Below are 144179 nucleotides of genomic sequence, written 5' to 3'. Positions count from 1 at the left end.
CTTTCATAAAATCGTGTTCTAAGAAATAATCAGTGTAAAGCTGCAGTTTCTGAATTTGGATTCAGTGCACATTTTTGTTGTGCTTTTACAGGTCTTTCTTTTGACGTTTTTATAGGTGAGAGTAAAGATGGTGCAGATAAATAATCTTCAAAAGGTCCCTGGTACATTCCCTGGTACATTTTGCAGCCCTCTTAGTGCAAGTTGGGATATCTGAGGACAGAAAGGCACTATTCATATTTGTTACACCATTAGTGGTCAAATGTTTAAGAAAGATTTGTGCTTATGGGGTCCCTTTTATTAGGCCACAGTGTGGTGCAACAAAACCAGTCCAGCGCAAATGAAATGCAGCTCTTCACTACTAATGACATCATACCACAAGTCAGAGGTGACTGCCATCGTCATCCATTTGTACAGTCTGCAGCTTGGCCAGCTCTTTACCCTCCATGTCCAGATCTACACAAACAACCCTGATCGGGCCCTCTCCTGCCCTGGCAGGGATATGCAGGCTGTTGGACAGGGGCAACTGGACATCTTGGGACCTGTAGTTTGAAGACAGGGCTCCATTGACCTCCTGGAGGCCACATCTAGCTTGATTCAGAGAGTGGTGGACCTCTGTGCTGGAGAGGGTAGAGGCAACCGAAGCTGTCACAGTAGGGGGAAGAGAGCTGCCACTGGAGGAAGATGAGCCAAGATTTGAAGAAAGGAAAAGGGAGGCTGTGTAGCCCAGGTTGCTGCCTTGGTCCAGGGACATTTCAGAAGGATAGGTGTAGCTTCCAGCCACATCCAAAGGCTCCTGCTTGACAGTCTGGGTGTAGAGCAGTGTTTGGCTCGAGTGCTGGGAAGAGTCACTGACCTCATTGCCCAAAGGAGCAGAGCCTGTATGGGGATAAAAGTGAGAATTAAACCCAAGTCAATGAACTTTGTTGGTTTCTTCTCCATTTCTGGTAAAGATTTAGATGTTAGGGAATCAAATTGTGCTGTAACCCCAAACACTTTGGCCAGGCAAATGGCAAGTGAATAAACCCCTCCCAGAATATTCTGGGTTCAATACAAGTGAAGCTCAATTAACAGCTGTAATAATTTAGTTTTTTCCCTTGTTTATAAAAAAAACTGTAAAAGTAAAGGATTAAGAATGGAAGTAAATGGGGCCAGTCCATGAATACTTAAATAGACACAGTTTCAAATGTACAAGATGTAAACATTATACATGTTAACATGATTTTATTGTGATAAAATCCCTTACTACTCTTATTTGTGTAAAGTTATATCCAGTGCCGGGATAACAGGGTTTCGTTGTCATGGCAACACAGTTGATATAATGGATATAACTTTACATAGATAAGGTTAGTTAAGCGATCTCATCAAACTAAAATTGTGTTATCACGTATAATGTTTGCATCATGTGGCTATAATTTTTAAACTGTTGCTGTGCCCGAATGTCCTTATGTCCCTAAAATAGTATGCCAAAGACAGTGAGCCAAAGGAGAGGTATTTTCTAACCATCAGTATATATGAAGCAGTAAGCAAAGTTCCAGTTTTGACTGGAAACATTAATATCCCATAAGGCCTTGGGACTCAAGACGTCACGTTCAAAACGCTGGATTTAAAAGAACGGAAGAGAACCACGAGTTGGACAGCTCTTCTGAATTGTACGTGTTATCTATATCAAGAAAGTTGTTCATTGTGCTTAAAAGTGCTTGTTTGTTATAACATCATATGTTTGAGTCACCGGTCCATTTCCACGTCCCTGGTTAAAGTATGTCCAAAATCTATTCATACTACTTGCATGCATACCTAAAAGAACGTACTGTTTTACCAAGTGAGAAGTGCGTCCTTCATTAAACACAGAAGGCCTACATACTGTGACAGTATGTGATTCAGACGCAGGGAATGTGTATTTTAACGTTTATGGACTGGCACCATTTATTTCCATTGTAAGTGCCTCATTGTAACCACAGTTTTTAAATTAAATAAAAAATAACTGGGACAAATCCAGTTTTTCTCCTTTTTTCCAAAAAATACGAGATTCACTTGTACCGAGCCTGACTGTTCTCTCTTTCTTTCTTTCTCTCTCTCTCTCTCTCTCTCTCTCTCTCTCTCTCTCCAAGCTTCTTATTTCTTTTTGTCTTTCTTTCAGTCAATATGTCTTTTTTATACCTACTTTTCTTCAGAACATTTCTAGTGAACTGTAAAATGAAACACCTTTTTCATTTTCTGTTTGCGGTTAGACTCGCTATGAAACATGAAGCTTAAGCTCCAGTGAAACTCTAGAATGTGGTTCTTGGCACGTCTTTGCAGTGACAGCCTCTGGCTTTTGGCCTGACACTTTTCTTCCATTAGACTTGCACAAATGTCTGATAAATAATCACAGCGCCCAGACCCCTCCCACCTTCCTCTTGCTTCATATACTCACTTTCTGAAACTAGAACCAAACTTTTCTACAGGTTTTCTTTAGCTTCCCCAGGGCATTGCTTTTTGAAAAAGATTGTTGTAAAAGGGGGTCTGGGAACCTGCAACCCTAAGATTTTCCTTTCACAGAACACAGAATCTGACTTGAACATGTTTGCTTGTGAGTTACCTGCTAGCTTTTAATTCTAAGACAGAAACAACAGGAAATTTCTATTGTTTCTTTGTATATCTGAGTCACTGAATGTCAAACTTGCCGGATTTTTCTGAAGACACACTGTATTTTTATGAAATTGCCTTTAAAATTATGGGCAGAAGGAAACAGGGTCTGGGTTAAACAATTTTAATATCTTCTTTTTCTTGCTGGATTGTTTGAGCTCAACTGTTTTCCTTCTAAATCAAAAGTTCAGCCAGGGGTGGGTTTGTATTTATGTTGCTCGTAAACTGCATATTAAAGGATAAAACAGACGAGTGAGAAAAGAGAGGAACACAGCTAGCCTTGCTGTTATTGATGTGGCCATAAAATATTCATGGAAAGAACCATTAGTGAGCGGTTAGGGCCATGGAGAGGAGGTGGGGACAGTGTTGAGAGGCCTGCATTTGGTATGATCCTCAAGCTAGTTTACCTGAACCCTCACATGCCTCTCACATTCCAGCTGCCCATGACCCACAATGCTCTCTTGCTAAACCTCTGCTCTTTTGCATTGAGCACTGCAGTTACTTTTGGCAAGCTTAACCGCATAAAATGTCACAGCATACTCCAAAGTGATGATGTAATTACTCTGGCTTTTATGGGCACAATACAAGTGCACCGACTACTTCAGACATTATCGCTGATGTACTGTATCTTACAAGAAATATGCGTGATATGTAAAAGATCAAGCCTGCCATTTTGAACTAAAGGTGCAAGAAAGTATTATCCCTATCAATACCCAATTTGCCATATAAACCATAAAGATATACTCCTACCGTGAGAAGATGATGTGGAGGATGGAGGCATCATTAGAGGAGGAAGACCCATGGTGGATTCAGTTCCAGGAAGATTGACCACACTGTAACTGCTGAGATGATGTGCTCCTGAGGTAGTGGCGGGCGTGGAAGGGGCAGAGGCAAAAGAGACCACTGAAGAGTTTACTCCATTTTCAGCATTGGAAACTAGAGTTTGCATGCTCTCCAGCTTTCCAGACCCAGTTTCTGAAACCCCCACTGAATAAGATGCATAGGACACTGAGGACCCACCCAACAGCCTCTCCTGGCTGTGATGGGAGACCCTCTGGGGGTCAAAGGTCAAGAAATGGCCACCTGTGGCACAGAGTCCATTCAGGAGAGCATTGTTCCCATGTGACTGAACATAGGCTCCACCGTTGATGTAGTTAGCATTCGAACTTGCAAGGTCACCATTAAAACTCATTATTCCAGCCGAGTGTGTGGGCATTTTAACATCTCCGATTTGCTGGATGACTGTTGTTCCTCCATCTGAGTAAACTGTAGAGGGGGCTGTTCCATGTACAGCTGAGCTTGAAGAGCCACTGGACAGAGGACATGGTGACAAGTCCTCTTGGCCTTTACTGGACTCATCTTCAGTGCTGTGATTGCCATCTGACTCACTGAAAGACAATAACTGGGATTAAAGAAACAGACCCTTTGTATACTAATCAGAGAGTTCCTGTAGCTCAGTTGGTAGAGCATGAAGATAGCAATGCCAAGATCATGGGTTAGATTCCCAGGGAACACACTGATACAATGTTGAATGAACTGTAAGTCAGAAATGTAAGCATCTGCCAAATGCATAAATGTAATCATAAGACTTTTACAATTAAGTTGAAGATATTTTTAGATGTATACTGTATTGAATAACATATGTCCAAACACAATGGCATGATGGGGGTATATCAAACACTGTAGCTTGTGAGAGAAAGACAATAGGCCAGAGTAGAATGTAATATAAATATATTTGCACACACACACAGTAAAACATAAGCTTTGGTGTTGAAAATCTGTGTATAAATAAGACATAAGACCCTTTTTAATCATCCAACTTTCACATTTATTTTGAAATCTGTTCATTTTGATTTATTTGATTTCAATTTTATTACAGATTTATTCAAAATTCTGAACGATTATTTTTTCAACCGATTCTTATCTCTCTTTTTCTTTCTAAAATGATATAGCATATTAATCAGCATTTTTAATCTTAATTAAAAAAATGGAAACGTGTTTCTCATGTAATAAAACGGTACTAGACGGTCCTAATTACTTTTAAGAATTGAAATCACAAACAGGCAAGTTGAAAAGAGGTCAACATTTAATAACGCACTGTTATTGTAAAAAGAGATTTCTGTAAATATATCTCCATCATTTCCAAAGAGATCCAAAGGGGTCAAAAATGAGATAAAATGATCTGGGCTCTTGGAGGATAGTGGATATCTTTACAGACTGTAACAGCTGTGGTACATCATCCGGAGCGAATACAGCAACCAAGCCTATACAAAGACCTACTGACACAAGCCGTTAGTCTTTTCTCATCCATAAATTTCACGTATGGAGATCATGCGTACCATCGTTCAAACAATAAATAGCCTATAATTATGTCAGGGTAATGATATCGCGGTGCAACTCACAGTCCTGACGTATACTGAGACTTAGGATTTATTATTTATGATAAAAGCAACGCATGACATTGACATTTGCGGGCGGGGTGGTTACGAGTTATTTCTACCGCAGCTGGAAACTCGGTTTCATAGGCTACTTTACGTGCAAGAAGTTGTTTATAATACGGAGCAGTCTCTTATCTGCTTCAAAAATGCCTCAAGCTGTGAAGAAGATTTCGGCCACATCAGGAGATTGAGTGGAGATCTCTCTGACTGATTATCAGGGTGTGCCAATGGGTTTCAAATCCATAAACAAACATAAACAATGGCTATGGTAATATAATGGCTGATTATATCCAAGGTAAATTGAGGATCTCTATGGGTTGTGTTTAAAAGCAACGAAATGCCTGTTAAAATGTTTGCCAGGTCTTTGTTTTTGCTCAACAGATCCAATTAATTCCATATCTCACATCTTCAAAACATTCTGCCCATTTATGGAATGCGTCAACCGTTTTTGGTTACCAGAACGGTCAAGGAACGTTAGATTTTGGATTAGCCTAAAAAATAAATAAATAAAAGCATTAGCCAAGTTTCTGTGAGTTTCTTAGGTTGTCGCACAGAAAAAAAGAAAAAGAAAAAAAAACCACTACGACATTCTGGGAACGTTCGTTTATGGTTCTAAAAAATAAACCATAAAAAGAAAGTTTCTTGAAGATTAGGAATTGGTTCCCACAAATATAACCAAACGGGAACCATACGTTAACGTCAGGGGAACGTTCTGTGTTTGTTGAGAGTGGCTCAATTGACTGTCTCCATTCTCCAAAACTACTCCTCATATGAGCGCTTAAGCTTCGTGTTTCAAAACATTGTGGAAACGTGTCCTCCACTCAGTCTTGCGCACACGGTCGGATCCGTTTGCACTCCAGTGTACTTTTTCAAGCCAATTCCCAAATGGGTGCAGATTATATACCCTACTGAAATAAAACTTGACATAGCAATGTATGCTGTGTATTCCCTACCTTTTTGACTGCGCCTCGGATGGATTTCGGTCTCTCTGTCGCCTGTTTTTGAACCAGTTGCTGACCTGAGTCAAGGAAAGTCCTGTGATTTTGGCGAGATTGCGTTTCTCGGCTGGAGATGGGTACCGGTTTTGTTTATACATATCCTTCAGCGCATTCCTAGACCTCTCTTTGAAACAATACACGGTCTCCTCCCCGTCCCATATAGTCCGAGGCAGGGGATATTTTCTGCGTAAGCGATACTTGTCCACGGCACCCAGCGGTCTGCCCCGCGCCTTCTCCGCTTCGGTGTAACGCGCCTTGTACCACATATCCTGCAGAGACGGGTGATTTGACGGACTGAAACTGTGGTTCTCCAAAATGCTGTAGAACTCATGGAAGCGGGCCTGGTGGAAAGCGACAATCGCTTGCGCTTTCAGGATGCTCTCGTTGCCCCGCAGCAGGTCACTCTGCGGCAGTGACCAGAGGAACCTAGACAGGCGCTCCACGTTCCCACCCTGCAGCAGCGCTTCACAGACGCACGCCACCTGCTCGGGAGAGAAGGCCAGCGAGGACGGTGTGCAGTCCAAAAGTTCGGAACGGACCGCATCGATGGCTGAAGTTGCATTCTCCATGGACAACTCCGCGAGGTCCAGCACTGACAGCTTGACACTCCCACGATTCTCCAGTGCCCTTGCGCTCTCCCTCTTGGTCACATCGGCACTAATGACCTCGCTCGAGGAAGAAGACATTTTTAACGCGTCCTGATAAGTCACTCCTCTGAGTTGCAGGCAGCACATCAGGCGATCGGGTTTCGCCACTCCATCCAAGCACGATCAGGTATCTGGTCGCTGTGTGGTGTGGATAAGATCCTGCATCTCCGTCCCACTACAAGTTTAACTCCACAGCCCACGATGGAAGGGAGTTCAAGTCCTGAACGCGTTTTGATTCGCCGCCCCGGCTTTGCGGGGAGGAGCGAGCGAGATGTGAAGACAAAGGTTTGCGCTGGGAATGTCAATCAAGCATGGAGATAGAACGTGTGTACTTGCGCAAGATAAGCGCAGCAGCATGCAGGCATCACTACGTTCACACGTGCACAATAATAAGCACAAACAGTATAAGGTAAGTCAAATGGCGCGTTTGTAAATTACAAAATAGTTGCTCATATTCAGTTTGCGTAATCACATCTCAATAGTGCTTGTCAGTAATTGATGCCAAATCAATTAAATCAAATTGAGTCCAAAACATTGCTTCTCCAGAAGACTTATAGGCAATTAAACCTCTAAGCCAATGCATATTGAAATAAGTCCTTTCGTGTGTGTGTGTGTGTGTGTGTGTGTGCGCGCGCGTGTGTGTGTGTGTGTGTGTGTGTGTGTGTGTGTGTGTGTGTGTGGGTGCATAGACAATTTCAGTCTCAGCTCAAAGAGTTTTCCTCTTCACTTGTATTAAAGCAAGATGAATAATGCAGTCTGTAAAAGCTAATTAGACATCTATTGTTGTTGTGCAAGAAGCAGAAGCTTTTTGAATCCTAAATGTTACACTGTATCTCTTCCAGCTGTTTATCTGTCTGTCCATTTGTCAGACTGGCACTGACACTTTGCCTCTTGATTGCATTCTTGTTTTTCCCAGTTTGTCTGGCTGTTTACTGGAAACTAAAGGGTCTGTATGGGAGCCAATAACCGCAACAGCTGACAGGAGGCTCTAGAAGCCCCTCACAAAAGCAGAGGGGAGTTTGACATGATTGCATCCCTAAAATTAAACCCAGAACAAACAGAATACCTGGCAGTCGTTCTGTGTATGACCGTGCATTCACATGATCTATGGTATGAGGGTGTATGGAGGTACCTGAATTTATACTGGCCTATCCATATAGGGGCACATGTCCTGTGGTACAATAGTAAACTATGTGTGGGATCAACTGCCCTATATCAGGTATGGACTATGCAGTGAAAAGTGCAACATGAACCTGTTATGGCACTTTACCTAAATCAGGAGAAGTGTAACTTTAAAGGGATAGTTCACCCACACCTATCATATCATTTCTGAAGATATTGATTTAACCACTGGTGTCTTCTGGATTACTTTTATGCTGACTTTTGTGATTTTCTGAGCTTCAAATTTTCGGCACCCATTCACTCTCATTGTTTGGACCAAAATAGCAGAGATATTCCTCTAAAAATCTTAATTTGTGTTCAGCAGATGAAAGAAAGTCATACACATCTGGGATGGCATGTGGGGGAGTAAATGATGAAAAAATGTTGGTGAACTAATCCTTCAAGGGATTCACATATAAGGCTGTACAATGGTCACAGTGCTGCCTTTCTTCAGCTAAGATTAGGTAAAGTGTCGCCCATTGATGTTGTGCATGTCTTTCAGTAACAGAAAATTGTTTGAAATTGTTTGCTTGACTTTTTTTGGGTGATTCGGTTTTTTGTTCAGCTGAATATTCCAAATACATTTGAATTTGCACTTTCTCACTCTAGAAGTATTAATTCTAGTACATCGGGTACTAGATGTTGTGGCACCATACTTGCACGTTGTAATTCTTGAGTATTTCTTTCCTCGTTTCACCTCACAGGAATTTTATCTCTTTTTATCTTATCAAGGTTATGTTGAAATGAATATTTCTTAGCAATCTGTCATTGACATGAGAGCATACTGCACAGCACATACACATTTCCATACTGAAAAAAAAACTGATTACCTAAAATTTTTTTCACATGATAACATAAATTATCTGTTTAATTCAAGTCAAAAGTATTAATTAATCATTCCTTTTAACTATTGGATAAGGTAGAAATATGTAGATCCTTAAAGGGATAGTTCACCTAAAAATGAAAATTCTCTCATTATTTAGTCTCCCTCATGCTATCCCAGATGGATGTGACATTCAGGTGTATATGAAAGATCAATGTTTAGGTCCTTTTTCACTATTAATGTCTACTTTCACTTCTACATTTTTCTTTTGTTTTTGTTGATTCGCATTCTTCTTGCTCCCACTGGTTGGGGAGGAGAATTTATAGTAAAAAAGGACTATTTTTCTGTTTCTCACCCACACCATCATATAGCTTCTGAAGATAGATTAAACCACTGCAGTCTTATTGATTCCTTTTATGCTGCCTTTATATGCTTTTTGGAGCTTCAAAGTTCTGGCCACCATTCACTTGAATAGAATGGATGAAAAGAGCTGAGATTCTTTCTAAGAATCTTCATTTGTGTTCTACAGGAAAAAGAAAGTCACACATCTGAGATGGTAAGAGGGTAAATAAATGATGAGAAAATGTAAATTTTTGGGTAAACTATACCTTTAAAGGAACAATTGCAGGTTGTCCGTTTTTAAAGTGTACATACACAGAATTAAATGCATTTTTATGATTCATGTTTTACTTCTTGTTTTACTTGCTTCTTCATAATTTAAAATGTTCAATTCCTGCTGTTACTCTGTACATTGGCTGCTTGGCTGGTTTATATAGATTTTCTTGCATGAAGTCCATGTTTAAGAACTGGATGAAAGTTTGTAATAGGGGGCAGGGAGATGGCTTAAAGAATTCCCTGCTAGTTCAAACCCTTAATATACCTGGAGCTTCAGCAGATGATCCAAAACACATGTGAGTAAATTCAACACACTGCTTCGGTCAATGGGACAAATAGACCAAACAGAGAGATACAGAGAAAATAAATGAAGGACATCGAAGTTATTTTCTCTGAAATTGTATATTTATACCAGCAAAACTCATCAGGGAGTATAGATAAATATGAATTACTCAATGTGACCAATTTTAATTTCGATAGATCCCAAATTTATCTCAATGATGGACACTGTCCGCTGTCTGTTCCATTGCTTTTGGCATCTCCACATGTCCCACACCATAGCCATGAATGAATCCTTTGTGGGATTGCAAATGCACAGAAGCAACCCAACCTAACCCCTTTGCAACCTCCACCCTTCCCTCCATATGTTCCTAATGCATCTGAACCTGTGGCCTGGGGGCTGCCACTAAGCACCTGCCCCTGCCCAGCTACAATGAAGGCTATTCTTTATGAAGGATGGGCAAGCCATGACAGAACAAGACAGGAGGGAATAGGGTATACGTCTTTTCACATCACAGGTCTCTAAAAGTGATGGTCTATGAGAGTGTCTGTGTGCATTTGTGTGAGTGAGTGAGTGAGTGAGTGGTGAGTGAGTGAGTGAGTGAGTGAGTGAGTGAGTGAGTGTGTGTGTGTTTATATGTGTGCTTTGTGCATCTGTTTGCATGGGTTTGTGTATGTCTTTCTTTGGCTTTTCCTCCATGTCTGGTTTTACCTGTCTTACAAAGGGGATTTTTTTTCAGTTTGTTCGCACAGTGTACATAGAGCTGTTATCTTTGAGATCAATGCTTGCTAAGCGTATAGGGTAAAATGTCCTTGATTTGACTGCAATGCTGAGTGTAGGATGGAATGTAAGCAAAATGAGCCAGTGCAATAATTTGTTATACATTCTGACAGGAGTTTGGCACCGTGTCCTTACCCATGCTTGTCTTTAAAAATGATCAGTTTTACTTGCTTTTCACAGTTTGAATAGAGTTCCGTTTCCTAACTTTACCAGTTGTGAGAAATGATCTCATCATAGCTGTAAGTTTAAGATTGAGTGTCCTGATTGTCTCTGAAGGTTTAATGACAATGCCAGGGTGAACAGACACATGTGGATGATGGATATTTTGCCTCCATGAATAAGTGGAAGAGAATGTGAATGTTTACATTAGTGTGTGTGTGTGTGTGTGTGTGTGTGTGTGTAGTCAATACCTATTCAATGGGCAACTCTGACAGACAGGGAAATAAACAGAAAGTTCAAACACCAACAAAGTATACACACTTATTTAAGGTGAGCCACCCCACTGAGGAAGTTCCCGTCAGCACTAAAAACATATACTCTGCTCATTATCTCTTAACCGAGATATAGCCACTTCCTTTATCAAACACTTTGTCTCTTTGTCAAGGTGATGATCTTTTTTTAAATTGTTGTCAATCCTAATAATATATTAAAATCTGCTCAGCTACCCTTGTGTAGGGGTTCAGTTCCTGCCCCTTTAATTGACTTCAAAAGAATTAGAAGACTTGTCAAAAGCTGCAGGCAAACTCTTCCAGAGCATACCCATCAGCTTAATGCCCTGACCTCAAGTACTGTGCTTGTACTGCAGGCATATGTGTTTAATCTAGTTGTCACTCTGCTGGAGGGAAATAACTGACTTCAACCCTCTAAGATTGATTGACAAGTGGAACAAACCATAGCCTTGAAGAATGTGCTTTTTGTTTTTTGTTTCAGTAATATTACCTTTTAAGTTGTTGCAACTAATAATCAACTAATCTTGCACTCTGAATTTCCAGGCTCACAGTTACGGCATCTGCCATCTGTCATCACTAATGTCCCCCTAAATACAATTAAATACGAAAGTTTCAACTGTTTTATCAGTGAGATAAAGGAAAGGTGTGAAGTTAGAGTCAATGAAAGGGAAAATCTAAGTAAATCATCCCTAATGTCTAGTGTCTGCCATATCAGTACCACCAACAGACACATGAAAGTCATTAAGATTGCGCCTCTGGGCAATGGAAACAAAGCTAAAAGCATGATAGAAATATATTTTGCTCAAACATATAACTTGATGACACATTTACTGTAAGTTTTGGCAGATGGATGTCTTAAAAGATATCAAAGGTTCACTGGTGTAGAATGGACACTTTTTTTTAATTTATCAAGAAAAAGTATTTCCCAAATTCACAATTTTTTATAATTTACGATTCAGAAGTTATTTATTAAGGGATGTAAAAAAAAAAAAAAAAAAAAAAAAGAGCAATTATTACATTGATTCACTATATTGTTGACATACCATAAAACTAACTCAAAAAGTTTAGGTTATTTTAATACTTGAAGGACACCCAGAGTAAAAAATATTTTCTCAATTTTTATCAGACCACCTTTTTCAGTTTTTGGAGAGACTATGCCTGGAAGATCCAAATTAGATACTTTGCAATTCAAATCAAATATAATAGTTTGGTAAAAGAGGATTTTTGGCAAATTTGTGGGGAAAATAAAGCTCATTATAGTCATAATCTATTTGATGGCACTAAATTAAAAATATATTGGTGTGAATTGATTTGAATACTAGAATACTAGAAGTTCACCCAAAAGCTTATTTTGGCTAAACTCCTCCACCTTTAAGAAGCAAAATAGAGCAATATACTGTACCTTCAGAGAAATTAGAAGAGCAGTAGAAATCAGAGCCCCGACAATTTTAAAGATTGAGAGAAAAGGTCTTGCAAACATATTAAATGGAGAAAGTAACCTTTAAAATTAGAAACCAAATTGTGGAATGTAAACAGAGATGGGTATTGCTCCAAAAATGCACACTATAACATGGTTAGATGACTGTTTTCTATTTGATCTTTGAAATTAATTGATAAAGACAAGATGAGGTGTGAAGATGTGATGCTTACTTCAATTGGCATTATATAATGATGTAATGCCTATCACTATTGAAATGTTATATATATCTTATAAATGAATAATTTTATGTCTATATATGGATTAGTTTAAAATATGAATATATAAAAAAATGACTTAATTAAATATTGAAATTAATTTGTTGCTGATAAAAAAATATATTGACATACATTTAATGTCATTAAATTCAGACAAATATTTCTTGCCAATTAATAAAGCTAAAATATAAAGATCAAAATTATTATACTTGTACTGGTGTGTCTGTGTCATCTGTGATGACTGTGCAGTATTTTGTATTGCCAACAAACCTTTAATTCCCAGGCCCATTTGTCCAGGGTGTGTCTTAACCTTGTGTACTGTCAACAACAGAGGACTGTTCATCAAACACATCACACATACACATGCACTCACTGATGCACACACACACACACACACACACACACACACACACACACACACACACACACACACACACACACACACACACACTCCTACTGCACAGCAATTTTATACGTTTATTACCAAATTAATCAATATATTCACTGGCGGCCAAAAGTTTGGAATAATTTATAGATTTTGCTCTTATGGAAAAAAATGGGTACTTTTATTTCACCAAAGTGACATTCAACTGATCACAATGTATAGTCAGGATATTTATAATGTAAATAATTATTATTACAATTTGAAAAACATTTTCAGAACTTCTTAAACTACTTCGAAGTGTTCTCATCAAAAAATCCTTTACGTGCAGCAATGACAGCTTTGCAGATCCTTGACATTCTAGCTGTCAGTTTGTCCAGATACTCAATTGTCGTTTCACTCTACGCTTCCTGTAGCACTTGCCATAGATGTGGCTGTCTTGTCGGGCACTTCTCACGTACCTTACAATCTAGCTGATCCCACAAAAGCTCAATGGGGTTAAGATCCATAACACTCTTTTCCAATTATCTGTTGTCCAATGTCTGTTTCTTTGCCCACTCTAACATTTTATTTTTGTTTTTCTGTTTCAAAAGTGCAATTCTTCCCATAAGGCCTGAACCCCTGAGTCTTCTCTTTACTGTTGTACATGAAACTGGTGTTGAGTGTGTAGAATTCAATGAAGCTGTCAGCTGAGGACACGTGAGGTGTCTATTTCTCACACTAGAGACTCTTATGTACTTATCCTCTTTTTTAGTTGTACATCTGCTCTTCCACATCTCTTTCTGACCTTGTAAGAGCCAGTTGTCCTTTGTCTTTGAAGACTGTAGTGTACACCTGTTTTTAAATGTAGTTTTTGGCAATTTCAAGCATTGTATAGCCTTCATTCCTCAAAACAACGATTGGCTGATGAGTTTCTAGAGAAAGCGGTTTCTTTTCTGCCATTTTTGACCTAATACTGCTCTTAAGACATGCCGGTCTATTGCATATTATGGCAACTCAAAAACAAAACACAAAGACAATTTTAAGCTTAATTTAACTAACCAAATCGTTTTAAGCAGGGTTTAATATAATGGCAAGTGATTTTCTAGTACCAAGTTAGCAATTTAGCATGATTTCTCAAGGATAAGGTGTTGGAGTGATGGCTGCTGGAAATGTCTAGATTTGATCAAAAATGACTATTCAAATAGTGATGGTGCAGTTTTTTACATCAGTAATGTCCTGACTATACTTTGTGATCAGTTGAATGCCACTTAAAGTACCAATTTTCTTCCAAAACAGCAAAATCTGTACATTATTCTGAACCTTTTGCCGCCAGTGTATGTAAATATAGACACTAATTCACTGCACCAACAATCCTGGTTTTTATTTTTCTCAACAATTTTAAACTGTAACCTCTACTTCCTATACTTCGCTACTCATCTTTTTGAAAAAAGCGATCGATTAAATGCAGCTGTCTGTTAATACGATGACCATTTGTCCTGGGTAGATAGACCTGTAAAGTTTATTAAATAATACCCCCACCGCCACACACACACACACACACAAACTCACACAGTCTCATAGAGTGAGATACACATACAAAGTCTGTGTCAATACACTCACAATGTGGATAAAGTCCTCTCTGAGGTTTTGTTGTTTTTTATAATTACTTTCCAAATAAGTCACAGTGTTGCTCAATGATGGAGCTTAACCATGTGGGGGGACATTGTCTCAGGCTGTGTTTGCAAATCTTATGCTTTGCTGACATCTAGGCTTTAAAAGACAGATGAATGACAGAAAGATAAAGTGTTGATGATGGAAAAGAACAAAGAAAATGTGAATAATCAATGCATACTACCCACTTCAGTATATGGAAATACTCTCTCACATTCCATACTGTATATTGATTAGGAATAGCCACAGAAAAGCCATCAAGCATCTGATAAGATCATACAGTAGTTTTCCTTTCAGCCCAATAAATGTGGGAAGTGTCTTGCCTTATCTTATCAGCGGTTGACTATATCTTTCTCCATGAGCTTGCAGTGTTTGCATAGGGGTTGCTGCGGAGAGCTTGCAGGTGTGAAGTCTGCTCTGTCAGGGTTTTAGCTCTTGGCAGAGTTGTCCCCCTCTGCCGTATTGTTTATATATACCTCCCTCTGGCATCGTTCCACCTTTCATAGGTATTTAATCCTTCATCTTCCAGTCAAACATGTCATTATCAAACATTATTGCTAATAGAAATGCTTGAGAAAATGTGTTTTTCTTGGCCTTCATCTCTCTTCTCTTCTGAAGACAGTCATGCTAACATAAAATAATCCATGACTTTCATTTTGCAACATTTTTAAGTCAACATTTGAACATGGAATTGTTTATTGAAAAGCAATTTAAGCCTTCTATTAAGACTTTTTGCATTATATGATGTAAGAAGATAGCAATATTTACTGGGACATTGTATGGAAAAAAGATGCAATGAAAGTGAATGGTGACTGAGGCTAACGATTTGCCTAACATCTTCTTTTGGGTTTCATGGACAAAAGAATGTCATACAGGTTTGGAGTAATATGAAGGTGAACTATCCCTTTAAACAGATGTAAGACATATCAATCCATAGAGCCTTAAACAAAATAATAATATGCATTTCAGGTTGATCTTTGTAGCTATGGATAACAAACTTATTTGGTTTGCCTCGGTCGGCTATTCAGTGATCAAACCCACATTAAAAGGTAATTATGGATGACTGTCTACTCCCCATGAAGATGAATACTCTTCACTAGTCTGCTTAAAGTTTACATAAGCAAAACAGGCATGCTGTTTGACAAGACCTCGTGTGGTGATTTTCAGTTTTTTGGCAATTTCAAGCATTGTATAGACTTCATTCCTCAAAAAATGATTGGCTGACAATTTTCTAGAGAACGCTGTTACTTTTTTTTTTTTTAATTTTACCTAATATTTACTGTTAGACATGCCAGTCTATTGCACAAAGACTCCTGCATTACCTTTGTAAATAACCACTGTACATAAATATTTTTTAGACCAACAAAGCAAAATTGGCTAAACCAATGGCCTAAGTTTGGGGCAGGGCTACCTGTTTGTCCAATTAGTCATTAGTGGTGCTTGCTATGGCAAGCATGGTATTAGCAAAATTCCTTAGACTTTCATAAATTAGCAACTTGAGCCAGATATAGGGACCGGAATATCATAGACACTTGTGGGTAGACTCTTCTGACATGGACCAGGAAGCAACCACACAGAAAACCCTTACAACCACCTAGCAATGATCTAGCAACCTCCCAGAACTATCTAGCAACTACATAACGACGTTCTAAAAACACTCAGAACACCTTAGCAACATCATATATTCCCCAACAAACATCCACAACTCTACAGTTTAGTTATGGTAACAAAGTCCCTTTCAAGGCAAGTTAGTCCAGTCTGCTGCCATCTTGGGAATGCTTACAGCAGCTACTGTATTTTCTATGGATATAAGTGGCATAAAATTATAGCTAAAATTAATTGTAATGCAGACAACACCAAACACACTCATGAGCAGACATGAAGCACACCTAACTGTACTGTTCATAACCTCACAGACATCAGTTGTATTCAGGTTTATTTGGAAAATTCCTCTTTTTATAGTGTTGTTTTCAGGGTTGTATGTAAGCCCTGCACTTTGCAATATTCTCATATCATGATCAATATTATTCTCCAGAAGAAAGAGAAATAGTCATTAGAGAACTGGAGAGTGAGTGCTCTCTTGCCATCAATATTGGCCATTATCTCTGCCTTGTCTCCTCTAGTCTCTCTCTCTCTCTCCCCCCTGACCCTCACACAAACACGTACACTTGCTCACTCTCTTTTCTTTAGTAAGGAATGAGGGACTATGTTTTTTTTATAAGCCTGCTGAGGAGGACCAACACTGGTTCATCATAAATCGCCCAGCATATTAAAGTATGAATATGGAGCTTGAACTAGATGTGGCCAGGACAGCCGTTATTATTCAGCTCTCTGTTTATTCTACATGGACAATGCTTGTCCTTAGAACAATCACAGAGTAAGAAGCTTGTGGTTAGGTTTTTGCTCAATCAGGTCAGTTATGAACACGCCTGTACCTCATCAATAAGCACCAGCACTAATGTCTATATAAGTGATGTTGTCAGAGAGATTTTCCTTAGAGGACTCCAATTTGATTTATTTTTAATGCCTAGTTTTATGTTTTAACTTTAATATACTGAAGCAGAGATATGTTGTGTTGTTGATTATAAATACAAATAAAGATGTGAGTAATATGTACACTTCTATCAAGAAGACTCGCAGACTTGAGTGAACAAGATAAGTCAAGATGACATTTATTTGATGAATATAAAACAGAAAAGTAATGTCTCTCTTTGGTGTAAGCCCCGTCTGGCGGTCCGAAGAAGTTGTACTCGGAACCGTCATATCCTGCCAGAGATAGGAGGTAGGGGCGAGGAGCCCACCCCCATGCAGGACGGGACTCAACTGGTGGTGGTGGGGTGGTGGAGGTTGCCGTGTTAGCACACTGAAACAGCAATGTGATAGATTGTGAGCAGACTTATAAAGCAATGGCTTACATGTGATTGGCTGGGAATTACCCAGATAATGGTGTGATGATGTACAGCTGCTAGTCTTCCCGCTAGAACTATGCTGCGCTTACATTGTTGGCCAAAAGTTTGGAATAATGTACAGATTTTGCGGTTTCGGAAGGAAATTAGTATTTTAATTCACCAAAGTGGCATTCAACAGATCACATAGTCAGGACATTACTAATGTAAAACACACAATCACTATTGAAAAGTAATTTCCCCATTTCCATCAACCATCACTCCAACACATTATCCTTGAGTAATGATGCTATATTGCTAATTTGGTACTAGAAAATCACTTGCCATTATATCAAACACAGTTGAATGCTATTTAGTTCATTAAATGAAGCTTAACATTATCTTTGTTTTTGTTTTTGAGATGCCACAGTATGCAATAGACTGGCATGTCTTAAGGTCAATATTAGGTAAAAAATTGCAAAAAAGAAACAGCTTTCTCTAGAAACTCATTAGCCAATCATTGTTTTGAGGAATGAAGGCTATACAATGCTTGAAATTGCCAAAAAAACCTGAAGATTTCATACAAGGGTGCACACTACAGTCTTCAAAGACAAAGGACAACTGGCTCTAACCAGGACAGAAAGAGATGTGCCAGATGTACAAATAAACAAGAGGATAAGTACATCAGATTCTCTAGTTTGAGAAATAGACATCTCACATGTCCTCAGCTGACAGCTTCATTGAATTCTACCCGCTCAACACCAGTTTCATGTACAACAGTAAAGAGAAGACACAGGGGTTCAGGCCTTATGTGAAGAATTGCAAAAAAAAATCAACTTTTGAAATAGAACAACAAAAAGAAAAGGTTAGAGTGGGCAAAGAAACAGACATTGAACAACAGATAATTGGAAAAGAGTGTTATGGATCTTAACCCCATTGAGCTTTTGTGGGATCAGCTAGACTGTAAGGTGCGTGAGAAGTGCCCTACAGGGGCGGCTCAGGTGGTAGTGCGGGTCTGCTGCCAATAGCAGGGTTGGCGGTTCGATTCCTGGCCCACACGACTCCACGTGCCGAAGAGTCCTTGGGCAAGACATTGAACCCCAAGTTGCTCCCAATGGCAGGCTAGCGCCTTGCATTGCAGCTGTGCAGCCATTGGAGTGTGAATGTGTGTGTGTGAATGGGTGTGTGAATTTTTTTTTAACCTCTAAGTTTAAAAAAAAAAAAAAAAGCACTATATAAGTGCAGACCATTTACAAGACAGCCAATTCTATGGCAAGTGCTTCAGGAAGTGTGGGTTGAAATGTCACCTGAGTATTTGGACAAACTGACAGCTTGAATGCCAAGGATCTGCATTATATTCCACAGTATATTCCATAGTATTTCACTGAAGATTACAAAATACATGCTCTACTCTTTGAAGCAGTTTAAGAAGTTCTGAAATGTTTTGCAAATTGTAATAGTAATTTTTCATGTTATTCATGTCCTGACTACACATTGTGATAAGCTGAATACCACTTTGGTGAATAAAAGTACCCATTTCTTTCCATAAGAGCAAAATCTGTAAATTATTCAAAACTTTTGGCCACCATGTACTGTATGTATATATATATATATATATATATATATATATATATATATATATATATATATATATATACACAGTGCGTACGGAAAGTATTCACATCGTTTCACATTTTCCACCAATCAGGCCTGTATGGTAGAGTGGCCAGACGGAAGCCACTCCTCAGTAAAAGGCACATGACAGCCCACCTAGAGTTTGGCAAAAGGCACCTGAAGGACTCTAAGACCATGAGAAACAAAATTCTCTGGTCTGATGAAACAAATATTGAACTCTTTGTCCTGAATGGCAAGCGTCATGTCTGGAGGAAAACGGGCACCTCTCATTACCTGGCCAATACCATCCCTACAGTGAAGAATGGTGGTGGCAGCATCATGCTGTGGGGATGTTTTTCAGTGGCAGGAACTGGGAGACTAGTCAGGATCGAGGGAAATATGAATGCAGCAATGTACAGAGACATCCTTGATGAAAACCTGCTCCAGAGTGCTCTGGACCTCAGACTGGGGTGAAGGTTCACCTTCCAACAGGACAACGACCCTAAGCTCACAGCCAAGATAACAATGGAGTGGCTATGGGACAACTCTGTGAATGTCCTTGAGTGGTCCAGCCAGGGCCCAAACTTGAACCCAATTGAACATCTCTGGAGAGATCTGAAAATGGCTGTGCACCGACGCTCCCCATCCAACCTGATGGAGCTTGAGAGGTCCTGCAAAGAAGAATGGGAGAAACTGCCCAGAAATAGGTGTGCCAAGCTTGTAGCATCATTCTCAAAAAGACTTGAGGCTGTAATTGGTGCCAAAGGTGCTTCAACAAAGTATTGAGCAAAGGCTGTGAATACTTATGTACATGTGTTTTTTCTTATAATTTTTAGTCAATTTGCAAAAAAAAAAAATAAAAAAAAAAAAACATCTTTCGCGTTGTCATTATGGGGTATTGTTTATAGAATTTTGAGGAAAATAATGAATTTAATCCATTTTGGAATAAGGCTTTAACATAACAAAATGTGAAAAAAGTGAAGCGATGTGAATATTTTCCAGATGCACTGTATATACACACAGGGTTGGGAGGATTTCCATGTATTCCACTACAGATTACAGAATACATGCTGTAAAATTTTATTTGTAACGTACAGTATTCAGTGAGATTACTCAAGGTCAGTAATGTATTCTAAATACTTTGGATTACTTTTTCAGCACTAGTAGATTTTTTCACTTGTTTTAACTATAAAAACTCTGCCAGTACAGACGAAATACACATGTTAAAAATACATTCTCAAATATACAAAAATTATTATCAAGAATATTATTTTTGCCCGAATATCAAAGGACTTACTACAAAAAAGTAATTATGATCCAACGTGAATTTTCTTGATTAAAAAAAATGTGATCGTGCCTGGTAACGTGTGCATGTAAAATGGCTAGAAATAGCATGCTGACAATTTATTTCTTCTGCTCCAAACTTACTTCAAACTTACTTCTCTGTCTGCTCGTATGAATGTAACACATCATAAGAAACTGTTTCACTTCTGTTCAAATGTACTTTGGATCACATCATTTATATGTATAAATGTTTTCCATCTGAAAGGACTAAATATTAAATTAAACAAATGACGATGAAATGCAAAGTAATCTCTTCAGTAATCAAAATACTTTTTGAATGTAACTGTATTCTAATTAACAATTCTTAAATTGTAACTGTGGTGGAATACAGTTACTAATAGTTTATATTTTAAATACGTAATCCTCTTACATGTATTCCGTTACTCCCCAACCCTGTATATATACAGTATATATATATATGGGGGGTTATGAGAGTTACCAGTGCAGTTCCTCAAACCTTAAACTTTAAATGCTGACAGTGAGTGAGCATGGAAGAGAGAGAGAGTTAGAGAGAGAGCGAGAGCTCTTGTTGCTGTTGGCATTACGTAAAATTATTATTTAATCTCTAAAAACACAGATTTCTCAGCACTGTGACTGTCAATCACGAATACATTCCAAAGACACATTTTTCCCTTTCTGATTAATTAGTGGGGTATACAGGAGATTTTCTAGTGTTTTTTTGGGGGGGGGTTTTAACCAAGGAGCAGTGGTCAGGAAACCATCTCTCATCATCATAGGGAGAAGAGAAGGACAGCAGTGATGAGTTTTTAGTCTTCTCTCGCCCTCTCTCCAATTAACAGCAACATGATGACAAAGCAGGAATTTTAGCCTCACCCAACCCTCCTTTTGGACTTTTGGGAAACTGAGTGGCTGTAAAAGGTCATAATTAATAATTTAATGTTTATCAGTTTAGCTAATGCCCTTGGTTCACTAACAGGGGGGAATCTCAAGTGGTCATCTCTCTCTGTAGGCCCTATTTGATTTGAAAAGTCACAGTGTTTTCATCAGAGTTGGGAAAGTTACTAAAAAAGGTAATCCACTACTTATTGCTGATTACTTCTCCAAATTTGTAATCGCATTACTTTACTGATTACTTTAAAGTAAAGTAATCAGATTACTAATTACTTTACTTTTAAGTTACTTTCTAAAACCCATCAAACCTGCGAAAATCCCAGTGAATTTACAGAAACAGTAACAGTTCTTTAAGTACTTTAATATTGACTGAAAACAACAAACTACAACAACATGCCAAAGTTAGCAATATGTCTAATGCCAAGTTTACACTACACAATTTTAAGCCAGAGTTTCGCTCACCGACAGTTGTGTGTTGATAGTCGACAAAAGCCTGAAATCGTAGCCATATAGGAGATCGCTCCTGTGAGCAATGTATGAACTATCAAATTTGAGAGAAGCGCCGACGCGTCGCCGATATCAGCGAGATGTGTAGAATGTTAAATATCTGCACCTGTCTGCGATTCCAAATCGCACAATGTGAAAAATGTTTTGACTGAATACAACTGCAGCATTGATTTACAGCCAATGAGAGAGCAAGAAATGTTGCGCACTGGAAGTTTCAGTGGGAGGAGTCCTGATGTACCTGCAACAGAACATCAACTAGCATGGCTGCAGTATCAAGAAAGTCTCATTGAACCAAAGAAATGGAGGAAAAATTTGTGGAACATTGGCGGGATCATCAGATTTGATGTTTCCTCTGAACTGTACCACAACCGGTTGGAGAAAGAGAAGAGTTGGAGAGAAATTGACAGTTCTCTTGGACTGTCAGTTAAGCAAATAGGTAGATTTTTCAGTAGGAGATACTTTTTCATATTGTAACTGTGGCAGGGCGGAGGGCGGGGCCGGGTCGTGATCCTACACACCCGGTCCCGTATTAGGCTAATTATGCCTCCATGAGAGATAAAGGTCGACTGCAGAGGATCGTGCGGGAGAGAGAGATCGTTTACGGACATGTCCGTCATGTGTGTGTTTATGTTGTCTTTTAAGTTTATCATTAAACTATTATTTATATCGTCAAGCCGGTTCTCACCTCCTCCTTCCCGCACAATCCCCTGCAGTCGACCTTTATCCCTAACGGAGGCATAATTAGCCTAATACGGGACCGGGTGTGTAGGATCACGACCCGGCCCCGCCCTCCGCCCTGCCACGGTAACCAATAAAATATAAGATTAAAAACATACACATCATATTCTGAAATGCATAACATATGATCATGCATTTGTTTTCATATCTCGTATCATTTCTCACGTGTATTCTGAGTCCAGGCAGAGTCGTCGGGGATTACACATTCACACACCACATTTACATCCCACGCCACTGCAGCGACACCTATTGTTTGGTTTGTCGTATATTTCTCTGGTTCCACCAGACTATTGGGGTGCAAATAGCTGCACTGTGTGTCAGATGTTATTTACAACGGGGTGTCAAAAATTAAGATAAATAGACCCCATCGCAAAGTTGACAAATATAGGTACAGTAAACAGATCAAATGTGAAGGTGATGTGAATATGTGTTTTTTTTTTCCTCTCTGTGTTTCAATGTATTTTTTATTAATTTAGAGTGGATCTTTTTCAGTGGACTCAAGTGTGAACACCCTCTCTTGAACAGTATACAGTATATTGGCATTATAGCATGTTTGCCCATAACTTAAATTTGGTCAAAGGGAAACACTTACCAGGTTTATTCTCTCAGTATTTTCAATATTTAATATTTTTTTAAATTATCGCAATTACATTTTTTGGTCAAATCATTCAACCCTAGTTCTAATCAATAGTTCTAGGATAGCTTCTGGTTTTTGCCTATTTGTCATGGTTTAAAGGCTATTATTTTCTCACTCTAACAGTTGTCAAGTCAGTGCCCATAGGCACAGCAAACATGACCAGACATGCAGTCTGGGCAGATAATGGTTTCATTCACCTCATTTGTCTCTGTTTACTATGTCACATTACACTGTGGCTTTGACAATATGGCCAAACCAGAGGAAACCTTAATGTCCAACCTTGTCTCATGACAAGTCACAATATTTAGAATGAGATGGCGAAATCATAAGAAATTGAGTTGAGTTGTACAAAAATATACAACTTTTACTCCCATAGAGAAAAATAAACAAGCCAACTAACAATGTTATTGTATTGTTATCCAATACAAACCTATGCTTAACCATAAAATCCAACCCCTAAACCTCCCCTTAATTTAATAGGAAAATCACTGTTTTGTCCCACAGAACATTGGGAGTTTGGACGAACGTTGATTGGTTGGTCTCTATGGGAATAAAAGTCATACCTTTTCACACAAGCTAAGTCGAATGATATGTTTTTATTTTTGGTGTGCAAAAATGGTAATTCATGGTGTACAAATTATTACGAGTTGTCATGAGGCTATGTTGAAACTCACTAATTTGCTCCTTTCATTCATTGAAAAAGGCTAGTTACATGTAAAAATGTGTAAGTAGTGGTAGATTAGTTAATCATGTCAAAATGCTCAGGGCTATCATGCTCCATGGTTTTTCATTTTCAAGTTTCATGTGTGTTTATTTGTATGCCCATATGTAAATTGGCCTTATGTAATGTCAGTTCCAACCTAATTTAATCTAGCCCACATAAATAACAGGAGAGCACACACATACACAGACACGTACACAGAGAGGTCTGAAAACAGAGATGTGTGAGGAATGCAGGGAGTAAATCAGGAGTGGGCTGGGGAGAGGTTGATTAGTCTGGGCAGCTGAGATTTGTCACCCAGCTGTAATGACAGATTACTCGGCAGGTGTGCAACTCATCCCTCATACTAGAGCCAACAGTACTGCTGTACACTACACAACTCTACAGCTCTCAGGCACAGCTCCATACACACCCCATTCTGCATGGAATGTACAGTATGTATATGTATATATTAATATATATAGAATGGGTGCTGATCATGGATAAGGACACTATTTATTCAGATCTAAAGATTCAGTGTTCCCCTACTTAAACTTTGCCACATAACTTCACCATGAGTTAATTTAATCAGCCAAAATATAGAGCTTCCAAACTAAGAAGAATTCATTAACAAAAATGTCTGAAACACAACTAAGTAGGGAAATTCGGTCAAACCCATTGATTGTTCAAGAGCATCACAAATAATATGTCAGCAGGTAAAAGTTCAGGCTTTTTCTCATTTAACTGTGGGCCTACACAGTATGTCAGTGTGTGTGAGTACGACAGAGTGACAGTAATAGAGGAAGGTCTGTGTGTGTGTGTGTGTGTGTGTGTGTGTGTGTGTGCACTCTCTCCAGCCCCTCATATACCCATTACAACTCCTTCAGTCTGTCACACTTTCGTTTGATGGCTCTTAACAGCACGGCAGGCTTGCGCCGCAGGGGGAACTCAGTCTTTGATAGTCTTTATGTGGAACACATGTGGGAGAGAACCTGAAGTAGCCCTGCTGAGAAGACCCTGCTTCCCAAGTCACTCTCTTTTGCATCGCTTCCCATCAGTCCTACACAGGCTCCCATTCCCATCTCTTTTATAATGGGGAAAATACACAACACAAAGAAACTCAAACAGAAAAAGAAAAACATTTATCCACATGGTCTCCTGACAACTCATAATAATTTGATTTGACTTAAAAAGGTACAACATTTAATCCAATAAATACCAACCAACCAATAAACACAATTTCAATCTGAAACAGGAATGAAATTGTATCTAGCCTCCTATCCAACATTTTATTTTAAGAAAGGAAACATCAGTGAACAAATTTGGTTACTCATTCAATATATTTTCCATATATTTAAGCAATACAAATGACTGAAGTATGTCAATAACATGTGACACATGTAGTACACAAAAGTAACTTTCCTAACAGGTTCACGGTTAGCATCTGAGTGGACTTTATGGTTAGGTTTAGGTTTGGAGTTAAACTTGAATGCTCATTCAAAACCTTGATGTTCATGGTTGGGTTTAGGTTTTGGGTGAGGGGTAATAGTTTGGAAAAAAACTAATAATAACAATATTTATAATAATAAGTTTGTTGGTTTGTTTCTTTTTCTTTATGGGTGTAAAAGTAAAAAATGTTGGACAAGCCAACTCTTTTTACGATTTCACCATCTTGTACTATTATTCCGACTTGAGACTGCGTTGAGAGGATCCTATTTTTATATGATATTATATATTTTTCCTGTCAGTACAAATTCTTTTTAATTATTATTCCTCATCCAATAAACACAAAAAATTATAAAAGTCATAGAAATGTCCTTCAGCAGTGATGGAAATGAATTGGTCAAAAGGTGTGGGAACCCAAACAGTGACTGCGCTTTAAGGGTGAGGCAAGCGGTACTCTGAGCTGCAAGATGCTAATTATTTCAGCAAGAGATCTGTATTCCCTCAGCACAACATTCCAGCAGTACTCAGCCTCACTGCAGTAGGAGGATTATGTGGATGGGTGGGAGGGAATGTCTCCACCATAGGATTAGATTGATTTGTGTCTTCATTATGCCCCTAATGGAGCTAAGAGTGTGTCTGCTGATGTGAGGCCGGTCCACATATGCAGCCTCCATCTGTGATTGTTTACTTAGAGTAAAATGGCTTCCAATGGAGAAACACAGTAGTTGTCTCTTTTACAGTTCAAACTGATGAATATACACTTTAATTGACTCTTTCAACAAACTATAGCAATACTAACCAAGCTGATATATTTATATAAGACAATAACTGCAAAATTATCCTTACACAAAAATCACAGGCCATAAAAACACTTTTCGATGTTGTATCCTTGCATCTTCTCTCCTCTGGTGCCACCTGTAGGAAAGACTGGTCATGGCAGGAGGCCCTGTATTTATCCAATAACAAGGCTCTGCTTGAGGGCCCAGATTGAGTTGCATCTAATGCTATAGCGGGGACCTGCTGCTGAGAGACGTTGCTATTTGAAACGGCTAGGGTTTCAAGGTACCTAACAAAGCAGAAAGGAGGGCAAAAGTAGGGAGGGTATAAAAAGAAGATGAAAGCCACTTGGGTAGGAGGGGATGGACAGGGAGGTAAAATGATTGTGCATGAAATGGACTGTAAGAGATGGAGGGAGGGAGAGACAGAGAAACCGAAGGAAGGAGAAGGAAGGAAAATGGGCTATGAAAAAATGTATGCACAGGATGGAAGATTGAGCAGTATTCCTTGCAAGTGTGTGTGACTGCATGTGTGTATTTGTGTAGATTTGTGTCAGTGTATGTGGGGGAAAATATGGGTGTAATAGAATGCTATATAGAGTAAATAATAATAATACAAATCATTCATATGTATGCCAAACAAAAGAGATTCCTAAAAATCTGTAATCATGTTCTGCTTTAAAAATATGACTTTCTCGTTTTCACCCATAATGTGCCTCTACTCAACCACTCACCCACTCACACACCCACACACACTTTTGCAGGGGCCCTCTGTTGGTATTTGGTTTCACATTGCTCTCCATTTTCTGGAAAGAATGACCACATCGGTTGTCTAGGGGATCAAACCAGGAAGGACAGTCCCTCGGGTTGAGCTAGAAATAGCCTGGACTCTGACAGAGAAAAAAGAAAACACACATGGGCAAATCAATATGCTGATGGCCTCTCAAAGATAATCTACTGTTTAGTTTGTATTACCTCCTTAAATTTATAAACACACCAGCATCTTGTGTGTTCGATCACATCACCTAGTATGTAGGACACACAAGGAGATATTTTGTAATGAACGCAGGAAGTATTAGTGTAATTTGAGGTCAGAGGTCAGCAGTTATATTGGAGTCTGGTTTGGATGAGGTGAACCCTTAATTTTATGTGAAGCATGTGGGGACCCTTACTCATCTAATTCGCACTATGAAGTGTTGTAGTAATATAATCTGTGTACAGCAAACTGTACACTCACATTTATTTTTACATACTGCTTGTTTTATATAGTTCATGTTTGGGAACTCTTCTGTCTGATAAATCTCAAATGTTCGAGACACCAGCTCCAATAAGACCGTAGCACAATTTTTTGCAAAACACGTGCCTTATTACATGTTTTGCTTCAGTTTCCCAGTGAAATGTCTAGTGAGGGGATTCCAAAAGCGAGATGGTGTCATAATCAAATTAGGCTAAGGTAAATATTAGATTAGATCGTTTTAATGGGTAAAACGTACCTCCCCAACCTAAATCTTTAACCTAAACTTAAACAATAGTGATCTAAAATAAAATGAGAGGTAGAAACAAAACAGACATCCTTACCCTAAAACAACACCTAAACCTAACCGATAGTGTCCAAAAATAAAACGTGAATTGAAAAGCAAATATTCTTAAGCAACTATGTCACCTTGTGTCATTTCTATGACAATCTGGTGTCACTTGTCAACTTGCTTGCATGACTGAGCTCACTTACAAGTCTAACATCATCAAGCGAGCTACTGTGGAAGCTAATCACATTGAAATAAGTGTGTAAATGTAGTTGGGTCTGTAATACAAGCATTAAAAGGTATTGTTTTTCAGCATGATAGTAAAAGAGTTTCTATATCATAACATATCAGTGTGTGAGTAATAGTGCGAAAAATAAGTATAATAGTCATTATCAGCCATTGTAGTCGTGATTTGTGTGAAAGTGAATAAAACGGACCTCTAGTGTTTCACTAGGAAACTACAACAAACCGTAGAACAAGGCACGTCAAAGACAGTTTGAAAAAATGTTATTATAAAAAAGTTCTATGACACTCGGTTAGATTTATTTAAACAATTAAACCTAGATTACCATATCCTGTTAAAGCTATTTCTTCCATACTATGTTTGCTTTTTTAGTCTTGGGAATAATTTACAGTAATGATGCTTATTTCCCAAGGGAAATTATCTATTTACTCAATACTTTTTTCAAACCTTTGTCCCTCTATTTTGATGTACTTCTTAGCTATTTCATTCATCCAATTTCATTGCTAATACACATTTGGACATGGATACTTTTTAAGAATGAGGTTTTAGATATTCACCAGACAGACAAACAGACAGACTGACAGATAGATAGAGGGTGAGTGGTTTGGTTAATGTGAATCTCTTTGCTCTCTCTGCATGGTGCCAACTCCATTAACGCTGTGCCATGCTCTTCTCGTCTTACCGCATTACCCTGGCATGTCAGCATTTTCTTCTCCCCAGTACTCTCCCTCCATACTCTTTTAGTTGTCCTTCAGAAGGGCAACAAAACGGTAGTCTGTATATCCACACGTCAATGATCATAAGCTCTAGAGGGCAATCCTTATGAATGCTCTAAATACTTACTTCCTCAAACCTGGCGAGGGTAGAATCCCAAAAAAGCCTTTGCTAAGCCTCTCACTCCCTTGCGGACGATAGCCATGCCGAATATCTGTCTGTCAACACAGCTAATAACATACATCCTCCAAGCAGAGGTTGTGATAAAGGTTCTTTGATTGTACGGCTGCATATGCAATTGCCAACAACAAGTATTCTCTGCACACTTTAGATACTGTCGACAAACTCAACATATTCCAAGAACTCCAGAAAACATTTCTTTCCATTTTCGCAACATTGCATCAAATGTGTGCTACCCAAGAATATGGAGAAGATGAATTAGAATCAAAGCTGTTATGTTGTGTGCAACTTTGTGTCATGTTGACAATACTTTGTACTTTGAAGACTTTAGCCTCACCCCAACAGAACCCTTAAGACTTTGATAGTCTTTTCTGCTGAGTCTACATTTAGAAGTCACCTAGGCAAAAATTTTTTACTTGTAGTACATAATGAGACATAGAGATAAATCAAGCTACACCACCTCAAAAAACAAGATGAAAAATAAATCCAGTGACCACAGAACCTTTTCTTAAAAGTCAATTCCTTTGGGCCTCTGATAAAAAGGAGGGGGAAAAGACACTAGTTATTCTGCAGTCATCACAATTTATAAGATGATTCATTTGCTGACTAACAGAAAGGGAAAATACTGAGCTTTGCAAATCCAGGAGCACAGGGGGCATTTCAGCCTATTGTTCTCTTTGCTCCACCAGAATCCCTTGTGCTTCTTCTGTGCTCTCATTTAGCTCTGCCTGAAAAATCTGATGGTCCTTATTTGCAAAAGAATTATAAATAAATAAATAACTGTGCACACAATAGGTGCAACAGTCAGGTTCTGGAAGTAAAAATCCTATTGATTTTCTCCATAAACAAATTGATTCTGTTGAAGCCTTCAGTTTGCGTTTTTGGAAACTGTACTTTTAAAGAGGTCGTTACATGACTTTTTTAGGTTTACCAATATAAATGTGTAAAGGGATTAATGGAAAGGAGGAGGCGAGAACCGGCTTGACAATATAAATAATATTTTAATGAAGAACTGAAACAAAAAGACAAACACACAAAGATGTTGGACTGTCCCACTGCAGTCTCAGTTGGCCTGTATCCCTCTCTGAGGCTTGATTATCCTGATTAGGGGCCGGGTGTTTAGCATCACAAGTCATTTTGGAGTCATTTGAGTTATATTTGGCAGGCAAATATAGGATGAAGTTTTTAGTTCTGAAACTTACAATATGTGTTTATAGTACAATTACAATTAAGAACATTTTGATTCCTCATGAAATGACCCCTTTAAAAAACATCTTGGTGAAGTACTGCACTACTTGTGAACCCAGAAGAGAAAGATCTGAGAATCACAGCAAACAACCTGTAGCAAACTAACTGTGCAGCAACCGGCCACTCCCATGATGCCACGTGAATGATGCAATCAAGTCGGTCTCCCTACACTCTCAAACATAAAATGTACAATTCTTATAATCAGGCCCAGAGAGAGTTTAGAGACTTTTTTGCATTTTCTGCACTGATTTTTAGGGAAAACCTGTGGAATTCTGCGGAAGGGATTTAAACACTGCTAATACATTAAATCGAATTAAAATGATAGTACTACACTCTTATTGGTAGCTAAAAGTATCAAGAAATGTGCCAAAATATTTCATAAACAAACATGGATAGGACTGAATGACAGATATTGCAGTTGTCTGTGGAGATCTGCATGTACATTCTGGGCCTGCTTATATAAACAACTTAAAAAAATAATTCCATAATTTTATCCAGTTACATCATTCACAATACTTCATGCGGCTGTAGTTAATTTCCTCATTAAAGACATTAAGTACACAGTGTTATAACTTAGCTTTTGTTTTTTGCTTTAAAGTAAAGCTTATGATCTTATGGTTCATCTCGGAGCTGGTTGGTTCATGGCATAGAACATTTTTATGAAGATTTAATGAAATCCCTATAAAAAATTTATGGGAAAAACATTTCTGAAAAATGTCTCATAATCTATACCAAGCCAGAACCAGCCTATACTGTTTTATTTTTGTACAATAACCCAATGCCAAATTTGCCCAGGGTTTGCCAGAAAGTGCAGCTGTTGTGTTGGTCCGGATCTGTCCAGTTAGAGAAGGATCAGAGAATCAATCCATCCCATGCACACAGGACAGCTGCAGGGGAGATTGGGCCTACTGTTGCCCCCACAGTTGTCAATGTGCCTTGGGTAAGAGGAATGGAGCGTCCTTGTCTTCTCTTAAACAACCACACAGGCTGTCATGTTCATACATTGTTTAACATTAGTCTGTTTACCATGGATGCCATTAGAGAGCTTAGTTTGTCTTTGTATCATAATCAAAACCATACATTTTAGGTATAATGTATATATTATATATTTAGTCTAAATGTATATTTCAAATATTTAGTTCTACATGCATCAGCCCCCTGCTGATTTTACAGGGTGGAATAAGAATTCTCAAACCCCGCTTCCCCTCAGGGCCATCAGATCTTACCACCATTAACCAGGTAATCCCCAATTGCCTCAGTGCAAGAATCCAGCAGACTTTTACCAAACCTTTCAACAACAAACCCACCTCTACACTTCCGTCTACCAAGCTTACCATCTGCCACACAATTAGCCCATGTTGAGTAAACATAAGTTAACCCAGTCTAAATCTGATGAGCTAATTGAGTTTAATTACAGTCCCACTTTTATGGGAAGAAAGCCTGGAGGGAAGGCATTTGTTATAATTAAGAGGGTGAGCTGCACTCTGCTGTTATAGGAGATGGCGTGTCATGAATTCCACTGCTTTTAAGAGAGCCTGCACCGCTTTCGGAGAGTCATTATTTTATTCGTTTGATGTCATGTTAGGACATTACTGTCATTTGTTGAGAAAATAAATTTCAGAGCTAATACTTCACCTCACATAAACACATTTATAGTATTTCCATATTGCGACAACTACGGACATGGAGACATTTTGAAAACAGAATTATTTGCATCTCATTTCTCAGCATTGAATCGAAGGCCATATAGCCTTCTAATCTTATTCATAAGAGGCATTTTTTAATCAAATTTACTTCAGGAAAAGCCTATGGCAACTGGATGGTATTGAGCATTTTCATAATCTAAAACGCACTATCAAAAAGGGATAGTTCACACAACAATGTAAATTCTGTCATAATTTACTCCCCCTTTACGTAAGATTTTCTTTCCTTCCGTGGAACATAACAGATGTTAGATAACATTTTGGCCTCAGTCACCATTCACATTCATTGCATCTTTTTTTTTATTTACAATTAAATTTTACAATGAAAGTTGATGGTGACAGAGGCTAACATTCTGCTTAACATCTCCTTTGTGTTCCACAGAGAGAAAAAAGGCCATATGGGTTATCTTATGACAGAATTTTAATTTTGTGGTGAACTGCCCTTATGATGTTATATATTTAACATCTCACCCTTGCTGTTGTCTACTATTGAATGGTATTGATTGATGTTGGGTACGAGTCCACCTTAAGTCGAGTCTGAGTCAAGTCAGTGTCTTTAAACGATTGAGTCAAAGTAAAAAAGGGGACGTATTGAGTCTGAGTCCAAAAGGGGCTGAGTCGGACTCAAGACCTAGTCCATAACAGGCCGAGTCGAATCCGAATTAATCTGTTCAAGAATCTGAATTAAAATTGTAACCGTAAACTCAGCATCAATATTTTAAGATTTTATTAACCTTCTGTCACGATTCCCTTGTTGTCTGCCCTGGGTTTCACTTGTCTTTGTCCAAAACTACACTTCCCATGATCCCCGGCCCTCATCACTGCCAGCCCTGTGTCATTGTGCTCACCTGATTGTAGTTTGTCATCATCATGTCTCCAGTGTATATAAACCCTGTTTGTTCTCCATTCCCTTGTCGATCGTTGATGTTTGTGGACGCCTGTTTTCCGTGCTCTTTCTATGTTTATCCTGCCTGTTCAACCTTTCAATGTTTTCCGTGTTTTTGTTTTATTTCCCCATTGCGGGTATTTCCTCTGTTCTGGTTTTGTCTGTTTAGTTTTCACCGTTTCAAATAAAGTAACACTGCATATAGATCCTCACTCCACGTCTGCCTTCATCTGCACTTGTAACACCTTCACAACTAAGAACAACAATTTGTCAATATAAATGCAAAAAACAAATGATTAATATCCTGCTGAACACATTTCAAAGTGGTTTCAGAATGAAAGCATATGCTTCAGGTATATGAAGACAAAACTGTCCTTCAACACACTTCTTATTGCGTTCTGTTGACATTAAAATTATTTGTTGATTTTTACCCCCCACTCAAACATAGACTAAAGAAAGTGAAAGCTGTGTTAGTCATTACGACCAGTTATATTATTATTTCCCATTTTAATTTAGTTTTTATTTCTACTTCATTTTCAATTTGTCCATTCAATTAGTTTAGTTTTGTTTAATGTAATTAATTAAATATATTTAATGTGTTTAATTCACTTAATAAATGGTAATATTAAGACTAGGGCTGTCAATCGATTAAAAATTGTAATCAAATTAATTACATGGTGTCCCGATTAATTAATCGCATATACAAATATTTGCTGAGAAAGCCCCTCATATAACAATAATTCAATATATAATGATGAAGTAATTATACATAGTTATCTTTAAATATTACAAAATTATATATATATATATATATATATATATATATATATATATATATATATATATATATATATATATAAAATAAACAAATATTCAGATAATTAAAATGCATTACATTCTTATGGCAGAAGAGTTAAATCATTGATAAGACAATACAAAAAGCGGCTTTAGAATACAATGTATTGTTTACTACCATATTATTGATCATAAGTCAATCATTGGCATACAGTTCATAGCAATCCATTTCACAAGTGAATTTGTCAATCATTTGGAGATTTATTGTGAGGGTTTATTTAGGGACCCGTCAATTTACACCTGCGTTAGACTTTTTTTAGAAACAAGCCAGGGGTACACATAGTACACACTACTACAGACATATTTTACAATAATGCCAAGACATTATATTCATTACATAGTGCAATGGTTTTCAGTGCTTTGGAGTTGTTGGAGGTACAAAGAGTATTTAAATAATATTTCAAGTCTTTACAAAAAAGTGCAAATAGGGGCTTTATAGACATAAAGTTACACTTATGTATTAAAAACTTGGCAAGTAAAATAAACAGATTAATCAGAAAATATTAACTTAGTTATCAAATCTGTGAAAACCAAATAAACGTCTTTATAAAGCAAAGAAAAACTAGTTAAAATAGAGGTACGTACAAACAAACTTTTAATCTACAGCATTACAGAAGGAGCAAAGTGGATCTATTTCAGGGAGCATTTTTCTTAAATAAACATTGACTGGGTAAAAACAGTGTAACAGTTTAAAGGACACCTCCTTAACCTTGTTGGCAATTAAATATGTATGAGGTAAAGGCCATACGACCTGCGTCAGACATGCTTGTGTCACGTCTCGGTGTGTTGCGTCATAAAAATTAAATGTTTAGGTCACTGTGTCGAGTTAAATATAGTATAATACTCAATCTTTAAACAAATCTTAAGATCCCTTAAAGATCGCATTTGCGCTCCATCAAGTGTTTTGAACGCAAGAAATTGTTTTCTTCACTGTATAAACTGTGTGTCGCTCACACAGCTCAAATTTCAATTACTGCCCTCTGGAGTAAACAGGTGGTACTACAATCTTGAATTTCTCAGTTAAAGGTGGGGTATGTGATTTGCAAAACGGCCGGCAGATTTTGAAAATACACAACTCTAAGGTCCTACCTTCTCTCCTCCAACGCTGGCCCTGACTCCACCCATTCGAAAAACATGGACGCGCAATCATGCACGAGCGAAAACTCAGATGCGCAGTGTTCTAGACTCACTAGTCAAACAGTGCATTCACCTGTCAGACAATTTTTCAGAGCAAATTGTTGACACAGCAGGAGGAGGGGGTCGCATACCACTCTTGAAAGGTGTAGAGCTGATTTTCTCATAACTGTAAAAAAAAAAAAGAACATCGCCAGCCCTGGCGTCTGTACAGCGGTCTTCTATTCAAAACAGGATTCATAGAAATGTGGAACAACCCCACTAGCACTATAAAAGCTCTATTCTCCATACATAAATACAATCGCTTCCTGTTACTGGGTCACGAGCTTTGAGTATGCGCACGAACGGGACACGCGCGCCAGGGTGGTGGGGGGTGGGGGGCATGGTACGACCGTTTGATTGACACATTTTCTGTCCAATGATTCTAGATGGTCTTGAAAATGATTGGCTGGAGTTTTTCGAGTCCTGCCCGTTCCACAGATGATTAAATTGCTTAATTTTCATTTCAGTGCTTCTAATTTATAGCCAGTAAGTGGGTTAGGAATAGGATTTCAAGTTATTTTGAAAAAATGGTCAAAAAAGAAAATCACATACCCCACCTTTAAGCATTGCGATTAAAGTGCGTTGATTTTTTTAACGCGTTAATTTTTGTCAAATTAATAGTACGTTATTAACGCGTTAAATCGACAGCCTTAATTAAGACATTTAATAATGCCCATAAAATTAAATACAACAACATAAAATAAAAACAGAAAAGATCCGATACCATTAAATAAATATTATGATACTACAGTACTACAATACACTTCACACTTTTCAGTCCTCCTGCAGTGTCCAGGTGTAGCCTAATTCCCTAAAGTCAAGCTCAAACTCACCTTGTGCTGACATTTCGTTCTTTTCACATTATATTTAGTATGGATAATAGGTGAATAGAGACTTCTGCTCTCACTTGTTTTCTTCATTGTATTTTCTGACTTTTTTTGCAATTGAAACGCAAGTGCCATCTTTACAGGTAACACACAGAGGCTACACTACAAATATGTAATGGACTGAGTTGTACAATTTCCATCATGGTCTATTTCAAAGGTCATATTAGTTTAAATGTCCCTGATATGTAGCTGTGACGAGGAGGAGGGCGGGGTGGGGCCGGTGCCGAGGCCGAGGGCCCCCATTCAGGCTAATCAGCCAAGGAGAGGGATAAAGCCGAGCCGGATGTGGCAGTTTGGGAGAGAGAGAGCCACATGCAGCTGCCGTGTTTAGTTTTGTGTCTTTTCGTGAAAGAACACACAGTTGACGCTAACCATCAACTAACATACTAACACTCATTATATCACATCACACTCTCTCCCGAACTGCTGCATCTGTCTTGGTTTTATTTCTCTCCTCAGCTGATTAGCCCGATTGGGGGCCGGCCATGTGCACTCAGGGCCCGGCCCCGCCCTCCTCGTCACAGAAGCATATTTGATTTTGTCTCAATATAGTCAACATTTTCAGTTAGAAATTACTTTTAGTAAACGTGAGTCTGATAAAACATGTGTTGGGGATCGTAATTTTTTAAGTGTACTTTATTGATATTTCTGGATGAGAGTGGCAGAGCACGTCTGGCGAATGGCGATCTCTTTCCTGCACACACATACAGCACGGGCGTGTGGGTGAGAGAGTTAAAAAGTACTTTGAAAGAGTGTCCACTGCTGCTCTCAGCCAGAATAATGACACGTGAGGACATATGCTTGAAAACTGATGTGCAGTATCAAATACACAGAATGAATGATAGTACTAACTGTAGAGAGCACATCAATATGAAAATAAAGCCAAATTCCAGACATTTAGAGGCAATTAATAAATCCTGGCTGGACACTTTTTTCAGATCTGAAAAAGAGGGCATGTCTGGGGAAAAGAGGATGTATGGTCACCCTATGTTACATACTTTTTTGGTTTGTTTGTTTGTTTGTTTGTTTTTCATTGCATCACAAATGCCATGGACTTGGCTGGACTAGGCGAAAAATCCCAAGTCCGAAAGGCTCGAATCTGTGACAAGTCCATTAAAATTGGACTCGTGACTCGAGTTTTAGTTCTTTATTGATGATATCATAAATGCGCATCTATTTCCAGCATGGCAGGGAATGAGCATGGTGGTCATGGCTGCTGTTATCCTTGAATACAGTTTGTTTTGAAGGCATCATCAGTATATTGTGATCAATTCAGAATAATTAAGTAATGATTATTGATTCATAAAGTTATTATTGTTATTTTGTTATTTTCTAAAATGTGTTAATGGACTCTGCTGATTGCTGCATTTCTTAATGTGGGCTAAGCTATATGTGGTAAAATTATCTAAGAGCATTTTGTTAGCTGTAAATTGATATATTTGTTAACTTTATGTATTAACTATGTCATCCTTGTTTTTACTGCTTTTTTACCCATTCAACTGACTCCAGTAAAGAGGTGAAAAATTACTTCCCTTGTCTTTTGTGGGCGTTAAGTAACTGTAGACTCAAGCAAGGCATTTGAGGCAGAGGGCAGAACAGTAAAGCGACACCTTCCAGAGGCCAACTCTCAGTTGTTCAGAAAGTTACAACCTCACAGCAGGGAGCAAGTCATCTTAGTCATCTTTCTTTCTTCAATGTCCTAGTCAAGTTCCAAGTCAGGATCGCAGAGATGCAGATCCAATGCATCATGCTCATCCCAGTGCTATCACAGCTCATCAACAGCTGTAGCTGCTACTGCAATGGCTCGAGCAGAGGCTCAAGCAGCCAAAGCTGAAGTTGCATTAGCCAAAAAAGAGAGTGAATTTAAAGTGCAGGAAGCGCAGCTGGAGGCATCATTAGAAACAGTACAGCTTGAAAATAGTGCTGCTGCCAAATAAGCAAGGGTAGAGGCCTTAGAAATGGCTGTAGAGCAAGAAAGCAGGGAGAATATAAGCAAAATAGAGCTGCCAGTAGAAGACATACATAATCTTGCAAAAGCATATCTAGAGGAAGATTCTGAATGTGCTGGCCAAGAAGAACCTCACAGACCAAACAGACAGATACCCAGACTTGTTAATCCAAGGGCTGTTGCCACACACATGACTCAGGTATCCCCTGAAAATACATCAGCTGCCAGTTGGCTCAAAAACAAAGTACATGTTGATCCAGCAAAACAGTGCCAGCTCCACAATAAGCCTCAACCTCTTTCCAGATGTAGGGGATTCAGAATGAAAGCAGCATGGCATATGCTACAAATGTTGCTGTTCCACCGTACACATGGCAAAGTGTTTTGAATATGATAGTAATACTCAGGTCTCAGCATTTCATCCAGGGCCAGTGCCATGGTGCTCAGATTCAAAACCTTCTACTCAAGAGAATGATGAAGAAAAAGATGGCATACCTGTCGAGGCTGGTGTTTCCTCAGCTTGCACAGATGTACTATGTGGTAATGACTGGCTTGCACGCTCATGCTCAAAGGTCTGCCTAGTGCTGGCAGCCGAGATGAAGCATTGAGTATGTATGTGTTATGAATGCACAGGAATGCAGGGGAAGGCAGACGGGAGGTTTGGATCCAAACGCAGTTTATTTAACAAGCAAAAGAAAAGGACACAAAACACAGGAGCAAATAAAAGGTCCACGATGGGAAAAGGAAACTAAAATACTAGATAATACACAGACGGGGTGCAGGTAGCGAACATCCACGAAGGGTAGGGAGATCCTCGAACGGGTTAACAGCAGCGAACAAGAACAGCAGGGTAATCCTTGGACGAACAAGAACAGCAAGGAAACATTAACTGTGGAAAGCAGGGAGAGAGGTTAGCAAAGAACATGTAACGTCAACGAACGACGAAGGAAAGGGAAAACAAGCGGGTTTAAATAGATGATGATAACAAAATAACAAACAGGTGCAGACAATAACACAGAGACGGCAGTGATGAGTGAAACTGAAAACACGGGACGGACAAAAATGGATCGTGACATGGAACGTGATAAGTGAAACAGAAAACACGGGACAGACAACAAGGGATCATAATTTTACGATCAGTTTTAGATGATCAAAGCAATATATCACTTGCAAGGTCTGAGTTTTTCAATTTTTTCAGCATTGAAGGCTGTAGTGCACTGTAAAGCAGTTCAATGGAAAGGAGGAGGCGAGAACCGGCTTGATAATATAAATAATAGTTTAATATAAAACTGAAACAAAAGACAAACACACAGACATGACGGACATGTCCATAAACAATCTCCTTTATCCCCCTCGGAGGCTTGATTAGCCTGATAAGGGACCGGGTGTGTATAATCCCTCCACCCTGCCACATGCACTATACACTCTCAAAACATGTGCCAGTACATTTGAAACAGAAGGCTGTCAAGCACATGGGTTTATAATGGAGTCCTTTGATGGGAGTGTAGGAGCCTAATTTTGCTTTTGTTCAGTGACAATTATTGCATATTATGTGTTGCATTTCAATATTTGAATATTTGTGTTTTGATTGTAACTTTCTTTGTGTGTACTAATTAGATAAATATTCTCTATATTTACATTGAAATATGTTATATGTAAAAATTGTGCACTGGCCCTTTAAGAATTGCGACTGTAAGTGAGGCGGTTGTGTGTTCTTTATAGGAAATAGAGTGGAGTCGCACAGTTTTCTTTACCGCATCCGTGATATTTAGGATTTAAGATTATATTTTGTTTCCTTTCTTTTCTTTGATTGATTTACTAACGAGTCTGGATTAAAGGAAGAATTTCCATGAAGAAAACGGTGCATGTGAATTGTTTTTTATTGGACACGGAGCGAGTTGACTGAAATTCTTGCAATGCACACTCACAGGGAGCATAGTTCTTCCTTTCCAATGTTACTAGAGTGCAATGCGATTCCAGACAATTGTGCAGAGATTCCCACTCCAGAAGTGGCACTTCACCATACTCACCTGTAACATATAGCAATGAGCATACCAGAACTTAATCCACAAGCCCCATTTATGTTCTGTTAGGCAGCGATATGATCAGATCCCATAATGCCCCATAAAGCATTGGGAATTGTCCACCCAATGCACCTTATACTCAGAGATTAGATTTGGGCTGGGTAATTATTGCAAACGTGTGCCTTGGGAAGGTTCATAAACCTACCTCAGTTCAAACTTACCACACCAGCATTCTGGACAATGGACAGCCTACTCTTTTCAACCCATGTCCTAATATTACAGAGTGAAGGAAAAGTTCCAAGGATTATCTCTTCCCAAGCCTCAGAAATATCCACTCAAAATGGAGATTCAAAGGACTTCAGAGTGGGATGTGTTTCAGAGAACAAAAGATGATGAAAAGTTATCTCTGTCCATTGAGAATGCACTTTGCTTACAGATCATGGAGAGAGAAATCTACTAAGATGAAGGAATTTCCTTGGTTGCTCCACTCCCATTCAGATATCCAAGGCCATATCTTCCAGTCAATTGTTCTCAGGCATTGGAAAGCCTTAATTCACTACAGCAGTCCTTCAGGAGAAAGCCTGAAATGAAAGATGATTGCATAGCCTTCATGGAGAAACATTAACAAAGTGACCATGCAGAATTTGCTACTCCAATAGATCCGAATGAACAGGGCTGGTACCTACATTGCTTTGGAGTGTATCACCCTAAGAAGCCTTCACAGATCAGAGTTGTCTTCAGCTCAAGAGCTCAATTCAAAGGCTTCTCACTAAATAATGTTCTCTTAACTGGACCGACCTCAATAACAGTCTCCTTTGGGTTCTCGCTTTCACTGTGGACATACAACAAATGTTCCACTGCTTCAAAGTCCGACCAGTAGACAGGAAATTTCGGAGGATTCTCTGGTCAACCACAACCCTGACAATGAAGCGATGGAATACTGCACGAAGGTCCATGTTTTCTGGAATAGTCCCTCTCCTGTGGTAGCAATTTACTGCCTTCAGGGTATAGCTCAAGCGGATGAAGAGGAGTTTGGTCAAGATACTCAGCAGTTCATTGAAGAGATTTTTGCCTTCCCCAGAAGCAGCAATAGATTTAATAAAGAGGACACTGAACATGCTGGCTTGCTCTAATCTGATGCTGCACAAACTGGCTTCAAACAGCAAAGATGTTATGGCTGCCTTTCCATCAGAGGATCACGCCAGCTCACTGAAGTATCTGGATCTATGTGCCAACCCACTTCCAGTGCTGAAAATCCTTGGCTTGCTTTGGAATCTGGATTCAGAATGCTTCACATTTCAAGTACAGCTTGACAAAAAGCCCTTCACTATACGTGGAGTACTATCAGTAGTTAACATAGAAGCTATGGGCTTATGTCACTGTCAGCTGCCAAGTTTAAATAGATTTGTGTCTTCTCAGATGCTTCAGAGAGAGCAATCGCAGCAGTTGCTTACCTCAAAACAGTAGATGCAAATGGGAACTGTCACACAGGGTTCATCACTGGCAAAGCAAGATTAACTCCATGACCAGAACACAATACCCCGACTAGAGCTCTGTGCAGCTATTTTTGCTGTGAACATGGTGGAAACAATTACTGCAGAGATGGATGTTGAATTTGATGTGATTACCTTCTATACTGATAGTTGTGTAGTCCTTGGCTACATCTACAATACGAAACGTAGATTTCATGTCTATGTAAGCAACCATGCCCAGAGAATCCAGAGAAGTACCATCCCTGAACAGTGGCATTATGTGAGCACAGATCATAATCCAGCTGACATTGCAATGTGACCAGTACCTGCAGCCTAATTGCAGAATACCATCTGGTTCACTGTGCCAGCATTACTGCACCGTGCCGAAACCCGATTGAGACTCTGAAATATGTCCACATGTAAAAGTGTTGTATACCACTGTCTCCAAGTGCTTTGAACACATTTCTGACTGGAGATGTCTTACCAAAGCTCTTGGAAGACTTATCCATATTGCTAGTTGCTACAAAAGAGGCCAGGATAACAAAGTTGAGGCATACAAAGAATGGCACAGTTGCATATTTCCTCTGAGTGCTGATGTACACTTTTCAGGGTGAAGAAGCTGACACATGTGCATTGCAGCAAGTGGCATATGCTGATGAGTTGCAGTACCTAAGACACAATGAATAACTTCCAAATATATCCCACTTTGGACCTTAGATCCCTTCCTTGATTATAAAGGCTTGTTGAGTGTCAGAGGTCATCTGGCAGAGGCGAACCTGGGACCTGAAGTAAAGAGACCTCTCATTTTGTCCGGATGGCACCATGTAACATTGCTCCTAGCATGCCACTATCATGAATAGATGCAACATCAAGGATGGCACTTTACAGAGGGCACAATCTGATCTGCAGACTAATGGATAGTAGGCCTCAAGAGGTGTGTGGTCTTATTCATGCATGTGTTGTGTGCTGCAGACTTAGGAGTCTGTGAGACTCAGAAGATGGCAGACCTGCCTATCGATAGGCTCAGTATGGATCTCTTTTCCACACATGTGGGGCTAGATCTTTTTGGTCCCTGGACAGTGTCCACATGCAAGATGAGAGGTGGCCATGCTGAAAGCAAGAAGCGGGCTGTGCTCTTCACATGCTTGGGCATCAGAGTCATTCACATAGAAGTCCTTGAGTCCTTAGATTCCTCCAGCTTTATAAATAACTTGAGAAGGTTCCTGGCAATTCAAGGTCCAGTCAAACACATTTGCTCCGAAAGAGTAACCAATTTCAATGGAGCTTTTAAGGACATACAGATTTCCTCCAACATTGTTGGAAGAACAGTGGAGAAATTTCTCTTAAATCACTCCTGGACTTTTAACGCACCTCATTCATTGCAGAAGGGAGGTGTCTGGGAGAGGATGATTGGTGTGGCACGCAGGATCTTGGACTCCATGCTCCTCCAAATGGGGCCTTCTAAACTTACCACCCTTATGGCCGAGGTCACCGCTATTGTAAACAGTAGACCACTGATACCTGTGTCAACCGACCCTGTCCAACTTGTATGAGCAACAATGGCACAAAGTGCAAAGTCTTTCAAACACCTTTTGGGACAGGTGGCACAAACAGTACTTATCAACTCTGCAATCTCTATGAAAAGAGCAATGCCATCAGCCCAACATTACACCTGGCAGTGTGGTTCTGTTGAAGGATTCTCAATCTAAGAGAAATCAGTTGGCTTTGGGAATTGTCACAGAAGCCTAACCCAGCCAGGATGTGCGATTTCGAAAGTTACTAGTCAAACTCATTGGGCAAGATGGTGTAATGGTGGTAGCGTTACACCATGCGAATCAGTGCAGATACGTCACAACAGATTTTCCGCAACAGTAGAATTTTTCCCAAGCACACAAACACCGTAACTCAGCAGTTATTAGTTGAAAAAGGGACAAAATACTTAAGCAACCAAAATAAACATCAGTCAAGTAGACTCCTCTTAAGTATGTGTGTGTGTGTGTTGGTATAGTTAGTGGGTGTGTCCGGGCGGCATGTGTAATTTCGGACGATGTGCGTCTCTGAGAGAGCGTGGTAATGTTTGTGTGGAGGAAAAGCTTGGTTGCACTGACCCAAACGAATGTAGCAGACCCCAAGGTCTCGGATGAGTGTCTGGAACCGCCGTGGACTCCGAGGTGAACCCTTTCCCGATCGCGCTTTCCTCTAAGGACGGCTGAATGAAATCCGTGAAGGTGCGTTGCGCCAGTTCACCGACTCAATGAAACCAGAATGTCTGGAAGCGTCAACCGACAGAAACACAAGCCCCACTCCACATGGCACTCCACTTATTTTCTCCTCTCCGACAACCCTCTCACGAGAACTGCATTCACTTGTGACCCCCTTTTTTTTTTTCCTCTCTTCCAGGTGCGTGAGCCTCGTCCATTAAATTGGCTTCCCCCATTAATTAACGCACGCCTCCCTTTACGTCATGAAATTCACAAAGAGAAAGTATCCTAGCGTTTTAATATGGCACAGGAGAAATATTTTTCCCTCTGCCACAATGGGCTCAAGCTGTTTCAGAGACCAATTAATGATTTAGTCCTTCTCCTTCCTGAGGAAACAAAACCAAGCACAATTCAGCTTTAAATTTAGAGTAAATAAAAATGTAGTGTTTATCCCTCAGATTCCATATGGGGAGCGTTCTGTCCCCATGGACATTTTCAGTTTAGTTAGTCTAAGTAGTTAAGTTATGTGGTGTAATTACGACTCCTACTGGCAAAGGATTGTATTATATGCTCTGATTGATTAATTCCTTTATTGATGATATTATAAATTTGCACCTAATTCTAGCATGGCAGGGAAAGAGCATGGTGGTCATGGCTGCTGTTAATCCTTGACTACAGTTAGTTTTGAAGACATTGTCAGTGTGTTGCGATCAATTCAGAATAAGTTATGAGGATTGATTCATTTAAAGTTGTTTATTATTATTATTTACATGTTATTTTCTACAAATTGTTAATGGGCTCTGCAGATTGCTGCATTTCTTAATGTGGGCAAAGATACATGTTGTGCATTATGTTACCTATAAATGTATATATTTGTTAACTTTACGTATTTACTATGTCTTCCTTGTATTTTCTGCAGTTTTACTTATTCAATTGACACCAGTAAAGAGGTGAAAAAACTTCTTCCCATGTCTGTTGTCTTTTGGAGGCATTAACTGACTGTCGACTCAAGCAAGGCGTATCAGGCAGTGGGCAGAACAACAAGTGTGTTATTGATGTCATTTAGGTCAGTCCGGAATGATCTGAGCATGGCCTTGAAACACAAACCAGGTCCAGATTGCACATGCTGCATGGTGCTGTGGCTGATAAGATCCTGAGGTGGCAGCTGGACAGAGGCTGAGCTGTTCGCAAGGGTCCACCCGGCTCAATTTACAGTGACAGCTGGCCTGCTGATGGTGGGGGAAAAGGGAGCGGTCGAGGTTGGAGGGCGGTGCTGAATGGGACAGTGTAAGAGAACTACTTATTGTCTAAGGCCTGGGGATTACGTTTGCTGAGACATGGAGTAAAACATGCCTGAGGGATGGTGTGCGGTGTTGTGAAAGCTTAAGACTCATGGATTATGCTTAGCTTATGGGATAGAATTGGATAGAGTGAGGATTGCCATTTATATAGGAAAGTGTACAGTCTCAGTAACAGTAAATACAAATATAAAAATTTGCAAAAAAAATATGTTTAATTTTAACAATTTATTGCTCTCTTCATCTGTATTTTACTCTTTCTTTTCCATTTTCTCATCTCTAGGAGATGGAAGAACGGAAAAAGGCTTGAGACCCTGAGCTTTGGGCCATCCTGTCAAGGCCTGGCTACAAATACTCTTGGCTTTCCAAAAGATTTCCTGAACTTGCTGATCCAATCTGTCTATAAAATGTGGAAAATGCCTCTTGGCACAAATCCACATTGTTTATTTTGAACTGTTATGCCTATTTCTGATTATGGTTTCTCATAAGGTCACAGAAGAGTATTTGTTTTGGAGCAAGCTCATAGATTATTTTCGGCATGTTCCTCAACTTTAGTCCTCAGTGCTCAGTCTTTCCAGAAATAACAGTTTACCTCAGACTTAATCTCATGGCCAAATTTACTGACCACAAATCAACATGCACCTTGATTATATGCCTTGACAGTGAATAATTTGTCACTAGATTTTGTATTTCCATTTGTGTTTCATAGAATACTTTTTAAAGGTTCACAAATTAGTGTTGGGCTTGAGGCCTGGTAGTACAATTTGTGGCTAAACTTTGGTATGCAGCATGACTGTGAATGGGAATGGCTTTGGATGTGTACATTTTCATGAAGCATAAAAATGCAGATTGGCTCAAGTCCAAGGCTAGTTGTTGGGATATGATGCACTGTATAAAACCACACACACACACACACACACACACACACACACACACAATGAAGCGAATATTTAGTAGATGGAAAGTATAACATTTCTGTTCTGCTGCTAGTAATTTCCTGTAAATTAAATTAAGATTATTTTTACACTGTTGTTAGACTGCAAACTAGATTCAGATTTATATATTTATTTACTGTAAATCTACTAAATCGTTCAGAAATCATTCACAGAATAGCAGTGATGAGCGATCTAACTAATAACAAACCGAGGCAGAGCTCTTCAGTCCAGACCAGGATTTGAGTGCAGCTTGTGGGATGGGACTCCACTGGGAAGTTTTATTAAGATTCAGGTTGAGAAAATTACATTTTGCTCTGATTTTCTCTCCTCTTGTGAGTGTAAACTTATGTAGTGGCTGAAGAATCATCCTCACAGTTGCATGTCCACACAGCTGGGTTGAATTAGACTTTGTTGGGCAAATGTTCCCCACGTGTTTTGCAGTCACAGATGTATGGCTTAATTTCACATGTGCGTGGAAATTGTTGCTAACTGTAAAGAAACCCAACTTTGACTTTTAAAAGCAGAACTGTCAAAGTGCAGACTTGCATATCCACAGCTAAATGGAGACATGTCCACATACTGTAGATTATTACAGTAAATCCTGCAGAGCTGTTGAATTTTACAGCTAGCTCTACACAATTGTCAGGGCTGCGTGGCACATGTTAAGCCACATTTGCAAATGTGTGTGTGTGTGTGTGTGTGTGTGTGTGTGTGTGTGTGTGTGTGTGTGTGTGTGTTCGTTCATTCCCGGGTCTTCGGCACCAGTGTAAAGGGATAAATGGAAAGGAGGAGGCGAGGACTGGCTTGACAATATAAATAATAGTTTTATATAAAACTGAACCAAAATACACAAACACACACATTGAACGGACAGCTGCCTATTAGGTTCATGTGAAATGCTATGCTGTGCCAATAAATATGAATCATTGATTAAAGGTACAATTTTTTTCCTCATTACATTTTGTTCACTTTAAAGAAATGAATATACATTTTGAAACATATGTATAAAATCATGAGCACTCACGAGAGATGTAGACTCCAGTAATATTAATATCCTTATAAAAGGAGGGTCCCGTCATATGGGGCAGCCATGTTAGGATCACATGACCAGCCAAATACTTCTCTCAGTAACTGCCATTTTATTGGACACTTTCACTCATGAATTAAATGAATCATGACATTCTACAATGGCATCAGAAACTAAAAACGACTCGGTTACTAACGTAACCTCGGTTCCCTGAGAGGAGGGAACGAGTATTGCGTAAGTAGCTTACGCTATGGGAAAACTCCGTTTCTCGAGAAATATTGAAGTCTTTATGTAAAAGGCATTGCAGCTGCACAGCAGACAGCAATGAGCGAGGCAGCTCGGTCATTGGCTGTGCTGTAGCAACTTGCTCGAACCAATGACGGGGCGACTCTGAACGCGCGACCAATGGGCGCGTGCTTCACGCTCGCGCGCTCAGAGCCCGCCAAGATGGGCGTGGCTTAGGGCTATATATTAGGTGCCCCGTCATGAGAGTTCTTTAGGTTCAATCGACTGAAGCGAACTGACCAAGCACTAGCACGGCAGCTTACGCAATACTCGTTCCCTGCTCTCAGGGAACCGAGGTTACTTTAGTAACCGAGTCGTTCCCTATCGAGAGGTCTCTCCTATTGCATAAGTAGCTTACGCTATGGGAACACCGTGCAAAACGCCGTGCGTGCTGACTTCTCTCTATAAAGCCAGAGGCAGATGCCTGAGCCTTAAAGCAAAGTGATTATTCCACGAGCCGGCCAACGGCGAGCTACATAATGGGATAGTATAGAGCGCCTTCCAAGGTGGTCCATGGTGGGGTGCTCATAGTACAAACACAAGCACATATCTTATGTACTGAGTTTTTTATGTACTGATATGCATAAAAAATCCTTTAAGTCAGTCAGAGACGGACCTATAAGGGAGGAGATAATGCTCAGCATATACATACTCCAGTCCACTCTATAGTCAGGCTGATAGAATGTTGGAATGCAATGAGGGGACCTGTAGGTTATAAAACCTGATAAATGTCGAAGGTGAGGCCCAGCCTGCCGCCGCACAAATATCTTCAATGGGTATCCCACTCGACCACGCCCATGAGGAGGCCATGCTCCTCGTAGAGTGAGCTCTGACGCCTAAGGGGCATTGAAGGCCCTTGGCTTCATAAGCCAGCGCTATAGCATCCACTATCCAGCGCGATATTCTTTGCTTTGAAACTGCGAGACCTTTAGTGCGGCCGCCAAAGCATACGAATAATTGTTCTGTCTGTCTGAACAGGGCAGAACGTTCCAAATATACTCTGAGCGCCCTGACCAGGCATAGTAAATTAGCGTCGCTTTCGTCTGCTGGGGACGATAGCGCTGCCAGAGATATCACCTGTACTCTGAAGGGTGTGGAGAGCACTTTAGGAATATACCCGTGCTTTGGCCTAAGGACAACTCTGCAGTCGTTAGGTCCAAATTCCAGGCAAGCAGCGCTTGATGACAGCGCGTGCAGGTCGCCCACTCTCTTGACTGAGGCGAGCGCCAGCAAGAGCGCAGTTTTGAGCGAGAGCTGTTTAAGGTGCACGGTTCGGAGAGGTTCGAACGGGGCACTCTTGAGTGCATCCAGGACCGTGGCCAGGTCCCAGATCGGCATCGAGGGGGGGCGAGGAGGGTTCATCCTCCTAGCGCCTTTTAGGAAACGAATGATTAGGTCGTTTTTCCCTAATGAACGTCCTTTATCAGGATTGTGTGACGCCGCTATGGCAGCCACATAGACTTTGAGCGTGGAGGGTGTGCGGCCCGCCTCCAGCAGCTCTTGCAAAAAAAGGCGAGTGCACTTGGTCTCTCGCACGATTTGGGGTTCAAGCTCTTGGTATCACACCAGTCACTGAACACTTTACACTTTTGGGCATATAAGCGCCTCGTAGAGGGCGCTCGCGCCTCAGTGATGGTTCTCAAAACTCCACTGGGGAGGTTCTCGGGAACCCGTTGAGGGGCCATGCATGGAGGGCCCACAGATCGGGGCGGGGATGAAGAATCATCCCGTTGGCCTGCCTGAGGAGGTCTAGCCTCAACGGAATCGGCCATGGGGCAGATTGCATCATCTGCATCAGTTCTGGAAACCACGTCTGGTTTTTCCAGAGTGGGGCTACCAGGAGCACTGCACATTTCACTTCCCTGATCCGACTGATGACCTGAGGTAGCATCGCGATCGGGGGAAAAACATACAAGGGGCGGCTCGGCCAGACTTGGGCGAGCGCGTCTGTGCTCTTTGAGAAGAAAAGGGGGCAGTGCGCATTTTCCCTGGAGGCGAAGAGGTCGACCTCTGCCTCGCCAAAGGTTTGCCATAACCACTGAACCGTCAGGGGGTGGAGAGACTATTCTCCTGGGAGAACCTTGTCTCTGGACAGCATGTCCGCTCCCTGGTTCAGGGCGCCTGGCACATGCGCTGCTCTCAGCAAGTGCAGGTGGTGCTGTGACCATAAGATGAGCTCCCTGGCCATAGAGTGCAGGGAGCTCGACCTGAGTCAACCCTGGCGATTTATATACGAAACTACCGTCATGTTGTCCGTTCGGACCAGGACGTGTTCGTTTTTCAGGTACGGAAGCAGGGCTCTGAGAGCCAAGGCGACCGCTTTCATTTCCAGACAGTTTATATGTAGGCGCTTTTCCGGGTTTGACCAAAAGCCGGAGACAGGCCTGCCCTCGTAAAGGGCCCCCCATCCTATTTTGGAGGCATCTGTCGTGATCATTTTTCTCCGCGTATTCACGCCCAGACTCACGCCGGTTTGATACCAGTTGACGGCTTTCCAGGGCGTCAGGGCTTTTATACAGCCGTGATTCGCTCTGATCAAAAAGTGGCCCAAGCACCATGCATGAGTGGGGACATGGCTCTTGAGCCAGCGCTGGAGAGGACACATGTGCAACAATCCTAGCTGGAGTACAGCTGATGCCGAGGCCATGAGACCGAGCATTCTTTGAAATCGTTTGACGGTCTGAATAATGTTGCAAGGCGTCGAATAGAGAGCGCGCGCTCTGATGAGAAGCGCGCTGTCATCTGCACTGAGTCTAGCACTATTCCCAGAAAAGAGATATTCTGGCTGGGGGATAGCACGCTCTTTGCAAAATTGATTCTCAGACCCAGGCATTCTAGATGGCTGATAATCCAAGATCTGTGTGTCGTTAACTGACCCTCTGATTGTGCTATGATTAGCCAATCGTCGAGGTAATTCAGTATTCGCACTCCCCGCTGTCTCAGGGGGGAAAGTGCTGCATCCATACATTTCGTGAATGTACGGGGGGCCAATGATAGGCCGAATGGTAGTACTGTGTACTGGTATGACTGTCCCTCGAAAGCGAATCTCAGAAAAGGCCTGTGATGAGGCGCTATCGGAATGTGAAAGTAAGCGTCTTTCAAATCCACTGATAGAAACCAATCCCCGGGGCGAACTTGCGCGTGGATATGTTTGGTTGTTAACATTCTGAACGAGCGAATCATTAAAGCTTTGTTCAGATGTCTGAGATCTAGGATGGGGCGGAGGCCACCATCCTTTTTCAGGACGAGAAAATAGCGGCTGTAAAAACCCGCCTCGCTCATAGAGGGAGGAACAGTTTCTATAGTGCCCTTCTCTATCAGTTTGAGCACCTCGGTGCGTAGAACATGTGACACATCTTTCCTCACTTTCGTCTCGACCACCGCTGAAAAGCGGGGTGGTCTGCGAGCGAATTGAAGTGAGTAACCATGTTTTATTATGTTCAAAACCCATTTCGGCATGTCGGGGATTTTTTCCCAGGCTTTTGCTCGCACAGATATGGGCTGAATGCTGGCTGGGGGCGTGTCGCAGTGACGTATGGGCCCCACCGGCAAATTGCCTTGTGCTAACACTGAGTTTACAGCTCTCAGAGGCGCAGGTGCGCACGAAATGCTTGCAGCATGAGTCGGAGAAATGCTTGAAACTGTATGGACAGAGTTTTCGGGTGGGGGTGCATACATCGTAATAGGCACGCGCGCCACATTCATAAAGCTTCCCGCTCTTAGCGGGGAGTCTCTTGGCTCGCGCATCACATCTGTGATGTTTGCGGCATGAGACAGAGAACTGTTTGAAACTGTATGGGCAGCGCTTATGGGTGGGGGTGCATATACTGTAGTAGGCACGCGCGCCACTTTCATAAAGTCTTCCGCTCGCGGCGGGGGTTTTTTGGCTATGCATACAGTGTTTGTGTGTAGGGGTGCATGCATGGCAGCAGGCACGCGCACTAATTTTATAGTATTTCCCGATTTTACTGGGGAAGTGTTTATAACTGTGGGAACAGTGCTTGTGTGTAGTGGTCCATACATGACAATAGGCACACGATCTACATTTATGGAGCGTCCAGCTGAGCTGGGGAAGTATTCGGCACTGTTTGGACAGTATTGATATGTGGGAATGCGCACTTTAGTGTGGACACGTGACCCCTTAGTGACACAGGCAGAAAATGTGCTAACACTGAGCTTACAGCTCTCAGAGGCGTGGGCGCGCGCTGAGCAGCTGTGTTGAGTGCCGAGTGCAGGGGTGCGTGTGAAATCACAGGCACGCGCGCTATCTCCGTAATGCTCGCAGCAGGAGCTGGAGAAATGTTTGAAAACTATATAGACAGTGTTTACGGGTGGGGGTGCATACACTGTAATAGGCACGCGCGGCACTTTCATAAAGCTTCCCGCTCTTAGCGGGGAGTTTCTTGGCTCGCGCGTCGCATCTGTGATGCTCGTGGCATGAGCTAGAGAACTGTCTGGAACTGTATGGGCAGTGCTTATGGGTGGGGGTGCATATACTGTAGTAGGCACGCCGCCACTTTCATAAAGCCTCCGCCATGGCGGGGTTTTTGGCCATGCATACAGTGTTTGTGTGTAGGGGTGCATGCATCACAGCAGGCACGCTCGCTACCTTTATAGTATTTCCCGCTTTTACTGGGGAAGTGTGTATAACTGTGGGAACAGTGCTTGTGTGTAGTGGTGCATACATGACAATAGGCACACGATCTACATTTATGGGGCGTCCAGCTCGAGCTGGGGAAGTATTTGGCACTGTTTGGACAGTATTGATATGTGGGAATGCGCACTTTAGTGTGGACACGTGACCCCTTAGTGACACAGGCAGAAAATGTGCTAACACTGAGCTTACAGCTCTCAGAGGCGTGGGCGCGCGCTGAGCAGCTGTGTTGAGTGCCGAGTGCAGGGGTGCGTGTGAAATCACAGGCACGCGCGCTATCTCCGTAATGCTCGCAGCATGAGCTGGAGAAATGTTTGAAAACTATATAGACAGTGTTTACGGGTGGGGGTGCATACACTGTAATAGGCACGCGCGGCACTTTCATAAAGCTTCCCGCTCTTAGCGGGGGAGTTTCTTGGCTCGCGCGTCGCATCTGTGATGCTCGTGGCATGAGCTAGAGAACTGTCTGGAACTGTATGGGCAGTGCTTATGGGTGGGGGTGCATATACTGTAGTAGGCACGCGCGCCACTTTCATAAAGCCTCCGCTCATGGCGGGGTTTTTGGCCATGCATACAGTGTTTGTGTGTAGGGGTGCATGCATCACAGCAGGCAAGCTCGCTACCTTTATAGTATTTCCCGCTTTTACTGGGGAAGTGTGTATAACTGTGGGAACAGTGCTTGTGTGTAGTGGTGCATACATGACAATAGGCACACGATCTACATTTATGGGGCGTCCAGCTCGAGCTGGGGAAGTATTTGGCACTGTTTGGACAGTATTGATATGTGGGAATGCGCACTTTAGTGTGGACACGTGACCCCTTAGTGACACAGGCAGAAAATGTGATTTCTGTGTGTTGCTGTTAAAACGGCGTTTGATTGCAGGTGAGCGAGTTCTGTGACTGGCCCATTGACTGCTGTACAGACATTTCCAGCCGCCTGTAAGGGGACTGGGTAATGTTTTACACGTTTTGGAGACGGGAGGCGCCACCCTGGCTCGCTGCTGCTGCTGAGGCGGTCTCTGTCGGCTCTGTGACGAGCTGGAGCGCTTGGGCAGGAAGTGACGCATAGCCTGCGAATCCTTCCGAGCTTCAGTGAAGCGTTCAGTGAACTCTCTTACCGTTTTAGACAGGATGCGGACGATCTCTGAGTCCATGCTGGTGCCCGTGTTCGTGTCCGCTAATGTCGACAGCGCGGGGTCGAAGGCCGAGCCAGGCCAGTGAGCGGCGCTTTTTCTTGCGCGGCTCGAACAGAGGGGACGGCAGCACGGTGGTAGCAGGCTTGTTCGCGGCGAAGGCGGCAAAGCGAGCGCGCAGCTCGGTGAGGCCCAGGGAGTCACATTCGGGGCATCCGCCTCGACTGAGAGCAGCTTCCAGGCAGCGAGTGCAAATGATGTGACGATCCCCATCAGGAAGAGGGCCTCTGCACGAGGCGCAGGCTGAAGGCATTTGCAACAACGCCTTGAAAAATTACTCTTTTACTCAATCAAAAAGCGTCGCAGAGGCGAGCGCTTGCAGTAAAAGGATATAGCGATGCGCGCCGGATGGCGTAGCAGAAGGCTTCGAAGGCGGCTGAAGGCGCCGGGTCCTCTTAGCGGTCCTGCTGTAGGCTTTTCGACGGCGGGCGAAAGACTCCAACAATCCGGAGGATCCAGCGAAGAGAAGGTCTTTGCTGAAGGAGATTAAATCTAAAGAACTCTCATGACGGGGCGCCTAATATATAGCCCTAAGCCACGCCCATCTTGGCGGGCTCTGAGCGCTGGCGCGTAGCACGCGCCATTGGTCGCGCGTTCAGAGTCGCCCCGTCATTGGTTCGAGCAAGTTGCTGCAGCACAGCCAATGACCGAGCTGCCTCGCTCATTGCTGTCTGCTGTGCAGCTGCAATGCGTTTTACATAAAGACTTCAATATTTCTCGAGAAACGGAGTTTTCCCATAGCGTAAGCTACTTACGCAATAGGAGAGACCTCTCGATAGGGAACTGTGTTTGAATGATGCTGCATCTAGGCCGCTAGGTGTCAGTATAACTCCAAGACGACACACCTTTAAAGGCCATAATTTGACAAAAAAATGTGTCACTTAAAGGAATATTCCAGGTTTAATACAAGTTAAGCTAAATCGACAGCATTTGTGGCATAATGTTGAATACCACAAAAATTTATTTTGGCTCCCTCCTTTTCTTAAAAAAAAAAAGAAATAGAAAAAAACTAGGATACAGTGAGGCATTTATATTGGAAGTGAATGTGGCCAATTTTGGGAGAGTTTAAAGGCAGAAATGTGAAGCTTATAATCTTATAAAAGCACTTACATTCATTCTTCTTTTAAAACTCATGTATCATTTGAGCTATAAAGTTGTTTAATTTGTCATTTTTACAGTCATTTTAGGGTTTGTTGACATTACAATGTCAGGACAACATAGTTGTGAAATTGGATATAACTGCACAGAAAAGGTTAGTTAATGATTTTATCACACAAGAATCATGTTTACACACGTATTCCTAATGTCTTGTGGCTATACTTTTTGAACATTGAGTCTTTTAACGTTCGAAAATTGGCCCCATTCACTTAAATTGTAAGTGCAACTGTAAACTGTAAAATCTAACTGTAATCCAGATTTTTTTCTTTTTTCTTTAAAAAAAAAGAGACCAAATACATTTTTGTGATAATCAATATAATGCCACAAATGCTTTCAATTGAGCTTATCTTGTATTGAACCCAGAATATTCCTGTAGCAGGGCGGAGGGCGGGGCCGGGTCGTGATCATACACACCCGGTCCAGTATTAGGCTAATCAAGCCTCTGAGGTATAAAGGTCGACTGCAGAGGGTCGTGCGGGAGAGAGAGATCGTTTACGGACATGTCCGTCATGTGTGTGTTTGTGTCTTCTTTTAAGTTTCTCATTAAAATATTACTTACATTGAAAAGCCGGTTCTCGCCTCCTCCTTTCCATTGAATACGTTACACTGGTGCCGAAACCCGGGAAGGAGGAGGGATACGCTGTAGTAGAGTTCTCGCCACTACCGTCCACCCCAACGGAGCAGCCACGGCCATCTGCCAGGGACGAGGAGCCCAGCCGCCTGAAAGAAGACAATGGCCGGCGACCGCGAGGGGAGAAGGGGCTCCTAGCTGACCGCCTGTAGCGGTCAGGGCCGCTGCCAGGGGCGCAGGAGTCGCCTACCGGCCGCTGAAACGCAACGGGGTTTAAGACTGCCGACCGCGAGCGGGGAGGGGCTCACTGGCGACCGCCTGGAGCTGGAGAACCGCTGCCAGGGGCGAGGGAGACCCCTTCTGTTCCCTGAGAACGCGGCGGGGCATTCTGTCCGCCAGGGGCTGGAGGACTGCCTTGGATCCGCCCGGAGAGGCGCGGCTGTCGTCTGATAGAGGGTGGAGGAGTGGCCGAGGAACAAGCTGCGGCGTATCGGAGAACTGGCGAGTACGAGTTTTTTGGGTTTTCTTCATCTCTCTCTCCTCTCTCTCTCTCTCACTGTCGCTCTGCGTTGGCCTTTTCCCTCTTTTAAATTTTTACAGTTTTTGGGGGGTACTATACTGTTACAGGAAGTACACCCCATTTTAATTATTTCTGTTTCCCTCCCCTTGTCCCCTCCCTCGTCCAGGTAGATGGGGATGACCTGCAGGCAGACAGCGCAGAAGGCGCGCCCTCCCCCAGTGAAGGGGTGTACGTCAGGCCGGGGGCTCCCCAGCCTGAGAGAAAGAGGGAGGAATGTGGCAGGGCGGAGGGCCGGGGCGGGGTTGTGATCATACACACCCGGTCCCGTATTAGGCTAATCAAGCCTCTGAGGTATAAAGGTCGACTGCAGAGGGTCATGCGGGAGAGAGAGATAATTTACGGACATGTCCATCGTGTGTGTTTATGTTGTCTTTTAAGTTTCTCATTAAAATATTATTTATATTGAAAAGCCGGTTCTCGCCTCTTCCTTTCCATTGAATACGTTACACTTCCTTTAAATACCACTTACTGTCATGTAATCCAGAAGGTATAGTGAGTGTATGCATGGGTGTCCAGAAAGGAATAGCAAGCAAAAGCCAAAATTAAGTAGTAGACTGAAATTGGGTGTCTTTGACTATGATCCTGTGACAGATAGATTTAGCTCAAATATTTTATAATCCACGTTGGATGGACAATCAAAAAACTTCAAAGGCATTTTTCTCAGGTACGGTGTTCGCATAGTAGTAGTTACTGTATTTTGGCTTTGTAGGGCAGTATATTTGTAGGCAAACCAGGTGAAATACATTGGATACACTGGAAAATTCCTCTCAACAAATAGAAATATCCATTAAGCTTGGGTTCGGTTTCAAACACCATATGGCACAATTAAAAACCACACTCAAAAAGCACATCGGATGGATTTTAGGCACGAGCAGCCTGAACGGTCTGCTCTCATTAAGAAACACAGTCTCAATTCCTCAAATCAATATTACCGGATATGAATATGGAGGTGTTTGAGAGAGGCTTTGTAAATCTGCAGTGTCTATTTTTATGCCTGTGGTTATGGTGCACATGTTCCCTGGGGTTCTTTACAGAGCATGATGAATGAGGTGCTATTCAGTTTGATGCCTGACTCATTCATCTGCCAACAGTAACTCAGTAGCCCAGTAACAAAGCAGGTATTGTGTTTAGAAGTAGACCGATATCTCGATTTTATCAATTAATTGAACTATCTTTATTTTCAAAAATATATGGTGATAGTTGCAGATTTTTATTCCACTGTGTTCCTCTGTGGCAGCCACTGCTACTGTTAGAACGGCTTGGTTCAGCCGTATAACAGCTGCCAGAGGTGAAATAAATACAATCACGTGAGGATACACATACATCACATACATCATACCTATACCTCATACATCTTGTCGCTTGTACTTTATTTCTTGTACTTTTCTTGTCGCTTGTACTTTATTTCTTGTGAATAATAATAAACCTTATTACTCATTAAACCTTATCTGATTAAATATATTTACACAAAACTGGTGAATATATTGGTTATAAATATCTTAATTAGGTAAATACTTACATATAGAGCATTGTAATGGAGCAAAGTCTGTGTCATTTGTTTTTCTTATTATTATTTTTTTAAATAATGTCTTATTTTATAGAAAAAAAAGGTCTTGTTTGTAGATAAAATTCTGGTGTTATCCACCAATTTTTTTTTTCATCTGGTCATTATTGGGATTTTGGTTGCATAATATATTGCATTTGGGATTTAATTCATTTTGGACTCTGAACCCTCTGTGTCATAGTAATTTCAATTTTAGCCCATTAATCAGTTATCAGCCTTTTTCACCACCTTAGATATCAGTATAAGCATTTGGTTATAAGCGTTTGGTTAATGCCAAAAATATTATTACAAATATCTCTCTTTCACTGTCACTTTGAAGACATATATGCAAGAATTTCTTTGTTGCAGGTATTACAATGCATCCCCAACGTTCTATCTCTTACGCTATTTGTAGAAATACCTATTCACGTTTAGCTATGATTACTTTATTTTGTGAGCAAATATGTGTTCGATTACAGAGATATAATTAGTAGTATTTGGCTGCTCATGTTGTTACAACATGTTAACCCCTATAGGGGAGCCAAACTCAGGTAGCAGTGTTTCTTGAGCTGCAGTGACATCTAGTGCTCTCTATCTATACTTTCATTTTTCATTGTTTAGCATGAATATCAGTAATTATTTCAGCAATCATGAAAAAGGTCCTTTCGAAACTGCCATTTTTGTGATAAGATGTGGCATAGTTATTTACTAATTACATGGATGTGACCCAATAATGAATAACATTATAATAACCCTTTTTTACATGGCGTATTACTGTAACAGCTGTGTTTAGTCAACTTTACAAGCTAGCAAACTAAAACTGGAAATTGTCATCATTTATTCACCCATTTGTCATTCCAAACCTCTAATACTTTCTTCCATGGAACATAAAGTAGAAATGTTGAATACTGGCCTAGTGGTCATTATTACCTTGCACTTGCAAAGAAGGGGTCTGGAGATGTCATAAAAAGGATGCAAAAGCACTATACGATACAATAAAAGTAATACATTCGACTTGTGTGTTTAGTTTGACTTTGTGTGAAGAACAGACAGAAATTGAAGTAATTAAAACTGTAACAGGGTTCCCACTCTTTTCAAAGCACATTTTTCCAGGACATTTTATGTGCCACACGGTTGCAATATTTAAACAAAAACACACAAGAGGTCATTAAACTGTGGTTATTAGAGAGTTGTTTTAACAAAATTCCATATTCGACAGTTTCATTCAATTTCATCCGCAAAATGGTGTCTAATCAAATTTAAATAAAACTAATCAAATGAAAATACAATTATTTTAATAATTAATAAAAAAATTAAAATTTTATTATTTTTATCAAATTAATTTCTTTTCTACAAAATCCTCACAGCATAATCCGAAACAACACTGAAGATATTTATATCAAATAAAGTGCAGCACAACAGAACATCACAGATGTGAGATATTGCCTTAATACATGTTTATTATTTTTATTTAATAACATTAAACATCCCCATTTCATGTGTTCATTTAAAACGAGCAGTTATTTTGGTGTTTCTGTGTGTTGGCTACATGAATAAGTGTGATTATTAAACCCCAAAAAGCTTTGATTTCATTACAATAAACGTGTGAGTCTGTATGTGCTGCACGCTTCAGAGCGCTCTGCTACAAACACACACACACACACACACACACACACACACACGCAAACACGCACACACACAGCACATGTGACGCTCATGATGAGGGGTTTTCAGCATAGGAGCAGCCACTTCACACATTCATTTTGAAGCATGCAGCACATGCCAACACGTTCTCACCCCGACTCGTCACATACGGACGCTTCGGGCAGTTTCATCACATATTGACGCGCCGCAGATTATATATTTATTTAATTAAATCGCAGCCTTTGTGGTTTAATAATCACACCTGGACATATCGAGATTAACATTTCTTTATTTAATCATGCATTCAAAAATTCACTTTTGTTACAAACATGTCATATTCATTGACATTTCACATTTTATAGCTAATGTAACTTTTGAAATCAGCAATCCGTGTTTTCCACATTGCGGAATCGTAGGGCCCTACATGTGACGGCGGTGTAAGCGGACTCTTAATCTACACACTGAGGTGTAAAGGCCGCATCATTCCCACGTTGGGATATTCTAAAACGCTTAACGTGAAAAACGCTTAACGTGGCTTACTGTACTAAGACAGTGATATTAAAAGACCAAACTCATCATATTAATAAACCATACTATGTATAAAAAAGTAAGATGAGTCCAAAATATGAACGCAACGCGTTTAATTACACGTTAAGCATTTTCTTCCCATAGAAAACCGTTATAAGAAAACGCTTAACGTGGCTTACTGTACTAAGACAGTGATATTAAAAGACCAAACTCAGTAGCTACACATCATATTAATAAATATGATTATATGTTTATATAATATTTATAAATATAATATAATATATATATATATATATGTGGAATAATATAATATATATTTTATAGTATATTAGTACAGTAAGCCACGTTAAGCGTTTTTCACGTTAAGCGTTTTCTTATAACGGTTTTCTATGGGAGGAAAATGCTTAACGTGTAATTAAACGCGTTGCGTTCATATTTTGGACTCATCTTACTTTTGTATACATAGTATGGTTTATTAATATGATCTGTACTGAGTTTGGTCTTTCAATATCACTGTCTTAGTGCAGTAAGCCACGTTAAGCGTTTTAGAATGTCCCCAACGCTGCTACCACCTCGGGTGTAAATTCATTATCAAAAAAAATTTAATCTGCGTCTGACCGTCGTCGTTATCTAAAGTTTACAACTCAAATGTGTTTGTTGTTAACCCTCAGCAGTGTTGGAAGGAAAACATTCTGCACTATATCAGTACTTAAAAATTTTACAAAAACCTTGTCAGAATCAGTTTTATTATACTAAAATATTTTCCAGGACAAATCATTATTTTCCAGGACATTTAGGTATTTTTCTCATTTTCCATGACTTTTCCATGACTGGAAAACTGCATTGCAAAATTCCAGGTTTTCCAGGACGCGTGGGAACCCTGTGTAATTCACAGAAAATCTTGACATCCTCCCTTGCTTTCCTTTGGCGATGTCCGATTCATGAATAAATCACAGTTTTGAGTTAGAGCTTGTCAATTAATTAAACCAGTCTTAATGATTCATTCACAAATCAGACTTACATTGCTTGCATTGACAAGTTAAACCAAAGGCAAGTCAGTCCACTCTGTGGACATCTTGGGAATGCTCTGGGCAGGTATTTTCTATGGATAGAAGTTGCATAAAGCCTAAAGTACTAATGTGCGGACCCATGATGCAAATTTTGTCACGAGCAGAGTGCTCCAGCATTGAATGCATGCAGCCTGATTTTTCTAACCACACATACAGGTGAAACTCGAAAAATTAGAATATCGTGCAAAAGTTCATTAATTTCAGTAATTCAACTTAAAAGGTGAAACTAATATATTATATAGACTCATTTCAAGCCAAGTAAGATATTTCAAGCCTTTATTTGATATAATTTTGATGATTATGGCTTACAGCTTATGAAAACCCCAAATTCAGAATCTCAGAAAATTAGAATATTGTGAAAAGGTTCAGTATTGTAGGCTCAAAGTGTCACACTCTAATCAGCTAAACACCTGCAAAGGGTTCCTGAGCCTTTAAATGGTCTCTCAGTCTGGTTCAGTTGAATTCACAATCATGGGGAAGACTGCTGACCTGACAGTTGTGCAGAAAACCATCATTGACACCCTCCACAAGGAGGGAAAGCCTCAAAAGGTAATTGCAAAAGAAGTTGGATGTTCTCAAAGTGCTGTATCAAAGCACATTAATAGAAAGTTAAGTGGAAGGGAAAAGTGTGGAAGAAAAAGGTGCACAAGCAGCAGGGATGACCGTAGCCTGGAGAGGATTGTCAGGAAAAGGCCATTCAAATGTGTGGGGAGCTTCACAAGGAGTGGACTGAGGCTGGAGTTACTGCATCAAGAGCCACCACACACAGGCGGGTCCTGGACATGGGCTTCAAATGTCAAACATCTTACCTGGGCTAAAGAAAAAAAGAACTGGTCTGTTGCTCAGTGGTCCAAAGTCCTCTTTTCTGATGAGAGCAAATTTTGCATCTCATTTGGAAACCAAGGTCCCAGAGTCTGGAGGAAGAATGGAGAGGCACACAATCCAAGATGCTTGAAGTCCGGTGTGAAGTTTCCACAGTCTGTGTTGGTTTGGGGAGCCATGTCATCGGCTGGTGTTGGTCCACTGTGCTTTATTAAGTCCAGAGTCAACGCAGCCGTCTACCGGGACATTTTAGAGCACTTCATGCTTCCTTCAGCAGACAAGCTTTATGGAGATGCTGACTTCATTTTCCAGCAGGACTTGGCACCTGCCCACACTGCCAAAAGTACCAAAACCTGGTTCAATGACCATGGTATTACTGTGCTTGATTGGCCAGCAAACTCGCCTGACCTGAACCCCATAGAGAATCTATGGGGCATTGCCAAGAGAAAGATGAGACATGAGACCAAACAATGCAGAAGAGCTGAAGGCCGCTATTGAAGCATCTTGGTCTTCCATAACACCTCAGTAATTAATGCAAAAGGGGCCCAAACCAAGTACTGAGTACATATGCATCATTATACTTTTCAGAGGGCCGACATTTCTGTATTTAAAATCCTTTTTTTTTATTGATTTCATGTAATATTCTAATTTTCTGAGATTCTGAATTTGGGTTTTCATAAGCTGTAAGCCATAATCATCAAAATTATATCAAATAAAGGCTTGAAATATCTTACTTTGCTTGTAATGAGTCTATATAATATATTAGTTTCACCTTTTAAGTTGAATTACTGAAATTAATGAACTTTTGCACGATATTCTAATTTTTCGAGTTTCACCTGTACTCTGAAAGCGCCTGTAATTATTTGCACTAATTATTTGGTCCACAAGGTGGCAACACTCACAGTTAAGACGTTGCTGTCATGAAGAAGTGCAAATGTATCTCATAGCAACTGCCTGTGTATGCACGAAAAGTCAAATGAAGCATACATTGAAAGGCTAGCATTCGACTGTACACAGACGCTGTGTTCGCGTCAAAACCAAAGTGCACATTGTGCTTAGCTAGGATAGACCGAAATTACGATTGGAAAAGACAGCGATTCTGGTTGGTCAAGATAAATCAAATCAAATATTTAAAATCAGCTGTAAAATCTGACAACAGTGCTCTCATAAATTGTGCTTCTAGATCACACTTAAACATGCTATTTTCAGGCTGATCCTAGAACTGATGTGCGTTCTTGAGGTATCTGTCTTATCTCTATTTGAAAGGTGACTGGCTCTTCATCACGCGCAAGCGCATGGCCAGGAAATTACTTTTGGGTGTTCTTTTTAATATATATTTTATAAATATATATTTGAAGTCAAAAGGTGAAATGCAGGACGATGCATGTCCACCTTATTTAGCCGTGTAAATGTAGCTTAATTTTGAAATTGTTTACATATATAATGTTTACACTGGAATTAGTAAAAAAAAACGAGTTACCACAGATGAGATAAGGTGTCATGAACTAATGCGTTCTTCTCCACATGCACAGCGCATACTACTTACTACCAGAGAGAGAGAGAGAGAGAGAGAGAGAGAGAGAGAGAGAGAGAGAGAGAGAGAGAGAGAGAGAGAGAGAGAGAGAGAGAGAGAGATGAGAGAGAGAGAGAGAGAGAGAGAGAGAGAGAGAGAGAGTAAACAATACATGTGCTGTAAAAATAGGAAATAAGCGAACAGAATTTTTCTCCCAACAACGAGGAGTCAGACAAGGTTGCCCATTGAGCCCCACTCTATTTAACGTATATATAAACGAATTAGCCAAAGCCTTAAATAAGTCCACTGCCCCCCACTCTATTTAACATATATATAAACGAATTAGCCAAAGCCTTAAATAAGTCCACTGAAATCGGACTATTTCACTAGATTCCAACAACTAGAACCAAATTTTATGGCATTACCAAATTCAGATAAATTAAATTATATTTTGGGAGAAAACTCCAGCTCAATCATAACAGCAGCAAAGTATGTAACAGCCTGCCACAAACTACGAGAGTCAGCCAGTGGACAAAACTAGGGTCTGAATGTTGGTTGAAAAGTTTTTTATATATATATATATATATATATATATATATATATATATATATATATATATATATATATATATATATATATATATATATATGTATTCATGCATTTGTTCACTGATTAATTTTATTGATTATTTGTTCATTGCCTATGTAATGGCCAATGCTTTGGCAATACTGTACAAGTCATGCCAATAAAGCTCATTTGAATTGAATTGAATTGAGAGAGAGAGAGAGAGAGAGAGAGAGAGAGATACTACGCGTATAGACTTGTTTTATGTTCCACGTATTTTGTTTAATAGAATTCGATGCGAATCTATATTTGAGCAGCATATTTATCGTGAATTGAAATGGTCTCTTCTGGAAGGTGTTGAGCCTTATTATTAGTTAATTCAAATAAGAACTGTTTAGATTTGCTATTTTGTTTCGATTACGTGTATCGAATACTGAATATTGGAGCTGCAGCTATGAAATTCAATGGGTACTTGAAGCTACGTATTTGTGAGGCGGTGGATTTGAAACCAACAACTTTTTCAACTCGGCACACCTTTCAAAGGAAAGTCCACATGGATCCTTACATAATCGTGAAAGTAGACAATGTGAAAGTTGGACAAACTGCCACACAATCGAAGACAAACAAACCGACCTTCAAAGATGAATTCAGCCCATACATCTCCAATGGCAAAGAGCTGGAATTAGCTGTTTTCCACAGCACCCAAATAGGATATGACGATTTTGTGGCTAATTACAGAATCCATCTTGACGAGCTAATAAAGACATCAAACACAAGACAAACATTTGAGGGATGGGTGAGTTTTTACTCTATAATAGAATTATGGTTATACCGTTATTATTATGATTATTATTATTATTATTATTATTATTATTATTATTATTATTATGCCATCCCAGATGTGTATTACTTTCTTTTTTCTGCTGAACACAAATTAATGTTTTATAAAGATTATCTCAGCTCTGTAGGTATATACAATGCAAGTGAATGGTGACCAAAACTTTGAAGCTCCAAAAAGCACATAAAGGCAGCATAAAGTGAGCCATACGACTACATTCCGAAAACCATGTACTGTGACAGTATGTCCTTTATTTGATGAAGAGCACACATCTCAACTGGTAAAACTGTATGTTCTTTAGGTATGGATGCGAGAAGAGTTGATTTCGGACATACTTCATTTGACATGACCTGAATATGTGGCGTTAACAATAACCAATAAACAAGCACCAATTAAGCACAAAGAAAACATTCTTTATATATACACAGATCAGCCACCAAACCTCCAAAACAGCCCCAACCCGCATCTCAATATAGCATGTTCTCACCACAATTGTACAGAGCTCTCTTCAACAAGGCTTTCCATCCACAGAACTGCCACTCACTGGATGTTTTTTGCATGAAAATCCCAGGAGATCAGCATTTACAGAAATACTCAAACCAGACCATCTGGCACCAACAATCCTGCCACGGTCCAAATCACTGAGATTTTTTCCCCATTCTGATTGTTTATGTGAACATTAACTGAAGCTCCTGACCTGTATCTGCATGATTTTATGCACTGCACTGCTGCCACATGATAATCGCATGGATGATTGTTGGTGCCAGATGGGCTGGTTTGGATATTTCTGTAACTGCTGATCTCCTGGGATTTTCATGCACAAAAGTCTCTAGAATTAACTCAGAATTGTGCCAAAAATAAAAAACTGCTCTGTACAAATGTGGTGAGAAGAATATAATCTCAGAAAGCTATTTTGGCAGCACGAGGGGGATCTACACAATATTAGGCAGGTGGTTTTAATGTTGTGGCTGATCAGTGTATAAACAGTATACTATTTATCATTTATTGTTGAGGAGAGCCGTCCGACTCGCAGTTCACTTCCATTCTTTTATATCCAGCATTCGAATGTGACGTTGCCTCAGCTTCCGAGGGATTATAATGTGATCGTATAGTGTCCAGTCACAATCTGCACATCAGAATCTCTGAAATAGTACAGTAGGTTATCCAGGTATTTCTCGCTTACTGCTTTTTGACTCCTTAGGATTCGGACATACTACTCCATTGACATATTCTTTTTGTCATACTGTATGTGGGGACAAAGCACTCATCTTTAGAAGCGATATGATAGGTGTGGATGAGAACAGACTAAAATGTAACTACATTTCACTATAAATATAAATCACCAGTCTCTTTGGCGATCATGATTTCAAGCTTGATAAAACTTCCTAGTGCCATCTAACATTCTGTTCATGTGTCAAAGATGTGAGATTTAAAGTTTTAGTCACCATTCACTTGCATTGTATGGACCTAAGATATTCTTCTAAAAGTCTTAATTCTGCTCTGGAGAAGAAAGAAAGCAAATGAGTAAATGAGAAATGTTTCATTTTTGGGTGAACTATTCCTTTAACATTCAATATCCTACTGTATGAGATACATTTGCAGGTGCAATTAGTATGAGATATGTGGAAACCATCAATGCCACAAGAACATCCTTTTTATTCTCTTTTCTGATACTGCTGTAATGCATGCAGGTCTATTACATTTAATGTTTTAGGGTCCTGTCTCTTTCACTTGTGCATTAAGTAGGCCATGCACAAAACCACACGCTGCACCCCACCATGCATCACGGAAACTCTGAGAGCCAGTTTGATCTTTGGTGCAATGCTACACTGTGATGTGTGGTTTGATATGTTTGCTTTTCCTTCAGTCCAAGCACTCAAATGTAGTTTCTGACATGCTCAATTTGCACAAGCCTTTGTAAAGGTAGTTTTTTTTTATTTATTTTTTTTTATATTGATATCTGAATATAGAGTTTGTTTGTTTGTTTTTTCAAAAAATGCTGGGAGTGCAGCATTGATGGTGCAGGTCAATAAAGTAATTGTGCTTAATTCAAAAATGCATTTAAAATTACATATGGATTAGGAATTCATAACATTTATGAAGCTATTTGGTGAAAAAGATAAAAAGGATGACCTGCCAGCAGAAGGCACGCCCCTCCCCAGGGAAAGGGGGGGGGGGGGGGGTGTACGTCATGCAGGGGGCTCCTCAGTCTGAGAGAACGAGGGGGGAATGTGACAGGGCGGAGGGCGGGGCCGGGTTGTGATTCTACACACCCGGTCCCTTATCAGGCTAATCAAGCCTCCGAGAGGGATAAAGGTCGAATGCGGAGGATGGTGCGGGAGAGAGAGAGATCGTTTACGGACATGTTTGTCATGTGTGTGTTTTTTTAAGTTTATAATTAAAATATAATTTATATTGCCAAGCCGGTTCTCGCCTCCTCCTTTCCATTGAACTACTTTACAGTGTATGATTATGTGTATGATTTTGTTTTTTGTATATTTATATGTGACCACAGGGATGTTCGTTGAGGGTCAGGGTTGGGTTGGTTATTGGGAGGGGTAATAGTGGGGGTTAAATGTTAATTCAGTGTTTATATGTTTTGTTTTTCTTTGTTATATTTACAAATCAATAAATAATGTTAACTGCGAAAATATATATACTTTGATTCTGTTGGTTGCTTGGGTGTCTTAAGTGTTTGTTGTGTTTTGTGGTCATGCTACAATCTTGACTCCCTTTACCAGCTTGTCCTGCTTGTTTACCTTGTGTTTCGGGAATTCCTCCCACATTGATAGACAGAGAAAATGACTGAGATTCCAAGATACAGTGCAATGACAGTGAGGAGATGTAAAGAGATACACAGAGATGTGGAATTTTTTCTTGGTAAATGTGCTGCAGTTAAATTTGATGTTCTGTAATACGACCAAATAAGCATTTGCTTGTACAAAGAATCAATAAAAGCTCACAGCATTTTTCTTTTATTCCGAATCAGTTGTCTGTTGTGACCTGTCATAGTCTTCAAGTAACCACATCCTTCTTTCCACTCACAAAACATAAAAAAATATATATATATATATAAATGTAGATAATAGACGTGAATATCTGATGCTTCTTTTTAATTTATTACATTTTTTTTTTTTTTGTCCCTTTGTCAGATCTGTGTTTGTCAGTTTACAGTAGTTGTAGTGAGCTCAAATAAAGTGTTAAATAACTCACTGGATATCTCCTCTCTAGGTGAATCTGGAACCAGAGGGAAGTGTGTATATCTCCGTATCGCTCATCGGCTCCTTTATAGATGGTTAGCTGTTTTGTTTTTTTTATTCTGATTTGATACTGTATTTATTTCCCTCTTGCACTACTTCCCTACAACTCTTAACTCTTGTTGTTAATGTGTTAACACTTAACAACAAATTAACTTTATGCTTAATTTAGTTTAACTGTGCTTATATAAAATTGAGAATGTGCTGTTTTTCTTTAGTCAGTGACCCTACCTAGTGAATATTTTAATAAGCAGATTTCAGCTCAGTTTGTCCATACAATGCATGTAAATGGGTGCCATCAAGCTCCTGGCTATTTGACGGTCCAAAAGGATATTTAGGCAGCATTGCGCTGATGCGTCGACTGCTGGCAGGAAGCGATTTTTTTTTTAAGTTAATAAAGTTTTAATTATCTATTTATCTTTTTACACAAACCTATCAATTTGCTTCAGAAACATTAATTGATCATCTGAAGTCATGTGGATTACTTTTAATATGCCTTTTGGACTGTCAAACAGCCAGCAGTGGCACCCATTTACATGCATTGTATGGGCAAACTGAGCTGAAATCTGCTTATAAAAATCTTCACTTTGGTTCTGCTGAAGAAGGAAAGTCATACATATCTGGGATGGCTTAAAGGTAAGTAAATAATGAGAGAATTGTATTTTTTGGGTGAACTATCTGAAACTAGTCTGATTTGATCATTAAATTTAGTGTAACCTGATGTAATCTGGTTAATTCTTTCTTATTAAATAACATTTAATAAAATTTTATTGAAAACCAAGTCAAAACAATCAATTTAGATGTTATCGTATAAAGCAGAATTTTTAGATTTACTATTTTTACAGTGTGTTGCCGTGAATTTCAGATGAAGCTGTAGAAAATCGATTGAGGAACCATAAACGGTTATCTAGAAAACACCAAAAAGCTTTAAAAAGAAGAAAGGTCCACCAAGTCAATGGACACAAGTTTATGGCAACCTTCCTTCCCCAGCCCACTTTTTGCTGTCATTGCAAAAACTTCATCTGGTAAGGTTTATACAGAGATCATGCCTTCAAGCACATACAGGCAAACTAATAGTCAGCTTCATTCATTATCTGGCACGTGGTTATAACTACTGTGCATGTTTAACTTCATTTTAATTTTTTCCCAGGGGTGTTTTTGGAAAGCAAGGATATCAATGCCAGGGTGAGTAAGGTTGGCAGTGGCATAATATTGCTAATTCTTCATGCCAGTTCTTTGACAAAGTTGTGTTTTTGTTGTCGTTTTGTCCATCTCCGGTTTGTGTCAGCATTCTGTTTGTGTTTTTTTGGACTCATTATCCAGCCAATTACAAGACTACTTGCCAAATAAATAAATGCACAACATGAAAAATGGAAGAATATTTGAGTTGAATTGATGTTATTAGCTTACTTGTAGAGATCGCAAAGTGATCCGAGAAGCAGGAAAGATGACTCGCAATACCCAGATGACCGGTCTGATACGTCTTAATCCCTGGATGTGCGGTTGTTACTCAGAGATATCAGGCCGCTAGATGGCGCCACTGACCAATCAAAATATTACCATTATTCCAGAGGGCCGTGTAATAAAATGGAAACATTCACACATACACAACTTTGCTTGTCAAATTCACTTCTTTTATGTGTCATTACTTATTAGTGTGCACGTGTGTGGTCCATAAGAAGTGCCATGATCTGGTTGTAAGTGAGTGTCCACGTATGAAGAAAACTTTGAATGAGGTAAGATTCCATAATTTGCATTTGTTTGTGTGTGTAATAACAAAATTATGTCACTGGTCATCTGGGCAAATTGCCCACATACGTACTCACCTGTCCACAGGGCACAAGCCAGGGCTTCAGCATCAACATACCCCACCAGTTCCGAGAGCACAACTACAGAGTTCCGACATACTGTAACCACTGCGGATCTCTCCTTTATGGGCTTATGAAACAGGGTCTCCATTGCAAGAGTAAGCATATATTTACCTCAGTCGTTGGTGTACATACAACATAGCTGCTTTGTGTTAAAAGACTGTTATTTTCATCTGTGTTTTGTGTGGATTTATCCAGGTTGCAAGATGAACATTCACAAACGTTGTGAACAAAATGTTGCACCAAACTGTGGGGTGAACAGTGCAGAGCTGGCCAGCAAATTGGCTGAAATTGATTTGCAAGCAGGCAGGCTCTCCAAACAAAAGTCTCAGGTAACTTCATAAGAATTGTCTCAAAAGGTAATCATGTGCTTTTTACATGTAATTTTTTGCACGTATATGTGTGCAAATTTGTGTTTGGGTACATTTCTTTATATCTTTTCACAGATCCACATTACCGAACAAAAGCATCGAGATCCTAGTAAAAAGATACCATCAATGGCTGAGGAAGAGATTGTTAAATTGGGTCTGAAGGACTTCAGTTTCTTGCATGTGCTGGGGAAAGGCAGCTTTGGCAAGGTTAGACATATTGGTATCACCCATGCTGCTATATCTCATTAATGCTACTGAGATGACCTTTACTACTGTTTGATAATCAGCAAGTGTTGCGTGTAAGCATGTCTACAGAACTTTTGTCTCAATAGACAAAATTCTCAGTCAGAATTTTCCAAATCTGTTACCAAACAAGCATGCTTTTTCAAATCACAGAAGTGTATGATGTGTAATATATGTGTCTCAGTGGCGGCTGCTGGTCTTTCAAAGAGGGGAAGCTCATTTTCGGCCTACATTATAAACTTATTTACCCTATTTTTTGCACTAAATCAATCTTAGGTGTTGATCTGCCCTGCTGTTTAATTCTAATTTTTTCCTCATAAGGAAGACTTTTAAATGGCTTCGCCAAAATCAGGTCGACAATATTAGCACCGTCTGCCATCATGCGCAGTTTCACCCGTACGACGCTAGCCTAGCCTACTGTATGAATGAATGAAAGAACGAACGAACGAACGAACGAACGCTCTAAAACAAAATATATTAAACTTGGTAAAACTGAAACAAGGAATGTGGTGTATAATTGTGTGAAATGTATTACGCAAATTGACTAGCAATTTCGCCAAACAAATATAAAGAAATAGGTTGCAGCAGTTTGTCTTTCGACTACACTTGAGAAATCCGCGATGGGACTGAGCGCGAAATAGCTTCAGTGACTTCTTATAGTACAGATTCACTGTCAATCAAAAGGAGATGCAGTCTTTCGACAGATCCTCCAATCGTCACGCGGAAGCCCGGAGCCCGGGCCAGCCCACTCCTCATTCACCCCCAGAGACGCTGAGCGTCCGTGGGCGGGACATAATCGCAGCATTTATCCAATGACCGTCTATTTTCGGAGCACTGAAAAAAACTGTTCAGAACAGCCACATTGAAGTCAATGGACGCTCGGCTTCAACAGGGAAATGCACTGACGCTACGGGAATGTATGAGAAGTAAATCAAGTCAGCCGACCTGCTATATGTAATGTAGCTGATTCTGAACGAACTCGTCTTCGAGATGAACGTGTTCTAACGCATTTTTAGTCAATAAATTGTTTACACAATAGTACATATTTGACCATTATTTTTTTGACATTATAGAGGAAGCTGAGCTTCCCTTGCAGTCTTATAGAAATCCCCACTGATGTGTCTGTAGGTGATGCTGGCCCGTCTAAAACGTGACCACAGTGTGTTTGCTGTAAAAATGCTGAAGAAGGATGTCATCTTGCAGGATGATGATGTCGAATCAACCATGATTGAGAAGAGAGTGCTGACTTTGGCCCACCAGAACCCATTCCTCACACAGCTCTACTACTGCTTTCAGACTGCCGTAAGAGTTTACACTTACAAACACTCGGTTCAAGGTGCTTATTAACAATTAATATCTAGAATACAGGTAATTAGCAACTTTGAATGCCTTTATATTTAGCTTCACTTGTCTCTAATATCATATTAGTTGTTACTTTATTATTACATCTCCTTATGTCAAAGATTGATTGTTTTAGTGACTTTAAAAAAGTCACGTTTTTCATTTTTCACGGTCAACTGTGTTACGAACACATTCAGCGCATACACGATATGACTGCTTTGTGATACTCTTTCAGTATAGTCAGCGGCAGGCAAGAAATGTCAGTAAATGCCTGCAGACTGTTGATGAAGAAATTTGCATCAGCATACTGTGCGAGAAGCTTTTGGCAATGGGGACATCCAAAGTATACTTCGGCCTTAAGAGACTAAGCACCCTCTTTGTATTTGAAATACGTCATTGTGCTTTGCTGCACTTACTTACAGGCTGTGGGTTTGCTGTCAAATGCACTATAGTTGTTGTTGCCATTCTACAAAAACAAACATTTAGCAAAGCCTACACTACTTTGTGACAATTTCACAAAAAATTGTGTTGAAATGTACCACACAAACTCTTAAAGGAATATTCCGGGTTAGGTTAGATAAGCTCAATTTACAGCATTTGGCATATTATTTATTACCACAAAAATTTATTTAGACTCTCCCCTCCTTTTCTTTAAAAAAAAAAGCAAAAATCTGGGATACGGTGATTCACTATCAAGTGAATGGGGGGCCAGTTTTTGAACTTTTATTATAGCCAAGACATAAACAATATGCATGTTAACATGATGCTAGTGTGATATAATCACTTACTAACCTTTTCTGAGTAAAGATACAGCCAATTATTTAACTTCATTGCCAAGTTGATGTAATGTCAAAAAACCCTAAAACCCTAAAATGACTGTAAAAACGACAATTTAAACAACTTAACAGCTCAAATAATACAGGCGTTTTAACAGAAGAATTAATGTAATTGCATTATAGAATTATAAGCTTCACATTTGTGCCTTTAAATCATCCAAAAATGAGCAACATTCACTACCATAGTAAATGCCTCACAGTAACCTCGATTTATGTTTTAAAACTCGAATAAATATTATGCCACAAATGCTGTCAATTGAGCTTAACTTGTATAGAACCTGAAATATTCCTTTATGGACAGACTGAAAGGATCGAGACCTTGTTAAAATACTCTTCTGCCATTCTTTCTTAATGATATGTATAGCAGCAGCTGTTACACACAGCCAGAAAAAGTGGGAAAGTTGTTGGAAAATTTGGGGGACTTTCTCACATTTTACTGTTAACATTAGTTGTTCTGGTGTTACAAATAATAGTATCTATCCTACTTCGTCCTTATTACTGGCCCATATGGAATCTGCGCACACAGAAATGTGCAAAGCACTCTTTTTATTATTTTAATATGTTCCTTGATGTTCACTTATAATAGTAGTAAGGTTTTTGGCACAAAAAAAACATATATCTGTTTATATATAAGTCACAGTATGTTTTTATAGTACAATGAACTCGTATATGTCTAAAGGTTGAGGAAAATTAGATGACCCCTTCCCTTGCATGTTTGTTTTTAAAAATATTTTGGCTCATTTCATGATGCTTTCAGCTACCAATAAGAATGTAGTAATGTGAGCACCTTTAAACACATTTTACTGTGTTTAAATCCTTTCTGCAGAATTCCAAAGATTTTCCCTCAAATTCAACACATAAAATGCATCCGCAGATTCTGTCAGGGCTTGTGTGTTATCTGCCTGATGTTACAAAGTTGTGAAAGTATGAACCATTTTGCAGCTGTATTAAAATAATTAATCTTTTCGGACAGGAGGAAATTGAATTCTGAAAGTTACATAATAAGTTTCATAGTATATTGAACTCTTTTAAAAGATCAATGATTTGATTTCTCATTATGTGATCCCTTTAAAGGGGTATTTCATGCAAAATGTACAATTCTTACTCACCCTCACATTGTTCCAAACCCATATGTCTTTCTTTCTTCAGTGGAACACAAAAGGAGATGTTAGAATGTAAGCCTCAATCACAATCACTTTTTCCATACAATGAAAATGACTGAAGCTGTCCTTCTGCCTATCATCTCCAATTGTGTTTAAGCGAAGAAGGTAAGTCAAATGGGTTGGAACAATATGAGATAACAATAACAGATTTTTCGTTCAGTAGGGTGAACTATCCATTTACATTCATTCTTAGGATGCACTTCCACACAAAGTAGACGAATACAGAAATCCTCTTTAAACAGCTTTCGATTCCACCAGAATTTACTATGCTGCGGGTTGCAAGTGGATAACCTGAAACATGAGCCCAGAATAAATCACTCTAGACATACCAGAACAGGTTGAATTAGAATTGTTTTGCCATATGGTTTGCACTGCCACCATTGACTGACAAACAGGAAACAAGTGTTGTTGAATAATGACACTCTGTTAACCTCACTCAACCAGGAAACTCTTAAGCAAAAATGTCCTTTATCTTGATGAAGAAAAAGGTTTGAAATTCCTGAGCTGCCTTGGTTTTTATCTTTATTCTTTTGCATTAGATCTATTTTTTATCATAGGGTGCAGTTCCAGGGCTGCCGAAAATACAGGCAACTAACTGCATTTGCTTGACATTGCATCTACACCATTAAGTGTCAGAACATTATAAATACAAATATTACTGAATGCACCTTTAAAAAATGTGCTTCAATGATACAACCTCTGAGGATCCTTCAGAGTGAAAGCCACCCAAAAATGGTAGTTTGGCAGGAATCAAAGTGGTCACCTTTGCAATATCACATCCACACTGTAGAGGGAAGCACATGATTAGTACTTACATGAGGAGACGTGCATTATGTTATCTGCAAACCAGAGCTGTAAGTCTGTGCAGCCAGACAGACAACCACACAAAAAGTGAAAGTGTTGGAGAACTGTTGGACAGAAGTGATGCAAGACCTCTGTCAACATACATGTTACCGGCCTTGGCCACAAACACTACTTGTTATAAAACATTTTAAATGATGTCCTCATTTACTCACTCTCATGTTTCATTGTTTCAAACCTGTATGACATTTTTTTCTTCTGTGGAATACAAAAAGAGATGTTAGGCAGAATGTTAGTCTCAGTTACCATTCACTCTCATTACATTTTTTTGAAAGTGAATGGTGACTGAGGCTGTCAGTCCTTAAAGGGATAGTTCACCCAAAAATGAAAATTCTCTCATCATTTACTCACCCTCATGCCATTCCAGATGTGTATGAGTGTCTTTCAACAGCAGAACACAAACAAAGATTTTTGGAAAAATATTTAATCTCTTTGGGTCTATGAAATGCAAGCGAATGGGTGCCAAATTGTTTAAGCTCCAAGAAGTACATATAGCCATCATAAAAGTAATCCATACGACTCAAATTGATTAATTAATGTCTTCTGAAGTAAAATACTAGGTGTGTGTAAGGAATAGTTCAATATTTAAAACTTTTTTTATACTGAAAATGAGGCATCTCCTCCATTCACTAGCATTCAAACATTGATGGTGCCGCAGTTGACGTTTCCAAACTAGCCGAATGAGGCATCTATGTATGTATATCTATGCTCCTCTGTTGTAAACAACATTGCGCTTCCGTATTTTTTTGTATTTCATGCTGCAGTTCTCTTGCCAGTGCGCTTACGCCACGCGAGAGGCAGTGTGTATTCTACCCTTGAATATTGATCTGTTCCTTGCACACACCTAGCGTTTAGCTTGAAAATACATAAATTAATCCACTAGAGCTGTATGAATTTCTTTTATCATGGCTATATGTGCTTTTTGGAGTTTCAAAATTTTGGCACCCATTCACTTGCATTTTATGGACCTACAGAGCTGAAATGTCCTTCTATAAATCTTAATTTGTGTTCTGAAGAAGAACGTCAATTATTAAGAACATATCTGGGATGGCATGAGGGTGAGTAAATGATGAGAGAATTTGTATTTTTGCTGCATCTTATCACATGGCTCATTGTGCGTGATGCCGCGTAGACTCCCAGCACTTGGAGGCTCATATGACTCTCCGCGATCCACGCACAACTTACCATGTGCCCCATTGAGAGCGAGAACCCCCTAATCGTGACCACGAGGAGGTTACCCCATGTGACTCTACCTTCCCTAGCAACTGGGCAAATTTGGTTGCTTAGGATACCTAGCTTCAGCACACCCTGGATTCGAACTCGCGACTCCAGGGGTGGTAGTCAGTGTCAATTCTCGCTGAACTACCCAGGCCTCCCATCAAAATAATAACTTTTGACTATTGAAGGTAAAGCTATAAATCTTTATTGTATAGAATCATAAATGTTTGTACATTAAAAACAATGTTTTGTTAATGAGCACAAATTCACACAGATCTTAAAGATTAACAATGTTTAAAACTGATGAAAGAAGGACTGGAATTTGGTGTACCAGTAGTATTATTCTCTTGAACATTTACTTTTGTGCTATTTACATAATAATGTGATTTTCAACACTTTTGTTTTTTTTGTTTTTTTTTTGTATGACCTACAAATTTGCTCATATTTGTTCTTCATTTCTCAGGAGCGATTATACTTTGTCATGGAGTTTGTGAATGGTGGTGACCTCATGTTCCACATCCAGAAGGTCAGGCGTTTTGAAGAGCCACGTGCACAGTTTTATGCTGCAGAAATCACTTCAGCGCTTATGTTCCTTCATTCCAAAGGCATCATTTACAGGTTAGGGATTCTGTGTGTCATGAAACGGAATGGTGTTCATACATGTTTAAGTGCCAGGTGTCCAAAAAGATGTATATCCCACTAATGATGTTCAGTTTGTAGTCCTAAAACCCTGATGGAATATTTGAATTTTCAAGCATTTTTAGGCATTTCTAATGGATTTTTAGAATAGCATTTATGCAATATGTAATCATAAGTAAAATAAGATTTGTGGCTAACATTACTTGAAGAAAATGTCAATTTTTTTTTTTTTTAAGGAATTCACTATCAAGCTGCTAAATAACAACCATCACAAATTTGCCAGTTTACATGCTTGCCAAACTGCACAAAACAGTTGAGGTATGACTGTAATATATGCTGTAAAACAAAGCGTAAAAGTCTCTTCAAGTAATATTAACCACAACCTTATTTTACTCATAAAGTTAAAACACTACTCTAAAAACCCATTGTAAACCCATTGTAAACCCATTGATCCAAGGGAACCATGGACCAAATTGACATCATGACTGAACAGCTCTGTTGTCTTTAAAGTTGGCTGCATTACATTGAAGTCAGCTGTCCAAGCTGGCTTATCTTTCTACATTGTTTACATTTTCAATACCCCTCATTGTCTTTGTCAAAAGGAAAGGAAGTTTGAAATTTATAATGTGCATGTGAATTTACTGCTGATGTTCACACACCAGTGCTTTGCTTTGGCATACCTATGTTCACTCTGATAATGTTCTTGTCTGCGCATGTCCTGGCACAGTTAAGACCTCGATATTCTTCCTCTGAAATCAAAGAACAAATGGGTGTGACGTCACTTAGAACAAAATTTTGCCAAAAAGAAGGTGATTTTGTGTTCATTTTGTGGTTTTAAGAAAAATTCTTACCGGCTGCATTGGTAGACGTCATTGTTAGGTGTGACCTGGAGCTCCACCAACCTTTAGGCCAACAGCTCATTCTGTTAAAGTTGCTCAGTCAGTCAACAGGAACACATCGGTGTGTTGATTTATTAGCAAGTTGGTACAAATTTTCTTTAACAAAACAACTTCTTTACTGGCCTTATGTGAATTCTACTCAATTAATGAGGCATTAAGTAATTGAAAACACATTTTAATGTCACATTAGTTAGGTTTTACTTAGTGTCCTCATATTTAAATGCACTTCTAAATGCCTCCCACAGCAGTGTGGAGGGTTTCTGTATGTTCGGAAACAGCATTCCATCACTCGGCATTTAAGAGCTTCTTTTTACTCCTGAACTAAGAAAGAATAAAACCTTCTCTGGAAGTATATCGGGTTCTTTAGAGTGATTCCCCCCTGGCTTAGTCCTCCTTTCTACACCTGTATGTACATCCTGCCTCAAATCACATGGCCTCTGCATACCTGGATAAGCTTTATAATCACTCTTGTGATAGAGCCAAACACAAATATAAAAAGATCTGACAAACATTATCCAGATCAGTCCCACGTGACTTGTGGTGTTTACAAGCTTTCCTGGCAGGGCCTTTTCAGGAATGCCTCTGCGAACTTAGCTGACCCCCTGCCATCTGTTTTTTGCTTTCATTTGTATTGGGCGTTAAAGTCAGTAAATTTGGGGCAATTATAATGTCTCTGTTAAGTGAGCTTTCTGGGAAGAACTCAAAAGGTTTTAGGGAAAGATTGCTTACTGAAAAGCATCTTGTTCTTAATTAGTTGTTTCGTATTGGTTTCCAGTAAAAAGTATCTATACATTATTTAAACAATGTACTGTATATGTTTTTGCCAGGACAGTTGTGTGCAATATTTCTTACCCCAGTGGCAAATCTCTTTTTTTTTTTTTTTTAAGAGATGTGCCAATGGGGGAGAGGAAAATAAGCAAAGAAAATAAAAAATTAAAAGAACACAATCAAATATTTAACAAAAGATCATAGATATATTCTCTCTAAATATCTTACACAATTTTGCCTCTTGAGTAAATGTATCTGTTTTTAAGGTTGTTTAGATATCTCTTTGTTGGAAAATCCTTTGCGTCCTTGAGCATTCACTTTAGGGACATTTTGAATGTGGACCTGAGCCGACGTCACAAGGCTGCTCATTCCCTGCCTGCCATGACATGGAGCGATTCTAACATAAGCTGTTTACATAGAGAGAAAGGGAATGTGAGGGTGAGAGAGACTGCCCTGCACTCTGTTCTGATTTTTTCAATGACTCTGTTTCAGTCAGTTCACGTGCAACAAAGCATTACGTGCACATATGCTGTACTGTGCAAATGTTTTAAGCACTTGTGAAAAATTTTGCATAGTGAGGATGTGTTCAAAAATAATAACATAACTAGTTTTCATTTATCACTTAATGTCATGCAAAGTCCAGTAAACATAAAAAAGCTAAATCAATATTTGGTGTGACCACCTTTGCTTTTAAAACAGCACCAATTCTCCAAGGTACACCTGGACACAGTTTTTCTTGGTTGTTGGCAGATAGGATGTTCCAAGCATCTTGGAGAATTCTCCACAGTTCTTCTAACTTTTTCGGCTGTCTCGATTGCTTCTGTCTCTTTATGTAATCTCAGACAGACACGATGTTCAGTGAGGGCTTTGTGGGGGCCATGACATCTGTTGCAGGGCTCCCTGTTCTTGTATTCTAATCTTTTCTATTTGCAAAAGTAATGTTTGAGAGTCAAACATTTATATTTCCTATTGACACACTTAAGCTGAAGATATAAATAACAATTTTAAGACAAATGTTTTTGTAAAACATCTTATGTGCCTAAAACTTTTGCACAGTACTATATTTTTCCAAAATTAATATTAAATCTGATTTCTCATACGCTTATCATAACATTTCACATAGATTCAAAGATACTCATTTTGCAGAACTACCTATACCACACCCTTGTATCCAACAGGATGATTCAGTGACCTCTGAGTCAGTCAAGATGTTCCTGTCCACTTGACCTTACTTACCCATGATCTTCTATTAGATTCTGCTGTAATGCCATGCTAATCTGACTCTAATCTGAGGAGTGTACTATACTGGGTGCAATCAAAAGAATTGGAGTGATAATGCATGACAGAGCTGTCTTGCTTTCACTAACGATTTTACTGTTCTAATCTCACTCCAGCCGGCTGTATGCAAATGCAGTGTTGTTTATTGACCTCCCAAACTGTTGCACTGTTGTTAGATTACAGCTAGTTTGAAAAAGGGCCTTACAAATTGCTTTCCCTTGTCAGGATTTTTTTTAAATACATTCACATTCGTTTTTTACATTTTACATTAGCCTGCAACATAAATAGAAAATATTAACCTAAAAAATGTGCTTCATGTTGTAACATCTGTATTAATTGGTCAAAAGATTATTTAACATTACTGAATCACTTGAATACATTAGGTCACACAAACAAAATATATTTTAAGGGTTAGACCAGGTAGAAATTGCTTCTTAAGGTAACAATTGCAGGTTACAAACTTTTTCTATTGTGGGACAGGGGTAAAGACTAGGAAGGTTGAGAAATGTTCAAAGAACACCTTTTTGGAACATTCCACTAGTAAACGGGTTGATAGTTTAACCCAAGATGAACCACTGGTGTTAAAATTAATGGGAGAAATTAGAACAACCAATATGGTGTAGAAAATGAAGTCCCGCCTTACAGATAAACGAGCCAATCACCTTTTAGATCCAGACATCACCTGTCACTCAACACGAGAACACGCATGCACATTAGCTGAACCAGCCTGAAAACAGCAACCTGGTCTCAGAGTGAAAACCTGACTCTATATACATATTTGCAAAACTTGTTATGTGTCTCTAAGTACAATTTCCTGCTGTTTCCAGGTGAAATGAACACTAGAGGTGCTACAACAAGATCAATTTGATTAATCTTGTTTTAGAAACAACACTGCATAAGATATGTATGTTTTTCAGAGAATGTATTTTTAACATGTGTATTTTGTCTTACTGTACTGGCAGAGTTTTTATAGTCAAAACATGTGAAAAAAACAACCAGTGCTGAAGAAGTAATCCAAAGTATTTAGGATACGTTATTGACCTTGAGTAATCTAACGGAATATGTTACAAATTACATATTACAGCATGTGTTCTGTAATCTGTAGTGGAATACATTTCAACAGTTACCCTCCCAACCCTGGTAATAGTGCTAACGATTCTCCAGGTGCATATTTTCTCTGTGACTAATGGCCAGGCCGATGAGTGTGCCACTCTGTCAATGCCAGCTTAATGCCACTGCACTGCAGGCATGAGACTCAGCATGTCTTTGGGCTTGTTCTTTAGGCATGATAAAATACAGCTTTTAGTTAAGATAACTTTTTTATTTCTCACACTCTTCCTTTTAGTCTTGGTCTCTCTCTCTCGCTCCGCCATTTGTGTCACTAGGCCACATTCATGAAACATAAGCAGAATTTCTCTGAAAATCTGCAAAACCACACTGAAAAAAATGTTAACCTAAAATAATTTACTTCATTTGGTTACATCAAGGTCAAAACCTAAAATATTATTAAACATAACTGAATCAACCTATATTATATTATATTAAGTTATACCAACAAAATGTTTTAAGTGTTAGTTTAAGTGGAAATGGCTCATTAAGGTAACAATTGCAGGTCATCACTTTTTACAGTGAATTCTTAAGTACATTTTTGCATTGTGAGACAATTTATATGATAATAGTTTTGCGAACTGAGAAATATCGTTTTAAATGAATGAGGCCCATTACCAACATGTGATTGCCCATACAATTTATTTACTGTATTTACAGTGCCAGTCATATTGATGCAAGTGAACTCTGATTGGATGACGCAATGAGTAATGATTGAGTTATGAACTTTTAACAACATTGTAAAGCTCTTAGCTTGTTCTCTGTTAATTGCATTCTATTGAAATTATACCCAATTTCCTTGATAGCCATGTCCTCAAGGAAGCTATTAATCCAATTTATGTTCTGTCAGTCTTTTTTCCACTGGGTCAATATAGAATGCCCCTTCTCATGGTGATTACTCCACACCCTTGCATGTTACACACTCATTTTATCATTGTGTCAATAACACCATTTGATCCCTGTTAACTCCATCTGTAATTCACCATTATATGTTTGCCATGTTTTGTTAACATGTTTTGGCATCTTGTTTGAATGCAACTAAAGGCTGTCTTTCCTCTTGTGATCTATGACTTATAACTTTATGACTGTCATTATTTAGCATATTTGCTATTGAGAAAAATCCATGCAGTTGAGGTAATAATGGAGCAAATGAGGTAATAATGGACCTATGTTGTGTTTTCTGGCAAAGGGACCTGAAGCTGAACAATGTGCTCCTGGATAGAGATGGCCATTGTAAACTGGCAGATTTTGGCATGTGCAAAGAGGAAATCTTTGATGGAAAACTAACCAACACATTCTGTGGGACTCCAGATTATATCGCACCGGAGGTGAGCATCTTTGAAGGACAATTTTAAGAAAGATTGCGGTTAATTTGTGCATATGATTGCGCTCTTGTCTTTATGCAGTGTGGATAATGTTTTTATGCTGTGTGTCTCTCTCAGATCATCCTGGAGGAGCCATATGGCATATCAGTGGACTGGTGGGCTCTCGGCGTGCTGCTGTATGAGATGCTGTCGGGTCATGCTCCATTTGAAGCAGAGACTGAGGACGAGCTCTTTGACTGTATCCTCAGTTATGAGGTCGTTTATTCATCCTGGCTTAGTAATGAGGCAGAGGACCTTCTTAAAGGGGTGAGTCTTGTTAGATCCCATATTTAGATCCAACTGATTATAAGAAGTCAGGCAACACTTTTATTTTGGTTAAACCTATGCGACGAGGAGGAGGGCGTGGTTGGTGATGATGCACGGCCGGTGCTGAATCGGATGATCAGTGGGAGAGCGAGATAAAGGGGAGGTGGAGGTGCCAGTTCTCTCTCTCTGTGTGTCTACAACCCTTTCCCTCTCCCCACGCCTCCCCTCGTCTCTCCCCCAGGTTCACAGGAGGCAGGGTGGGCCACCGGCTGACAGAACTGACAGAAGAGCAGAGTCTCCCCTCCAGAGATGGAGGTTTACTTATGGATTACTTTTATGCAGCGGTGGTCAGGCCGGTGGCGCCTGCTCAGTATTGCGTACACTGCTCTTACTGCTCTTTCTATTTTATCTAATCACGTGATTTTTAGGGTCGCATCTTGTGACATCACATCCTGTTATTGGTCCATTTAGACTTCTTTGGTCCATGCTGAATTCATATATCAGTCAAACCACACCAGTGTTTGTTTGGAAGCGGACCAAGACCCACTATTCAGGGGTTTCTGTGCACTTGTTTGGTGCGCACCAAGGTTGGGATGGCAGCGTTCACACTTGTTCAAATGAACCGCACAGAGCAATCGCACCAGCCAACCTGCCAAGTGTGAACACACCCTTAGTGTAGACAGACCATTCATCCCCAGTAAGTCAGGATCATATTATTACAGACTGACCTTCTGCACAGATAATTAGCTAAGGCCTGAGATATGGGCGTAATCTATGCAACATTGTACTTGACCACATTGCTTATTGGAAAGTTGATATGCTATTAAATCATTTGCAAAATATTACAGCATGTATAATAGCATGTCAAGTTGAAGTTGTAGTGATCTATAGATTTTTAATATTACTTTATTTGTTATAAAGTATAAAATATTTAACATATTTTTAGAGTCTGATACCAGATTTGTCTAATGTGATATGATTATATTTGTTTACGTTATTGTGTGTATATTTCTGTTTTGCTGGGGATTTGACTACATTCTCCCCCATGCCTAACTCTGTTTTCTTTTCTAAAGACTTAAATGAAAATTCTCTCGTAATTTTCTCACCATCACGCTATCCCAGATATGGGACTTCTTTTTAGAAGAAATTCTCAGCTCTGTTGCCCATTCAATGTAAGTGAATGCTCCAAAAAGCATGTAAAGGCAGCATAAACATAATCCATATGGCTTCAGTGGTTAAATCCATGTCTTCTGAAATGATATGATGGGTCTAGGTAAGAAACAGATAAATATTTAAGTCCTTTTTTTACTATAAATATCCACTTTCACTTGTACATTCTTTATTTTTTGCCGATTGTCATTCTTCGTGCATTTCTACACCTTCTGGACAGGGAGGAGAATTTATTTTAAAAAAAGGATTTTGATCTGTTTCTCAGTATTGTAGGCTATATTAAACCTTTTTTGTTGTCATACTAAGAAGAACATTTCCATAGTTAATGGAATGAACTACACTTGTGATTACCCTGTTAGGACACCTTTGTGAATTTCATAGGAACTGATACCACACATCAACCAAAGATTACATTACTAAATTTCTGAGAAATGCATTTGCAGATGGCACTTGCTTTGATATTTTGTTATCTGTGCAGTTAAATTGAAACACAATGTGGTGTAAGTGTAATAACAAGTGTGTTGATTTTGATAATGTGCAAATTATTCACTTTACAGTGTATTTTTGGTTTTTATTTTTACATCATTACACAGATATAAACCTGTCATCCTCCTTATGTAAGGGTCAGTCTTTTCTCTGGTTGCTATGCAACAGCTTGAGTTTAAAAGGTTGATGATGCAGAAAGATGGTTGGCTCTCTTTAAACTGAGTGCTGTTTGCTGTCCCCCCAGTTCCTCACCAGAGATCCGGCATGCCGGTTGGGCTGCATGGAAAGAGATAGTGGAGAAATGGCCATCATTGGGCACATGTTTTTTTCAGGACTTAACTGGGATAAGCTGAACAAACGAGAGATCAGACCACCTTTCACACCTCAAATAGTAAGCTAAGCCTACCTCACATCTGTTACCATTTCATGCTGGACAAGTATTTGTGAATTAATCAAAACGCAGTCAATGCTCCATTAGAGCCATTCTTTGTTGTGTTCTGTAGGAATCTATTGAGGATGTGAGCAATTTTGATTTCACCGAAGAGGAACCCACTCTTACACCCATAGAAGATGGACTTTTCCCTTTCAAACAGGATGATTTTAAAGACTTTACCTACACAGCTCCAGAGCTGCGATGGAGCTAACAGACAGCCCTGGCTTATTTATTTTGCTTGAACATTTAACTATTCTTAGTTACTTTCCCTAATACATTTTGATTATATATTTTTTCTAGGTTTAGGTTTTTCTCTAAAATTACTATTTTAATCACTGCTTTTCTAGCACAAATATGCTTAGTTGCTAACAGTTTATTAATACATACTCTGCAAAAGACTTCCTCTGGACTGTCCAAACAAGCAATGAAAGGGAGAATATGTATTCTAGGAAGAATTTATACTTTTCCCAGTCAGCTTTTTAATTTATGTTAGTGTTTAAGGAGCTTATCTTACTAAATAGTGTTCATTTTGTATTTGATACTAGGATAATAATACAGTAAATGTTTTCATACAGTTGCCATGTAATTTGTATTGCAGCTTTTTAGTGAGCATGGAAATGAATACACCTTGAGTACCATGCAGTGAATGAGCTGTATCAATGTCATTAGTTGTTAAGTTATGAGTTGTTACATATTGTTAACAAAAGAGACATGTGTCTATCGCATCTTGTATAGGAGAATCCTTTTGTAAAGAGCTGTAAAGGACAACTTTTGTGTTTATCTAAACCTTGTGATAACGCCGACATTAAGAAAACATAGGCTACTGTATCACCTGTCCTGTTTATTGAATAATGAATCAGGAGAGCTTAACCTATGGCAAGAGTCAGAAGCATGACATTTTCATGAGAAAAAAAACATATCATTTACACCTCAAATTAACAGCAAGGTTGTGGTCATGACACATTTCTCTGTGGACACGCTAATCCTCCCAATTAATTATTAATTGCACTCTGTTCATTTGCCCTCTGCACATGTTTGCATAATCTTAACCTATATTTGAAGCAACCATGATACCAGTGCTCCATATACAAGTGGTTGGCTAAAGAGGATGGGAAGTAATCTGCTTTTATGAACATATACTATTTAACCCGACAGAGCCGACATGTCTGTACTGTCAACTTTCTTCCATATTAGTAAGTGACTATACAGCTTATAAAACATACAACTTGACTAAAATCACATTGTTCATAGGATATTGTTCATTGCCCCTTTTTTTGTTTTTGTTCATGCTGTAATTGCCTGTTGGGAAATTTAGGTGTAGTAAATCAAGATTTCTTGTTTTCTATTCAGTCATTCTATTGTTTAAAGTGTGACATTGTGATAAAATTACCCAACAGGGATTTTTACGCTCTTGCCCCAAACCAGTTGTAACTGGAAACCTGGTGTGGAAATACACTTAGGCTGTGCTGTGACACAGGTTTTTGCCATTGTGCTCTGGTAGTAGTGATATTGAGGTCAATAATGAACATATTTGCAATTTTTAGGACAAGTTAAGTTAAAGGGATAGTTCACCCAAAAATGTTACTTCTCTCATCATTTACTTACCCTCTTGCCATCTCAGATGTGTATGACTTCTGCAGAACACACGTGAAGATTTTTAGAAGAATATCTCAGCTCTCTAGGTCCTTACAATGCAATTGAATGATGACCAGAACTTAGAAGGTCCAAAAAGGCCATAAATGTAGCATAAAATGAATCTACACGACTCCAGTGGTTTAATCAATGTTGTTTGAAGTGATATGATAGTTGTGGGTGAGAAACAGATCAATATTTAAATCCTTTTTTACTGTAAATCTACACTTACACATTCAGCCACCTACTGGTTGTGGCTGGTCAAAGGTGGAGATTTATAGTAAAAAAAGGACTTAAAATATTGATCTGTTTCTCACCCTCATTTATCATATCGCTTCAGAAGATATGGTTTTAACCTCTGGACCTTTATGGATTACTTTTATGCTTCGTTTTTGGACCTTCTGAATTCTGGTCACAATTCGCTTGCATTGTGAGGACCTAAAGAGCTGAAATGTTCATCTAAAAACCTTTGTTTGTGTGCTACAGAAGTAAAAACGTCCACACACATCTTGTATGAGGGTAAGTAAATGATAAGAGAATTTTCATTTTGGGGGGAACAATCCCTTTAAGTATTGATATTGTTTTGAGTGCAATTCTGCTGTGGGTCATGTGACAATTCTAACCACTAACTTCTCAGTGATGGTGCAGTGAAATATTTAGAACGGTAAGTCAGGCGGTCTGTTGTTTGCCCAATAACCCTTATGGTGTTCAACTGCCAAAAACCAGCCATGTCTGGCTGGCAGATGGCTTCATGACTCAAACCATTCATTGAGTCATTACTGCTGAGAAGTTCATTGGGTTCCTCCAGTGAAAGTGTGCCAAAGCTACTGCAGTTATTTTAGCAGCTCAAATTCAAAGGAATCAGTGTTGGCAAGTGGACAATATGATCTTACTGGAAAGGAAGTGTTTACAAAACTTACATTACCCTCTGCTAATTCTATAGGGGGTTTTACTGTATTCAGCGTTTTGTATTTGTATACATTCCAGTGTATTTTTTGGTTTGGTTGATCACTTTTCCACCTTCAGAAATACTCTGCTCACATGCTTAACTAATTTAAACAAATGTCCATATCCCACTGCCTTGGTGACACAACAGCTTTTTTTATTACATCAGTAGAATATTACAGACCAGTCTCTCTCATCCTGATTATGGCGAAAACACTTTAAAAGGGAGTTTTCAATCAGATCTCTGGCAGAACAAGCTGCTGGATGACAATAGGTCAGGCTTCATAAGTGGACATTCCACCGAGACTGCCCTGCTGTCTTTCACTGAGTCACTGAGACATGCAAGAGCTGGATCCAGATCATCAGTCCAGATTCTATATCTGCAGCCTTTGACACAAACAACCATCAGATCCTACTGTCCACCCTCTCTACACTGGGCATCACAGGAACTGTGCTTGGCTGGTTTAAGTCCTATCTTTCAGGTAGATCCTTCAAGGTATCCTGGAGAGGTGAGGTGTCCAAGTCACATTGGCTACTTACTGGGTACCTCAGGCCTCAGTGCTTGGGCCACTTTCCTATATACACAACATCACTGGGACCCATCATTCAAGCACATGGATTCCCTTACGACTGTTTTGCCCAACACATCTTTCCAGCCCAACGACACCTCAGTGACTGCTTGAAGCTTGGTCTGTTTGGTAGAGATCTCAGCCTGGATGAAGGTACACCACCTGCAAATTAACCCAGCGAAGATTAAGCTCCATGTCTTTCCAGCCAAACCTGCTGTTGAACATAGCATCACCGTTCAGCTGGGTTCAACTACAATAACTTCTTCCAAAACGATCAGAAATCTAGGGGTAACCATCGATAATCAGCTCAATTTCACAGAACGCATCTCAAAGGCAGCACGATCATGTAGATTTACACTCTACAATATCAGGACAGTAAGACCCTTCCTCTCTGAACATGCCACACAACTTCTTGATCAGTCACTAGTCATAACTAGACTGGACTACTGTAATATTCTCATTGCAGGCCTCCCTGCATGCGCAATTAGACCACAGCAAATGTTCCAGAATGCAGCAGTACAACTGGTCTTTAATGAACCAAAGTGAGCACGTTACACCACTCCTTGTCTCTCTTCACTAGCTGCTGGTTGATGCACGTATCAAATTCAAGGCTCTGATTCTGAAATATAGAACAGTCACTGGGTCTGCTACCATGTACCTAAAATCATTTCTGCAGAGCTACATTTCCACCAGAAGCCTGCTTTCAGCCAATGAGTGGCGCCTTGTTGTACCAACACAAAGAGGCACCTAAACACTTTCCCGGACTTTCGATTTCACTCTACCAAGTTGGTGGATGACCTTCCCAACTCCATCCGTGAAGCAGACTCACTATCCGTCTTCAAAAAACTGCTAAAAACAATTTTTTTCCATGAGCACTTAATCATCCACTCATAAAAAATTATTCTTGTTGCACTCTAATCTGCCTTGGATACTACTATTCTGATGCTAGTGAAACTTTGTAATTCAGCACTTTTCGTACCACTGTCTTAAGATGAATTGCTTATGATGTATTATTCCTATTTTGTAAGTCGCTTTGGATCTGCCAAATAAATAAAAATAAATGTACGTTTGGAGATGAAATAGGTAAAAGTCCAGCTCTAGCCATAGGAAAGCCATCCTCATGGAAAACACAATATCAACTCCCCTATCTCCCCACTGCCAACTGGAAACATTCTGTGATATTATTTTTAGAACTGGAGCAGTACTTTTGTCATTATGTTCTCTGCTCATCTCCATTTTTGACACAGATCATTTGTTTTGAAGTCCTTGTTTTGGCCTTCTTGCAAGCCTTGGGCTTTATGATACAAGTTACCGAGAGATGACAGTGGAACAGTGTTTACAGAGTGATTTTACAGTCAAATATTCTTGTTTTCTCATACATACTCTCCAGCCACTGAACAACACTACAATTTCCCAATGATGTCTGGCCTCCATGGAAATTAATGTGGGGCAGGCTGTATGTTTTCAGTCATGTGCTTGCCACTATAGAAAATCAGTTTCATCTTTAAAACTCATTGTATCTCAAAAATGTCCCTTTGTTGTAGTGTAGTTGTGACTGAAGATGTTCATTCTGTTTATCTCTCTCGTGGTCTTAGAAACATTTGAGATATATGACACAGTTTGTGTCGATGAGAATTCAACATAGTTCTGGGTTAAATATAGGTATTTCCATTGAACAGTAATTACTGCTTAGGAATGAGTATTACAAAGGCTCTAATGTTGAATTCAGATTGATGATAGTGAAAGGAATGATCTATGAGGTGCAGGATTAGTGCTTACCACAAAGACAAAATATAAACCAACACATTTCAGGAAATTGCACTTCTGCTATTGCATCATCAACACAAGTACTTCCCTGTTCAACTATGTATTTGCACAATGTTAGCCTTACATTGTAAATAGACCTTTAATTAAAACATTTAAAATACATTTTAGTGAGTGAAGTAAGGAGAAACATATGAACACCAGAATAATTTTTATATTAATAAACGGTGTCTGCTCAACTTTACTCTCACAATGAAAGAATGTGCATGTATTAATAATAAATTAAGTTTAATATATAAGAGAGGAGAGATACACAGAGGAACAGCGCTGAGTCATATGAAGAAGAAGCTCTCTGTAACGTTATTAAACCAATCAGGTCAGAGTAAACTGGTCAAGGAAAACCTCATTTGATTGGTTACTAGAATCAGGTAGACCTGCCTTCCTCCTCGTGCTTGCAAAATTATTTTCAGTGAGAAATTCGTGCCAAAAGTAGTGAAGGGAAGATCATTTTACTGACTTGGAACTTTGAGTCTCGTTCAGCAAAATGAACGAATCTTTATACAAGACATTTCGTTCATTTAAGCAGAATCAAATTGAAATGTTACATTTTCAATAGCAAAATCCCCCCAACATGTCTACTTACGCAAACTTTGATTATAGTACAAATAAGAAAAAAAAATATAATGCAGCTAAGGAAAAATTATGATAAACAGAAAGAATAATTCACCTCTGCAATCTTCTTGTCCGAGTCCTTTGTCACGTGAGTGTATACGGCTGTCACGTGACAAAAGAACGAATGACTTCGACAATAAGAATCGAGAGATGAACTAATCATTTCTGTTTCCTGTATGAGCAATGCATAGCGTATATGGCTGTCACGTGACAAAAGAACGAACGACTCGGACCAGAAGAGTTGACAGGTGAACTAAATCATTTCCGTTTCCAGTTCAGCACCTATACGATTTTCCTATGCGATTTTTACGTAACAAACGAACGGAGGTTGCGCAATGTGAACGAATCACTCTCTGAGACTACTCGTTCTTCTGAGTCACATAAAAGATTAGTTCACTGACCCACCACTAGCCAAAAGTGTGAGTGCAACAAAAGGGAAGGCGGAACAGTGTATATCGGATGACACCCTTTCTTTGCTTGCATATCGCTGATTCCAGGTTTGCGATGTTTTTTTTATTTATCATGTTTTGGTGCAAAAACAGTACCAAAAGTGTAAGTGCGAAAAAAAGGAAATTAGAAGAATACAGACCACATTTACTTTGTGTTAATATGAAATTACAGATTTACAACACATGAATTACACTTATTGCAACTTGACTGACACCTTTACCAAATGGCATGTGCGCATGCGATTTATTTTATCGCTTGCAATTTAATTTACACTTTCACAAACCTTATTCTGCACAAATTTTTTCTATTATGCTTGTAGCCTCTTTTACGCTTTACAAATCTCACCCTGCACATGCAAATTATTTAGGCACTATTTTACCTGCATATATTTCCACCATCGCTAATTCCCTTAAGTATTTAAAGAAATACAAACAATTAATATTGAGAGTAAGACAGAGAAGAGGAGCAAGCAAAAACAAGCCATTGGAAAACAAATGTAATAATTCCCCCCATAAAGGGGCGGACTTGGAAGAGAAATCTGCCCTGGATTTTACATAGACCGAGAAAAGTCCCGGTTCTCCCTATGGCCAATCCGCCCCTGCCCCCATGCATTTAATTCATCTTATCAATGAAACACACAGTAGCTTATTCAACGGACGAGAAAGAAGGAAATCTTCGTCTATAGCCTACCCAATGGCAGCAAACTTCGAGAGATGCAAATAGGCTTCGAGTACACAAAAGTAATTTAAGTTACTACAGTGGTCAAATTAATCGTGCTGATTACATCACATGACCGTTGAGGTCGATTAAAGTTAGATAAATAGTCCGTTCAGATCTGTGAATGGCTTTATATAGTCTGAATACATGCGCGCTCCCGTGTGCGTCTCGTGAATCGAGCACGCGCGGGCCATATTGAGAGTAGGAGCGCAGACACGGTTCACTCTTTGTACCGAACGCAGACTGCACCGACTGGTGCCAGACTTATAATTTATCCTTCAGCGAACTACAGGGCTTATGTCTCACATTTAGATACTTCAAACACACCACGCTGGACTTGTGTCGGACCAGTTATATCGAGTCTGTGCGTTTTTTAATAAACAGATCTTTAATTTGTTAGAAAGAGGTGAACACGTCCTTGATTTTCTGGCCTCGGCGGCTTGGAAAACCTAACACATACTGAGTGGTTTCTAATTGGAATGGATACTGGAGTTGTCACTGAAAAGAAAAGGTAGGGCTTTAGTTGTCGCCTCTGTCAAATAAGGGCATCTGCTGAGGGGTATTTGTTGTGTTAATTGTAGTAAACGGGCCAAAACATTTTCATCCCCACTTAAGATTGAACCGGTCGCCATTTTATGCCGGATGGCTAACCAAACAATTGATAGGAAGTTCACGAGCCAAATAGCAGCCAACTTCTGGACTACTTATCCTTAAACAGCACTGAAATTTTCTGAAGTGTGATTCGATATGTAACCGCAGTGCATTATGTGAGTTTGTGAGAGGTCTTGTCTGCTGAATGAAGCTTACATGCTAGCAGCATGCGCACTTAAACTCACCGATCATGCACTCGTATGCTTGACATGTAAATGGATAATATTATTGACATTTCTGTTTATAAGCGAGAATATTGTGTTCTTCTGAATATCGGCATAGACATGTGAACATAAATGTCAACGTGGCGTGCAGAATGACATTTATACAATCTGTGAGAAAGAATAAAAACTGCAAACCTGTTGCTCTATCATTTTTAAACGAACGATTAGCCTATACTAAACAACTGTTACAAACAACTGTTATCTGCTCCCTACATACTGCAATGATCACATAGCTGTACCACTTGCTATGGCGTTTTCTATGGGTTAGCTTGGAGAGACATGTCAAAAATAATTAGGGATGGCGGATCAAACCTAAAGTATCGATACTTCCGATACCGATGTTGTATAAAAAATATCGATCTTCACACAAATATTGATTCTAACAACCATGTAGAAACCATGGTTTTGATACAGTAATACTGTAGTAGTAACCATGGTTCATTGTGTAGTAACATGGTTTAACTAAATACCATGGCTAAACTATATTTATTGTAGTGAAACCATGGTTAATTTTGTAAGCGTAAACAAAACAGAAGTCTAATAATTTTCTGTTTGTTCTCACAAATGTAAAATAATAATAGTAATGACTTGAATTATGACTGAAAATATTTAAGTAATCGCATAAAAATATCGATTTAATAGAAGTATCTGTATTGGTATTAATATCAACGATATTGGACTTTATATGATTGGTATCGCCCATCCCTAAAAAGAATAAATCAGCTTGGTTCTTAGGGGTCATGTTTAGTGGATGCTGAATTTCTTGGCTCTATTTGGTATTCTTAATTAAGAGTTTGTGCTTTAATTCAGCTCTGAATGTTTTTGTGTCAATTAAAGGGCTCACTTGTCAGCTGAAACACTTGAGCCTACTTGCCCTTGTTTTGCCTGCTCTGTTGGCATATTTGTGCATAAATGTCATGTGACTTTATTTGACACACTGGCTTATTCTTTGTCATGTCTTCATAGTAAAAAGCTATTTGGCCAGAGCCTTAAAGATGTGATGGAAGCAAGTGTTGATATTTCAATGGCTGTAAAATGTTTGATTTGTCTATTTGTCAGTAGGAGGTAATTTACAGGAAGAGTACACTTGTTTATGTACACATTTCAACAGTACTGCATGAGATCTTTACTTGGGTGAACTAGCCTATACTTCCTGTGTTCTATGCTTACCTCTGATATTGTGATTTTGGTTGGCATGACGTAAAATCAAATTCAAGTCACTACATGCAAGCAGCAACATATTTGGCTGCATCTCTTTTCTCAAATCTTAATCACACTCTGCATTGACGTCAAAGCAACTTCCTGCCCAGTCTTGTGGTAAGACAGCTGCAAGAAGTTTTTTTTGAGGGGTGTTTTTGTTAGCCTAAGGTCAAAGGGATGTTTATTGATTGTGTCTCAATGAATGGAGTGTGATTTGTGTGATTCCTATTAAGTTCATTATACACACCATTTGGGATCACACACAGGGACAGAAACAGGCTGAAAATCGCACTGAAGTATGTGTGAGCATCCCCTGAGCACAAGCTTTCCACTCTTTCTGGTGGGATGATTTCTGCCTTACTTTAGAAAACACTTTGAAAAGGATCAAGGAAGCATTTGTCTAAAGATGTTTTTTTTACTTCCTGCAAGTAAGGCTGGGCGATTAATCAAATTTAATTTTCAATTATGATTTTGGCTTACAATGATGAAACGTTATTCGATTTTTCGTTATTCGAATGATTATTGTGCCACATTCTGTTTTGCAATGAAACACCCCAGTGTTATATCTTTAAAGCATCCTTTATTAAAGTTAAAATAATAAGAAAGTGGGTTATGAAATTAAACAAAATATAATTTTAAAATATACATTTTACTCTTTATTCTAGGCCTTAAAAACTAGTAGGCCTATACAAACTATGCTTTACTGTATATAAGATAGTCCTAAAGAATGAGGCTAAATGTCAAACTGATGTTGAACTGATAACCCATTGGTGTAATTCAATTTAAAGTGAAAATTTGGGTTAGTATGTCACTTTGTCATTTCATTTAATTATTTGTATTCATTATTTTATTATATTTAAATTAGCAATGCATTATATTATAGTAACTAAATGTTTGATATAGATTTATTATATGTATATTCCTTCCTTTTCATTTTGTTGGATGTTGGTAATATTATTTCCGCTTTCACTTGTTTCCGCGGGGAGTGAAAATGGGCAACACGCTCTCTCGTAAGTTAAATAAATGACAGGAGAATGAAGAGATGTTTCTGGACTCTACAGGTGTTACTGTTAATGCTGTTTGCTCAGCAATCATTTAATAAAGATGTTTGAATTGTACCCCATCTTGTATTCTGTGTTATTATTATGATAAATGTGCCTTGCTGAGACTGAGATGCTGCTACCGCAGATAATAAAAAACGCTTCACACAGGACGCACCAGTTTAGTGTAAATAAAGCGTTTAGCGCACATAAGCAAACGGAGCCGAACTCAGAGCACTTCTGTTACTCTTAAGCATGAGAGGGAGTTGTGGAGCACAGAGCAGCTCTGAAAACACTAACAATGCTCTAACTTACCGGTAATATAGACTGGACAGAGTAGCACAAATAAACTTTGAAGGGAGCAGACTATTTATTTAATTAATTAAATCGCAGCCCTTTACAATTTAATAATCGCACAAGGTCATATCGCGGTTTCGATTTTATTTCGATTAATTGTGCAGCCCTAGTACTAAATCATAAAATGGCCATAATATGTCATTAGAGAATTAGGAAACATGCTAAGTTGCAATACTGGCTTTTCCAATAACAATGCTGCAGTCAGTATATTCTACTTTGATATTTTCATTCCGGGCCGGAATGTCTGTTTATGTTTTAGCCTGTGTGTTTGCAGGGAAACAACATTGCGTGCTGCTGACAATTCTTAGCTTAGCAGGGTTAAACAAAGCAAAGTGCACCTTCTGTTCATGCAGAATTTTCTTACACTCTTTGAATCTATCCCACTTCGCTTGAGTAGCTTTGGCAAAGTCCAGAAAAACCCTAATGTTTGAAATATCTTGACCTATGTCCTGAGGCTCGCTGTCATTAGCAACTGGATCCCTGCCATCTTGATCCTCCAAGGCGTCACGTGTTCACATACAGTGTTTTTAATGAACCCACAGGCAGACGATTTAAAAATGTTTTACATCCTACACTGTCAGCACATATAAACAATTGAAACTATTTCAGTTCTCACTGGTTAATATAAATTAGAAGGATAATTGTAGCAAAGTGATGTGGAGCTCGCCTTTAATCAGCCATCACTCGCATAGCTTCACGTGACTCATGAGTACTCTATTGCTCCATTACTTGTGCACATATCTAGATTAAACGATATCAGATATTGATAATAAACTTGAGTAATTTTCGATATATAGCTGATGTTCTACATCTAGACGATCAGAAAGTTATGCACACTATTAACTAACTAAATTAGTCATGAAATCAGCTTATTTGGAAGTATTAGCTGGCCTGCGTCTACCACACCCTGCTGTCATGGAAACCGGCAATAAGGCTCGGTAGCTGTTAGATAGCTATGGCGCAAATATGAAATCGTTGTGTACTGAACCAAGTGTGCCACACAAGCCCTCAAAAGTGAAGCCAAAATGTCTCGATCGCCTCCCTGTGACTGGTCCTAGTATAGGTCATAAACCCCGCCTCCCCATGTTATTCAACGGGACATGAGAACAATTAAACAATTAAATTACACTTCACATATCTTTTTTCCAAAGATAGTTTCTGTCATTTACTGTAGTTTCTATCACGTTGATGTAATTTCAAGTGTTTGCTTTCAAAATAAGTTTGTTTTTAGTTAGTTATTTGATGCTATAAAAACGGTGCTGTGACATCATGATTGACAGGTTCTCTGAGCGAAGTAGTTACTGAAGCACCAACTGACTTTTTTTCGGGATCTTCGGAGGACTGAGGAGATTGGCGCTTTAAATTTAATATCTAAATTTCTATAATTAATTATTTCACACCGTCATAAGTCAAAAGTGCAGGGGCGTGTGCTTGCGATTGATTCAGCGAGAGTGAGGGTGGGGCCTTGATTTCGCGGCTTTACTTCCTGCTCACTACTGCGCAGGTCTGGTCCCGAAATCGCAACTGCGCAGACTCAAGTCCCAAGATGTCAGCACCATATCGGTACACTGGCGGCTTCAGTTCTCACAAATGGAAAAGAGCGAGGGGGCTTCATCCATTTTTTGTACAGTCTATGTACTGAACAAACAGCACTGACAATGAAATACAGTGATCGACTGCACACAACAGCAACTCCGACATCAACATCATTGCTGTCTGCTCAACAATGTGAAGCTTTGTTAGGACATTACATATATCCATGGGTCAGAAAATGCTTTTTTCTGTTGAGGGCAATGACTTCACTGCAATGTAACTGTTCAGTTTGATGTTATTTCAGACGTTTTTGGTCAAATTATGCAGAGGAGCTCTGACTCACCCCACAGTCAATATGCATTCCTTGTTTTCCCCAGTAGAACTGCTATTGCAAATGTAAGATTTTAAGGCTACTGAAGATGTCTGAGACCTTTAATTTTCTATTTAAAGCCACTTCATATTAGTTTTCTCTGTAACATCCCCCTCTCAGCCAATAACAATTAAGACAAGTTGGTCAGGATTTCAGAATCAGCATTTCTGGATTTACAGCCCATTTGCCTTAAGCAAGTGTCTTGAAAGCTTTTGTGAATGGTGAAAAGGATTTGTATGTAAGGGGTGTTTTTTTTTCCAAAAGGTGAGCATTATGTTGTAGCCAGTATCTTTGCTTGTTGCCTGAGCCCTCCATTAACTTGATGCAAAGGAGTTGTCTAGGTCACTGGCTGAATAGGCAGAGGCAATGGTGGACGAAGTACACATACCATGTACTTGAGTTAAAGTAAAGATACTCAAGGTAAAATATTACTCAAGTAAAAGTAGAAGTGCTGCCTTTAAACATTCACTTGAGTAAAAGTACAAAAGTAGTTGCCTTCAAATATACTTAAGTATCCAAGTACTATGATTTTTTATGGTCATAATGTCCTATTATAATTTGTCACAAGACTCTTCTTTAACTCAGTCTACATGAAGAATGTCATAATGTCACTCTTGGCACACCAATCTATTAATAAAATGACATTAATTAGTCAGCTGTATATATATATATATATATATATATATATATATATATATATATATATATATATATATATATATATATATTTGAATTGAATACATTTTTTGTGTGTTTAATTTTGGAGGGATGGGGACTGTTCCCATAAGGTATAATACATTTACAGTATTTACTGTATATATTTTTCTCGAGTGTCTATGGTCATAATTATTAACATCCTAATGTTATGATACATTCACATAAACCTGCACAACGCCATTAAATATATATATATATATATACACACACACACACGCACACACATATATATATACACACACACACACACGTGCGCGTGCGCACACACACACACATATATAGAAATATATATATATATATATATATATATATATATATATAGATATATATATATATTCTATGTTATGGGAGCAGCCAATTTCCCTCCAAAATTAAACACAAAAACGTATTAATGCAGTGTTTCTGCTACTCCCCAGAAAAAAAATCCTATTATATGCAAGTCATTTTAGTGTCAACATAATAAGCAATGTACATTATGCGTCAATATTTACCGATAATTGCTGCAATAATAGCTGCTGCTCTCTGCCCCGCTTAAAATCATTGGCAACGCAATTTGTTTGGAACTATTGAGAGCTACACGAATCACGCGACTGCGCGGCGGCGAGATCACTGTCGCAACCGGTTCGCAACTCTCATATTTAACGGCTCTGGGGGGCGTTTCCAGTACAACGACGTAACTTGCTGCTCCACTACCGTAGTACGATGCACTGTTGAAGAAATCAACTTGCTAGTCACGACTGTTTCCCAAAACCGTATTGTCGCAAATTGGTTGTTCAACCACGTTGGTTAATGATGTCACACGTGGTGGAGTAAAAACTACTTTTAATGAATCTGTTTGCGATCGAATTAATGCTAGATGTTTTGCTATAAATTACGGACATGTCATCTAAGGACTATCTCATATTTTTCTCAGTTATTTGCTTTATTTCCAGATTCAATCATAGGCTCGTTCTTACGCACTAGAGCACGTTCACACATGCGCACTCTTCAAAAACGGTGCTTTAAATCTATTGACAAACTAAAAGACATAAAGGACATTTGTATGTCTTCTAAATAAAAGATACTGATTGTACTGAATGTCATCTTGCTTATTTGGCTCAAGATAATAATTTATTAAGCCCACATGTTATAATAACAAGAAACTCTAACCACAGGTCGAGAGCTGTCGTTCCAACCACACAACTCTGCGATGCTGTTTGCGAATGTTCGTTGGAATGATGGTTTCGGGAAACACCGACTCGTTGAACTATGATGATAACGACGGAACCTGCGACCATAGTTGGCTAACGATGCTTTTGGGAAACGCACCCCTGGTTCACGCTTAGTAGATGCCGCCAAGGCATGTTCAAAACAAAGCGCGCGCGCTGTACTGTGATTGGTGGCTCGTTTGACCAGTTACGTTTTTATCCACTCATAAATAAAAAGGAATGACTGATTTTGAAAATGTAGTAGAGTAAAAAGTAAGATATTTGACTTTGAAATGTAGTGGAGTTAAAGTAAAAGTCTCCCCAAATTTAAATACTTCAGTAAAGTACAGCCACCACAGTCCACCACTGGGCAGAGGTCCCTGAGGTAATGACAGACAAGCCATTTGATAGTTACGTGATTAAAGAGGAAATGTTTTTTTTTTTTGGCAGAGGACTGTTTATTTGAACTGTTCATTGTGCAGAAATGTACCTTGTCTTTTTGTAAGAGTTGCTTTTATGTTTGATTGTGTGTAAAGACTTGTTCCTTGAAGTGTGCTAAATTGTTTAAGTTGGTAAATCTAAAAAACTGTCTGTCTGACACCATAACATTTACCACCTTTTGGCTGAGCTCCAAGAGCTGTGTCTGTCTCTCGCACACAAAAAGTGTCTACACCCCTTTCAGCAGCCAGTCATATCGAGACTATCTTTGTAGCTTCTGTCTGTGACCAATAACATCACTAGGTTTGACAGCATGCAAATGAGACATTTAAATAAACAAACTTGAACTTCCTACTGCCCTAAAACAACCACAAGAAGTTAGTCCTAACTCTGTCCCTGTGTCAGACTATAATGCCACAATCTTCTTTATCTTTCCAGGGTGAGCTCGGAGCGCAGGAAGGAGAAGTCCAGGGATGCAGCGCGAAATCGCAGGGGACAGGAGTCTGAGGTGTTTTATGAGCTAGCACACGAGCTCCCCCTGCCACACAATGTCACCTCCCACCTGGACAAAGCTTCCATCATGAGGCTGACCATCAGTTACCTGCACATGAGGAACCTGCTCAGCTCTGGTCAGTTCCTGCCTTGAGTATAAGTAGTTGTATCGGTCAGGTATCTAGATATGCAAATAGTCCCTCACCACATGCAAATGGACATCTAAACCTTTGAACTAGCACCAGCAGCTGGTTTTAAGTGATGCCATCGTGGGCCTGGGTAGCTCAGCGATTATTGACACTGACTAACACCCCTGGAGTCGCGAGTTCCAATCCAGAGCCTGCTGAGTGACCCCAGCCAGGTCTCCTAAGCAACCAAATTGGCCCAGATGCTAGGGAAGGTAGAGTCACATGGGGTAACCTCCTCGTGGTCACAATTAGGGGGTTCTCGCTCTCAATGGGGCGCGTGGTAAGTTGTGCGTGGATCGCGGAGAGTAGTATGAGCCTCCACATGCGGAGTCTCCGTGGTGTAATGCACAATGAGCCACGTGATAAGATGCGTGGATTTACTATCTCAGAAGCGGAGACAAATATTTGTTTCCTACTTCATAACAGATATTGTTTTTTGTTTTTTTATCAGACTCTTAATAATTTAGGAGTCATTGTGATTCTAGGAATATTTGAAGCCAAACCAGGCCAGTTTGCATCCTAATATCAAAAATCATAAGAACAGGAAATATTTTACAAAATTACACATGACTTGCTTCATAATTTATAAAGGTCCAGACTTTTATTTTATATCGTAATCTACTTGCCCTTATGTTTACCATATTTAAGACCATGGATGTCTCCTCAGTGGTTAGTTAGGTAGTCTTTCTTAAAAAATAAACTGTTTAGATTTTATGAGAAAATAATAGCCTAAACACATTTAAAAAGGTAAAGTTTTTAATACAGTTGCCACAGTTGTAAATGAAAAATTATCTTAAATGTTACTGTGATAAATGTTTATAAGGGTGTTGATGTGTAGATGCAGATCGTTTTCTCTTTCCCTAGTCAGTGCTGTTCAGAATATTGTGGCTGTTTGAAATGGTTGAATTGCTCCATAGCACTTTAAATTAGATAATAATCATGTATAATTCAAATTATTCGTATGAGTTTTGTTATGCGCCATCATATCGAGGGACGCCCATTTAATACCTCATTTGATACACTCTGAGCTATCCTGTTACCGGAGCTCGCATATCGAGAGAAGCCGGTTGACGTGCACGCAGGTGCTCCAGTATACAGTAGTAGGAAGAGAAGTGCGCATCATTTGCGCAAGAGATTCTCTGTGGATCGCACACATCTTCAGTCACCTCGTGCACATCTGCATAACACATGAGAAGCATATTTAGTGCTTCTAAAGCCCAAAAGCAACATGAATATTGTAACAATTGCTACATTTCGGTCCGCCGAAAAATTTACAATGCAGGAAAAACCCTGGATGCCATAAGCAGTGTTATTAAATCTTATTATAAAATTTTTTTTACAAAACAAACATGCTACAGTGAATATATTTTTAGGGTTTTAATTTGAGATAATAGCTGGAAAGTATGCAGCTATAATGTAATGTCATGACAACCTGTAAATTCATAAACACTATTGTAAAGGGATCAATTGAAAGGAGGAGGCGAGAACCGGCTTGTCAATATAAATAATAGTTTAATATAAAACTTAAACAAAAGACAAACACACACATATGACGGACATGTCCATTAACGATATCTCTCTCTCCCGCACGATCATCTGCAGTCGACCTTTATCCCTCTCGGAGGCTTAATTAGCCTAATACGGGACAAGGTGTGTAGGATCACGACCCGGCCCCGCCCTCCGCCCTGCCACAACTATTTACTGTAAATGGAACGGCATTCAGTGCAAAACATTGCTTTTTTTATTTATCATTCACATTCCTATTAAGACTGTCACAAATCCATTTTGCATTTTTTACTAAAGCCCTATTCGGACGGGTTTATTGTGTAACAATCATTATCACCCGACTTCTGTAATTTCATGTACTGATTCGTACGAGACTAAGATCTCTGTGCTCGTTACAGTGAGTGTGTGAGTGTCAGAGGTGTGAGTGTCTGTTTTCTAGATGTGAGAATTACAGAAGGTTGAACACATTAAATTAATTTAGGTGATAATATTAACTTATCTTTTAAACTTTATCTGTTTAAATTTACATTTTAAATAATAATTTAATTTATTGAATTTTAAATTATTGACTAAACATGATATATTACTATTGTAGGAGAAGTCGTGGGCACCGGTAAGCCCACCAAACCTCAGCTGTAGAGTTGCTTGGGAGCACTTATCTCATTCTTAAAAGAGGCATAATGTGAATCTATGTTTATTAGATTGCTAATGCGTGTTTTTTAATGTTGTGCAGATGACGACGAGAAGGAGAATGAATTGGAGTGTCAGTTGAATAGCTTCTACCTGAAGGCCCTGGAGGGTTTCCTCATGGTTCTCTCTGAAGATGGAGACATGGTTTATCTCTCTGAGAATATCAGCAAGAGCATGGGCCTCACACAGGTTGCCAGCTTTTTGCATTTTGTCATGTCATTTGCTAAAGATCAGTGCTTTTGGTGTAGCTAACCATCTTGGCCTTCTTTTCTCTCAGTTTGATCTGACCGGTCACAGCCTCTTTGACTTTTCACACCCGTGTGATCATGAGGAGTTGAGAGAGATGCTGGTCCATAGGATGGGTTAGTCAGATATACATACTACTCTGCTGTTTTCCATTCAGTTACAACTTATAAGATAACAGCCATTAGTAACTTAGGTAATAATGGATTTTTCCTTTTATTTAGGATCCAAAAAAAACAAGGAAACGCAAAACACAGAGCGAAGCTTCTTCCTGCGTATGAAGTGCACTCTCACTAGCAGAGGGCGCACTGTCAATACCAAGTCTGCTACATGGAAGGTGAGACGCTGTCTGCATGCCTAGGCAGTTTTCTCAGACTGCTAAGAGTCTGTGAATATGGCCCTCTCAGGACAGCTCGTGAATTCAAAGTACATCGTGGCATCGGCAGATACTTTTCTTAAATTGTGTCACTAATCTGATGCTGTATTTTGTCACTAATGGATTTTTTTGTTTGTATTGCACAATGCGCAGCTTCTGTAGAGCTTTATCATAATTCACGTTAGGGATGGCACGATATATGGAATTCCGATAAATCACAACCCAAAAAAATTGTGAATCATATTCAAGCAAAACTCGATATTAAAAATAAAATATACGAAATTTGAAAAAATAATTATTCTGTCCATGTGTCATAAATGAAATGACCCGTCAAACATCATAATCTCTATCGAGTGATTTTACCACTACTGCACTTTTTTTATACACTGAGTTCAGACAAGGTCCTTGAAGTGCTTTAAGTGCCTGAATTTAGCTTTTAGAAATGTAAGTACTGGAATACCTGAAAATGTGCCTTATTTGTTCTCAAGTGCATGAGATTAAAACGGACCATTAAATCTGTGTAATATGTATCCATCAAAGATGAGATCCCGCACTCCACTTTCATTGAATAAACCAAAAAACAATTCTGTGGTCACAGAAGTAAATACATATGTACACACAATTTATTTACTTAATTATACTACAGTTCTCTCTCCACCCCCAACCCCCCACATTTCCAAATACCTGCCCCATTTCTGGACAAACAAATCTAAATCACCCCGTATTCCCAATGACACCTCCTCATAAGCCACTGCCCTCTCTATCTCTGTGCACCACTCCAGATATGGGGCACACCAGCTGACTTCCAACCCTTCAAAATAACCTGCCTGGTGATAATGTGTCTTTTTATATCCTCTCTGTTCTTTACAGTGAGTTAAAAAAGTTAAAATAAACATTAATTTTAATCACAAATAGCACGGATGCGGTAAAAAAACAAAGACTTCTTTCTCCTTAATAGAGGAACATCAACAGCTGTGCGAGTCTGTGAGATACACGTTAAACTCATAAAGTGACAGTACCATTATAGCGCTTGTCATACAAATGAATGTAAACTTAATGTTATTACTTGTAAATAGTACACATTATTTCAAACATTGACAGCTCATATCATAGAGAAATAATATTCATTGATAGAAAGTATAATTTTTATATTTAAAAAAGTTCAAATGTGATTTATAACAATCAAGAACTAATTATTATATATATATATATATATATATATATATATATAAAAATCTAATTCACATACCTTTTCAGGACATGTTCTGTTCAGTTCTTTTGCTTGTTCTGCACCTGTTCAGCCTGAATGTAGCCCACTATTTTTGAAGGCTCATTTGTTTGTGATCTTTTCTTATAGTGAAGGGTATATGAGAAACTCTATTATTAAAATTTTCAGCATTTAAATTAAGTATTAAAGAAGTTTATTCTGATGAGAAATTATAATAATAATAAACAAAATTTTCTGCCATACTTTGTCATTTAAGTGTTATCAAATCGAGATATCAAATCGTGAACCTTATATCTTATATCGAACTGAATCATGAGATAACCATATCATCCCTTCCCAAGTCCACGAGCATAATCAAACCTCCGCCTGTAGTTCTGTCAGCGAACAATCGGTAGTTTTAGAAATGAATCGCCATGCGCCGACGATGCGCACATTCAAGGACTGTCCGCGTGTCAAGAAAATCGGGGCCGCATGCGGACAGTCCTCGCAGACTGTGCTAATGTCTAAATTTGCATCACGCATTCTGTGCTTTTTCCAATCAGCAACGTGGACTACTGAAGTGTACTTTGGCCTTAAGCAAGTTTTTCCCATAGCTTTACAGAATAATGGATATTTCCAGTAAATTTCTAGTACTATTTCATAGTACAAGTGCATTTAAAATGTATTTAACTAGGATAAAGAAAAGACAACAAGTTATTTTGTTTGCATGGAGCATCCTTTCAATACTTTTGTCTAGGCTTGCTTTAGGCAGACTTTGCTTAACCTCCCTCTTTTACTAAAGGTACTCCATTGCACAGGCCATGTCCGTGTACATGAGCGCAGCGAGGGTTCTGGAGACCGTGGCTTTAAAGAGCCCCCTCTGGCCTACGTTGTGCTTATCTGTGAACCCATTCCTCATCCGTCGAACATCGAGGTGCCTCTGGACAGCAAGACCTTCCTCAGTCGCCACAATCTGGACATGAAGTTCTCTTACTGTGATGAAAGGTTAGCAGAGACATTATGTCCTCATGTAAACTAAATGTAAATCTGATTTAAAATCTGAGATTTTACCTTGATTAGGTGATTGGTAAATGGTAAACAGATTAGCATACATCTCTTTCTTTCATCCTTAATATTTTTTTTGTGTATTTCTTTGCTGTTAATTTGTTTGGCCCTCATTTCATTCCATCTTTTGTTTGGGCTTTCACTGAAATTAATGCTATGACCATGTCTACGACCTGTTTACCTCTCTGAATTAAAGCTATTCTGGAGAACTGGTCTTGCACACCACAGAAAAAAAAGCCTGCACTCTTTATTCTTACAAATCCTGGATCGTGGACTTCCTGTCAGGCAGACGCCAGGTGGTTAGAATGGGCAGCAACATCTCATCACTTACCCTCAATACTGGAGCCCCGCAGGGCTGTGTTCTTAGCCCACTCCTGTATTCCCTGTACACACATGACTGTGTGGCAACACATAGCTCCAATGTCATCATTAAGTTTGCTGACGATACGACGGTGGTAGGTCTGATCACTGACAATGATGAAACAGCCTACAGAGAGGAGATGCACACTCTGACACGCTGGTGTCAGAAGCACTACCTCTCCCTCAACGCCAGTAAGACCAAGGAGCTTGTAGTGGACTTCAGGAGGAAAGACAGCACAGCCCCATCACCATTAATGAAGCACCAGTGGAGAGAGTCAGCAGCGTCAAGTTCCTCGGTGTCCACATCACTGAGGAACTCACATGGTCCGTCCACACTGAGGCCGTTGTGAAGAAAGCTCACCAGCGCCTCTTCTTCCTGAGACGGCTGAGGAAGTTTGGAATGAACCACCGCATCCTCATACGGTTCTACACCAGTACTGTAGAGAGCATCCTGACTGGCTGCATCACCGCCTGGTACGGCAATAGCACCGCCCACAACCGCAAAGCCCTGCAAAGGGTGGTGCGAACTGCCAGACACACCATCGGAGGTGAGCCTCCCTCCAGGACATATATAACAGGCGGTGTGTTAAAAAAGCTCAGAGGATCATCAGAGACTCCAGCCACCCGAGCCATGGGCTACTCTCACTGCTACCATCAGGCAGGCGGTATCGCATCATCAGGACCCGCACCAGCAGACTACATGACAGATTCTTCCCCCAAGCAATCAGACTTTTGAACACTTGATCTCTCACGATCAATATACAGGATGCACGTTATTAATCTTAATATCTCACACTGGACTGTGTATTCTATATTGTGTGTTTTGTTTACTGTACATTGTATATTATTATTGTGTTGTGTAAGTATGTGTACATTTGATTTGTAAATTGTGTTGTGTAAATATGTTGTTTATTGTAATTGGTATATGTCTCATCACTGTCATGACTGCTATGTTACTCGGAACTGCACACAAGACTTTCACCCACTCTTGCACTTGTGTATATGGTCGTGTGACAATAAAGTGATTTGATTTTGATTTGAAATGTTCTTAGCACCACCTAGTGGTAGAAGACAGTATTGCCCAGTTTTAAGCCATTTCTGTCCCGCATCCATATCACGAGCATATCTTTGCATTTGTCTCTGTATGCAGCTCTTACTGAATGGAAACTCTCCTGACTATTGTCTCTCTCCTCTCACTCTTTACCACAGGATCACAGAGTTAATGGGACATGAGCCAGATGATCTGCTGAACAAGTCAGTGTATGACTACTATCATGCCCTGGATTCAGACCATCTAACCAAGACACATCACAACTGTGAGTACCTTGGTTAGATTTTACATAGCCTATTAACTTAATGTGTGTAACAGAATGCCTTTCCTAATACTGATAGAGGTTTCACTTTAACATGTTTGATTATGTCATCATTATTTAAACATGCTAAACTGCCACAAAACATATGTAGTTCTGATTTGAGTGTCTGAATTTTATTCCTTCCGTGCCAGTGTTTGCAAAGGGCCAGGCTACCACAGGCCAGTACCGCATGCTGGCTAAGAAAGGTGGTTACGTATGGGTGGAAACTCAGGCCACCGTCATCTACAACCCCAAGAATTCCCAGCCACAGTGCATTGTGTGCGTCAACTATGTGCTCTGGTACGTATCCAGTTTTGAGTCTTCACTACAAATGTGGTTTTATAAAAACAAATTTTGGAATTGAATGAAAATACAAAGAGATTTAATGTTGTCTGTCAAGTTATTGGGCATATTAAAGGACTAGTTCACCCAAAAATGAAAATCCTCTCATCCTTTACTCACCCTAAGGCCTTCAAGTACTTACTTTCTTCTGCTGAACAAAAACAAAGATTATTTTGAAGAATGTCTCTGCTCTGTTGGTCCATACAATGCAAATAAATGGTGGCCAGAACTTTGAAGCTCCAGAAAGCATATAAAGGCAGCATAAAAGTAATCCATACGACTCCATTGGTTGAATCCATGTCTTCTGAAGTGATATGATAGGTGTGGGTGATAAACCTTTTTTACTGTAAATCTTCACTTCCATATTGTTCTTTTGCTTTTTGGTGATTCACATTATTCGGGCATATCGCCACCTACTGGTCGAGGTTGGTAAAAGGTGGAGATTTATAGTAATAAAGGACTTATTATTGATCTGTTTCTCACCCACACCTATCATATCACTTCTAAAGATATGAATTTAACCACTGGAGTCATATGAATTTATTTTGTGCTGCCTTTGTGTTTTTTGGAGCTTTAACGTTCCAGCCACCATTCACTTGCATTGTATTGACCTACAGTGCTTAGATATTCTTCTAAAACAATCTTCATTTGTGTTCTCTAGTGGAAAGAGAAACAGACATCCTGGCTTACATAACGATGAGTAAACAAAGAGAGAATTTTCATTTTCATCCTTATAAGCATGCATGTGTACATATTTTAAAATACATACAGAATTACTATATTTGTGATCACATCCTTTCTGTCCATTTCAGTGGCATTATGGACGGGGACATTATCCTTTCGCTGCAGCAGACCTTGACAGAGCCCAAGGCTGTGGAGAAAGAGAGCCAGGAGATGGAAGAAGAGCCATCTGAGGTGGATGTGCTCAAACTCTTCAGGCCAGAAGGGCTCAAGCATTGCAGGGAGAGCTCTGGAAGCTTGTATGAGAAGCTGAAGAAGGAGCCTGAGGCCCTCGCTGGTTTGGCACCTGCAGCAGGAGACACCATCATCTCTCTGGACTTCAACAACTCAGGTCCGAAATCAACCACACTTTCAAAAGTGCTTTCTGGTTATACAGGTGCTGGTCATATAATTAGAATATCATCAAAAAGTTGATTTATTTCAGTAATTCCATTTCAAAAAGTGAAACTTGGATATTATATTAATTCATTACACACAGACTGATATATTTCAAATGTTTATTTCATTTAATTGTGATGATTAAAACTGACAACTAATGGAAATCCCAAATTCAGTATCTCCGAAAATTAGAATATTACTTAAGACCAATACAAAAAAAGGATTTTTAGAAATGCTGGCCAAATGAAAAGTATGAACATGAAAAGTATGAGCATGTACAGCACTCAATACTTAGTTGGGGCTCCTTTTGCCTGAATTACTGCAGCAATGCGTCGATCAGTCTGTCGAGCAAAGAGTCGATCAGTCTGTGGCACTCCTCGGGTGTTATGAGAGCCCAGGTTGCTCTGATAGTGGCCTTCAGCTCTTCTGCATTGTTGGGTCTGGCGTATCGCATCTTCCTCTTCACAATACCCCATAGATTTTCTATAGGGTTAAGGTCAGGCGTGTTTGCTGGCCAATTAAGAACAGGGATACCATGGTCCTTAAACCAGGTACTGGAAGCTTTGGCACTGTTTGCAGGTGCCAAGTCCTGTTGGGAAATGAAATCTGCATCTCCATAAAGTTGGTCAGCAGCAGGAAGCATGAAGTGCTCTGAAACTTCCTGGTAGACAGCTGCGTTCACCGTGGACCTCAGAAAACACAGTGGACCCACACCAGCAGATGACATGGCACCCCGAACCATCACTGACTGTGGAAACTTTACACTGGACTTCAAGCAACGTGGATTCTGTGCCTCTCCTCTCTTCCTCCAGACTCTGGGTCCTTGATATCCAAAGGAAATGCAAAATTTACTTTCATCAGAGAGCATAACTTTGGACCACTCCAGTCCTTTTTGTCTTTAGCCCAAGCGAGACGCTTCTGACGCCGTGTCTTGTTCAAGTGTGGCTTGATACAAGGAATGCGACAGCTGAAACCCATGTCTTGCATACGTCTGTGCGTGGTGGTTCTTGAAGCACTGACTCCAGCTGAAGTCCACTCTTTGTGAATCTCCCCCACATTTTTGAATGGGTTTTGTTACACAATCCTCTCCAGGGTGCGGTTATCCCTATTGCTTGTACATTTTTTTTCTACCACATCTTTTCCTTCCCTTCGCCTCTCTATTAATGTGCTTGGACACAGAGCTCTGTGAACAGCCAGCCTCTTTAGCAATGACCTTTTGTGTCTTGCCCTCCTTGTGCAAGGTGTCAGTGGTCGTCTTTTGGACAGCTGTCAAGTCAGAAGTCTTCCCCATGATTGTGTAGCCTACAGAACTAGACTGAGAAACCATTAAAAGGCCTTTGCAAGTGTTTTGAGTTAATTAGCTGATTAGAGTGTGGCACCCGGTGTCTTCAATATTGAACCTTCTCACAATATTCAAATTTTCTGAGATACTGATTTTGGGGTTTTTCATTAGTTGTCAGTTATAATCATCAAAATTAAAAGGAATGAACACTTGAAATATATCAGTCTGTGTGGAATGAATGTATACATTATCCAAGTTTCACTTTTTGAATGGAATTACTGAAATCAACTTTTTGATGATATTCTAATTATATGACCAGCACCTGTATATACATTTCAAATTAGGCTGGTTATTTGCAGTGACCGATTTATTTTCAATCAGAGTTGGTAATTTGAATTGACTTGAGCAGCAACGACCGTTGATGATGCGTCATGGGTGTCTTCTTCAACTTGCCAAAGTTGAGCAGAGTATAAATTTATGCAAATTAGCAGTGGCAGAGCAGCTACCAATGGAAGCAAAGATAGTGGAGCTCACCTGATCCACCATCTGTCAGATACTATAGGGAAGATAGAGGAAAATGAATCACAGCTGTGAGCTATAGCGTAGCAGCCTACCAGTAGTGTGTAGCGCAATCAGCAGTTTGAATGCCTACTGGTGGCCAACAGTACAGCCACCTGACCTGCAGCTATTTAATCACTGCCTTCTGTACTTGCCTTTATGTGATCAATGCAAAATTTTAACCCCAGTGCCAAACTAATTCTTTTTTTAATCTATTTAACCTGTACAAGGCAGTCACTAATCCTCAGAGACAGTAGTATGAGATGCATGGATTAATTTTCTTAGTTTAGGAAATGTATCATAAACATGTTAAACAGAAATGCAGTGTTTCAACCTATATTAAATAACACAATCTAATTCTCTGTAGATCCTGACATGCAGCTGCTGAAGGAGGTGCCCCTCTACAATGATGTCATGTTGCCCTCCGGCAGTGAGAAGCTGCTTTTGACTCTGTCTCCTCTGACCCCCAGCGAGTCCACCCCACCTCTGACCAAACTGGAGACAGGAGCAGAGGACTTCCCTTTCAGCTCAGACTCACACCGGTTTCCTGACTCAACAAACACACCTTCTACACTAGGACTTTGCTCCTCTGGGGTAAAGACACCATAAGCACTTGTATTCTTGGTACCGGTAATTAAAAATGTACACTGGGTACGGAAAGTATTCAGACCCCCTTAAATTTTTCACTCTTTGTTATATTGCAGCCATTTGCTAAAATCATTTAAGTTAATTTTTTTCCCTCATTATTGTACACACAGCACCCCATATTGACAGAAAAACACAGAATTGTTGACATTTTTGCACATTTATTCAAAAAGAAAAACTGAAATATCACATGGTCCTAAGTATTCAGACCCTTTGTTCAGTATTTAGTAGAAGCACCCTTTTGATCTAATACCATGAGCCATGAGTCTTTTTGGGAAAGATGCAACAAGTTTTTCACATCTGGATTTGGGTATCCTCTGCCATTCCTCCTTGCAGATCCTCTCCAGTTCTGTCAGGTTGGATGGTAAACATTGGTGGACAGCCATTTTCAGATCTCTCCAGATATGCTCAATTGGGTTTAAGTCAGGGCTCTAGCTGGGCCATTCAAGAACAGTCACAGAGTTGCTGTGAAGCCACTCCTTCGTTATTTTAGCGGTGTGCTTATGGTCATTGTCTTGTTGGAAGGTGAACCTTCGGCCCAGTCTGAGGTCCAGAGCACTCTGGAGAAGGTTTTCGTCCAGGATATCCCTGTACTTGGCCGCATTCATCTTTCCCTCGATTGCAACCAGTCGTCCTGTCCCTGCAGCTGAAAAACACCCCCACAGTATGATGCTGCCACCACCATGCTTCACTGTTGAGACTGTATTGGACAGGTGATGAGCAGTGCCTGGTTTTCTCCACACATACCGCTTAGAATTAAGGCCAAAAAGTTCTATCTTGGTCTCATCAGACCAGAGAATCTTATTTATCACCATCTTGGAATCCTTCAGGTGTTTTTTAGCAAACTCCATGCGGGCATTCATGTGTCTTGCACTGAGGAGAGGCTTCCATCGGGCCACTCTGCCATAAAGCCCTGACTGGTGGATGGCTGCAGTGATGGTTGACTTACTACAACTTTCTCCCATCTCCCGACTGCATCTCTGGAGCTCAGCCACAGTGATCTTTGGGTTCTTCTTTACCGCTATCACCAAGGCTCTTCTCCCCCGATAGCTCAGTTTGTCCGGACGGCCAGCTCTAGGAAGGGTTCTGGTCGTCCCAAACGTCTTCCATTTAAGGATTATGGAGGCCACTGTGCTCTTATGAACCTTAAGGGCAGCAGAAATTTTTTTGTAACCTTGGCCAGATCTGTGCCTTGCCACAATTCTGTCTCTGAACTCTTCAGGCAGTTCCTTTGACCTCATGATTCTCATTTGCTCTGACATGCACTGTGAGCTGTAAAGTCTTATATAGACAGGTGTGTGCCTTTCCTAATCAAGTCCAATCAGTATAATCAAACACAGCTGGACTCAATTGAAGGTGTAGAACCATCTCAAGGATGATCAGAAGAAATGGACAGCACCTGAGTTAAATATATGAGTGTCACAGCAAAGGGTCTGAATACTTAGGACCATGTGATATTTCAGTTTTTCTTTTTTAATAAATGTGCAAAAATGTCAACAATTCTGTGTTTTTCTGTCAATACGGGGTGCTGTGTGTACAATAATGAGGAAAAAAAATGAACTTAAATGATTTTAGCATATGGCTGCAATATAACAAAGAGTGAAAAATTTAAGGGGGTCTGAATACTTTCCGTACCCACTGTATGTTCAATTTTAAAAGGTGCGAGAGAAAAGGCGAGAAAAAGACAAAATTCTCAAGTTTATTGCACCAAAAGCAGCTTGAAGGAAAACACACAATATACCTGTACATGCAGTCTTCTTAGAATTCAACAGAGTGCAGTGTGCCAATAAAATATTTTATAGCCAATCATAACTTAATTTTAAGATTTGATTCATTTGCATGATTTTTCCAGACCTGGAAAACACTATTTATAAATATCCTGGTATTTCTATGTTTTCCATGACCATGGGAACCCTATACGAGTAAAATAATCAAATTATTACAGCATTTAAGTAACATCATGTGACTACATTGAGTTGCCTCAAGGCCTCAAATACAATTAAGGAAAAGAGAAAAGCAATATCAACTAGATGACTTCAACTTGAAGGTTTTCTGCACAAGTCCCCAACTAAAAAAAATTATACCAGCAAATTGACACTATTTATCTTAAAGAAAATAACGGCTAAGTTTCCCCACAATTAAAGCATTTTATGTCAGTAGTGACCACGTACAAGTTGACAGCTGTACACTGCTTTTGAATATGTTTCAGTCGAGATGAGTTGGCAGTTGCTCATGCGATAGTCAATGGCCTGCCTGAGGAAAGAGCAAGTGTTATCCTGTGTGAAGGGCGACAGAAGAGTGCAGCAGGTTTGCATGCTTCGAGGCGCTAGAGAACAATGCTGTGCACGTCTCTATTTAATCGTACAACTAATTAAATATTTGTTTATTTTAAAATATTGTACATTGTTTTGTAGAATAATAATTCTTTAAATGTTTTAGTATTTTAAATGTATTATTGACTAACGCAAATAATTATTGATTCAAGATCGCTGCAAATATATCAGCAGGATGAAAAATTTATGCAACGAGAAAACAAGTGAACTGTTACACCCCTAGGTTCTATACATCTCAAACACCTCACATGTAAAATGTTTAGGAAGGTTAATTTCACCATAATGACTTGTGTATACATTTGTTGATCTTCTTAGCCCAACAGTCCAGTGGATTACTGTTTCCAAGGGGACTCTGATATCAGTTCTGAATTTAAACTGGACCTGGTAGAGAAACTGTTTGCTAATGATACAGAGGCAAAGACCCCTTTTACCACCCAGGTAATCCTCTGCCTGTGCTCATTAATGCATTACCGTGTTACCGCTAACCAAAACGTATCTATTAAAACTGAACATTTCTATGATCTACAGGACATGGAGGATCTTGATCTGGAGATGCTAGCTCCATACATCCCAATGGATGACGACTTCCAGCTGCATATCCCCTCTCCACTGGAACCGCTCCCCTCTGGCCCTAACTCTGTGTCAGCCATGAGTCCCCTGTTCCAGCCTTTACCCACCCCTTTATCTCCAGCTTCTACTTCCAGCATTGCAGTGAAGCAGGAGCCATCCTCACAGGCCCCTTCACCCCTGCACCTTCTGCAGAAGGTGTGCAGCGCCCCGGTCTCACCCCTCAGTAGCAGCCGAGTGGCTTCCCCAGCACATTCCCCCACCCCACAGGGAGGCAATCAGCTCAATAACAGGTAAAGCACCTATTAGCTCTACTTTCTGTTGGCAACATCTACCCATAGAGTCAATCTCAGTCATACCAATTTTGTAGTGCTGGGATTGCATAGTTGATCTGTATTAATGTAAGTAGCTTGAAAGCAAGCCAAAGGTCAACTGTCAAGTCTATCCTGAGCACATGAGCTTGGATTTAGTGTCCATATTAGATAATACTCAAAGATGCATGTGGAGTAGATTATTTGATTTTCTGTTTTGTTACTCAAATTCTCCAGAATGCCTATGGGGGATCGAGAGCTGTCTCCAAAGATGCTTGCCATTCAGAATGCCCAACGGAAGAGGAAACTGGAGGAGGTGACATCACTTTCTGAAGCTGTTGGACTGGTAAGTCTGAACCATTTTTGAAAAATATCTTCTGTATTATAAATCCAAGTAGGGCTGCAACAACTAATCGATAAAATCGGAAATCATCGACAATTAATTTCATTATTGATGTGTTGGAGATATGCGGCTAGCACAGAGAAGCTCCGTCAGTGATGTCAATTAACACTGGGTGAAAAATGTGTTGCATGATAACCATAGTCTTTGATGATAACTCATTTGTTTTCTCCTGCGCATAACTTACATTTTACTGTTATTTTCTATGTTTTATAATGTATACATGTTATAAATCGCTGAGAAAGCGAGCATGCGCATCCACGTTGTACAGCTGATGATTGTACTTATGATTGTACTACATTAAATTGGGGATGTGTTTTGATACAGATTTCCCGATTCAATTCGATTCCAATTCACAAGCTTTCAGTTAGATTCCGGTTCAGATCAATATATATAGGTTTATTTCAGTTGTAATGTCCTTTTTGCTTACATATACAAGAAATTAATGCTAATGCTGTTAGTTATACAGGGGACCTTTTAACTAGGTTAATTAGGAAAAAATATATTTTGCTAATTATGTTTTATTACTTTTTCATTTTGGTCACATTTTGTCTTTTTAAAAATTAACAAATAAATGTATTCAATCAATACGATATTATATTTCATATTTTTTTTGTTTGTTACATATTTATTGTTAAATTGCATAATTTGTACTATTTACAAGTATTTACATTTGATTTGTTTAACACGTGTTAAAACCGGTACTGTCTCTTTAACGAAACAAAAAAAACGGCGTTTCTGTAAGCAATGCGCATGTTAACTAGAGAGGACTCGAAAGGCTTTACCTCATCTGTGCGATGCATGATTAGATTTCAGTGTTTTTTTGGAGATGTTTTTGATCAACAACTGACTGTAAAGAACAGAAAGGGTATTAAAAGAGACAGTATTCAATGACAAATGGGTTGTGTGGATCTCGTCTTGGACACACATTACACGGAACAACTTTTACTCTCAACACGCTGTGAAAGGATCTCGCTGCTGAACACTTCACGGTTAAACTATACAATTACTGGTGAGTGAAATGTAAACATTTCCCAGACAGTTCCCAAATATATTCACTTTAGTTGCATAGTGTGAAATTTGGTTGCAAATGCGAGTGATTTCCTCTCATTGTAGTGGAGGGTTGCACATGGAGTGAAAATCTATCTTGGGATTTAAGAATCGATATCGAAATGAAGATTGTGATGCATCGGAAAAACAATATTTTTCAGAATTATTAATATTTATATTTTGATGTCACCATTGCCCTCTGCTGGCTGATATTTTTGTCCCACTCCATCCCTGATGAATCATTTTACTCCATAATGAACAGTACTTTTTAAGTTTTAAAAATAATGAAAGGAACTGTTTTGCTTAAGTTCTGAATCAATAATAAATTTAAACTTTTAATTAATCAGGCTTTGTTCAAAGTTTTGTGAGAATAGAATTGTGAATTCATTGCTGCAATTTAAACCAAATCCTTATGACCTTTTATCAATTCTTTTTTTTTTATCACATTCTAATAAAATATATGAAATAACATTTTGTTTTTTTTATCTGATTAATAGAAGAAATAATCAAAGATTAAAGGTGCAATATGTTCATTAGTTGCAGCCCTAAACCCAAGATAGATTATTAGAATTCTTATAGATCCGTTATTTATTAGAGATGTTACACAAAGGCTAATGATATTTTGCTATTTCTTGCAGGGTGCTTTTCTTCAGAGTGTGGACAAGGCTATAGAGTCTGGAAAGAGGGCAAAGGTTTTGGAGGTTAAAGGATCAAGTGTGCTTGGGGGAAACAAAACCATTCTCATACTGCCCTCTGGTGAGTTCAGTGACTGCTCTAATATAGATTTTATGGATTTCTAAATGTGATCATCTACAGCTGAATGCCAAATTCCCAAAGCTTACCTCTTATCTATCTTAGTGGAGTCTGTTGTTAATGTATAAAGCTATCAGTAAATCAGTTCATATCTTTTAAGCAGTGTTCATGTATCGCATCAAGTACCCATATCCTTTACTCTCTGATTCTGCAGATGTGGCAAGTCGTTTGTTGTCCAGCTCATTAGAGAGCAGCGGTGGGCTGCCTCAGCTAACACGCTATGACTGCGAGGTCAATGCTCCAGTTCAAGACCGCCATCATCTTCTCCAGGGAAACGAGCTCCTGCATGCTCTGGACCAAGTCAACTGAGCTTTGCTGTGTTTAGCTATTCTGGACACCATCCCTCTCTCTGCCCTTGTCCCTGATCCATAAAATTTGCGTTCACTTGTCACTCTTATTCAACACCCTACCCAATCTGATAATATTCTCTGTAAACCCCAGTATTTTTCAAAATGTACTAGAAGAGCTGCACCTTCCATTGATTCTAGTGGGCTTCCCTCCCTCTAGTGATGCAAAAAGGAGCCCAGAGGGAGTAATTACAGGGTGTAGATGGCAGTCTCTTCCCTGTCAGTGGAGATATAAAAGCAGTGGCAAATTAATACTTGCCCCAGGACACCAATGTAGATGTGCATACCTGTGTGGTCTCTCACATTCCCTCTGGATGCCGTACTTTCACTTTAAAATCCTCCTGTTGTGTTTTATTGTCCCCCCAAGCCGTGTGTATTGTAGCTACAGTCGCACAATAATCTATTTTCTTAAGAAAGAATACCAGCAGTCCATGCAATATATAAAACCATTTTTACAAATATGTACTTTTATTGAAAGATTGAACAATTTTATTTTATTTTTCACTCTCTTTTATTTCTTCATGTCTTCTGAGTTTGTTCTGCAGCAGTAACATACGAGTTCTGTGCTCACACTTAGACTCTGTGGTTAAATGCAGTTGGATGTTTGTGAATTGTTGTTGCTTTTCATTGCATTGGTATTTGCCTTTGATGCATACAGATGAATTGTAAAAGAACCATTGAAAGTAATGATCGAGAATGTGCAAAAATGCCATTTAAAATCATTTAATTGTGTTGTCATGATGGGTTTTGTATCTGAGAGGTTAAAATGGATCTTTAGTTTAATTATTCAATAGATTTTTATATTTTCAGTGGTCATTTTTCTGTTTAGTCATCTATGTAGTGGACACTTTACAGTAATTCATGCTTGCAAGAAGTGGTAGCTGGTCAATTTTCTGCTTTATAAATGGTTTTAGATCATGCAAAGCTGATGTATCAATTATTCCAGTTTTACAAGTATTTATAATGGCATTAGAACACAAATGCTTAGTTTAAGTAAAATGATATTTGTTCTCGTCTCACTTTAATATAAATTTGTGCTTTTGCCAATGTTGACATTGTCCTGCAGATATTTTTTTACCTTTTATCTTTTCAATAGAAAATGCATTTCCGTTTGTTATTGTAATCTGTTCATTCATCTCTGCAGTCTCCAGTCATCTTCTTTATTTTCTTAACACTAAATGTATTGTTTATTGCATAGTCAGTAAAAGACAATTGTGGACCAGAATTTTGTGAAGTATGTTTCAGTTACACAACTAAGGGAATTATGGAAGTTTAATTTGCTTTTAAACCATGCTTTTATAACATATTGCTTATGCTTCGTTATTTGGATGATACTCTTTAAGGTGTTTGTTTCCTCCAGCATAGGTCTAAAGAAGTGTGATGTAACCTTTTCTAGTCTCCCCCCCCCCGCTCCCCCATAATTGACTCACCCTCATGCCATTGCAGATGTGTTTGACTTTCTTCTTATGTAAAACAGAAACTAATATTTTAAGAACAATACCTTGGCTCTGTAGGCCCATTCAATTGAATGGTGGCCAGAATGTTGAAGGTCCAAAAGCACAAAGTCAGCATAAAAGTAATCCATACGACTCTACTGGAGAAGAATTTATGGTAATAAAAGGGACTTAAAATGCATGTCTTTCTTACCCACACCTTATTGCTTCAGAAAACATGGATTTAACCACTGGAGTCTTATCAATTAGTTTTAATCTGCTTTTATGTGGTTTTTGGAGCTTAAAAGATCTGGACACAATTCGCTTGCATTGAATGGGCAACAGAGATATTCTTCTAAAAAACTTCCTTTGTGCTCTGTAGAAGAAAGTAGGTCACACTCATCTGGGAGATCATGAGTTTGAGTAATTGAGGGAATTTTAAACTACAGAACACATGCTGGATTCAACAAATCTCTAATTTTCACAATTCTTTGGAATAAAAAAAGGTTTGCAAAGGGAAATTATATAAAGAACAGTGCAATATAAAACATACTGCAAACTATTTATGATTGATAGTATGAGTGACAAAAGATGTCACGCCCCTGAGCGAAATCGTCTGTCGATTCCCAACGCCTCGGAATTGAAGAATCGATCCTTTTCCGAATCGACTCCCTGCCCAACAAGTCTTCGCGCCAAGATGAATTCGGCTACAAATCCCAATTCAAGATCTTTGAACCGGACAATTTCAAGAAGAGATGGACAAGAGTAAGTTACGGAAAAATAATATTAATTTGGTTGCTGATTTCACATGCAAGTGTGTTGTCCGGTAGAGATTGCATGTAACTACCGGCTGCCGTTCAAGCCCGACTGTAAGGAAATTCTGGGTCGCGTTCAGCAAACCGAGTCGGTTCGATATGAAGTTTTCTGCGACCTGGAGAGAGATGGACTTCTGTAAGGAACACTAGTAAAAGGTCTGCACTTCGACAATCGCGGGTTATTGTGGTTTGGGGTTGCTGTAACCGGTATGTTAGACCTCCATGGTTGTAACTGTTGACTTGTTTGAAAATCTTATTATATCCAACTTGTATTTGTTTGAAAATGTAAATTTATCCACTCTGTGTTATATTTACGGAAACATTAAAAGTCGCATGTACACGTGTTTTGACTGCGTTAAAGTGAAGATATTTGTCACTTGCTCTTAAAGGAGAACTGTCAAGTTGAACCACAATAGTATCCAGCTGCAGACCCGCAGCACCACCAGTTTCAGAACCCCAGTTTCAGAACCCCAGCGCCAGAACCTGACAATAGTATCCAGCTGCAGACCCGCAGCACCACCAATTTCAGAACCCCAGTTTCAGAACTCCAGCGCCAGAACCTGAAGTGAGGGGCGGAGCTTACGTTCGAAACCGAGTAGCGCCACCTAACGTTTTGGAGAGTATTTTGCTTTTATTACAAACGAAACATCATACTTTATACGTATGTTATAATGATTCTTTAAGGTACAGTACAATAAGCATTTTAAAACATTGATCTTGTGTAATATAATTGTATATAGTTATCCGTTTCATTGTATTATGAGAGTTACTTCCTGATCATGATGGTGAAAAAAATGCTTGAAACTTATGGGCATTTTATATAAAATATACTTTATTTCACAAGAACATGTGCAGCATGCATTTTTCTTTATGTAAAATAAAACATGTCAAAAAACTAAAAAAGAGAGAAAATTCAGCATAATTTTAAAAGAAACAATAAAAATATATACAACAAATGACCAATTCACCCCTAGGCCCATTTTATCATGACAATCCTGTACAAATTAAACTTAAAATGTATCAATTATTGGCCTCATATAATTGATATTATTGTAAAAATAACTCCATGTAATCCCTGAACACAAAATGAAATAGAAAGGGCTCTCTGGAAGCTTCTGACTGTTCCAGGAGATTGTTGCGGGCCTTTTCCTTGTGGTCTTCATTCATTCGAATGAAAAGAGGCTCTTCCACTGGACCCCTGAGCAGATGGCTGTTGGAATGGAGCCATTTCACAGCTTCTTTCATGTGCCGGATTATTGGGAGCTCCTTCATTACAGAATATTAAAGGAAAATGTGACTTTATAAATGTGACATATATAATCTCTTAACATATAATAAATTTATATATATATATATATATATATATATATATATATATATATATATATATATATATATATATATATATATATATATATATATATATATATATACACACACACACACACCTCACTGCTGCTAAGCGTAGCTTGTTCTTCACATGGAAGGGACTCTTGTAGGGTTTCTGCACTGGAATATATATCTTGGTTCATTTAAAATTAATCAGAAGAGGGTGCAAATGTAACGGTGGGCTGGAGTAAATGTCCAGTATCTACCTTTCAGAGAAAACCCCAAAGTTCTCCAGAAAAATAAGCCCACCATCTCCGTATGTTTGGAAAGTGGCACTGGAAGACAAAAATAGAGAAATCTTGATATTTCAACTGCTACAACATCATAAAGGTCAATTACTTGAACTGGTAATTACTTACAGATGTAAAATCAAAGGGTGCTCCCAAGACAAGATGTAGAGCATACTGGAAAACAGCAAAAATTAAGGAACATTATCTCTGTAAACGTCAAATTAAAAAAATTCTTCCTTGTTCCGTATTTAACAACTTTAAAAAATTAAAATAAAAACACCACCACACCAATCATTGGTTTAATTATATCAAAACAATGTCTTAATACAATAAAGTATGACAACATATTCAAGCTTCATTAAGATGATAAAGTTATGCACAAATTAAATATTTAGCAGATAAACGCTGAACTTAATATATGCGATAATTTTTCACCACATGATTTCAAAAATGTTAGACAACGTTACAAAACTCACCATGCTCTCCGCCATGCTTGTCTCATTGTCAATAACTCCGCCCCTCACTTCAGGTTCTGGCGCTGGGGTTCTGAAACTGGGGTTCTGAAACTGGGGTTCTGAAACTGGTGGTGCTGCGGGTCTGCAGCTGGATATGTCTCAGTTGAACCGATACATCATCTGTGGATCACGATATTTAGCAAAAATAATGTACTCTATTACATACAGTGAAAAGGAGTATGGGACAGTCGAGATATTAATATCAAGGACCATAAAAAGCTTTGTCTGAGGAACAAGTCTAAATGTAAGTCTTTATTGGGCCTTTTCCCACCTTTTGTCCTTATACTTTTCCCTCAGTAACTTTCTAGATGAGAACCCCCTCCCCCTCCTGGAAGAGCCCCTGACACTGCATTGTCTTATCTTAAACACCAATTTCAGATCTGCAAAGGATTTGCAACCAAGTATTAAAAAGTGAAAGTTTGATTTATGATTGTTAAACTGTCCCATTACTTTTGGTCCCTTAATAAGTGGGAGGCACATATTCAAACTGTTGTAATTCCTACACCGTTCACCTGATGTAAATACCCTCAAATTAAAGCTGAAAGTCTGCAGTTAAATCACATCTTGTTCGTTTCATTTCAAATCCATTGTGGTGGTGTATAGAGCCAAAAAGATTAGAATTGTGTCGATGTCCCAATATTTATGGACCTAACTGTACATTGCATTCAATCCCATTACATAACCTAGTCACTTTAACCAGTTAATCCTCAAATATTGAGGCAATTGATGTTTTGGTGTTTATTGAAAATATTAAAATAGCCCTTGTTTAAGAAAAAAAAGGCCTAATAACTGGTCTATCTCTCCATATGTGCCTTTATCTAGGCAATTGCCATTTAATTTACACAAACTATAAGCAGGGTTGGGAGGGTAACTGTTGAAATGTATTATTACAGAAAACATGCTGTAAAATTTAATTTGTAATGTTTTCCGTTAGATTACTCAAGGTCAGTAATGTATTCTAATTACTTTGGATTACTTTGGATTACTTAAGCACTGGTAGTTTTTTTACACTTGTTTTGACTGTAAAAACTCTGCCAGTACAGTAAGACAAAATACACATGTTAAAAATACATTCTCTGAAAAACCTAAATATCTTATGCAGAGTTGTTTCTAAAACAAGATTAATCAACTAATCTTGTTTTAAAGACTTTTAGATATTTGTACAGGAAAACAGTACAAAAATTATTATCAAGAATATGATTTTTGCCCTAATATCAAAGGTCTTATTAGAAAAAAAAAAGATATTATGATCCAACGTGAACTTTATTGATAAAAAAAATATGATTGGGGCTGATAAAATGTGCATGTAAAATGGCTAGAAATAGCATTTTAGCTTGGCGGAAAGCTGACAATTGACAAGATAAATTTCTGTTTCTTCTGCTCCAAACTTACTTCAAACCAGAATGTAAACACATCATAAGAAAGTGTTTCACCACTGTTCAAATGCAGTTTGGATCACATCATTTATATGTATAAATGTTTTTCATCTGAAAGGACTAAATATTAAAAATGAAACAAATTACACTAAAATGCATAGTAATCTGATCAGTAATCAAAATACTTTAGAATGTAACTGTATTATAATTAAAAATTATTTAAATTGTAACTGTAGTGGAATACAGTTACTTATATTTTGTATTTTAAATACATAATCCTGTTACATGTATTCCATTAATCCCCAACCCTGACTGTAAACATATTTAATGAATTTATGTTCACACTCTATTTTACATCAACTACTGCATAATGCCCCAGTATGAGGTTTAAGAAATTAACACTAGATGGGCAAAACTATGTGGTTACCACCTTCACTTTCAAACCAACAAATTTGGATTTTGTTGAGGAAGCCATAAAAGAACTCCTCAACAATGGTTTGGAGGGAAAACAAATAAAAATAATATTTGATGTCTGTGATGCACCTGCAAGAGCAATGGTAAAAAGATAAAGCAGTACTCTGGATATAATGGGTGCGATTAATGCACTCAGAGGGGTTTCTGGTGCAGGTGACTTACCCAGAGGTGGATAACCTCATTCTACGTACCGATGACACATACCGTGCTGATTTCATTTGATTGGTAACAGCCTATAGTGTAATATTATTCTAAAAAAATATTTTGATGAGTTAATTTCTGAAACTGTCTTCACTGTAACTGTCCAACAAAGGCAACCCCCCCCAATTATTATTTTTATTTTATTTTTTTTTAAACTTAATAAATAATGTTGTCTGTAGGATTTATAGGATACCATAACTTGGTTCAATTAATGCAATTTCTTTATTTAAATCAATTTTGCACAATGAAGGTTTATTTCTAACTGAATATGTGGTTGAAGACAATTATGTTATGCGCCTATTGAGGCTGAATGAATGAATTCAAAACTATTTCACATACAATAAAAGAACATCACAGCTATGTATTGTGAAGTGACACAAAACTTTGGCCATTTGAGGGAAACTGTTAATAAACACTCTTTGTCAGATGCCCCTGAATTTAGACAGCTTTAATGTATTGAATAAAAAAGGCTCCTATATGTATTTATAAAATCAATATATCACACGAAGTGCATAGATCATAGATCATATTTACCCATTTTAAACCTTTTACACCACATAAAGTGACGAGTATGATCAGGTCTCGCAGGTCTTAGTATCTCTTCTATCTATAGTGTAATTTTGTGGATTTGAATAATTGTTCTAATTTTAATTTTTATATTATTATTATATTTGTCTTTTTTCAGATCGTTTTCTTGGGGTGTTCTGTTGTCTTCCATTGGCTGAAGAGTAAGTATTACTCAATATTACTCTGTAAGAGGATGTGATTTGCATCACTTATAAAATATGGACTGTGAAAGATAGCTCAGATTTTAAGCATCTTCTCAACCTTTTTTGAACAAACGCCCCCCTGACCTCTTCATGATCCTCTTAACGCCCCCCCCCTAAAAAAAAACAAAAACACTTCAGAAATACTATTACAGCCAAACAATTGCAACACTGATACCTGAAGCCTGAGTTTTTGGTAAAAAAAAAAAACTGAAACAGAAGTTTCTTATTGTATTTAAACTACATGTAAAAGCCTCAAGTTGAGTAATATTGTGTTTGGAAAAAAATGCAAAAACACATGGATTGTTTGATAGGTATTGCAAATGTATTTAGAAATTCAAACAAATTCAGGCTCACACACAATTTTTTTTAAGATGAACCAATCACGTGAACAATAACGTAACTAACCTAAATGGCCAATGAAAAAGCAGCGGTCGTTCGCGCACTCAATTTAGGCAATATATACTAGGCTTCAAATTTGAATAGCCTAAAAACGGTCATTTGATTTCAAATGACGAACAAAGACAATTATCACTTTATTATTCCCATCGGCCAATTACACATTGCAGAGTAGAGATGCGCGGATCAGCTCTAACGTCACCCGAATCAGCTGTTAAAAACAAACTCACCATCACCAATGATTTTCTCCGATTAGATATCCGCACCCGATCATCACATTACAATTAAAATTCTCAGGGCCAGATGTACTAACGCTTTTGCGCCCACTTCAGGCGTATTTGTTTCGCAAAGTGCGCATAAATCCATGGCGAGGTATGTACGAACGGAACGCTCCGAGATGAAAGCGCAGATTGCCTGTCGCAATCGAAAATGGCAAAATGCGCTTTTCGTGTCATGCATATGCATTCATGGGATGGACAAGGGGAAAGTGGGAGTGTCACATAAATAGATGGGAGGGGAAGCGTAAACTGCGCCTAATTGTATTCCGCGTTATGTACAGAAAAAGCCGGTGAAAGCGCGCCTCTATTTTGCGCTGAAAATTCTCCGCCTCTTAAAAGCATGTGTAACTTAGGAAGCGGCTCTCCTGGCATATCCTCCTGGTGAAGTGGCAGCAGTAATCCGAGCAAGACGAAGACATAGGCTAAGGAGAAGAGCTGAAAAGATTTTTGCGCAGGCCGCCTGTTGATTACCTCTGAGTAACGCCCCCCAATTGTGCCTGAGCGCCCCCCTCTCTGCTGCCTCGTTCACACCGCCCCCCAACACTGTCCAAACGCCCCCTAGGGGGCGGTACCGCCCTCGTTGAGAAACGCTGCTCTATAGCGTCACATATTTGGGACTAGGTCAGTCAAATTTAAAATTGACATCCCTGTTTAAAATGAGTATGGGTGTTACTTTAACACTCAAAAACTGACCTAATCCAGGTTGGACCTTTTAATTCACACATACCAGTAATGGCGGGGAGGATATAAACTAAGCAAATACAAACCAAAAATATATTTTAGAATAAAATTGTTCCAGTTTCTGTACTGATTTTTTTAAGCTTCAAAAATGTGTAATGTAATGAATACATTTACATAAAATGTTCCTTGTTAATGTTCCTTTCATCTTTCTTCATGATACATGGTGGATTATTCAGTTTTTGTGTAGGTGCATGGGCAAATTATGAAGAAATAAACACGTGATGAATACATGACTTGTGATACCATCTCTGTAGAAGACAACAATGACATCGAACGAAAATGGCGAGGACAGTGGCGATGACAGATTCAGTGACCATCTCCGCAACTTCAGTGAGGAAGAAGATTTTTTCAGTGACGCTCATGACAACTTTGATGACTTGCCTGATGAACTGCGTCAGCGGGTGGTACAGTCTGGAGTGACACAAAATACAGCTGATAGTCTACTTAAAATTTTATATAAATACATCCACACTTCCAAAATGTTCAAGAACGAAGAATGAAAACATCACATTCACATGAGGTGAAAACAATTGATGGTGGGGAATATGTCCTTTTTGGCATACTGGAAGATTTGCTCCAAACCAAAGATGGACTGCTGTCACAGACTGACACAGTCATGTTGCAGGTGAGCAAAGATGGACTGCTGTCACAGACTGACACAGTCATGTTGCAGGTGAGCAAAGATGGACTGCTGTCACAGACTGACACAGTCATGTTGCAGGTGAGCAAAGATGGACTGCGATTATTCAAAAGTTCTCCAAAGCAACTTTGGCCAATTTTGGGTAAATTCACTTTTGAAAGGATCCATTTGTGATAGGTTTTTTTGTGGAAACAGCAAGCCACGCGATCCCAATCAATACCTGCATGACTTTGTTAAGGAGGTTTCCACTCTGGAACAAGTTCATGATTCACTGTAGCTGAGCAGATGTTTCATTAGTCCCTGGATTGCTTACTTTGTAATGCTGCAGCTGTTGTGTTTAACTCACAACTAACACAACATATCATCTGAAGTGTACACTGTGTCAGATTGTGAGTGGTATTTGTGCCAAAATACAGAGCAATTGTTAGGGTAGACAGTCAAGGAATCCACAGACAGCTATTTACTATAGTTCATCAATGATATGATATGTTGATCTAAGAGTGCCTGAAGAATATTTCAAAGCATAATATTTCTCTCTGAAGTGTAGTGAAGTAGAGGTAGCGTAAAATGAAAATACTCAAGTACCTCATTCTCTTTCTGTCTAAAACTAATTAACATTGTGTTTACATAATCTTTTACAATCACTAACATACATAATTAAGATATTTCATTATTGTGAAAGTTTGTTTGTAAAATTTTATTTATTTTTATTTACACCAGACCAAACTCACGGTACCCAGAGTGCCAGTTTCTGAAGAAGAAGACATTATCATCCCTCGGAAGCGATCGGTACCGATCCCACCATTTCCACCAGTCCCACCAGCCTCTTCTACACTCGAGTCATCAAGAATGCAGACAATTACTCATAAGCACTGGTTTTAAGCTTTCTTGTATCACCGTAAAAAAAATGGAAAAAAATTATATTGTTGCATTATTTCCACAAATTAAAGTAAACCATTGCACAAATGAAGCAAAAATACACAACTATAAATGAACAGTAATTAATTAGCACTCATATTTTTGTTAAATTTTTCCAAAAGATTATATTATCTCTCTCTCTCTCTCTCTCTCTCTCTCTCTCTCTCTCTCTTTGTCTTTCTGTCTGTCTGCCTGCCTATCTATTTTTCTCTCTGTGTTAGACACTGTCTGTCTCTTTCTCTGCCTGTGTCAGCAGAACGGCACATAATAAGTCAGCTCGAACATTTAAAAGAAGAGGTGGCTGTGATCAAGCAGCTTTTATTATCTTTGACAAATCGCACCTCTCCAGATACAGTCCTGCCAGAGGGCATCCATTTGCTGCTGTGCAACTTGCAGGACCTCGGAATGGTCGAAAATAGGCTTAAGGAGGAGGCCTGCTATAGTGAAATGGTACATTTGATTTCTTCAAATACCATATTCTATAATCACAAGTGTATTACATTTTCCATTACAGTTAGTTTCTGTCTTCTGAATACACTAATATATTATTTCCTCAATTTAGGCAAAGTAGCAGGCAACAGTTGGGGGTCCCAACACATCCACAAACACAAGATGAATCCTTGTGCGCATGCTAACCACCCCACTCAGCAATTGTGCTGGCGTTGCTCTGGCCAGACGTTGGCCATTGGGGATATGCTGGTCTGCAAAGCAGTCATAGGTACAGTATGTAATGTACATATGCAATAAGACCTTAGAAGGGGAACAAAATCAAAAGTTAGAATTTAATTGTAAACGCCAAATGACAGAATATGTTTGGCTGTGGCTCAACAAGGCTAGACCTTTTTACAGCTGACATTTGTATAGTTTTGACCAAAAAACAAGATGAACTAAACTGAGGTAATACAAACTAAAAGTCCCTTTTGCACATTGCTGTTTCCGTTTTCACAGCATCTGAAGAAGTAGATTAGGCAAATTGCAAAAACAAAAAGGTTTTGAATAAGAGGAAAAAATATACTGAGTCATCATTTTAGACTAGGGATGTGCACAACGACTAATTCACTGATGTTTAAATGGACATTTGGTAATCGACTATTCTAAAAGAAAGAACCCCTTAGAAAACAGTAAAAAAATAAAAAAATAACGTGTGTATATGGGACTCATTTGAAATACATAATATATTATTCCATTAGCCAAATCTTATACTAAATGTTGCAGAAAAATAGGGCTCAAGTTTTAATTAGATTTTAAATCCCAGATTTCCAATGTGACTCTTCTGAACACCACTGTATGTGTGTGATATGTGTTGCAGTTTGTTTCTGTTGACTAACGCAGCTTAATTCTCACACTTTATGTATAGCTCCTAACTTAATTAAACCGGTTGAATTACCTGAAAATGCAGATCGGTATCCAGGTGCAAGCATGAAATTGAAATTGCTCACGTGCCAGTGATTACCCCTCCGCGTACCAATGGTGACAAGCGTGACGTAGTCTGACCCCTGGCATAAACAGTCCAGGACCAAGAGCAAACCTACTAACCTCCCATCAAACACATAATGTTCCCTAACATTCCCTGCTGGTTCACATTTGGTTATTTTTTTGGGGAACCAAATAATAATAACAATAATGCTCTAGGTTTTTTGTAACCAAAAAATAACCTTCCCAGAACATTGCAGGGATGTTTTTTTTTAGACATGCAGAACGTTCTCTCTCTTGGTTATTTTTTGGTTTTATTTTTATAACCAAAAAATAACCTTCTCAGAACCTTCTAAGTGATTATTGTTCTGTTTTATAAAATAAATTTTACTTGGTATTTAATCCATGATCAGTTTTGTACTCAATTTTAAATATATATATTCTTAATATTGAATAAATGTAAGTATTTGAAACTGTTAATTTATAACGGCTACTTTCAACAAGTGCAATTATTCTGCATATGCATTAATAGTAATGTTGTGGTTTTCTGCAGGTACAAAGTAAGACCAAACTATTTTTATTTGTTAAAGGTGCAGTATGTAAGATTCAGAAACCCTTGTTATTAATGACACTTGTGGCCGTTAAGTGAACTGCAGCAGCTACCTGTTGCTCGTGCTCCTGCACACACTCCATAGGGATGCAAGCATCAGCCAAAACAATGACATAACGTACAAAGAGACTGAATGTGATTCAACGACATCATGCTGACAGATGAGGTAGCATAATTAAAATTACACAGTTGTGATTGTTTTACTACAAGCTTTGAGACTGTATATTATATTTGACTCTCCAGTGCTGGAACAGTGCTAAAACAAAGTGTGGAAATAGGTCTGACTATGCGAGACTGTAGTTTGAAGTAATCACTTTTATTTGCATGATACATTGACGGCATTTATACGATAGCGTATGTTGGCGTTAGCTAGCTAGTCAGCTTTATCAATAGCTGTTAGCTAAATTTGGTGGATGATGACAGTAGCTGTTTCTAAAATAGACTGCACATTATAAATAGTTGTGATTCCATCACAACTGTCAAATTTTGATATATTGAGGCACTATTGTTTTATAATATTAGATTGTATATATTTTCTGTATAACCAAGTGTTATTGTAGTTTACCATGCTGAATAATTACAGGTTAACATTGTTTATGACAGTTACTGTTCAGGCAAGATCAAGTTACCCCGATCAATCCTTATGGCACTATATTTCACATGCTTTGCAGTTATGTAAGCTTACATGTCCAATAAGAACACCAATTCAGGGTCAGTTTTGATCCCCAAAACCGAACGAAGGTCCCTCCAGGAATCAAATGCCCTGCCGATGTTGACTCTAGTTTTTGCTTGACCACAATCACATTCCTGCTTAGCCAGATGGGATTTTGGCTAACTCTGAGTTTGCATTCGCTGTTGAATTTTGGAAGAGAAGCTACTGTCTGAGGCAAGGCTCTTGGGAGCGCGCATAAACAACACATCCTTTGGATTTTCCTGGCAAAAGCGACCCACTCCCTTCCTGTGAAAATCAGTCTACAGGCTTTAATAGGCAACCTAGGACCCACACACACGTGCCCCACATTTCACGCCAAAGGTTCTGCCCACAGTGTCCCCACATGGGCCCCAAAGGGCCATGTTTGTTGGTTAAGTCTAAATAGTGACATTAATGTAGATCAACATCAGAAAAACAAATAGCCAAAATTACCCACTGTTGCCCATTGTCATTTCAATATTTGGTGAAATGGTTTGTCATGTTGGTATGCAATAGGTTACTGTGTCTAATAGTGTAACTAACTGTACCAGACTGCTGACTACCAGACTAAAACTATTTGTTCAAACTGCAAAAAGAGGGTTTGATTAATTTTACACTCTGATGATATTTTAAAGCTCTGAAGGGCTTGTGGTGAACGGTTTGGAGTTCTTCATGAGTCCAAAAATGTGTGCCCAAACCCAAAGAGACCTGGAAATGTGCTATCCGGAACCGACCCAGACCCGTCTATTATTTTAAATCTGGACCCGGCCGGGACACACATACCCGGTTGAACCCCATCGGCACAGATCCCACAGCTAATTGCTATTAACAAGTTAATTTACAAGTTGTGAAAATAAAACTTTGTGTCTTACCTAATGTAACATTAGTAGCCTTCTCTCCGGTACCTGAGCGTGACACATACAATCAATCCTCCTTGCCAAGAAAGTTGGTATAATAACAATATAATAAGGTATAATAAGTTCCTCACTTGCTGATTGAAAGAGCATGTACAATCCCATTATTTCAGCTTCAAAAGTCCACTTGCAGTCACGGTGGCAGATGACAAACGAATTTGCAGATTTGCCGTTTTTTTTGTATCTTGCATAATATGATAACTTCCACTGTTTGCCCTTTTGAACTATAATAACGATTGTTCGTTCAGTGTCATGGCCGCTGACATTAGCAGTACTAATTTGCTGTCACCTGTGCTCTCTGAGATGTGTCTGACCATGGATTTTAGATATACAAAGCAACAAACTCCAACCAAAATATCTCAATACTAGCGCTGACGATAATAATGCACTGATGATTTACGTCATCTGTCAAAACTCCGGCCATCTAAATAAAAGAGCCAATCTTCAAATTGTAAAGTCATCGTGTCACTGAAGATGTTAAACAGACCCGGGACCCAAAGTATAAGAAATGGTGTCATTTCAGTACTTTAAGATCAGAGTTGGTGTTAGATTTCAAACAATGTCATAATCGGACAAGACCATCAGTTTATAAACTGAGGCACAAGTTAACATTTTTACATTTTACATTTATGCATTTTGGCAGACGCTTTTATCCAAAGCGACTTACAAAGCCCTTATTACAGGGACAATCCCCCCGGAGCAACCTGGAGTTAAGTGCCTTGCTCAAGGACACAATGGTGGTGGCTGTGGGGTTCGAACCAGTGTACTTCTGATTATCAGATTATCCAACATGGATAAACTGCAGGTTTATTTGCTCCATTTCACAATGAACACACACTTAATGCGAACTCCCGCTATTGATATTTAGACGTGAAATGATTGGACGAAAGTTGTCTATATGTCACTAGCTTGACGACGGCTTCTGATTGGATGGTTAACTTATCCACCTGGCACTTTGCCATTCCGACAGTAGAAAAACTATTTGTGTTATTCATTTTCTTAATAGTAAATGGCAGAATAAATTTACTGGGAAGCAAATAATTTGTTATATGTGACATCATTTTGTCCTGAACAATAATGAGTGATATGAATGATTATTTTTTTATGACAAATCGATTTTGCCTGGCTCCCAAATCCATTTTCACTGTATGCTAGATATAAGAATATACCGGTAACATATCAAGGTAACATCACATCCCATGAGAGAATATGTATTGTTGGATCTACAGAGCTGAAATATTGTTCTGAAAATCTTCATTTGTGTTCCGCAGAAGAAAGTCATACACATCTGGGATGGCATAAGGGTTAGTAAATGATGAGATAATACATTTTTGGGGGTAAAAACTTCTTTGTTCTAATTGTTCATTTGAAATAATATTATTTTTTAATAAGGAAAATACTAATTGAACAATTAATTTTATGATAACTTATAGTAAAGAAGTGACAAATTAAGTGACATATTGTATATTTAGCTGTATGGAATATACTTTATAGGAAATAGGTCTATCAGTATAGAACAGAAGGGAGCAAAAACACGTACATACACTGGAAGCTGCGATATTAAATCACCCCTATTATAATATTAATTGATAAAGCTTTAAACAGCTGATTTAAATGCATGTGATAGTTTGGTTTTGTCTAATGTTAACCATTTACAATTCACACTGAACTTTGAACTTATTGGCTGTTTGTTTTTCTGCAACTTATTCACCTTATTAAGCCCCGCCCCTTTTCCGCGCTCTTCTAACTTCCTGTTTGTATTGAAGCTACTAAGAAGAGTAGATCAAAATGGATTATGTATGGGAGCACAAAAAGTATTTGTCCCCAAGAGTTGAAGGTGTGAGTCTACATCACCCCTTTACTATGTGAAAATGCTTGTGAGGTGTTTTTTCTGTCTCTATAAATGTTAATTTTTACCAGTGGTGATTTCTCAGGGCCAGCAAAGCCTTCTCTGCAGGCTTATCATGCCTAATAAATAAATATTTTTTTCATCCTTTCATTCTCATTCACCTCTTTGCCTGTGTATTTCCAATCGCTTTCTACATCTAATTCATCTACAAACGAATGGCAAAAAACAAAAAGTTTATCCAATCAGAATTAATGCCTCGGCTCTTTCACAAATCGCATGCCCGAAGCCGAGCTCCTTGGCAGAAGCAGCGTGTGAGTTTGAGCTCCACTCCGTTAGGCCTTCAGAATTTCTGCAGAATACCCCAACACTGCAGTGAATAGGCATCTAAAGTCAGATTGTGAGATTCATCAGCCAATCAGGTTGATTTATTTGTTCTTGGTGGGTGTGGTCCCAGTCCAAGCCTTCTAGCTGGCCTTGAGTGACGCAATTATGCTTTTAAGTTATGTCCGTTAAACGTTTGAAAGCGAAGAGCGTGAGATCTTGCGGTCATCACCATTGAGAAAGAGATCTTTATGGATTTAAAAACCTGAGATGTTCTGCATGATCATGTGATTGATTAATTAAACTGGAAAGGAGGACTGATTATCAATTCAAGCAAATTGGTAAGTGCGTTTTCCAATGCAATAGCAACATCAGTAGTTTTCTAAGTCTAAATTAAGCTGCTGGAGCATTCCGTGTCTGTTCAAGTTTTGAAAAGTAATCATGTACCTTGACGAAACATTTTATTGCAAGCAACATTTAAATCGCAAATATTATTAGAGAGCTTTTTCTTGGTATTGGACCTCCTTGATTTTGGCTTTCGTGCGTGGATGTGTTTTTAAAATGTCAATTGGTATTATTAGATGACTGCCACATAAGAATGATGGCATAAGGTGTCTTATTCATTGTGAAACTGTTTTCTAAATGACACGAATCGCACTGAAGGCCTAGACTTAAAATGCACAGGCCGCCACTGTTTTTTACATGTTTACCTTATCAATAACACCATGGGTGAATGACACGAGATGATAGTCAGGCATGTCCAGATGAGATATTTTTAATGACTTTGTGTTTTCTCTTCGAGTTTCATGAGCATAGATGAATATCAGTACTCCACATTGTTAAGGTAAGATCTTTGTGTATTTATTAATGTAGTTCTCTTGTTTTAAAATTTCCCTGGTCTGCTACCAGTTGTTAAGACACCCCCTGAACACTTTAAAATACTCATGATAACTTTTGACAGCTCATTAAACTTTGATATCAACACCATAGATATCTATATAGAACCGCTAGAACGGAAGTTACGAGACAACATTTTCAAGATGGCTGCGAGCTAGTTTCTCTGGCGCATAAGGTTAATAAGTTACTAAGGCTATATGAACGACTTCTCAACTGTGCTATCACAGACAGCTTGTAAGTAGCTCTTAGTAGCTAATGCGAATGGAGGAGGTGGGACTTGCCAGAAAACGTGTGGGGGAAAAATAACACAACCACCATAGTGATGTCATCTAGTATCTATCATTTTTATTTGCACGCAGGTTTAATAGCAATAACAACAACAATTACAAAATCAACAGCTCCGATGGAGCACACCGGGATCGGGGCTACACTTTTGTTTGTTTAGGGCTGTTTTATGTGAACTGTGTGCATTGGCAAACGTAGGCAGCTGCCTTATTAGTTAATGGTTTAAACAACTGTTTTTGGATGAACTGAACTGTTTAAAAAGCACCTTATTTCATCCTAACTTCATCCATTCTTGTACAGCCTCTGAAGGCAGAATTTGCAGGTTTTCGGATGCAGCTTCAGGTTATAGGTTAAACTAGGCACAATGTGTGCATGCGGTGCTCCATGCTACCGCCGGAGGGGATGGCAAAGGTGACAAAAGCACGCTTAAACCACGCTGCACATGCTGAACTCAGCGGACAACATGTTGAAATTCACTATAAACCTATTTTCTGTAGTCACAGTACAGATGTAATGAAAACTCAAAAAGTCTCTCACGATGAACACACACACGTAAAATGGGTGATTCTCTTTGGATAATTTGTTATATTTTATTTCTGTTAATTGGATTGTAAAATTAGCACAATCTTCTGCGTAGCAGGCTTGCAGCTTGTTTAGTAACAGTGGCTGTGGAGCTCCTCTTCTTTTTCAATGCTGGTTTTTGTCCAATCACAAGCTGCAGCACCTCCCACAGTTCCTATACACCCCAAAAGTATCTACCCCGAAGTAGGAGCTAAAAATTTTCTCTAAAACTGCTTTGAGGCACTATAGTTCCTTTGGTGTGAAAGCGACCCGGGGAAAAGTACCTAAAATGGGTTTTAGTACCACCAGTTTGAAAGGCCCTCATGTCTAAAAAACCTTGCCCTTGTCACGGTTTCGTGTCACCCGCACCATGTTTCGTGTCACCTGCACTGTGTTTCGCGTCATCCGCACCATGTTTCGCGTCGTCTGCACCGTGTTTCGTGTTCTCCGCCCGTGTTTTCTGTTTCACCCGTCACTAGTCTTTTTCCATGTCACACTCCCTTGTTTTCCGCCCGTGTTTTCTGCTTTACCGTTCACGCTCCCTGTCATGTCTTCCATGTTGTCCGCACATGTTTCACTGTCTCTGTCAAAACTACATTTCCCATCTTTCCCGGCCCCCTCTGCCAGCACAATGTTATTGTCCGCACCTGTTCGTGATTTTGTTATCACCATGTCCTGTCTATTTAAACCCGCTTGTTTTCCCTTTCCTTTGTCGTTTGTTGAATGTTGTTTTGCTTGGTCTGCGTTTTCTCCCCGAGTCCTTTTTCTATGCCATCGTGTGTCTTACAACCTTGTTTTGCCCCTCGCGGCAGTTTTCCTTTGTTCCCGTGATTTTGCTTTGCTCCTCCCCTTTTTGTTTGTAAATAAAGTTAGCCTGCTCTTAGATCCGCTCTCCTTGCCTGCCTCGCTGCATCTTCGTAACAGCCCTTCATTTGAGCTGTTAAAGGAGTATACCAGGTACAGTACATGTTAAGCTCAATCCACCCCATTTGTGGCATATTCTTGATTAACACAAAAATGCATTTCGATTCGTCCCTACTTTTCTTTAAAAAAAAAAAAAAAAAAGGACAAAGAACAAGAACACCTTGTTACGGTGAGTTTATGACCTATGCAATATACAACCCCAATTCTGAAAAAGTTTAAAATGCTAATAAAAACAAAAAAGGAAATTGTTAATTCAATACAAAACATTATTCAATGTTTTTGTGATTTGAATTTATTTTTAATTATATACACTCATTTCAAATCAGATGATTGCAATACGCTCCAAAAAAGGGCAATTTAGGACTAATACCAATCTGACGAGTTAAAATAACAAAGTAATGTAAAACAGGAGATGTTAAACAGGTGAGTCAGTCGAGTTATAGTATATAAGAAGCCTTCAAAACAGCCTAGACCTTCAAGTGCAAGGATGGGTCGAGGTTTGCCAATTTACAGACAGATGCATCGACAAATAATCCAGCACTTTGAGAAGAATCTTCTCCAAAGACAAATTGGAAGGATTTTGGGCATTTCACCTGCTACAGTGCTCAATATGTTTAAAAGATTCAAGGAATCCGGTCAAATCTCGGCACGTAAAGGGCAAGACCACTTCTGAATGCATGTGATATCCGATTCCTCAGACATGGGTCTGTAATGGATATCATAACATGGGCTCGGGAATACTTTGATAAACGTTTTTCAGCAGGGCTGGATTGGTAATCTGGCATAGCGGGCATTTTCCCAGTGGCCCGACGCACTTTGGGGCCGATCAGAGGCGGACTTGCCATTGAGAGAACCGGGCGGGCCATCCGAGAAACGGGCCTAATGGGCTGTGAAAAGCTGAAATGTTTGCCAGTTTCTATGTTAAATCCTGGGACTATTTCTCTTCCCAGTCCACCCCTGTTTGTAAGTCAACCCCTTTCGATGGTGCATCCACAGATTTAAGTTAAAGCTTGACTATGCAAATTTTTTGTACAAGCTGTGATATGTTGTCAAAATCAAAAGTCTTGGATTATATGGCACAAGTTATATGTGTGTATATACCCCTTTAATGGTCTAAAGCAATCTAAATCTGGGCACCATAAACTGAAAGAGATGCTCGTGTCAGGATCTGTAACTGATCAAGCCCTGTTTGGCCGCAAGAAGAAATCCCCCTCCCTCAGGGCCAGAACCTACCAAACCCTTAGCAAAGCTAGTGTTATTGAAATGTTTGTTGTCTAAAATATTTAACTGGCTAGACATTGCTTGTTGAGCAATTCCTCTATTGAGATTCATTCAAATCTCAGGATGTTTTTTTTTTTGTCTTATTGGAGACATACGGTATGTGCACAAAAAAAGAAAAGTGTAATTCTTTAAATCTACAAATTCCAAGGACTGGTACAAGCAAAGTCTTTCTAGCAAGTCAGTCCACTGTCGGCCATCTTTGGAACACTCTTGGGAAGCTATTTCCAGTCATGACCGTGCAACTCCTATCCACTTGAATGGGGGAGCACCAAAATCTCAAAAACGGTTGCTCAAGATTACGATCATATTTCAAGAAACTATTTCAAATCAGCAATAAAATGTGATAATATTGGAATCATAAATTTTGCTACTTTTCCTCATATTACAATGAAACGTGCTATTTTCCCGGCTTGTATAGTTATTGCACATGTGCGTTAATTAGTTGATTGACAGGTGATGTCTGTATCTAAAAGATTGGCTCTTTTAACTGTAAGGCAGGACTTCCTTTCTACATCCGTTGACCGCTGGGCGTTAGAGCTTCTTGGTTGGCCGTTCTCCCATTAATTTAAATAGAGACCTACGATGGGAAAGTCATGGAAATGCTTTGGTCATAAGGAGTGGAAACCCTACTAATTTTAAGGTAATTGTCTTTTGATTGCAGTGAAATGAAAAGACCAGAGAAGATTCAAGTGTTGAAATGACTGCATAGCTGTGGACAAAGAGAGTCATTCATTATTCGGTGTCATTCAAATGGCAAGTTTCTTGTATTGGCTGTTGTACATTAAATTGAGAAATTAAGCTTTGCATTGTGTAGAAGTTCACAGCGATTTATTACATATTGTGTTCTCAAATACTATAGAGTGTCATTTAGTTTTTGTGTGATGTTTTGGTCTGGACAAAAATAAATCTATATAGTATCTTGCCTACTATTGCATTTCTGGGTTGACAGTCCATCTTTTCTTCTGCGTCATCTGCTGTCTAGGTCTTGAAGACAGCTTTATGACTTTCGAAGTGCTGTTGAGAGAATTCAACTAACCAGAGAATCAAATAGATAAAACTAATATTTAATGGTGGGTTCTGTGCACATGAAGAGTTCATGTGCAACATCTGTAGCAGAGAACATTTAGTGTAGAGCAGTGGCGGCTGCTGGTCTTTCAAAGAGGGGAAGCTCATTTTCGGCCTACATTATAAACTTATTTACCCTATTTTTTGCACTAAATCAATCTTAGGTGTTGATCTGCCCTGCTGTTTAATTCTAATTTTTTCCTCGTAAGGAAGACTTTCAAATGGCTTCGCCAAAATCAGGTCGACAATATTAGCACCGTCTGCCATCGTGCGCAGTTTCACCCGTACTGACGCTAGCCTAGCCTACTGTATGAATGAATGAATGAACGAACAAGCGAACGAACGAACGCTCTAAAACAAAATATATTAAACTTGGTAAAACTGAAACAAGGAATGTGGTGTATAATTGTGTGAAATGTATTATGCAAATTGACTAGCAATTTCGCCAAACAAATATAAAGAAATAGGTTGCAGCAGTTTGTCTTTCGACTACACTTGAGAAATCCGCGATGGGACTGAGCGCGAAATAGCTTCAGTGACTTCTTATAGTACAGATTCGCTGTCAGATTCGCTGTCAATCAAAAGGAGATGCAGTCTTTCGACAGATCCTCCAATCGTCACGCGGAAGCCCGGAGTCCGGGCCAGCCCACTCCTCATTCACCCCCAGAGACGCTGAGCGTCTGTGGGCGGGACATAATCGCAGCATTTATCCAATGACCGTCTATTTTCGGAGCACTGAAAAAAACTGTTCATAGCAGCCCCATTGAAGTCAATGGACGCTCGGCTTCAACAGGGAAATGCACTGACGCTACGGGAATGTATGAGAAGTAAATCGAGTCAGCTGACCTGCTATATGTAATGTAGCTGATTCTGAACGAACTCGTCTTCGAGATGAACGTGTTCTAATGCATTTTTAGTCAATAAATTGTTTACACAATAGTACATATTTGACCATTATTTTTTTGACATTATAGGGGAAGCTGAGCTTCCCTTGCAGTCTTAAAGAAATCCCCACTGGTGTAGAGAGACGATACTGTTTTTATACAAACAAAACTCATTATTTTTATTCTTAAGTGTCTGATGACTAAATACATTTTCACAATAAAACCATGACGTGTGCTTAATGAATAATTCATTAGTTTAAACATGTTTTTAATTATGCCATTTTTAAGTTGAAAATGGTAAATATCAGCTAAAACAATGCTGATTATAGATTTACATGATCTCTAATGTAATATTTTGGATTGTAAATTGTCTTAATTCATGTACAAATGTCACATCCAGTACTGGGTATTTTCTGTACTTTCCACCAAAATGGTGTATTTCCACCTGCAACATGTTGCTAATGCTAAAATGGCTTGAACGAGATGCAGCTCTGAACAGTTAAATGCACGGCATATAATGTTTATTCCATAATTCTCAATGGATCTTAGCTTATGTGTTTTCATGGCTCAATCTAATCACCAATATGCAGGCCTCCCCACCCATTGTTTCAAAACTAATGTCCCAAAACAGCAAAGAAGATTGCTAAAGGAGAAGATAAGTGACTAGCCAATAAAAAAAAAATATAAAAAATAGCATGTTAGCAGCAGTTTACTTTGGGACTCCTAGCACAGATATCCTAACCTGGCCTTTGATGTGTCCTTTCAGTCTGACTTTAATAGTCCATATGAATGAGTCCATAGGTATGATTTGATGACTAAACCATTACTATGGTTTGATTTGAATATGGTTTAAATGTTATTTTGTGGGATCCCTGTGAATATTCACATTAATAAACAAAGATTGAAGGGATTTTTGTTTTCCATAATGCTATTCTTAAATTGTTTCTTCCCCTGATGCAAAATCTTTTAGTTGTCTTTGTTTGCTAGGATGCTTGAAAAACATTTTATTTATTTGTTTATTATTATTATTTGAGTATCAAAACATAAATATACCTTATCCCACTATATACATGTAATCATGCATTGCCTGTCAACTGGGTTTGAGTAAACGTTAAAGTTTTTTATTTTTGAATAGCAGATGTGTTCATGTAATAAGACCAAAAAGTTACTTTTAGTATTACTTTTTTATTTAGGTAAACACTTTATATTTTCAGAGAACTGGTGCACTGGTATTTGGGGCACATTTTTTAACATGGTTTTCATAAAGAAAACCATTGATTTAAAGCTAATAGTATTTAAACTTTTTGGGTGTACAAAACTGAACACATTCATGTGTCTAGCCCTTTGGAAATTCCTATGTTTGTTTTGAGAGACCCGTCACTGACTCAACCAATGGCGTGAGCTGGGGGCGCGGCTATTAAAATAAAAATAAACGTTATTTTTGCAATTCCGTTTGGTAGCGCTAGTGGCGCACTTCAGGTAAATTAAATACTGGTGCGTTTTCTCTAGTGGAAAAAAATATATTTCAAAAGTCAAAGTTTCTGAGGGCACTGTTACAATAAAAACTCAAAATAATGGACCAAATAGTTTGACAATTTTAGTTACTATGTGAGATTCATGACGTCTCGTTGTTTGGTTCCATAGATTCATGACGTCTCATGGTCGAAAAGAACTAGCATTATGACATTGCAGTGTGACAGTGTTTCAGACAATTTTTGCAGATCAGTCTTCACGGATATTTGCAGTGTTTTAGCTCACTTTTTGTATCTGAAAAAATGAGTACAGCATTTAGAAAGGCATTTGGTCCTCGTGCATCGGTCATCTCACCGTAAGTAGCCTACGTTTATGAATAACGTTAATTTTGAATTATTGTTATCAAGTCGCGGCATCCAAATGTAATATGCTTAATCTTTTTTCTTTTTCTTTCTTCTTATAAAGGGAGATGAACAACAGGTCGAAGCTTAAAAAGCTGTGGACCCGTCCGATGCAGCAAGAGGTTTGCAATATATTAACTTGCTACGAACAAAATAGCGATCTTAGATAAATAGACTTAAACATCTATCAAAACCGCTTTAATTTTTCAAGTAAATGTTGGTTGTCAATCACAGGAGGTCAAACTAAATATTACATGGGCTGTATTATTTTCTTTTGAGGTTTGACAATTTCGTAACCCTGTTAAATACAATAAAATTCTGTTGTTTTAAACTTTGATTTGTATGATTTTGTTTTTTCTGGCAATAAAAATTTAACAAACATCAAAATTAAATAAAATGTTGGCCATAATTACAAAAACATATTATATTTGATATGAATAAGTATAATATTAAATAATTGCACTTTTGTCCTAATATAAACTACCACTCAGTAGGGGTTTGCTTGGGGCCAAATGTTGGTTTGCAGTTGTTAAAAGTTTTGTTTTTTTATAAAAAGTTGTTTCTTGCTATTAAAATCAGTTAATTAAAATGTCTCTTGCTATTCAGAGATGTTCATTAAAACTAGATACTTTAATGCAAGATCAATAATCAGGCTACTCACTGTTAGGACATTGTATATATCACTCACCATGATCATGCTCCCCTTCTTTAGCCCACCTGCCTTCTCCCTCCGCTGGCACATAAACCAGCACCACCGGCTCGAAAGCCCACCATATCCACTCACCAGAATGATGGATCTCCGCTGGCACATAAACCAGCACCACCGGCTCGAAAGCCCACTATATCCACTCACCAGAATGATGGATCTCTGCTGGTACATAAACCAGCACCACCGGCTCGAAAGCCCACCACATCCACTCACCAGAATGATGGATCTCCGCTGGCACATAAACCAGCACCACCGGCTCGAAAGCCCACCACATCCACTCACCAGAATGATGGATCGCCGCTGGCTCATAAACCAGCACCACCGGCTCGAAAGCCCACCACATCCACTCACCAGATTGGGGGATCTCTGTGCCATCCCAGTGTTAAGCCCCAGCTCAATAACCTGGAGATCCATCAGATGAATGTCTCCGTGAGTTCCATTGCACTTGTCTTTTTGAAACATTTCAGCTGAAACAAACAATACACTTAATCTTAACCCTGCTTAAACTCCAACATCCTTTCAAGATTTATCCACCCTCCTGATTTTAACCTGTCATCACTAATTCTTCTGTACAGTTACAGATAATTTAATTCAAGTCATTCTAGTGAGAGATTAATTACTACTCTTTGTAAGCCTTATTTATTTAACTATTCAGAAAGGTATTTTTTCCTAAAATAATATTGAAGGAACAATTGAAATAAAGGTGTGTGTGTGTGTGTGTTATTTTAATTATTCTTTATTTTTTTTTTTTTTTTAACAGAATGAGAGGTCAGACACCTCTAAACAGAGTAACCTTCTAAAGCGCATCTTTGGCAAGGAGAAGGTGGAACCTTTGAGTCCCGCAGGTAGAGAAAAATTCATTTGTTGTGTACTAAGTTAACAAAATAAATGGCTATTTTCTTGTAATCATGTTTTTTAAGTTCAACTTGTTTTATGACATAATTTTATTGATTTGAATTGCTTGTAATTTGGTTTGATTATATTCAATAATTTGAACTTTTAGATGTTTTATATAGCTAAATAAACATAATCCCTATAAACATATTCCCCTGCGGATCACATACCAAATGATTTGCAACCTATTCAAAACAAAGTATTTAACTGTTTAACTTGTCTAACGCATTCCTATGTTCAACCACATTAACCACATTCTCTTTTGTCACCTAACTGTGCCAGATGCCCTGACGCTTTATGGACAGAAGCTAACTGACTTTGAGCGGAATGAGATAATGGGATACCCAGAGATCTGGTACCTTGGCCTGAAAGCTGACAAGATCGCAGGGTCTATTTACAATCCCTATAACTCTGGATTTGATAATGAGGATGGCCATTACATTAAGGTAACTGTCAATGCCATGCTTTATTATTTTTAATCTTTACAGCTGATTGTTAGATAAACTTTAGTTAAGTGCTTTAAAAAAAAAAAAAAAACATTCTATAGTTGATGTAGCTGTAAAATGTATATAAAATGTCTTGGTTGTGTTGTTTACAGGTCGCTCATGACCACATTGCGTATCGTTATGAGGTGCTGGATGTGATTGGTCAAGGGTCATTTGGCCAAGTGCTCAAATGTCTGGATCACAAGACCAATGAGATGGTTGCTCTGAAAATAATACGCAGAGATGAGCGGTAACTCACTTTGTGTCCTACCTGCTTTAATTCTAAACGTGTAGAGATGCTTTTCATAAGAACAGAGGTCAAGAGAATACCTCTTAATTGTTTGCGTTTTGGTGTAAATGCATTTGCACTCAAAACAGTTACATTTATATTCCTTCAATGTAGCCCCAAAACACAACACATAATGGTTGTTGCTGTTCGGTTGTAACCATTCAGGTTTAACGGAGTATGTTTCTGTATTGTGTATCAGGATTAATAAATTTGCCGGGATTGAGGTGCACCTTTTGAAAGCTCTGCGTGAGAAAGACAAAGACGACTCCTTCAATGTCGTCCACATGAAGGAGTTCTTTATCTTCCGCAACCACCTCTGCATCACCTTCGAGCTTTTGGGGTGAGACCAAGTTAGAGTATAATTTTCAGTAAATCATAAGATTAATGATTGTAGTCCTATCAGTGTTTTAAAGCTTGCTTTGAATTTAAAATGGAGACCGACTCGCTGATTGGTTTGATTTGTCAATAAGTTTATTTTGTGTGTTTTTTTATGTTTGTGCAAAGATCAAGCCTATATGATCTCCTTAAAAAGAGACATCATCAGGGTTTCTGCAAGACACTAGTCCAGCGCTTTGCCCGCTCATTACTGGAGTGCCTGCAGGCTCTTCACAAAGAGAAGATTGTCCATTGTGACCTCAAACCTGTGAGTTGACAACATCATTTTGACCATCAGAGATAATTCATGCACTGAACATGTGTTTCCAGTCCTGTTGAGTGCAAAACCCTTTTTAGGTGGGTTCCCATTTTTCTACAATGGACTAGTAAAAACGTTGTACATAAAAGTATATACACTGTAGGCCAAATTATAGAATCATTATTCTCCAAAAAAATTATAATAATGACTAGTAAATGTTTAAATATTGATGTTCAGTTCAAGTATGCATATTTGGATTAGTAGCCTATTCATGTTGATATTCGAACCCATAATCAACAAAGCTGTCACGTTGCTTGCATTCAGTGTAGATGGTGTGTTAAAATACACACTCTATCAATGCAATACATTGTCTTTCATTTTCCTTCACATGCTGAATAAACTCAGACACTTAGCAAACTGAAAACAGGTCATCACATGCATAGAACAGAAGTTAATGCTTCTATTAAACACACTCTACCACAAAGGCAACTGGCTCTTTTAACAAAAAGGTGGAACTCCCATTCTTACAGCCAACACAGTGCGCACTGTGATTTCTCCCATAAATTTACCTGGTCGGTAACCTTCTGCTATACCGTCTTTACATAGCCCAGTATCCAAAGCCTAATTGTTTTATCTAAAGCCTAATTTGTCATAGTCACAAACAACCTTGGCTGACAAAAACAGTTCTGATTTGTTTACTTTTGGAATGGTACACTATAAGTGTATGGCACTGTCTTTTATTTTATTTGATGTCACTGAAATTTAAGTCACTATTGAGGTGTGTTGGATGCAGTGAAATAAATACATATGTTGCTGTGTACAGGAGAACATTCTGTTGTGCCAAGGCAACAAATTTGACACCAAGGTGACTGATTTTGGATGCGGCTGCTTTGAGGATCAGAGAAGTGAGTTTGCTTTTGATGGCTTAAACATGTGAGATTAAGTGTTCAGGGAAAGGTAATTTGCAGTTATGAGGTGGACTGCATGGAACTTGTGCATTATATACATGTTTAATTTCTATTCAAGGTTACAATTTGTTATTCTAACCTTTGGTTTTTCTTTTTTTTATATATATATATATACATTGTAGTTTTGACTTACGTTGGAAGCCGATGGTACCGTGCACCAGAGGTGATCCTACGTCAGCCATACGACTCTGCCATAGATATGTGGAGCTTTGGCTGTGTCATAGCAGAGCTCTACACTGGCCGGACAATCTTTACTGGGAAAAGCGAGTTGGATCAACTGGCCTCCTTTTTGGAGGTAAAGGCAGTGTGTGGCTAGCAAATCTGCACTTAGAAACATGAATAATCACTTAACGTTGGAGTTTGTAATGATTGTGCTTCATCAGGTGCTTGGTATGCCTCCTACTGATTTTACTCAAGAATCAGAAATTTGGGAGAGCCTCTTTGGTGAGTTCAAATTTGGCTGATTTTCCAGTTATTTTTGGTTGTGTTATTTTGGAACTATGCTAAAGTGATGATGTTTGTTGGGTTCCATTAAAGATTCAAAGGGGATGCCCAAGATGGTGTATTTTCCTAAAAGATATCCCAGCACTAGACCTCTGGCCAGTATTCTGAGAACCAGTGATGCAACCTTCTTGGACTTTATGAGGCGCTGCCTGACGTATGTTCACCCTCTGATGACAATACAATAGAATTGTGTTTTCTGCTGGCCATTTGCCATCTTTAAATGTACTGACCTTGAATTAACACACTATACAGATGGGATCCCAAGAAGCGCATGACCCCTAATGAGGCCATGCAGCATAAATGGATCGTGGAGTGTTGTCTTAAAAATCCACTCCAGCAGCGGTGTGAACCAAAGCACAGCACTGGCAAGAACAAAACTGAGATGCCCCTTCTCAAAACTGCTGAAAAAGGCCTTTTACAGCAACAGGGTACGGCAGACTGGATATTGTTGTTGAATTGTTGTGCATTTATGTCATTTAGATTACTCACAAGTCCTCTAATGGAATAAGTTGAAGAATAATGTGAAATAAGTGTTTTAGTTGCAATGTTAAGCCTCGCGTTAAGCTAACAGTGTTCATACGCTATCTGCAGAATGTTTTAGTAATTGTTTTGTTTGTTCATCAGAAAAGAAAGTCCTGATCAACAAAGGGGGGCCAGCAAAGAAAGTTATGCCCGTCCCTGGCTCAGATCCATCGAGTGGACTTTCCTTTGAGCCAAAACGGGGACAACAACAAAAATTATTTCCCAAGAAAAGTGGAATGAAGCGATGGACCAGACAGCGTTCATCAAAGCCCTAGCCAGGAAATCACAGCGTCCCAGGAAACACAGCGGCCACAAGGAGGCGATAGCTGAGAGTCAGATTACACACAATTGCTGAGCCCACTTCCAGTACAACAGTAATTGCTGGGCAAAATGCAAAGGTATTGAGCTCTTCAACACTTCCCCAGTATTATGTGACTATATGTAAACATTATAGTAAAACTATAGCCTAAGAATTTTGCTTTGCTTCTTGGTGCTTATAGCTAAATCATTTGTGAAAATAATGTATGGCACCAGTTTAGATAACTGTTCTTTCATCTACAGAACCAAAATTTTATGTTATTTATTTAGCATCAAACCTCACAGCAGAGAGCACTTCATTATGCTTTGCTACATTTCTATTCAACCTACAGCCTAACATCCTGGGTGTTCTCTTAAAAAACCTATAGACCTGTGGTTAAATCATCTGACTGCTTTCCAGTTTCCCCAGTGTTGATGGACTGCCATGTGAGTTGAGTAAGTTTTTTTCTGTTTTGTTTGTGTTTTTAAAGGAAGGATGTGAAATGAACTTTTGATGACAATTCA

At 39.1% G+C, this 144179-nt stretch overlaps 4 protein-coding genes and 1 long non-coding RNA gene across 9 annotated transcripts in view; 3 read left to right on the top strand and 2 right to left on the bottom strand.

The window, feature by feature from the left end:
* The window catches only part of LOC127623701 (homeobox protein SIX4-like), an 8920-nt gene extending 1988 nt beyond the window's left edge, over positions 1-6932 (bottom strand). The window contains exons 1-3 of the mRNA XM_052098156.1: positions 6017-6932; positions 3376-4013; positions 1-876 (exon numbers count right to left, since the gene is read on the bottom strand). The exon at positions 1-876 is cut by the window's left edge and continues 1988 nt beyond it. Of these exons, the coding sequence (XP_051954116.1) occupies positions 380-876; positions 3376-4013; positions 6017-6795 (1914 nt within the window). The 5' untranslated portion in view covers positions 6796-6932 and the 3' untranslated portion in view covers positions 1-379. The remainder of the gene's footprint in view (positions 877-3375; positions 4014-6016) is intronic.
* Positions 6933-62731: 55799 nt separating this feature from the next.
* On the top strand, positions 62732-84157 carry LOC127624307 (protein kinase C eta type-like). Of its 5 annotated transcripts, none has more exons than XM_052099077.1 (14): positions 62732-63284; positions 66558-66621; positions 67449-67608; positions 67734-67768; positions 68240-68319; positions 68420-68549; positions 68650-68783; positions 68898-69029; positions 70269-70367; positions 74948-75102; positions 80365-80503; positions 80618-80806; positions 82707-82853; positions 82966-84157. In XM_052099077.1, the coding sequence occupies exons 1-14, from the start codon at positions 62943-62945 to the stop codon at positions 83104-83106; spliced, it is 1947 nt and encodes a 648-aa protein (XP_051955037.1). In that variant the 5' UTR covers positions 62732-62942; the 3' UTR covers positions 83107-84157. The 5 variants fall into 5 exon arrangements, 4 of the variants coding, with proteins under 4 accessions (XP_051955037.1, XP_051955036.1, XP_051955038.1 ...); XM_052099076.1 differs by having other exon boundaries at positions 70194-70367; XR_007968145.1 differs by lacking the exon at positions 82966-84157 and having other exon boundaries at positions 70194-70367; positions 80618-81978; positions 82707-82839.
* A 5672-nt stretch (positions 84158-89829) lies between these two features.
* On the top strand, positions 89830-115851 carry LOC127624453 (hypoxia-inducible factor 1-alpha-like). Its single transcript, XM_052099281.1, has 15 exons — positions 89830-90155; positions 97800-97990; positions 100281-100426; positions 100515-100599; positions 100705-100817; positions 102866-103068; positions 104698-104804; positions 104993-105140; positions 105995-106254; positions 108509-108735; positions 111435-111557; positions 111648-111979; positions 112235-112343; positions 114086-114203; positions 114415-115851. The coding sequence occupies exons 1-15, from the start codon at positions 90124-90126 to the stop codon at positions 114567-114569; spliced, it is 2349 nt and encodes a 782-aa protein (XP_051955241.1). The 5' UTR covers positions 89830-90123; the 3' UTR covers positions 114570-115851.
* Positions 115852-118459: 2608 nt separating this feature from the next.
* LOC127624457 (uncharacterized) lies at positions 118460-122586 on the bottom strand. The gene is made up of 4 exons (XR_007968163.1): positions 122437-122586; positions 118951-119109; positions 118604-118648; positions 118460-118519 (listed from the first exon to the last, which is right to left on the bottom strand). It is a non-coding gene; the product is annotated as an uncharacterized LOC127624457 (long non-coding RNA).
* A 902-nt stretch (positions 122587-123488) lies between these two features.
* On the top strand, positions 123489-143632 carry LOC127623908 (dual specificity tyrosine-phosphorylation-regulated kinase 4-like). Its single transcript, XM_052098500.1, has 14 exons — positions 123489-123629; positions 123830-123946; positions 139065-139490; positions 139822-139906; positions 140238-140401; positions 140554-140690; positions 140929-141069; positions 141234-141372; positions 142187-142268; positions 142454-142626; positions 142715-142775; positions 142869-142989; positions 143088-143263; positions 143460-143632. Exons 1-14 carry the CDS (start codon positions 123489-123491, stop codon positions 143630-143632), a joined length of 2136 nt encoding a protein of 711 aa, XP_051954460.1.
* Positions 143633-144179: the final 547 nt, after the last annotated feature.

Source organism: Xyrauchen texanus, chromosome 30 (genome assembly GCF_025860055.1).
Source record: "Xyrauchen texanus isolate HMW12.3.18 chromosome 30, RBS_HiC_50CHRs, whole genome shotgun sequence".
NCBI lineage: Eukaryota > Metazoa > Chordata > Actinopteri > Cypriniformes > Catostomidae > Xyrauchen > Xyrauchen texanus.
Note: the sequence above shows the minus strand (reverse complement) of the source record. Positions and strands in the feature narration are given on the sequence as shown.

Coding starts and splice junctions, on each gene's coding strand:
- LOC127623908 (XM_052098500.1), top strand. CDS start 123,489: ATGACATCGAACGAAAATGGCGAGGACAGTGGCGATGACAGATTCAGT. Junction 123,630..123,829: donor ATGAACTGCGTCAGCGGGTG/GTACAGTCTGGA, acceptor CTGCTGTCACAG/ACTGACACAGTCATGTTGCA. Junction 140,402..140,553: donor AGGATGGCCATTACATTAAG/GTAACTGTCAAT, acceptor TGTTGTTTACAG/GTCGCTCATGACCACATTGC.
- LOC127624307 (XM_052099076.1), top strand. CDS start 62,943: ATGAAATTCAATGGGTACTTGAAGCTACGTATTTGTGAGGCGGTGGAT. Junction 63,285..66,557: donor GACAAACATTTGAGGGATGG/GTGAGTTTTTAC, acceptor TCTCCTCTCTAG/GTGAATCTGGAACCAGAGGG. Junction 67,769..68,239: donor GCAAGGATATCAATGCCAGG/GTGAGTAAGGTT, acceptor ATTACTTATTAG/TGTGCACGTGTGTGGTCCAT.
- LOC127624453 (XM_052099281.1), top strand. CDS start 90,124: ATGGATACTGGAGTTGTCACTGAAAAGAAAAG. Junction 108,736..111,434: donor TAGGACTTTGCTCCTCTGGG/GTAAAGACACCA, acceptor TGATCTTCTTAG/CCCAACAGTCCAGTGGATTA. Junction 112,344..114,085: donor TTTCTGAAGCTGTTGGACTG/GTAAGTCTGAAC, acceptor TATTTCTTGCAG/GGTGCTTTTCTTCAGAGTGT.